Source organism: Bombus pyrosoma, linkage group LG1 (genome assembly GCF_014825855.1).
Source record: "Bombus pyrosoma isolate SC7728 linkage group LG1, ASM1482585v1, whole genome shotgun sequence".
NCBI classification, from domain to species: Eukaryota; Metazoa; Arthropoda; class Insecta; order Hymenoptera; family Apidae; genus Bombus; species Bombus pyrosoma.
The window spans coordinates 15,234,882-15,379,060 of record NC_057770.1 but is presented as its reverse complement, the minus strand read 5'-3'; the positions used below and the strand labels follow the sequence as shown (position 1 = coordinate 15,379,060).

General features: G+C 37.0%; 2 protein-coding genes and 1 long non-coding RNA gene across 4 annotated transcripts in view; 2 read left to right on the top strand and 1 right to left on the bottom strand.

Annotated features, from left to right (window-relative positions):
* Positions 1–3,195, top strand: part of LOC122570958 (synaptic vesicle 2-related protein-like) — a 12,048-nt gene extending 8,853 nt beyond the window's left edge. Inside the window, exons 9-14 of the mRNA XM_043734027.1 lie at positions 1–62; positions 480–648; positions 751–865; positions 1,196–1,355; positions 1,465–1,592; positions 1,661–3,195. The exon at positions 1–62 is cut by the window's left edge and continues 81 nt beyond it. Of these exons, the coding sequence (XP_043589962.1) occupies positions 1–62; positions 480–648; positions 751–865; positions 1,196–1,355; positions 1,465–1,592; positions 1,661–1,710 (684 nt within the window). The 3' untranslated portion in view covers positions 1,711–3,195. The remainder of the gene's footprint in view (positions 63–479; positions 649–750; positions 866–1,195; positions 1,356–1,464; positions 1,593–1,660) is intronic.
* Positions 3,196–10,986: 7,791 nt separating this feature from the next.
* Positions 10,987–11,626, bottom strand: LOC122571078. Its single transcript, XR_006317949.1, has 3 exons — positions 11,316–11,626; positions 11,153–11,223; positions 10,987–11,048 (listed from the first exon to the last, which is right to left on the bottom strand). It is a non-coding gene; the product is annotated as an uncharacterized LOC122571078 (long non-coding RNA).
* A 27,719-nt stretch (positions 11,627–39,345) lies between these two features.
* On the top strand, positions 39,346–130,100 carry LOC122570944. Of its 2 annotated transcripts, XM_043734006.1 has the most exons (13): positions 108,369–109,448; positions 110,395–110,463; positions 110,632–110,847; positions 112,427–112,472; positions 112,557–112,724; positions 118,773–118,992; positions 124,341–124,424; positions 125,462–125,595; positions 126,901–127,037; positions 127,350–127,504; positions 128,857–129,098; positions 129,219–129,405; positions 129,550–130,100. In XM_043734006.1, exons 3-13 carry the CDS (start codon positions 110,750–110,752, stop codon positions 129,744–129,746), a joined length of 1,668 nt encoding a protein of 555 aa, XP_043589941.1. In that variant the 5' UTR covers positions 108,369–109,448; positions 110,395–110,463; positions 110,632–110,749; the 3' UTR covers positions 129,747–130,100. The 2 variants fall into 2 exon arrangements, with proteins under 2 accessions (XP_043589951.1, XP_043589941.1); XM_043734016.1 differs by lacking the exons at positions 108,369–109,448; positions 110,395–110,463; positions 110,632–110,847 and adding an exon at positions 39,346–40,243.
* The last annotated feature ends 14,079 nt before the right edge of the window (positions 130,101–144,179 follow it).

Genomic DNA, 144,179 nt, shown 5'->3' with positions numbered 1-144,179 from the left:
TTTACTCCACATTTAAATCGAATTCTCTTGGTCACAGCCATGCAATTTGGTTCGATGTACACGTGAGTAATTCTTCTTAATGTTTTGGCCGAATTAATATTACATTAACTTTGGAGTAAACACAATTACCGTGATTGGTAATAGTGTTACAAGGAACTTTGCAAATGGGTCGTTGTTAAAATGTAATTAGTAGAATGAAATTTTTAATCGACTCATTTTGTCAGAATGACGATGTTTGTGACGAACGGCCTTATTTGCTTTATCTATAAATACTGACGTCGCGTTGCTGTGCTCAGTAAAAGACGTAAACGACAAGAAATCGAGAGGTGTCGTTTATCAAGACTGATATGAAAACAGTAATTGTAAAAAAATCCACGAAACGTCAGTGAGGAAACAATCTTATCAAAGAACGACATTCCAAGGAAGGAGGGAATACAAATTGATATTAAATAAATTTTTTTACGTTTTCCATTTCACAGAACCAACACGATTCGTATGTGGCAACCTCAACTTTTCACGATACTAGAAAACTTCGATCCAGTGAATCACAATCTAACAGAAGAACATAAATCGACGTTTTGTGAGATCTTGGACTTCTTCTCTGTCGCAGACGAAACTTCCGCAGCCATTGAAGAGAACTGTACAAACGTGGGGCAGCCTACTTAGCAAACATTTGTTCATCATCCCTCTCAGTAAATTTTATCTCTCCTTGTCTTTCTCTGATTACATAATATTCTTTGAATTTTCTAGATTGTCGTGAGCAAGTCTGTTTATGTGAATACGATCGTTGTAACTGCCTTTGGAGGTATTCTTATTTTATTGAGTAGCTTTCTACTGAATATTTTGAAATACAAAATCTTACTGTGTAAGTATCTATAATGAAAATTTGATAGTCTAATTATAGTCAAATCTCGATTATCCGAACTGTTTACGACACACGCTGAATAATTTCGCTTTTGTACGAAAGATCATTCATTTTGAGCTATTTTGTAAATATTGATATTAATCAGAAACAAGAAGTTTTCCCAGTTTCGGTTCTTTTTTACGATCTTTCTTACAAGGGATCATCCTCAAATTTATCACTGTACATTATACAATCCCAATAATCAGCATTCTGGTAATCAGTGTATTATACGCTATTGTATTATGTTTACACGTTACGCGCTTAATTGATAGTATTAACGTATGATTACAGATATTTCTTACGGAGTAGCATTCATATGTATAATTTGTCTGAACTGGTCGTCTGACACATTATTAACACTAATTCTGACGAGTTTGTTCATTGGATTGACAAACACTACCCTAAATATAATTGTTGCTGCAACCGTCATCATGTTTCCAACTTCTCTAAGGTTAAATATAACAATAGTATCAATTAAATAATAATATTAACTAAGGTATCACCATAGGAACATAAAATTCAGAATTTAAAATTAAATAAAAATCTTCCATTAAAATTAGAGCGATCGCAGTGAGTCTGGTGATGTCAGTCGGAAGAATAGGGTCGGTGGTTGGGAACCTTCTCTTCCCAATTTTACTGGCTCAAGGATGCTTGACACCCATGATCCAGTTGGCGTGCTTGATATTACGTAAGTTGCCCTCTGCCGCTGTCGAACGTGTTTCTTTTTCAAAGTACTATAACTCTTCTTTATTGTAGTTTGCTCCATTCTAACGTGTTTTCTTCCGTCGACCAAGAAAGCTAAATAATAAGAAATATGTAAGATTGTGTTACGATATTTAAGCTTCTCTCAAAGAACTTGCCAATAGAGAAGTTTTTATGTACACACACATACTCTAACTACGAATAATAGATCGCATCGCAGATAGCCTACAGACCTCGTTCTCCAACACTAAACCAAGGAATTACACGTATACTCATCCTTGAATCATTCTAACATGATCAAAATTTCCAAAGCGAAGCACGATACGTTTCTTAAGACTCTGATGACTATAATATTCACATTAAGAATAAACAAATTTTAGGAGGATCAACAATGTAGGAAAATTCAATAACTTTGAATATTTAAAAAATAAGGAGATAAAAATATCAGATAATTGAAGAAAGGCATAAATAGATAAATGAATGATATCAATAAGACGAAACGTACAAAATAAGAGGATAATAGAAAGAAGAATCTATCGAAGCAAGGAAGCAGGCGTTCGAAGGCGAATACAGGCAAAAACAACGAAAACGATGTTTGTTAGACAATGAAAGGGTGGGATGTTTCCAGTTGGACACTCTTCACGGTCACATTTTCAGGAGAAGATCGATCTCAGTTTAAAACAATGATCGAGCGCGTCGAGGACGAACGCGGCGTTCCTCGCCCAGCGTGAACACGACGCTGCTACGGGGGCCTTGGGTTTCACTTTCGACACATCCTGGAGAGCCCTCCACGCTACTGCAGCCTTCACCCACATGCTCGTTCTTCTCGATCCCCCGCGTACAACGGCTCCGTTCAGCCGGCGTTTCGTGTGGACGCGGCTTTATCGCGCGCCCGGAATCTCGACACCTTCGCGCTAGCCACGTTGATCGAGTAATTACGCGTGTCCATAAAACTTACCGCGCGTATTACAATGGAAGAATGGGAGAAAGTCAAGGTATCGAATTGATTGCAACGTGACGTTTTATTTTGTCACGAGATGCAGCGATGATGCTTGATATTTGATTTTGGTTTTTGTTTCTTCAGTTTACTTAAACGATAATCTACCAGTAAACTGGTGCATTCAAATCTCATACATATATTTTACTTTTACTAATAGATTGCAGATGGTAGTGTAGGATTACATTTTTGTGAAGAATTTTGTTACAATTAAAGAAATAGAATGTAAGAGAAGATTTGTTTCAATAGATGTTATAATAAATACTGTATTTTGGATATTTTATATATTTTTGTGTAGGATTATACGTATTTAGCGTATTTCTGAACAATCTAATTTGCCAGAAATGCTTAAGAAGTTATATCTATGTTAATGCATGAGTTGTATCATTAGTTTGATCACAAGAATTACTAGAGAATTTTATATTATACACTTATGTAATATACACTTATTTGTGTTTATTAGTTTAATTAAGACGTTACAATTACGATCCTTGTATCATAAAATAAAAAGAATATTTTATAGGATAACAAGATTAAATTTAATAGAACTAACGGGATACGAATGGCAATAAATGCTACTCGTAAAAAGAAATTAATCTTGTTTTACTTGAGCAAATACTGTGCCTCTTGCGCTACTGATTCTCAATATTATCTTTTAAATAAAGCACAATGAGGCTCAGGGAACTTGTTTACAGCTATGCGTTCACTTGAACCGCATACTTTACTTTCTTTGTCCTAAAGTAACGAATGTAAGACTTTAAATGGTATTACACAATAATACCACGAAGAAAGAAATTGCTAGGGTAGAATGTGCAGTTGACTCGCGCAGTATACGTTTCGTTGGCGTTTCGCGTAAGAAGCACCCAAGGTGGCGCCTAAGACAGCATTCCGAATAAATTGCGGAACGGAAGAGCGCAGACGTACGCACGTGTCGGAGGAAAAACGTGTTGGCGTAGCTTTTGCGTTTTTCTCTCTGGTGTGTTCATCCACTAAGAGCTTCATATTGTTACAACATGGAAAAACTCTTGTACATAGCATGGCTATCTCTCGTCATTTACCAAAGAATTTTTCTTAAATTTCTACTTTGACTTCGGAATAATCTTTATAGATTATAACATGATAAGATACTGATAACATTTGACTTTCAATTATTTTAACAGAACCTACTACTTATGTATGTGCAAGTAACTATTAGGTTGTTGCATAATGAATGTTTCGAAATAATCGATAATATAATAAATGAATGTAAACAACTATCGAATGCTTCATAAATTTTTTTTTTACTGTTTAATTGCGATTTTACAATTTGTCCAGTGGGACATTAGGTAAAATGTTATATCTTGTAAATACATAGCATGTGGATGGTCACCCCCAGCGGGGTACCATCTTCGTGTTTGTTAGGTTATATCCTTTGTGAGATCAGCTGGGTGTTTTAGTCTTCTTTCTATGCTTGTGTTGATCGTTTCCGTAGCCAACCAGTTTGGGTGTGATGTTATTCTTTCTCTGTACCTTTCCGCGCATCTGGTAATCTCCTCCTTGACCGTTGGTATTTCCAGGTCCTTCCGAATATCCTCGTTTCTAACGTACCATGGGGCGTTTACTATTGTTCTAAGAATTTTTGCTTGTAATGTCTCTATTTTGTTCATATGGCTCATTGCTGCTGTCCCCCATAGTGGTATTCCGTATGTCCAGATTGCTTTTATAATTGTTTTGTATATTTTTAGTTTATTTTCTATGCTTAGTTTGGATTTTCGACTTGTTAGCCAATGCATTTGTCTCCTTGTTGTCTGTATTTTGTCTATTATTGATTTAATATGCTGCTTCCATGTGAGTTGTGTATCTATGTGGAGTCCTAGGTATTTGACTTGTCTTGTTTGTGTTATGTGCGTGCCGTTCAGTAGGATGTTTGGTGGCGTCTGTTTTCGCAATGTGAATGTAATATGGTTGTATTTGTTAGGGTTTGCTTTTATTTGTTTAACTTGCAGTCACTTTTCTATTCTTGTGGTGTGTTCTTGTAGTAATGTGACTGCTGTTTCTGGGTTAGTGTGCCTGACTAGTACAGCTGTATCGTCCGCGAATGTCAGTATTTTGCTATTGGCAGTTGTTGGTATGTTGGCCGTGTATAATGTGTATAGTATTGGTCCTAGGACGCTTCCTCGCGGAACCCCTGCCTTGATGTCTTTAACTTCAGAGTATGTGTCCTTGATTTTTATTACGAAGGTTCTGCTGCTTAAGTAGGATTTTATTAATTGGTATATTTGCTCCGGGAATGGTTTTCTGATTGTTTGTAGCAGGCTTTCGTGGTTCATTTTGTCAAATGCTTTCTCAATGTCCATAAAGAGGGCTGTACAGTATTGTTTGTTTTCTAATGCTAGTATTATTTCATTGATGAGCCTGAGGATGCTTGGTGGCATCTGTTTTCGCAATGTGAATGTAATATGTTTGCATTCGTTGGGGTTTGCTTTTATTTGTTTAACTTGCAGTCACTTTTCTATTTTCGTAATGTGTTCTTGTAGTAATGTGACTGCTGTGCTTTATAAATATTATAAACATAAAATATTTGTGAAATGTAAAAAGGCAACATTATTATGCAACAATCTAATAAACAAAGGATATACCCCCGCTGGGGGTAGCCACCCACACGATAATCAAGCAGCTAAAAAAATTCACCAAATGTCCAAATTGGACAAATTGTGAATGTAAATTATTAAATAAAAAAGATTTAATATTAATCATAAAACACCCCTGAGAAAATAACGGTTGGAGTTGGAGTTGGTGACCAGTCATCGATTCGACAGAGGAATCAGAAAATACGCAAAAACGAATTACAGGGAATAAAATAACAGCATCTCCGGGTGTCTTGTGAAAACGATCGCGTAGATGGGCCCACGGTCCTCTAATCATTCTTTACGGACACGAAGACGTATCGCGATTTCACGGTTGCTATTCTCTCGATCGTTCTTCTTCCGGAGAAATAGAACGGACGGCGTGGGTACGGCCGCCAGCAGCCAGTCGCATCAGAATCGCCTCGATACTGTTAACTCTTCCCGCAAAATCCTCGAATCATCGACGTATTCATCGTTCCTCTTTCTTTCCTCGCACTTCTCTCTCCTTTGCGTTTCAAATATACACCTTACAAAAATAAGGTTTGTATAATGTTGACTTTATTTTTGTTATTAATTTGTATTCCTACTTTATATATTTCAATCAATTTTCGATGTTATCAATATATGCGCGTAAGAGTTTTTGAATAAATTTTGCGTCTTCAAGGTGTACATTCGCTGTTGACTCTCACTGTATATACAATCGTGAGAGCACGAGACGTCTTACATAGTAAAAGTAATTTATTGGTGCAATCACAGTAAGCAACTGAACTAAGATTTTAAGGACACTTTATCTCAGACAGAATTAACTTCGTGGTTTGAAGTTGCAGTAGATTCGTAACTCGTAGGAAATTTCTTACTCATAAATGATTACTGTGCTGGACTGTATAAAGTCTGTGGGAGATCTAAGGAGATTTAGAAAAATAATTTTCGTGTATTTAAGTTTTTAAAATGCAATTAGAATTACTGTTTTTTCTTTTTTTTTTTCGAGGACCACCCTCGAATTCAGGGTATGGATTTATTTACTCCATTTCGAAGAAACCAGTGCAATAAGCTTGACAGTTTCTCGTCGAAATAGTAGGAAGTATCCTCTAGGCAAGAAACCGAGAATGTCCTCGGGAAACAACAACAAAGGTGTAAAATGACCGCCCTCCGGCTGAAGACTGCACTCCGGTACTGCCTTTACCCTTTAATTTATGACGGTGCCGTCACTACGAAATTTAATGCGGATTTCATTCGGTGACGATGAAACTGGATCGACCTCTTTCTGTTTTACAACTTCTTTGAGAAATCTGTATCAATTTTAACGCAATTTAGGTAAGTTTTAGAAGTGAATTTCCAAGTTTGAATTTCTCTCGATTTAGATCAATATTTTTGTCTGAATGAAAATATTCGTTACATATATGTCGGGTTATCGTTAGAATTTAGGGCGCGTAACAATTCTTCATCTGAATTAGTCATCGTTTTGTACAACAGAGATTACATTTACAGGTATAAATATGACTTTTTATAAAGTTTGACGAATAACCGTGGTGTTTAGACACGCGAGATGCTATTGACGATGTTCCTGGGTTCGATAACGAATCCACGGTCAACGGGATAACTCTTTACTAAACGTAGAATACTTTGAAGCACAAAATACGTTTGCTGGGACGCTCGGTATAAACTGCTCGATATGTAAACTTTCCAAGGCGATCGCACGAATCATAGACAGATGAAAATTTTCCTCCCTTTACGATCGCGTTCGTTTGTTATATACTGGTTGGAAGCATCGAGAAAGTTCGAATCGCCGTTGCTAGGCAGTTTCTGCCTGGAGTTTGATTATTAATACAACGTGTGTCCCATTATATCGACACCTCCGAGGCAAAATCACACGTGGCTAGGCCCGTTCTCGAGGCCGTATGCCGCCACAACCACGTTTCTAGGGAGAACCTTACAACCACTCCACACCTTCTTCAGGCGAAACGTCCATCCCGTGACCGTGGCTACGTTCGGCGACCAGTTGTGTCACCTGGAGCCCAATCCCACTATCACGAATCTCGAACAAATACAATCGGATTGAATGACGACAATTGCTTAATTACGGCTATGATAGAATCTAAAGTATCGGAGGATTTTCCCAAAATTCCAAAGCAAAGGCCCCGATGTCCTTTCATCTCCGACATATATATGTCGGGTTATCATCGTAGTTAGGGGCGTAAAATGAATCTTCACGTGAATTGGCCATCGTTGCATGTACTGTAGATGATATTTTACTGATACAAATGTGATTATTACAGAGTAACAGAGTAACAAGTAACAGCGGCGATTAGATAATCGAGATGTTGACGACAATGAATTGAGGTTCGATAACGAATCCACGGTCAACGGGATGAAGAATGCGATTTCTGCCACAATCTAAGTCGAACTCAACTTACTGATCCACGATTCGGGTGTGTCTCGACGTACTTGTCCACAGTACAAGTGGAACTTATCTGACTGAATCTCAGTCCAAGTGGAACTGCCCTTATATACTCCTCTCCGTACCTCTCCGTACCCCTCGGGTCAATCTTTGTTTTTACGGAGAGCTATATAATTACTCCATACCTCTGTCAGGTGCATGTCCCTCCCGTGACCGTGGCTACGTTCAGTGACCCATTATGTCACTTCGAGCCCACGCCCACTGTCATAAACCTCGGGCACCCATACTGGGATTAGATCATAAACAATTATTTCTCAGTTTTAGTATTTAAGTACAGCTATAATAAAAAGTCTGGACTGAAGTATTGGGGACCTTCCCAAACATTCCAAAAGGATGGCCCCGATGTCCTTTCATCTCCGACATATACTTTGGTAAGTACTTTCATTGCTAGGCAATTCATCCAACTTGGATATCATTCAGAACGATTAGAACCTGCTCACATCCTTTATTTTTTTTTATTATTTATTTAAATTTTACAATTTGTCCAGAAGGACATTTGGTAAAATATTATAGCTTACATATTTAATAAAATATAGCATGTGGATGGTTACCCCCAGCGGGACTCCATCTTCCAGATTGTTTATTGTTCTATTCTTCTTCGGTCTTCTTTCTATTACTGTTTTATTCGTTTCAGCAACCAGCTGATTTGGGTGTGTTGCAAGTCCTTCTTTATACTTTTTTGCATATCTGGCGATTTCCTCTTTGACTGTTGGAATGTTTAAATCTTTTCGTATGTCTTCATTTCTGACGTACCATGGAGCGTTAATTATTATCCTTAAGAATTTTGCTCGCTCTGTTTCTATTTTATTTATGTGACTCATTGCTGCCATACCTCATTCACATCCTTTATGAACTCATTCTCGACCATAACGTTACTCGATTAGAAAACAAAAATTCAAGATATTTGCATAAGTTAAGTACGTAATGTTACAACGAATGACAATAGAGACAAGGGAAATAAATACAAATTAGATACTGGTAATTAATAAACTTTGCTATGCCATATAAAGTTTCCTCACACCTGACAATTTGACTAAAAACTGAAAAAGTCGAGAATGATAAGTATTTTATGTAATTCGATAGTCGAAGGCTGTAGATCTTTCTGAGAATAATCCGCTTCCTTAACGACCTGTTATCCTTTCGTGCAGAAAATTAAAACAAGTACCAAGGTATAAAATACAAGTTCCACGAAGCACGCAACGTATAAAAGCCGGGAAAGGAGCTTTTTAATCCTAGTAACCAGCCAAGGCCAGAAGGTAAACGCGGCTTGCAATTACATAATTAATCGTATGTTTGATAAGTTGTAACATTTGCTTAATCGAAGGTTGTGAATCATTCGCGACTATCATTATCGTAAGTGACAGTTAACGCTGTTGATTATGAACTGTGCAAATCAACGAAATAATTGTTCTTTTTGTAGAAAATTGAAGCTTCTCCGGCAGAAGAAACTTGTTACGCGAGATCGCGATGAAAATAAAGCAACGAAATCCCTGAATTCCCTCGCGGAAGGAAATAGCGAGGTAATAATCAGTTCATTGAACGAGAACTTAACTAGATGAACGTAAACGATGTTGGACTTTACATTTCATCAAGTTGTTGGCATGCCAATAAAAATTACTTTCTTTTTCCATATATTTCCATAGGCATACGAATATGCAACAGCGATATTTGCTCTATTTTCTCTTAGACAGTTTGCTATTGCTGTTTTAATTAATGAAATTAATCGCCTATTTGTAAGCGTGAATGTTGCTAACGTTGTTTAATGCGATATATCGTTTAGAATTTTTCTTCAATTTTTCAACTTCCTTGACAAATTTATATCGATTTTAGCGCAATTTGGCTAAATTCGCGGTGTGGTTTTCCAGGTTTAAATTTGATTTGGATCGCCCAGAAAGTACTAAGTTATTTTTCAATACAACCACCAGCCCCATTCCAACACTTATCCTAACGTTATACGAAATTTGCATATACCTTCATTCATACATCTCCACTGCCAGTTCGCATAACCATCGTCTTACGCAGTCCTTTAAATCATCGCATCTTCTGAAACGATTATCGACCAGAAAATTCTTTAAATTTAGCAAAAAAAAATGGTAATCTGACTCGTTTGACGCGTCCATCATTTGCAATGAAGTCGCAGACACGTTCTTGAGCTCCTCTGTAATGAGAGACAGGGTAATAACAACTGTAATCGCATACAGTTTGTTTATTGAATTCACACACCCATCGTTTGATCAACGATTCATCTATAACTTCATTACCGTAAAATGCTGCAATTTGGTGATGAATTTCTTTTGGAAGAATGTCTTGAGCGTTTGAAAAGGATAAAAGCGTCATTTTAAAAGCGAGATTTTCAATTCTCATCACCATTCTAAACGTGTGCTATAATGGCAATATTAAATATTTAAACGTAAAATTTGTTATGACTTACGTCAATAAATGAATGAAACTAAGTGACCTTCTGCAAATACATTCCATCGTTTTATGTGGCTTTTATACGCGTAAATGGCTAATATTTTCTGGACTGTATTCAATTTTATCTCAATTCGACCATATATTTTGGGTGGTAAATCCATTTTGTGAAAAAATTGAGAAAACGAAGAATTTACAGACACTTTAACGTGAACTTTTTATTTATAAATTATTCACAAACTTTCATTTATAGAATTTATTAATATAAAAAGTTTTTAATTTAAACTTAAAATATTCGTTTGTTTTAATCAATCGAGGTTTCGTTAATGAATGGCATTGCATAATCATTTATTTTGGAAGTAGTGCAAGTTCATTTCCTGTAATCTGTAGCCTGCTTAAACAGTTACAGCACCAATAATCAGAAACAGATGATAACGAATGCAATGTTACCTAACATACTATGTCATAAATGGAAAACAGCTATCTTCAATTCTACATTTTTGAACATTCCTGTTATGGGAAAGAATTTCAAGAATCTGCTTAATATTTTCTCGTTACTACTTCTCCTCCTACCTTCTTTTACAATCTTATGAAGCTTATCTACATAAGACAGGTTTGCTTCTTTTCTTACTGTCTATCTTTACAATATTTATATTTGCTGTTCAGTTCGTATCGCCGTACAACTGCTATGATATAAAAATAATATAAAAATGATATAAAAATGGTGTACAACTATTGCTGAAAGAATTGATATGTGGCGTACACTTTAAATAACAGGATATTTGTAATTGCAAGTTCCACTAGAAACACTACAGAAAGTAAAATATTCAATTTTATTTATTTATATTATAAAATATTTAAATGTCCAATAAAAGACTACTGTACATTTATTAATAAACGATCCATATCAACCGAGTAAGCGGTTTGCATCGAACGGGTGGTCCATTGTAAGCAATTAAACGCGCGGATCTGTTAAAGAAACGCATTATTAACACAGGTAATCTGCATGGTATCGAAAATAATCGTCGTTAAGAGCTTAAAGTGGGTTCAGGAACGGGCCTGCATCCACTTACCCAGATATGTATAACTCGTCGGCCATATGCGCACTCCGATGCATCGCATTGCTTTTCATTTATGCACCTACCTATGTAAATAAGAGTATTATCTGAAAGTATCTACCGCTACGTCGAGATCCGCTATGCCTATGGAACACCGTGTGACTCCTTGGCTCCTTACCGTTCTTGTTCAATTCTTTCTTCCTCGTTATGCCTTCCTACGACCTCCCCACGGCTTCCTTGTTCGCCTCTAGCCGTTGCTCCTACGCTGCAAAACCCGGCCTCTCTTCCTGATACTTGTCTTTCGTGGTTCCTCACTCTGCTTTCATTCCTCGCCAACGTCTTCTCTTTTCGCCGTCGTTTCTTTCTACTTTTCGATTTTACCTCGAGCTTGCAAGATCTCTCGTCGAGATTGCCAACGCGTTGATTTTCTATTTAATCGTACAGCGTGTGTTTACCACCGTGTAATATAATATCGTAATTTTGAAATAATCTTCGCGATACACGTTTGAGAAACCTTTGATCTCTCTCTCTCTCTGCGTTTCACGGGGACTTCGTTTAACATTCCGTAGGGCAACGTACCTTTTCGTACAGTTCGTAGGTAAAATGAATTATTTATGAATTACTCTTTTATTGCGTTAGGTAAGATTGTTTTTCAACGATGACAAGGAAATAATTATTTTCTAAATTTTTCATTCCAAATTCCTTGCCATTTTACTATCTTTCATGTCACATATTTTACGTCGTTTATATTATATAGAATTATTGTATTACGTTGTATTATATGATACTGTATTATACAGTGAGATCTACAGTGAGGTCCGTTATAACGAGACGTGATAAAGTGCACGCCTACCGAGCGAAAATTCAAAGTTGATTTTCTCGAAAACAAAGCCTCAAACGAAAAATTTCTATTCTATATTTTCGACTTCTTTTTTCGCGTAGAATCACCTTCTTTCCGCTTGTACCACCAGTTACCAACCATCCTGTATATAACGTTGTGTTTTGAATTTCATTGAAACCACATATCTTCATTGAGATATCTTCCACGCACGTTCGCGTTGTCAACGTTTACGATTGTACAGCTGTGCATATTAAATCCAGTAATTGCCATATTATCAATGGACAATGTGTTATCTTCGTTACGGAGCAAATCGCTTCCGGCTGAGTCAGTGAAAATGAAAATAACTAGCCTGCTGTGGCATTAAGGTTCATCTTGTTTACTCTCACCTTACTGACCACGTCCTTTCGTTTTTCTGATTTAGTGATCTCCTCTTGAGTGGTCACGTTCTATTTCTGTAAATATCTTCTTGCTTCTCTTACTTGGACAACGATTTTTATTAGTGGAATGCCCTTTTTCTTTGGTATAAGAATAGCAAGAGACACAAAGCGATCGATATGACTTCGTATTTTTATGTTTTAGGTCAATCGTGGCCAGAATAAACGTACTCAATATTTGATCATGGAATAGGAAGACAAAATTTCGTGCTACGATTAGCAAAATTGATAGAATCGATAAAGTCGTCGATACGCCTTGTATTTTTATGTTTCAGGATACTCGTGACTCAATATTTCCAGAATAAACGTATTTAATATTTCAATAATTTAGCTACTGATCAGTTCCATAAAATGGAAAATTGAGAAAACCGATGTTACAAATACTATTTTCCAAAATTTACCTTGATATTTACTCTTTATGGTGATCAAAAGTTTTCTATGATAAGTGTTTAAATACTTTCATAAGCAAGTGTATTTTAGGAAGAAAATTATTCAAACCCCAAAATGCATTATTGTCGATTTGCAAAATTTCTATGAAAAATTATAAATTGATTATTTTTACTATTTTGATAGTTGGTGCTAATCACACAATAAAACAAAGCTTAATGCAATGATCAATGAGAACGATGGAGTAGGTTGATTTTATCGAGATTTTCAGCCGCTTCTGACGCGAACACGCTACTTCCGGTGACAATGACGAAGCAGTCTCCGTGATAGGTCCTCAAAGACCACCGACGAGTAGCTGAATGGCAGCTCGACAGGGAGATTGTCATCCCGAAGAAGCGACTCAATCTGCGGATATCCTTGTGTCGCCGCCATACCAACAGGTTCGTAATAATTAAACTCTGATGCACGGTTCTCCACACGGACGTTCTCTTACGGTTTTTATCCAGAAACTGCTAATAGTTTTCGAGAGATTTCTCAGCTTTCGCTCGAAGTTGCCAAGTCACGATAAAAAGGCTTATCTTCGTAAATACAAGAAATCGATATAGAAATGGTAACCATACGAATTGGAATAATACGATATTTTTTTTTACTAATTATATCGCTTCAATTAACATATTATCAAATTAACGAGTATTGATAGTAAGTCGATAATCGTTGGAAAACACGGCCGAGGCTAAGATCTGTTCGACTCTACGATCTCCAAATCAGTTTCGAAATTTCGAAAGCTTCATTAATCTTTTTAAGTTTGGAAGCTTGAGTTCTCTGACGTCTTTTTACGTATTCGTATTACGTATTTGTATACAAATTCGAGATCAGCGTATTTTGATAAGACTGCCCTCAGTGACAATTAGTTTCTGCAATTATAATTTATATTTTGGAATATGTATATTCATATATTACCAACGACTATTTCATGCTTTACGTACTTTTACAATTCACTTTTAAAATAAAACGACTCCTTTCTGTTGCGATCCAAGAGTTTATCAATGACATAAATATCTGCATACGATTCAGACTATAGTGACCTAATGTTTAGGTTACTGACCTTGAGATACAGAATTTTTTTTAAAACCAACAACTCTCAAAGCAAAGGATAAATTCAGAAAGGAAATTGATGGGAAGTTGCGTCACTTTTACCCAAAGGAAAATTTGCAAATCAACGTCCTTAATTATCAGTAGTGCTGCAGGATTCGCGTCAGAAGACAGCGCGGCGTCACCGTCGACGAGATAAGCCTGGTCCAGCGACTTAGAGATACTGATCCACTTTGCATAATCACGTTCATTAATCAACTGTTCTGAACGGGTTGACTTGGGTGAACGATGGAACGAGTCGTCTCGCGATGCTCGCATTTTACGCGAGACAGCTGTGAGAACGGGCGTGTTTGATCGAACTTTTTGTGGTAAACGTCAGTTTGTCATCGAACGCACGCGCATCGGAATCTGTGTTGTGTTGTTCGAAATTTATGTCGATAGCGAACTGAAAGGAAATTACGACACGATTCCACGCTGGTCGACGATCGACTACGTTTTTTCCTTCGTTCTTATCTTGTGGTTTTTGTATTTAGTGGAATTTCACGAAAAAGATACAAGATAATTAATAAGTATATGGAATGGTACCGGTTTCTCTTGAAAACTTATAAGCACATAATTTGCAAGTGAAAATGAAAAAGAATGTCATGTGAAGTTTAGCTGTGAAAGTTTTGTTAAAAAAGTTAAAGTATTGTAGAAGATTAATCGTATTTATTATATTTAGATTTATATTTCCTTTCTTGACTTGAATTGATTGAATATTAGTAGATTTTATAATAGATTAATTTTTTATATTCTACAGTGTTGTGTATAATTTCATAAAAAAATATCTTCAGCCCAATTTCATATAAAATTCCAATGGAAAAATTGAAAAACACTTCATACAAATGAATTTTATAACAGACTAACAGATATAGATAATATATAATATAAATAGGTAAATATGTACAGTCACATTTCTATCTCAATTAACTCAACATTAATATCACAAAAGCAACTGCACTGTTGCAGCCTTCCTAATACTTCCAAAAACAAAAGTCCTAATATCTACTGCAATAGATATAGATAATACATAATATAAATAGGTAAATATGTACAGTCACATTTCTACCTCAATTAACTCAACATTAATATCACAAAAGCATCTGCACTCTTTCAGCCTTCCCAATACTTCTAAAAACAAAAGACCTAATATCTACTGCAATAGATATAGATAATACATAATATAAATAGGTAAATATGTACAGTTATATTTCTATCTCAATTAACTCAACATTAATATCACAAAAGCAACTAAACTATTGCAACCTTCCTAATCCTTCTAAAAACAAAAGACCCAATATCCACTATAATAGATATAGATAATATATAATATAAATAGATAAATATGTACAGTTATATTTCTACCTCAATTAACTCAACATTAATATCACAAAAGCAACTAAACTATTGCAACCTTCCTAATCCTTCTAAAAACAAAAGACCCAATATCCACTATAATAGATATAGATAATATATAATATAAATAGATAAATATGTACAGTTATATTTCTATCTCAATTAACTCAACATTAATATCACAAAAGCAACTAAACTGTTGCAACCTTCCTAATCCTTCTAAAAACAAAAGACCCAATATCCACTATAATAGATATAGATAATATATAATATAAATAGATAAATATGTACAGTTATATTTCTATCTCAATTAACTTAATATTAATATCACAAAAGCAACTGCACTGTTGCAGCCTTCCTAATACTTCCAAAAACAAAAGACCTAATATCCACTACAATAGATATAGATAATATATAATATAAATAGATAAATATGTACAGTTATATTTCTATCTCAATTAACTCAACATTAATATCACAAAAGCAACTAAACTGTTGCAATCTTCCTAATCCTTCTAAAAACAAAAGTCCTAATATCCACTACAATAGATATAGATAACATACAATATATAAGATATAGATAATATATAATATAAATAGATAAATATGTACAGTTATATTTCTATCTCAATTAACTGAACATCAATATCACAAAAGCATCTGCACTCTTGCAGATACTTTTAACCAAATACTTCTAAAAACAAAAGACCTAATATCCGCTATTTTGACGAGGTTGGTAGCGCTCGTGTTAAAGTTTATTTTTCCACACGAGAATCGCTTCTAATTCATCCGCACCTCTGGTCTCTCATCACGCGCTACACATATACCACAAACCGTTTTTGTCCAATTTGATTGATATCGTGTCTTTTGCTCTTGTGTGGAGAGCGCGATGAATAAACGCACCGTTTCTAGTTAAGGCTGATAGAAATCTGTGGTAATTAACGGACCTTGCGTTACACATTCGCCAGCGAGCGTAGAGAAAGAGAAAAAGACAGAGGCGATTACTTTTGCCGGGGAGCTCCCTTTCCTCCATCATGGAGTCATTATTTCCTTCTCGTGTCGATATCACGGTCGCTGACGAGTTACGTGAGAAGTGAATTTCAAGCGGGCCACGGTTGTCTAATAAACGACGTTTACGATTGTTACGCAATAGCGACGATGCGTTCGTTTCACACGTTCATCGAGGAAGTGGCGTCAATATTCTTCGCAGTGGTTAATCACGATTGATACGAAGTTCCGTTTCACCACGCTGCTGTCAGAATTAAAAAAAGATGCGTACATGTTAGCTTCGTTAATCCTTTTTTAGTTCACCATGATTTTACGTTATTCCTTACTAGAAGTCTTTTAAGCATCTTGACGCATCGCCACGGTGTTTCACAGCGTAATTACGTTTCTAGGAACGAGTGATCCTTGAATTTACCGGGGGGTCGGGAAACTTTTCGCGGCAACAGCCTGAAGATAAAACTGGTCGCTGCTCGGTAATTAACCTGTTCAACCGTTGGCATCTGGTGGTAGGTCTTGCCACAATGTTGCTTAGAATAGATCCTTATCGGAGATAATCTATGTATTTTTCTTTGCAAATTTCGCGACAGTACAAAATATTTTTATGTACGACTTTAATCGTAGGATTACTAAAATCTTCTTTGCTTTGGTATTCCTCTTAGCATATACTGTTTTTCATATTTTATCACGAATCACTAAAGAATAATCTCAATTTAAATAGCACATTTTGGACATGAATGAACATTTGGACAGAATGATTTTGGAAAGGACACAAATTTTTCTTTAACGCGTTCAGTGCTTCATCAATTATGTATTTTCACTATTTACAATACTGTATAGTAACTGTTGAAGTAATTACTTCAAGAAAAACTCTACATCTTTATTTTTGTATATCCATGACCTGGAGATCGCTGTTGCGTAGAAAATAGAATTTAATGAAACACAAAGTATTCCAAATAAACAGAGGTCCATATTATTGTGCCCCTGAATATAAATTATGTTTGGGGTTACAAGGTCTAGGAACAAAGGAGCTAATAAATAGATCTCTATCTATGTTGCTTGTAACCTTTAGCTTGAGCTACAAGGCTAACTTTTTTGGTAATGCCTTTTGCTATAAATTTATTAACATGCTCCCTATCGATTCTATTGCATTGTAACACTATGAGCGTGAGGATCTGCATCAGCATAAACTTACACGTTATATCTTTCTATTACAAATTCATCCAGTCGTTCTTCTATCAATCAACCTCAACAGTAGCAAATAATTTTCCTACAATACCTGGCTCACTAACGTAAAACTTTTACATTCACGTGAATTATTAGCAAATTTCGTGATCTTCAGTTTGTGCCCCGTATTTAAGTCTGCCCCCTTTAGCAGTTAAAATGTCCTGCCCGGAAATCTCTTATTTTTCGAAATACGTTGAAATATTTTATCGTTTGAAAAAGATTAATATCATAGGCACTGTTATAAGAGAATAATTAAATATTTTAAATGGAATGAAGAAAAACGAAGATGGCTCGAGCAAAAAAGTAAAACTTCAGTTTTTTGATAACAGGTAGGGCATTTTAGCTAAGGACAGCAATATTATACGCGTAGACTCAGATCCGTGGCATACATAGTCAATGTGTTAATGTAAAAACTTTAGGAATAATTATGCTTATTACTGAAACTAATAACTCCTGCTAACTCCTTCATAAATCAAAGTGTACTGACCTTCTATCACCATTGCGTTGCCTTGGAGATTATGTAAAAATATTAACACGGCAAACGCTGTTGAAAAATTGAAGTGTAATTTGAAGAATGTTGCGCGTCGGTGTCCTTGCGTCTTCAAGAAAAACCGCAATCCGTGCACGTCGTTGCCTTGTATCTAGTGAAATTATCGCGTTCACGTTGCAACCATCTTTACACCACGTACATGTGTGTTGTTAAAATATTCAGATCATGGTTACCGCTCCCATCCAAGGTGTTATCGTTTCGACGATGCAAAAGTCTGCGGGTCTTGAAAGAACAGAAAATTCTCCTTTCCTTCTGATTTCTCGTATGAGTGAAGGACAGACAGTCCGAAATTCTTCTTTTCTTTTGGTTTCTCGAACAAGAGGGAGATTCCTTTTGTATCTAAGAAGTGATATTTAAATCCCCGTTCCGCTAACTGTACTCAGGTTCGAGCCAGAGACATCTCCGCTTCGGAGACAGGATGAAGAGGAGCGAGCACGGAAATTCTAAGCGTACCTCGTAAATTTTGCGAGGGCAGGACATACTGGTCGACATTGAAAGTTGACGAACGGTACAACGGCGTATTTACAACGGCGTTAACGGTGTTCCCCGTAATTAAGTAAATCGCGTCGCGACTATTCGTGCGTCTCTCGTAGCTCGTTCATCGCTCGTCAGTCGCTTCTTTTCAAGAAAAAAAAGAAAAGAGAAAAAGGAAAAAGAATACGCTCGACCGAGATGTTTGTAGCAATTAAGAGATTGCTTGTGCACACAATCTTGTACAGTTAACCAAATATCAGTGATGATAGGAGCGGTCTGTGTTCAAAGTGATCGTATACGTCAATTGAGCGATGCAGAAGCCTGCGATCTAAGGAGGTAGCAACAAGTGATGACTATCAAAATTGGGGCAGCATGGAGTGTCATTAAGTTTATGGTTTGGTTCTACGGATGAGAGAGAAAGATTAGGTTTTTTCATTGGGATTTGAAATATTGTGTTACGAATGAAAACTCAAGGGTATGAAATAAAACAGGAGTAGTGGAATTTCATTCATTTGGAATTGCCAGGGAGCAAACTATTCATATAATAGGAGTTTCTCCTAAAGCAAATAACGAGAATTTAGATAAGCAGTTTCAATGGATAGAAATTCATTTAATTCAGCAATAAATAAATTTCATATCAATAAATGGCATTCTATTGGTTTCAATTTTGGAATAGTCAATTTTAATATGAATTAATGCAACTAGGCTCGAGACCTCGACAAGTCACTATAATTCACGCTAGGGGAAGTTGTTAGCGTATTTGCAAAAATAATATTTATACACGTTGCTTAACTGAGAGTGAGCAAGATAAAACATCGTCTAAACTTCCCTTATGAAGCACGAAATTAAAACTTCTATTTTTCTATCATACAATAATGAAGATATACGCGCTAATTTGTAAGATCATTGTAATAAAAATATGGACTAGATCAAGTGAAAATTTCCCTAATAAAACTTGAAGCGAAGTGAATCAACTGTAGTATCAAAATATGGTCTACAACAAGAACAAGAAAACAAAGTTTATTTGCAGTTAAGTTTAGTTTTATCCGTACAAGCAATACCCAGTACAAAAACTAACTACAATATCTTCGTACGTCTTATCCTAACACTGAGCTCCCAACTTCTGTCTCCTCAGGTCAAAAATTGCTGACCCTCAACCCTCGCATCCTTCTCCCACTCCTTTACTCCTTTAGCTTTGGCGTCATCAAAGCATACACTCTTACTTACACTCCACGATAGAGCAAATGCACAGGCTCATTAATGAAATAATAGTAGCATTAGAAAACAAACAATACTGTACAGCCCTCTTTATGGACATTGAGAAAGCATTTGACAAAATAAACCAGGCTACAAACAATCAGAAAACAATTCCTGGAGCAAATATAGCAATTAATAAAATCCTACTTAAGCAGCAGAACCTTCGTAATAAAAATCAAGGACACATACTCTGAAGTTAAAGACATCAAGGCAGGAGTTCCGTAAGGAAGCGTCCTAGGACCAATACTATACACATTATACACGGCCAACATACCAACAACTACCAATAGCAAAATACTGACATTCGCGGACGACACAGCTGTACTAGTCAGGCACACTAAACCAGAAACAGCAGTCACATTACTACAAGAACACATCACAAAAATAGAAAAGTGACTGCAAGTTAAACAAACCCCAACAAATGCAACCATATTCATTCACACTGCGAAAACAGACGCCACCAAACATCCTACTGAACGGCACGCACATAACACAAACAAGACAAGTCAAATACCTAGGACTCCACATAGATACACAGCTCACATGGAAACAGCATATTAAATCAATAATAGACAAAATACAGACAACAAGGAGACAAATGCATTGGCTAACAAGTCGAAAATCCAAATTAAGCATAGAAAATAAACTAAAAATATACAAAACAATTATAAAAGCAATCTGGACATACGGAATACCACTATGGGGGACAGCAGCAATGAGCCATATAAACAAAATAGAGACATTACAAGCAAAAATTCTTAGAACAATAGTAAACGCCCCATGGTACGTTAGAAACGAGGATATTCGGAAGGACCTGGGAATACCAACGGTCAAGGAGGAGATTACCAGATACGCGGAAAGGTACAGAGAAAGAATAATATCACACCCAAACCGGCTGGCTGCGGAAACGATTAACACAAGCATAGAAAGAAGACTAAAACACCCAGCTGATCTCACAAAGGATATAACCTAACAAACACGAAGATGGTACCCCGCTGGGGGTGACCATCCACATGCTATGTATTTATAAGATATAACATTTTACCTAATGTCCCACTGGACAAATTGTAAAATCGCAATTAAACAATAAAAAAGAAAAACTCTTACTTACACTCTCTCTCTTTCTCTCTTCCCCAGCACTCTTACGCTTCTTAGTTTATACCTTAAACTTACAACTATCCCGAGAAACTCGAACTTAAATATATGTCGGAGAAGGATTGGAAGCATGGGCGTCTGATGAACCTTCACTCGAATTGACCATCGTGGTTATGTATTCTAGCTGATCGTTATTGGTACCGAGGTGATGATTACAAGAGGTTACAGATAATGACGGCAATAGGACGAACGAGAGGTCGATGACAATGAATTTAGGTTCAATACGAATCCACGGCCACGGGAAGACGAATCCGATATGATACACGATCCTGGTGTGACTCAACGTACAAGTCGCAATGACTCTCTCAATAACTGGCTCCACAACTTTCTCGATAACTAACTAACCCCCAGTACAAATGGAACTGCCCTTATATAGTCCTCGCCCCACCTCTCGGGTCAATCTTTGTTTTCAAGGAGAGCTGCATAATTATTCCATACCTCTGTTATTACACGTCCCTCCCGTGACCGTGGCTACGTTCGGTGACTCATTATGTCACTTCGAGCCCAAGCCCATCGTCAATAACCTTGAGCACCCATAATTGGATTAGAACATTACAACTGTTTCTTAGTTTTATTACTTAAGTGTAGCTATAATAAAAGTCTGGCTTAGGGTATTTGTGGTTTTTCTCAACCATTCCAAAAGAAAGGCTCCGATGTTCTTTCATCTCCGACATATATAACAAACCAAGCGTATGCTACTATGTTTGTAGAACGAGTATCTATGATCGTCAATACATCGAGTTGTGAACGATGCTGTATCATCAACAGTATCTAAATGATAACGATGATTTTCATCCACTTGGCTCGCCTTTCTAGTTCTGTTAGACGAGATGCCGATTGTGCAGAGTACAACCGTGAGAAGAAAGAAACGTTATACCAGTTTAGGGACGACTTTGTCGAGTCCACTGGCTCGGTAGATTTAGATAAAGTGACTATGCAGGTTAATTGTCGTGTGCCGACTAGTTTAACCACTTAGTTTACTTTAACATCTCTTCCCTCTTTTCCGAACGCGGTATCCTCGGAATCTCAAGAATTTCAGTTCGTATCGCGTCTCTCAGTCACAATTCAATTTCAAATTGAAATTACTTAACTGCAATTTTCTAGAAGAAGATATCTACGTGAGTAGGATCGATATAAGAAGCGCGTTATAGAAAATTAACGAAGAACCTGACCGCAAATCGAGAGACTGAAGAACCACCGAGGGGAAATGCGAACACGGAGTAATGTTTGCGAAATAATTCGCATGCATAATTGGTTCAAGGTTATCAAGTACCGTTGCTTCGTCGAAACTCTCGAAATTCGTATCGATCGAGACCTCGTTTCTCTCTTCTGTACGCGTTCAAAATAATTTCATCATCACCTGTTTCTGTGTCTTCATTCGGAAAGAGATTTCGGAATTACCTTGAATGAATGGCGAAAGAATCTTTTGTTTGGTTAATCCTCCGTTGAAAAGAACTCCTGTTAACCTGACTCCTTTATTGTCACATGATATACCTCTTTTCATTTAATGGCTCTAATAGACATGTAACGACCGTTACTTCAGGATAAAAGTCGTGACAATTTTATTTATACTCACTTCAGGAACTGAAATTCAGTTACGTTCGGTAGAGATTTACTAACAACTAGTCTTTGGTACTATAAAGCGGTAGTATAACGAACAGGTGGGTGGTAAAACGAGACTGGAATAAAACGTCGATGGCTTTATGACGCGGATCACTGACGTGGAAAAAACTACGATCCATTGACGGTACGCAAGTATAAAGACAGAGGATCGAATCATCCCACGCTGCGAGCATGGCGAAAGTACTACGAGCACGGTTGTTCGATGCGGCTGCACGGATCCGATCAGACCTGTCGATAGGCCGGGGAGGGTTAATTGAAGAGCACGTGCATTGAACACCTTCGACCCGACGGTCCGAAGGATGACACGATCGCTGCTTCATTAAAAACTATCGTACCTTTATACACTCTGTTTTATAAACGATGAAGTTGTTTTACGAGGCAATAGGAACTTGGTGTCTGTAGAAGTATTTTGCTAACACCTTTTACTAAATCCCACTATGGGGTATGGCAGCAATGAGTCACATAAATAAAATAGAAACAGAGCGAGCAAAAATCTTAAGGACAATAGTTAACGCTCCGTGGTACGTCAGAAATGAAGACATACGAAAAGATTTAAAAATTCCAACAGTCAAAGAGGAAATCGCCAGATATGCAAAAAAGTATAAAGAAGGACTTGCAACACACCCAAATCAGCTGGTTGCTGAAACGAATAAAACAGTAATAGAAAGAAGACTGAAGAAGAATAGAACAATAAACAATCTGGAAGATGGAGTCCCGCTGGGGGTAACCATCCACATGCTATATTTTACTAAATGTCCTCCTGGACAAATTGTAAAATTTAAATAAATAATAAATAAAAAAAACCTTTTACTAAAAGGAGATTAATTATGGAAATAGGACAAAATAAATATTGTCAATGGTTTTTTATGTACAAATGGTTACTTATTTTCATCCAATATACAAAGTATTTGCACACCATTTGTTGCAGTATTTATATATGTATATAAATTTATTTATATTTGATATTACAATATTACAAATACTACGAAAGTGGAATGTAAGATTTGATAAAAGAAACATCTCGTTGTGAAATAAAAGTATGTGCAGGTGCTTCTTGTTGCTACTTTAATATTAACTAATATTAAAGATAAGATGTGCAAGTATTGTTTAATATCATACAAATAAAACTAAACGTTGTCATAAGAATAAAAATCCAAAGGAAGCTGTAAATTGTACAATTGATGCTATGATCGTATCAAATGTTATCGTAGGAATAATTTGGTTCATATCGTTAGCAAGCTTCTTAACCCTATGTCGAGTGTGACTCGACAGCAGTTTTTATCTGAGGAGCTCCTTTGTCGAGTCCCACTCGACATTCTTCCATGTCCACCTTTTCTTGTGAAATGTGCGAAAGAAAAGCAGGATTGCATCCTGGAAATTGTTTCGAGATATATCACACACTTAAAAATGACAACATACAACAATAGTGTGAATAAAACTGGTATTTAAGTGAATTTCTTTCTTCCTTTATTTATTTCAATTGTCCTATTTTTTAATTAAAGTAAATTTTAAATAAAACACTTAAAAGCGTTGGGAGCTTCTGGTAACGAAATTGAAATAAAATTCAGAATGCAAAGAGTTAAAATAAAAATGAGGATGGAACGTAATTATTCAGGGTAACGTCAATTTTGTTCGTCCTAATGTGGCGACGGCGACGGCGACGACCTTTGTCTGTGTACTCACGCGCATGTGTCGAAGACCTTAGACCTGACGACCTGTTGGGTGACAGCATGATTCCTTTACGAGATACTGACACTTTATACCATACTTTTGGATGACATAAACGCAAAAGAAGTATATAAGTATATACATCTCGCACAACAAGGGTAGAGCAAACAATGCGATTAACGTAAACGAGCATTTTAGAGACTGTAGGCAATTATTTTTTTTTGATAATGAACTGGATGAGTCACTTTGTTTCAGAAGTTCTTCTAAATCTTTAAAGCTACTCCATTACCCTAATATCCACTCCTAACCTTTCCCACGATTTTAATTTTTAATACTTCAAAATTTTGATTTTTAATATTTCAATATCCTAAATTATTTAATAAGAATATTTGATTAATTCAACACCCGAATATCTCAACCTATTTCATAGATACTTTTATCCTTCGTTAGTTGATATTTTGATGCCTCAATCTTCTGATATCAAATACTCCAAATTTTTAATCCTAAGTGCTCCAATATTTCAATTTTTTGATATACCAAAATTCTTATATGAAATGCTTCGATATCACAATCTTCCTATCCTTAATATTTCTATATTCTTTATGCTCTAACAATCCAATACTTATAACATTCCAATATCCTTAATACCCTGATACTTTATGGTTTCTTGCAAAAGTAATCCCAGTTAGATTACCTAGCACCTCAGTTTGTGAGAAGAAGTAAATTATCAAACGGAAACGACTCGTTAAAAGCTATCAACGAATTTGTAATGTCTCACTGAGCGTGACAGTCGACTGGCCACGAAGTGTGGGAGCGTGAGAGATGACAAAGCCAGTGGTGAACGATGCTGGGAAAAACAATAGAAGAGGAGCCAGGTTGCAACGATTATTGGTAAAGCGTCGTTACAATGGAGTTTTAAATTTGAACCGCAATATCTCTGGTAATTTTTCGGATCAACGACTTTCGAGAAATCGGCTGGAAATAACAAGTTCAAGTAGGGGACCAGGCTTTGGCTAACAGCTCTTGGACGTTATAAAATATCGCTCCCTTTTTTTATCACTCTCTTAGTTGTTCCTGTAACTTCTTGCAACATTTTTAACCACTGAAAATTAATGCTAATCATTTATCTACTTTGATATATTTTTTTATTCAAGAATTTTTTAAGTAATGGAATTATAAATTGACTTTTTTCAAATTCAGGATAGTGTACTTACTCATTCATTATATATATTAAATAAATTATATCCCATAATGGTTGAAGACGAGGAAGAAGGTTGAAAATTATTATTATACAAATAAGAACGCCTAATATACATATCTAGAAACTATTGCAATATAAACCATAACTGTGTACCTACAGATGATGTTAAGGGAAAATTCTTTTTATAAATAAGATATTAAAATGGCTCGAACAGAATGTGTTAATTAAGTTCAATAAATTCAATCATGTTATACCACGAATGTTTCCTTGCATACATCCTTGATCATTACTGCTGCATTGAGTTTAGCAACCTATAATTAACGATTTGCTATAAATTACTATAGATGCTTTATCAATTCAAACGATCGATATCTACAAGATTGATACAGCAAATATATATACACTCACGCGTCAAAGAGGAAGGTGGAGGTCAGTCTCGCCGACTATGTTTTCTGTTTATTAGATCCTTTTATGCAACCTTGGTCGATCGCTGCATCTGAACTCATGTAATGATCGCAGTTAGGTTAGAGTTTGATTTAAGTGTACCTTTTATTATCATCGTTTGGAAACAACAGGATATGAAGTCATAACCGGCTACCAGATCATCTTTTACCATCGTCATTATTTTAATTAACTTATCTAAGTTGGAATAGGAATATTTCGATATTTAATATTCAGTAACATGGATGATCGTTAGAAATCAGATGAAACAGTACGATCAACCGTTAATTTAACGTATAATACTGGATTTTAATTTTTCATGTCTTGAAGATTCTTTAAAGCACCACTTCTCTGCAATTCTATCTGTGTAATTATGTCTTGATAATTGTAGAAATATTTATACCTTGTGTGAGATTATGGTAATATGGTAACGAGGTACAGTCTTGCGGAATTTAGGATCAAAATGGTAATGAAATATAAGAATGTTATGAAATATAACACTCCAGGGCATAGAGAGCTCAGCAAGAAGGGTATTTAAGGGAGAAAAGTGTAATATGACGATACTTTTCGAAAACGTGTTTTATAACGCAATTGTAAAAAATGGATTTCAAAACATTATAAATGTTTCTATAGCTGAAATAAATTTCTGTTTAATAAAGATGGTCGATAACGAAATATTCGTCGAATCTCTGACCTGGATAATAACGACTAACAAACAAGTTATAATAAAAGAAAAAATCTTTTCGAAACTTTGTTGTGAATAATGAGAAACGATGGCAATAGAGCGGTTAAAAAAGAGAGGATGAAGCGGAAATGCCAGTTACAAACTGTTTCATAACATTTCCAACCGCCGATGCATCTTGCACTGTTTTGCAACGTTAAAGTACTTAGAGAGCGATGCATCTCTCTCAGTTTTGCGAAAACTCTTGCAAAGTTTTGCCCTACACTAATGCAATTAACACATGGTCCTAGAAGGAAAGAACAAAGCCGATGGAAGATGAGAGACAATCGAACCGTAACAGGGAACGACCATGAAATCGTTTCGTCTATCCCACGAAGAGATTGGTTCCAATCTCTATGGCGATGCTGTATCTTCGTGGAACAGGTATCTGACAAGTATCCACCTGGTTAAACGACTTCATTGTAAGGATCTCTACTATCGTGACTGAGCTATAAACTTCTTGATGATCGTTCCTCTTTAAATCAAGATTTCTAAACTCTTTAAGTTCATCGATATTTAGAACCGTAATTTTCGAAATATTACTTTAGCATTTGTAATTAGTTCTGTAATATCCAAATCCAAATACATAAATTTAAGTTACCGATTGGAATTTTTCTACAGAATCAACTTTGTTCTCGGTTCACTATATCTATCTGATCATATTCACTATATTTATATTTATCAAAATATTATATTTAAGATTCGAAAACTATTTAAATTCATTCTAGGGATCCCTAGAATACTCATCACCTATAATTCTCTAATAATCAAATCTAACCACATAAATTTAAGTTATCGATTGGAATTTTTCTACAGAATTAACTTTGTTCTCGGTTCACTATATCGATCTGATCATATTCACTATATTTATATCTATCAAAATATTATATTTGAGATTCGAAAACTATTTAAATTCATTCTAGAGATCCCCAGAATAATCATCACCTATAATTGTTTAATAACCAAATCTAAACACATAAATTTAAGTTATCAATTTTTCTACAGAATTAACTTTGTTCTCGGTTCACTATATCTATCTGATCATATTCACTATATTTATATCTATCAAAATATTATATTTAAGATTCGAAAACCATTTAAATTCATTCTAGGGATCCCTAGAATAATCGTCACCTACAATTCTCTAGTATCCAAATCTAGACACACAAATTTAAGTTATCGATTGGAATTTTTCTACAGAATTAACTTTGTTCTCGGTTCACTATATCGATCTGATCATATTCACTATATTTATATCTATCAAAATATTATATTTAAGATTCGAAAACCATTTAAATTCATTCTAGGGATCCCTAGAATAACCATCACCTACAATTCTCTAATAACCAAATCTAAACACATAAATTTAAGTTATCGATTGGAATTTTTCTACAGAATTAACTTTGTTCTCGGTTCACTATATCGATCTGATCATATTCACTATATTTATATCTATCAAAATATTATATTTAAGATTCGAAAACCATTTAAATTCATTCTAGGGATCCCTAGAATAATCGTCACCTATAATTCTCTAGTATCCAAATCTAGACACATAAATTTAAGTTATCGATTGGAATTTTTCTACAGAATTAACTTTGTTCTCGGTTCACTATATCGATCTGATCATATTCACTATATTTATATCTATCAAAATATTATATTTGAGATTCGAAAACTATTTAAATTCATTCTAGGGATACCTAGAATACTCATCACCTACAATTGATTTTCTAATAAGTTCAATGATCTGAATTTAAGACATACGTTAAAACTAATTCATAGAATCGAACGATGTTATTCATGCTATCCATATCACGATTCTTTCTTCCTAATGATTTTTACTGTTTTCCTTATGATGCTTGTTCTACAGGTCCTCAATTATATCCATGTTTCACCGTGTCACCGTAATTCCTCCAGAAAATAAAACATGACGTGCGAACGAGGCTCTAGTCACCTGTGTAATTAACGAGCGGACAATAGACGAGTGACACCATAACCAGAGGACGTGTCATTACACAGGACAACCATACAGCGAAGCATCATACCGGAAGCTGTTTGTACAACGGGAAAACACGATCGTCGATTCTCTGTTTCGGGATCGATTCCTCAACGGTGCGAAGATCGCGTGATCTAATGCACTGATTAACGAACTTTTTGTCACAGTATAAATATTCGCACTTATTCTTACATTTTTCTATACTGAATTCCAATCTACTGTTAGAATTTTTCATTACCTATCATTTTCTGTATCTTCCAGTGTTTAATGTATAATTATTTTGTCAATAATTTATGGCTATTCTATCAAGTTTTATAAAAATTTGCAATGTAAAGTGTCTTTAGAAATTCATTTCCTGGATTTCATTTGGATTTCTTGTGCGAAGCCACGGATACCATAAATTACCAACTTGGCAAACAATTTCAGAATAACTCGGGCATGAAAAAGATATCTATACATATCAGAGTAAGTAGTGTTCTAGTATTTTGATTGACTGCTATTGAACACTTAAATGGCCTATTTTTCAGGTCAAATATTTCAGCGAGTCATCAATTATCTCGTTTTAGATAACGTTCATTCATTCATAGGGAATTTAAATAGACAAAAGTGTATAAACTATCCAAAGAAAAGTGTTTATTATAATATTTAGGAAGCGAAAGAAATTTCTCCAGTTGCAGTCATCAAAATATATAAATATTCGCAATTTGCTTATTATATATTGTATTTGAATTCAATGTAATAGATATAACAAAAAATAAAATATATTTTGTAAACCAGAGATATTTGATATGTTATCGAATCAAATGGTTATCATACTATTCTTCCCTTGATCTTTTCAGACTATGAGGTGAACCACGTAACGGTGAATTCCCGATGGTTCACTACAGAAATATGTATATATTTTATTCACCGTTCTCGATCCTTCAACAAGCGCTGATCAAGTGAATTCTTTCTTGCCTTCGTCGTGTCCTTAAGCATCGATTATCGTCGTCGGTGAAGCAACAGCAGGAAGTTCGAAGCTGTACGATCGCATTTAATAGAGCTGTTACTTTCAGCCGTAGCTCCTTACCGGTTCCGCTTGATACTCTCTTTGCATCTTTTATCTTTGTTTAAGGAGATACATAACGTCTAGCCAGACATTAAGTATACAAGGATTCTTCATTGTAAAAGAGTACTATTATCGAGATATAAGTCACGTGAGTTGTGTGAAGAAAATATTGTAAAAGAAATCTTATTTGACAATATCTTGTTATGACATTTATTGCAATATTTATGGGAGTCAATAGAAAAGTTGTAAAAATGAAGAAGCTAAAATTTCTGAATCTTTCTAAATTTAAGGGTTGAATGAAGTAGAATCTCAGCAAAGAATTGCAAATTTAAAAATAATTTATAACTACATTGTATTTTAAAGTATCGTGTATGTAAATATTGAACTATTTTCAAATTTTCAATTCAAGTACATGTATAATAATTACACTGTAATTTATGTTAATCACTTGTCACTGTATTTTAGAATATATTATAGAAGGATAGTGTTGGTCCAGCCTTGCTAAGTGAGGTGTGTGAAGAAAATATTGTAAAAAGAGATCTTATTTGACAATATCTTGTTATGACATTTATTGCAATATTTATGGGAGTCAATAGAAAAGTTGTAAAAATGAAGAAGCTAAAATTTCTTAATCTTTCTAAATTTAAGGATTGAATGAAGTAGAATCTCAGCAAAGAATTGCAAATTTAAAAATAACTTAAAGCTACATTTAAAGCTACATTATTTTAAAGTATCATGTATGTAAATGTTGAACTATTTTCAAATTTTCAATTCAAGTACATGTATAATAATTACACTGTAATTTATGTTAATCACTTGTCACTGTATTTTAGAATATATTATAGAAGGATAGTGTTGGTCCAGCCTTGTTTCAAATTAAAGTTCCTGTCATTTGCACTAATCTTCATCTGAACCCTTCAACGATTAAACAAGTTGTAACACAAATCAAAAGATTACCATTTACTTCTTTTCGTTATCTTTTTAAAAAATTTTCTCAATCACAAAAAAATAGACGAATCAAAAGTAAAATAACTCACAAATAAAACCCACGAAAAGGATAATTTTTCCCCCCAAAAGGCATGAAGACGCGTCATGTATGTTCCAGAATTTCAATGGAAATTCCGCGTTCGCGTAACGGAAAATGCATCCAGCGAAATTGAAGAAATGGTCGATAGGATAACTCGCGGGGCAGTTTTGCGGCGTGGAGCGAAGATAGTACGGGCAGAAGGTACCGCGAGGAAAAAGAAAACAGGCTGGGTTCCGGGTTCGATTCCCAGGGCTGACTCGAGAAACGTTGCTTCTTCCTCCGACCGATCTAGATTGAGAGGAACGAAGGCGCCTACCGACTAGAAACACGAGCTGGTAGCAGTAAATTATTATAGTAGGATGATTTCATGGGCAAGGGTCAAACGAGCCGAACGAAACAACGGCTATTATACCAGTCAGACGATGATCAAGACGTCGCCTCAAATCGGAAGTTCATCAAACTTTTTCATCGTTTGTATCGTGTTTGGTATCGTAATGATTCGAAAACACAAGTCTACATGTATGTAGATGGAAATGCATTTCGTGATCGTGAGGTGGATGCAATCTTTGTGTAAGGCGTTTGTTAAAGGGCGTGTAAAAGACTTTGTAGAAGATTGAGGTACTTGCAGGTGTATCTTTATGAAATTGTGGTTGTGATGTTGTGGGACAAAGAGTCGCGAAAAGGAGGCGATGGTAATAAGAATCGAAGAGGAGATTGAATTCGCGATTTGAAATGCAAAGTGGAAGAGTATTATACAATACGTTTTCTGTTCGGCAATTTTCACAAGTTTAGCGGGTTAATTTTCCATCAAGTGCATAATTTCTTGCCATTTAAGTCTATTGAATTTCTGATTCTCCTCGAGAAACATATATTTTGAACGATGAACAGGAAAAATGAGATACTCTATGAATAAAAGAAATGTAAAGCGTACAAAATAAGGTTACGGTCTCAATATCTAAAGTTTCTTTTGTTAATTTTTATTTTGAAAATGTAAATTGATGTTAAAACGAAGAATATGGTTCCAGAGCGATTTTCTGACATCTTTACGAGAAAGATAAAATGTAAAAATGTAGAATAATACCAAGTGGTTGATTATCAGAATTCGTAGAATGTTATAGAAATTAGACAAACAGAGATCGCCAATTATCTATCTAATTATCTAAAAACACAAAAGCAATATCCTAACATTTTCTCTTGTATTAAACATGTCGGAGGATCCATGAAACGGTACACCAACTTCCTAAATCACGAAGTCAACATTACTCATGAGAATTACGCGAGCAACGATAAGAAGGAAGAAAGACGGAATTGTAAAGTGAAACTGTTCATTTGCAGGAATTCTTTGACCGGGTCAAATTATCTCTGACAATGGTGTCGCAGATAAAAATTTTCCTCTGGAAACGCTAAGGCAAATAATTCGTAATTTAGCCAAACGGCTTGTTCTACTATCGTTCGCTTGGCCATCGAGTTTAAAACAGAAGGAAAGGACGACAGCTCGGCGAACGTGGCCTCTAACATCTAGCAAGAGGTCGATCGAAACCCACGATAGCCCGGTTGACGCTGCATCTTGCAGCGAATAATGCAACAGTTACCGTGGTTCGACTTCTGGGACCATTGTTTCTCGGCTGTGCGAACTTTCAGGGCCACCGATGTATAAAAGAACAAGACACGCTTCTGTTTCAAATGATTCCTCGTGTGGAATTCTATTTCCAGACGATTTAAGAACAATATTGTTGTATTGAGAAATTACAGTTCGTGTTACATATTGCTGGTCGAATATTGTAAACTTTCTGTATCTATAATTTGCATAAAGTAATTATGTTTAAAACAGACTGATTTTTCTAGTAATGTTATACCGCCTGTTTATAAATCATGTTTCGACGATTAAAATACATATAATATACACATGCTAGTTATGTAATTAATTATTATATTTCTATTATTGCAACGATTTTGTTAAAATCTATTCTAAATCTAATTATCTTCATTTATATATTTCCTTAAATATTTTGAAGGAATAAGAAGTCGAAGATGTCGATCGTGAAAAGAGTCTCACTCCGCTTTAATGATAATCCACAGTTGAAGATACTAATTGTAAGCTTACAATCGATTCAACTCGAACTCCTTTGGAACTCGTTTACGTTGTTAGACCTTGGATAAAGAGGGATTTCACGGAGATTGTAGGTATTCTCTGTACCGTGATTTGTAACGAGATTAACCGCATTGAACTTGTTGTACATGCTTGTTATGTACGTGGTTCAAGAACGGATTACCATTCAGGTAATCCGAAAGGTTGCAGTAATTTTACCAATCCATCAAACCGTCCCGGACATTACAAACAGTACAGAGACATCTTATGCGTGTCTTAAAGAGATTTGGTAACATCGTATAAAATATTTTTTGAATACGTCTTCTGGATGCTCTGTGACACAAAGCAGAATAATTCTTCTTAAGAAAGAAGTTAGGTTTGAACTGTACAGAAAGCTTTTCGTACTATGTATTGTTGAAATATTTATCGGTTTTACTCATTTTAATGAGAAAAAAAAATGATCTGATATGATATTTTTAATTACTTTTTTTCGAAACTTATATCATTCTTCTCGCATCAAGCATTTTTAACTGTCTCAAGACCGAACCTTTTTTAACAGCAGCACAAATCTTTTATTTGCAATTATTAACGATAGAAACACTCAATGAAGATATAATGCACTAAAATAGAAAAAATATATTTATTGTTTACCTGACGTGGGCAGAAAATGACAGTCTGAGTTATATGGAAGTATAGTATTTTCCAGTCGTACGGAAAACGAAGCTCGTAAAATGCTTGATTAGTTAATTATATCTCGAATCTTTTATAAATAACAAAGTTGAATTTGCCTAGGAAAAAAGAACAGCAAAATCAGATTACTCTGATCAGCGCACGCGTAACATACCTAAGTCTCGTCTGAAGATTACACGCACGCAAGAGCGACGCATCAAGCGTGCCGCCAGAAGGGGACTCGTATTCACTTCGCTGGTACACAAACAATTACGTTTAATGAGTCGGTATTTAGTCATTTCTGCGGCTTTGTGCCCCAGGTCGGGTTTCAATTGTTCGGTTTGCTGCAGTGTCACTGTCAATAAGATTTTCCGTGAAACATGGCCTCCTCCGTGAATAAAAACGCAATGTTTAAATTATACGCGAGTTTATTTATTTAAAAACGCAACATATGAACAGAGAACTTGAGAGAGTTACAGAAGCTACATATTTTATGAGTTACATATTTTATATTGAGTTTAGAGATTTAGAATGAATTTGTTTCGTTTAAGTCTCTGCTTTTGGAAAGACCTAATTTGAAACTTGTTAACACTAGAACTACCACACCAGACAAATTGACTGGTTTTACAATTTCATTTTAAAATTCCTACTTCACGTTATATTTTTTCCGCAATGATGTAATGACTTTCGCAACCATAACTAAAAGAATAATATAATGAATTTTCTTTTCTTTTTTAGGCTATTTGTACCAATACCAGTCAAAGCGTAAAAGGGTTCTGCAATCAGTTTATCGAACTCCAATTAATCAGTTTCCTCGTTCTCTACAACTTGCCACACGTTTTTACAATTTTTAACGCGTATCATTCGATATGATGACATCAGTTATCAGAAAAATTCCGGATTGATCGCTAGATTGCTGGAAGCTAACGCTAGAAATACCGTCAAAATGAATGGTTCTACAATTTTATAAATGTGCTAATGGTCCCAGATGGATTAATAATACCAAAACTGTACTACATAACATGCAATTGCTTCTGTAAGATAGTGATAAGTCAATAAATATACAAATATTCTATTATTACGTATTTTTCACAAACCAGTCATTTTGACTGGTTTTGGTAGAACTAGCTTCCTGTTAACCATCGGTAGTTTGTATTAAATCTACGTGAACTAGGCTAATTTCGATGATAATCAACCGGAGATTTTTCTATATATAGTGGAATATAATTTTGGTGTAACGCACAAGTAACTCAAATTTGTAGATTAAAATTCTTTCGTTTTACAATTTTTAGTTGGGAATTAGTCTTAGGTATGCGTTCTCGAAGAAATTTTTAATTCATTTTCCTCATAAACGACACATCAATCTAGGAAATTTGATTTGACTGTTTGTTGACTTTTTCGACCTGCTTTCCATACAAAATGACATTCTGTTGATTCGCTTATAGCCAGTCTAGAAATACCCAAGTTTACATTTGACAAATTTTCAACTCTCTAAAGCGAGGCTTGAGTCAAAAGAATTCTATTCAGTCACTCAACTTATTCTTCCACATGGAATAACCTTTTATGCGATTGTGCCACACCTGCCACACCCTGTCTGCACTATCTTACACTTTATTTACCTCACAAAAAGCTACAAAATTTATCAAATTCCGTAACGTGTATAGAAAATGAAAATGACAATCATTAATAAACGGCACGACAGGTATATTTAAGAATGATTAGTGGGACATTTTGTTAGAGAATTATAAAGATTTGAAGAGTATCGTATAAAAAGGAGAGACTCGTGACCGGGTGTTAATACCGTTAAATCATTTTGTTTGGTACGTGGAAGAAGAATAAGAGCACCTAGTGTATAGTGAGAAATAGGCCAACGCGACGTCTTCGTTGTTTGATAAGCAAATTAGATAAAAATCCGCGGAGATGGATCTCGCGCAAGAAGCTCGTTAAATTTATCAAAAGAAGATAATTAAGATACGTATTTCGTTCACAGGGACCTCGAGAGAAGTTCACCGTTACGTCGTTTACGTTACAAAATGCGTAATAGGTAAAGCATGCCGCGGTGTTACGAGACGATGAACTGATAACGACAACAAAGGATTTCTGAAATAAGAATAAGTAAAATTCTCAATTGCGCGCGTCAATATTTTAACAGGTGAAATTCAGACAAAACTATAAAATTCTTCACATTACCATTTTCAAGAGATCAGTGATATTAATAAATAAAAAGCCTACAAGAGACAAAACTTTCGATTTGAAGAAACTGAATGAAACTATATCTTAATATTGAAATCTGCATGTTTGCAAACATTACAGTCTTAAATCTTCATAATTCATGATAGAATCCTTTCAAGAGGTCAGTGATGTTAATAAATAAAAAGCCTACAAGAAGAGAAGGTAATGCAAGAGACAAAACTTTTGATTTGAAGAAACTGAATGAAACTATATCTTAATATAGAAATCTGTATATTTGAAAACATTAGTCTTAGAACTTCATAATTCATGATAGAATCCTTTCAAGAGGTCAGTGATGTTAATAAATAAAAAGCCTACAAGAAGAAAAGGTAATACAAGAGACAAAACATTTGATTTGAAGAAACTGAATGAAACTATATCTTAATATAGAAATCTGTATGTTTGCAAACATTAAAGTTATAGATCTTTATAATTCATGATAGAATCCTTTCAAGAGGTCAGTGATGTTAATAAATAAAAAGCCTACAAGAAGAGAAGGTAATGCAAGAGACAAAACTTTTGATTTGAAGAAACTGAATGGAACTATATCTTAATATAGAAATCTGTATGTTTACAAACATTAAAGTCTTAGAACTTCATAATCCATGGTAGAATCCTCTAGGTAAATATAGATATATAATTTTCTTTGTTGTTTTCTTGTTAATTTCTTGTTTTACGTGGAGGAAATCTTCATAAACACCTCGCAGTCTCTAGGGGAGGATGCAGAGTATAGTGCCGGATTTCTATCGGTTAAAATTTCTATGGTGTCCTATTTAAATACTTCAGGAGCCCCAGGAACTCTGAAGGAATGCATCACTGATACTCAACTCAGGGAATATGGAAGATATTTCTAACACTGGGAAAATCCAAAAGAACCGAGAGAAATACACGAAGCCATAAACCTGAGTGAAAACGAAAACCGTTGGTGCCCTCCGACACGCGGAACCATCTTATGCAACGTTCTCCCCGATGTAACCGGTATCGTCGACAATTTCGTCAATTTCCGCAGATACCGATCCCGTTACGTGAAAACAGACGGTTCACGGAAACGTTCTCTGCGAACGGTAGCCTGTTCGCATATTCCAGGCGATGCATCGCCATGTGTACCAAACCTAACTCGGTCCATTTATCAATTCCCTGCGGGCTCATCGGTGGTACTCTTGACCTAATTATTATTTAGTAGTAGCATCGTATCAATTAACCTTTGGTGCTCGTAAACGAACGATTTCCTTTCACGTCACTGATCAAGACGAGGAACAGGATCGAGCGTGAAACTCTTCCAACGAAGCTTCGGTTTTCGAAGGTTCCTTAAGCCGCATCCTCACTGAGGCAACAGCGAGGAACTTTTTGTTGATGTATTACGGTTTTTGAAAAAATTGATGGTTATTAGCCAATGTGTGTACACGTTTCTGTTGATAGTAACAAAAATTATTTGTTTTCGTTTTGAGGTAGAATTTTGACGAAAAATAGGGAAACGGATGAGTAGTTCAGAGGCCACACTGACATTCGAATTTACAATTATCTGTGCGCTTCTCTTTTGATAAATAAGTTCATGGAAGTGAATATGCTACAATTTTTAAGACATTGTATAATAATTATGTTTCTGAACAAAGTTAATTAGTTTGGCTTCTGAGAAACTCAAATGATCTTTCAATGTTCACAGTTTGTAAACTGTTTCGCAGTTGTTAACTTGTTTGCTTGAAACGAATTGTCACTTTGAAACCGAAACGATAAAATGTTTCTGCAAGTTGATACTTGTTGAGTATTGTTTGAAACATACAACAGACAATAGGCCACAGAATGTACAAAATTGTTGCTTCAGTGAGGATGCATCTTTATCGTAAATTATTTTTCTTCTTTAATCGCTTATTTCGCTCGTCTAATTGAAATACAATGTTGAGGCTGGCATTCTCAGGCTGATGGAAAACTAAGACGGTAATCACGAGATTATCGTATCGGTATCAATTATTTGTTGATTCCTTGGTGGAGCGGAAATTAATGACGTCACGTCATAGGTCCAAGGAAACGCGAGCGCAGGCAATTAACGAGTCATGGGAAATTCAGTTGAAAAATAAAGATTTCTTTCCCGGAAATAAGGGACTTCTTCTCTATTACGGAGTTCTTTCTGGTGGCGTACCGGTCTCTTTCTCTTTCCAACAGTTCGACGATTTCCCTGGCGAGGATGCGCCCGGTGCCGTTACACGAGTGCGAAACGGAATCTTCGCGGAAACGCTGCTCAAAGCGACAGTACTTCCTGCCGAACAATGACCCTTTTTATTATTCTTCAAAACGACCAGAAAGATCTGCCGTTTTGTCGCTTGTTCGGAGGTTGACGTGTTATTTAAGTTTTACGTTGGCGATATTATTAATTTCTTGTTCGTTGATTATAAAAATTATATAGAGTGTTCCGTTGCTTTTTAACGAAGTATTCGATTAATAAGAAAGTAATATCAGTCTTTAATCATACTACGAAAAGCAATTCCAAATAGTTCATATGTTATAGTTTCCGATAGAATCATTTTATAAATTGCTATTCTGTACTTATTAGAAGACTGATCTTAAATTGAATTAAAAATCACTCGAATTTGGATATCTTTAATAAGTGCAATCTACAAAGCATATAGCGAGGTACATCACTAGTTTGGATTTCAAAATTTCAAACGTTAATACGAAGAGAATCGTGAAACACATCGACGTGATAAATGAAATAGGATTAATAAAAAGCGAGCAGCGGTATTCGCCATAACAAAAAGAAATATGTTATCGTTATGCAATAAAGAGATAGCTATCGTTGCTACTATCGCTGCCTGTAGCATCTATATGATACGAGGCAAATCATTTTTTCTCATTACCATAGATCATCCTCGTGGACCGATTTGTCCTTGCGGTGATCATTTTCTAACGATGGTACCACCATATTGACATATTGTACACTATACCGTTCACAGTCAAATGTACCGAGTACCTGGCGATGCACGCGTAATGCTCCATAATGATAGCAACTTGTACGATCGCAGATCGACACGTGAGATTTCGCTTCCCGAATACTTGAACCACGTTCGTTTGGACAAATCACCTTTCTTTCGTAATTAACGATTTTTCTGATATTTACAATTTTTTTCTGGAATCGAAAATCTTCGTAAAAAGACAAACCGTCGCAGGAAGATATTTCGTACGAATTCCTAGAGTTTGTTCGAACGAATCGTTTCGATTCGAAATGGTCGATTCTGTTCATCCGTTCTCGACGCCCAAAGCGTTTCTCTCGGGCGGTCCGTTTCAAATAGCATACTAGCGCAACTTCAAAAACACCTACGACTCTGTGAAGAAGATGATTCGCAAGAGGAAGGAAAAAACGTGTGAAAAAGACGAGGACGAAGGAACCTGGGGGTCCGGAATGTCGCGCTCCGATTGGCCAACTGTCGAACCCATGCCATCTCGGATTGGACCCAGCCACGTTTCCCCACCTTCGTTGGAAATTCACTTTTTACGGACGTTATTACAAAACTGACTGGCATCTCCTAGACCATGTCATTATTACTTAGTACTCCACACGGCGAGGATCCTCTCACGAGTACCCACCTCCACCACTCCACTATCACCATTCACCACCACCACCACCACCACCACCACCTCCACCACCATCTCCACCATCTCCACCACCGTCACAATCATTCGTCCACCACCGTCGTCACCACTTCCACCATCTCTTCTACCTCCACCGCCGTCACCAGCACCACCACCACCGCCTCCACCTCGGCATAACCTCTTCTATTTCTACTACTCTTCGTCCTCCTCCTCCTCATCTTCCCACCTTTCGCAGCCGTGGAAGACGAGCAGCCACGCGCGGATATCCTGGCAGAGTGTTACGGAGAACGGAGAACAGTGGCACAGAACGCACGTTGCTCCATTTTCGTGCATCGCGCGTAGGACGCCCGTTCTCTTCTCTTTATCCTTCTACTCTTGATCGGTTCTACTGACGCGCGCCTCTATTTTGACTTCCAGTAGAAAGAACACAACCGCATATCGAGACTCGGCGATCCTTCGTTTCGTGCACCAATTACAAACACAAAGAACGTAACAGAAAGGAGGAAATTTTTGTAAATCTCGACGAAGAAGGAAAGAAATATTATTAAAATAAAAATCCGATAGATCGATACGATCGGTAGAGTCGTATTGTTAGGATACGTTTCGTTGGACGTCGGGTGTTCTTCTCCTTCCGTTACAGTGGAAGTGGATCGTCTGCCGCGACCAGACAGTGGAAACGGACCGTTCGTGGCGCGGCTAAACGGAAACCGGTGGTGAACGGGTTCTACGCGGCCAACGACAGACATAGTTCGTTAATATATATCGTACACGCGTATACACGTGCACAGACACGCGTGATATTACGTTAGCGAGCGCTTTCGATTTCGACGAGAGGGAAGACAGTGCAACTGGTGATTCGTGAGAGACCCTGTTCCAGTGAGTTTCCAGGGACTGGTTCCTCAGCGACGAGGGCGAACGAAGGTCTTGCAGGTCCGTGGAACCGAGCAGCGCGTCATGGCTGCCACGAGGATGGACTGGAAGTTTAGATTGTAAGTGATTATTTTTATTACTTCGCTCTAGTTGCTTAAGGGGACGCTTGACAACGAGCAGGCGCGATCAACAGTGCACACCGCGAACTCTGTGTGCATCGAATCTCTCTTTTCTTCTTCTTCTGTCATTTCTGGACCCTCGTCAGACCCGAGTCTGTCGTTCTTCCCGAAAATGCTACCTTTCTCGCGAGAAATTATGCGTATTGGTTGAATGTTTTTTAAACATCGAGATTGATGATCGTCGCGCTTGGTAGTGCACGTGGTGGTGCAACTTTCCTTTCGCAAGGTAAATGTCCTTTCTAGAATACGATTATCTATCATCGCTTGTTTACGTGAAAATGTAAGCTGTGCCTTCGTTCGAAGAATTTGAAGCGTAAGAAAGCTGTTTAGAAAGTTCAGAACTTAAGGACAACCTATGTATCTTATAAATTAGTATTTTACTCTTTCGACAAATGTTTATTATTTATCGTGCAGCTTCACAGAATTCTAAAATATTCTTTCCCGTCATTATGAAAATAAATCACAGTGCAACAATTGAATAGAATAAATGACAGGAAGATTATGTTACATTTTTATCTTTCTATACTTTATCGTTACAAAGGACTCAACGTCGTGTCGAAAAACATCCTTTTTATTGATTAATTTCGAATGCTTGATTCACTAATTGCTACATATTTTACGTCCAGCTTCATGGAAATAGTACTTTCCGAGTTTAGTATTTCCTATACTTATTATACAAGTGTTTAACAAGTTAATCGGAGATGGCAAATTGATTCTTTATCTTGTAATTGATAGTCCTTTGCACCTAATATTATAATTTCTTTACTTAAGAAAGTTGTTTCGTTTGTGTTAAAAGTAATATATACATAGATTTATTTACACGTTCGAATGGAACAGATGAACATTTCGGGCAGTTGCTACGAAACACGAATAATCTTAATTTAAATGGCAAAGAAAACGTGAAAAAATGTTAATTCATACGAAAGAACGGTTTAGAAAAGGAAACAATTAAACGATGGATTAATAACCACGCGGCGAATCGATGGGATCGGCGGATTATTCCTTGGTATCGCATTAAAGTGCTGATTGCCCGCTCATTTACGGGAAATAAGGAATAATCGTTCGTCCAGCGTTTTCGCCGCGATATTCTCAGCCGATATGAGAACTGTTCGATCACGAGGGAACCGAACAGAAGGGGAGGAACGATGAAAAATAACATAATCGATTAGAGGCGGAATTATCGACCGTGAAACGCCGCATATCTCGTTTATCTATTATCCGTTTCCCTTGCCTCTCGATCTTCCAACAACTTGCGATCGTTTCGCGCCGAAGTAAATAATAATTGGTATTTTCAGATACCAACATCGTCCTTACTTTCGTTCACTGATCTACGATGGACATCATCTTTTTCTATTTGTCTTCTAACTGGCGATTTAACGAATTAAAAATATAAGTTTCTCATTGAGTGAAAAACATTGTTAGTACGTGTATGACTAAGCCGTGGATCTTTAGGCAAACTTATATTTTTATAGCAAGTAAGGCAATGAAATTGCTCTAAATTGTTTGGATTGTTAAATTGCTGAATGTTTATGCAATTTCACTATACCAATACAACGAATACTTGATATTATACATTTTTAACATTATCTGCAATCTATACATTTTTGTATCTGTAAATTTCCCATAAATGCATAGGTGAGACACGTTACGTTCGTTCGAATCACTTTAGTTCCAAAATAAATGATTTGTAAAGAACGATTATGTCACTCTCCTGTACAACATATCCACGAATGACATAGTACAAATCGTCATTGATAAATGATTAGAGAAAATCGGAACATTATATCAACAAAACGATTCGATTATTAGTTACATTAAAAAATAGTATCTGCTTTTAATCAATCATGCATCTCGTTGCCGTGCAACGCACGTAAGTTTACGATTGTAGGCAAGAAACATTTCTTATTGAGTGGATAATAATTAGGTAATTATTACCGGTGAACGCGCACGGAAGGTGGCGTAATAAGTGGATCACGGAAACGATGGTTGTCCGAGCCAATGGAAAAACGATCGATCTCGCAGATCGTAGCGTTGGCCTTGATCTCTTGATCGATCGTCGTCGATCGGATCGTCGAGCGATCAAACGGGACATTAACCACAGCGTTGCGAAGTTTGAATATGTCAGAGATAAGGAAAGATCCAGGGAAAAGATCTATCTGATCTAATGGTAATTTACGCATGCGTAGGCCTAAATTATATCGATAACGAAGGAACGTGCGCGAAAGGAGATTGGTAATTAAAACTGACGCGCGCCTGTGTATATACGATCGTGTGATACGCGTTGAGAAATTGAATCATTAGCATCTGAAAGTTGCGTTACACGTTCCGCGAGAAACCAAGTGAAATACAAACACGCCAAGTATCGAGTAATTACAGCCTTGAGTATCGGTTAATTTAGATCATTCATATAGAATCTTGGAAACTGTAATATGTATTAGTAAATTTAGAACGAAGAAAATAGGATTAAAGCGAAGAAGAAGTTATTTCGGAGTAATGTGTTAAGCATTAACTTTGATATAATTGCGCGGATGTGGATGAAACTGTAGAGAGGAAGAAATGGATGAAGTTGTTAGAGGTGTTTCAGGTAGATTGATTGAAAAGTATACGTAATATTGAAACGAAAGAGAAAGTTGATGTCCTGATGACAGAGAGGATAAGGATTCAGACTTTTCCTGAAACTTGCTGGGGTTTCAAACTAGATATCCCAAATGATTATTCTACAGTTTGAATAAAGTTAATAAATCTAACACATCGGAGACGGTTTAGAAGAAAAAGATTTAATTAATTTTCAGCCAAAACTACTCATAACAGAACACAATGCGATTCATCAAGAATTGTCAAACAATTGGGATTTAAACAATGGCAAAATATAGATACAAAAGAACAAATGACGAGATATGAAACAAAAACGATCCCTAGATAAAAAAAGATGTAGTTTCTCTAACATTCTGAAATTCCATATGTACAAATTCTAAAAATCTTCTATTCTTTACCAAACACTCAAATACTTGGACGTAACACAGAGACACGGGAACCTTGAATTCATGCAACGATACAAATCTCATGAGAAAAATGCTGCGCACGATCGGCTAGATGGTTGCGTACGAGGTATCTGAAATCGTGACGGGATACTCTCTAGTCCTTCCGTGGTATACGCAGCTCGATACACGAGCTATACCCGTCTAACGTAACATGCGCACAGATACGGACTTGCCGGAGGAAGAAGAACACGAAGCGACGAATACATCGGGTCCGTGGTGTGCGGTTAATTTACAGCTAGTTCTCCAGCTCGTATCCACCTCCTATCTCGAGCGCCATATCTTTCTATGACGTCCCTGTCAACCAGCGCGGGATCGTAATCCCGGAAGCTCACTCTGAGATCTTGCAGATTGAGCCACGATCAGAAATTATAATGGGGTCGGTTCTTCCGGTCGACCAGTGCTACTAACTGGCTAATTGGCTCCCGTAAAAATTCCTTGCGACCCACCGAGCCCGTATTTCGATTGCAGCCCCCGATCGGTCGTAAATCGAACAGATTTACAACTGCGAAGAAACGAGGATATCAATCGACACAATGTCATTTTCGAGGTGGTAAAAACACACGCGTCTTCTACGGAGCGTATAATCTTCCTGGTTTTATGAGTGTGCAGAAATAAGACGAGAAACGCGTATGTACTTGAATTCGACGTAAAGGCCGGAATTTTTCAGCGTAAAACTCGTCCGACACGGAAGAAGGTGCCATCTGTGGAATGTAGTCGCTGCTTTTACGATGCCCGCGATAAATATCGATAAGTGGTGTATGCTCGTTTAGCACGAGCTCCAATTCTTCCCGATGTTATGCGTGTTTTCCTACAGATAGGGACATCATGTTCCTCTAGTTTCTTCCCCGCTTACTGTGACGAATTATATCTTGATCAATCTCAACGGGAGATCGAGGACGTGTAATTCAAATTTCTCGTTTAAAAACACGGAAACGCCCCTAGTTCTGCTCCTTTTACGATTGGTTAACGACGCGCACTGGTACGAAGATAAAAAAACAAGACATTTTTCAGAAGTAAAAGTACGTTTTTCTACCACGCCTCGAATGGATGTGTAGGGAACGTCGTTCGATAGACATATTGCGAATTACACGGACGAGTCTCCTTGATTCACAGTGTACGCTACGTTGAAATACTGAAAGAGCAGTTTCATGAAGCGTAAAACGCGCAAAACTCGCGTAAAAATCCAACGTCTTCCGGCTACGATGTCTTCGCCTTTTGTCTACATTTCTTTCTTACGCTCTTGTTTTCAGCTTTTGCTCTGATCGCGCGTTCCAGATGATTAACTTGTTGCTAATCTGCGACAGGTACCCTACGTATTCCTGTAGCGAAGAAAGAAGCGGAGTAAAAAGATCGGAAAAATGTAGTTTTGATTCCCTTTCTTCTTGGTCCATTCTTACCATGAAGACAATTTCATTGTGCTTTTTCCTTGGAACTGATTCAAACTCTTTGATGTGTTGAGATAATAAGTGATTTTCTTTTCTGTAGAGGTAAGGAGCGACGATACAAAACGATTATTAGTCAATGAACTTGTTAACTGTGTTATTCCTTAATTTTGTAATCACGAAATTGATTAAACTGAGTTTTCATTACGTTAGTTTTAGTCCTCGTAAATGTAAGTATGATATATAGTAATTTATTTTTAACAGAAAGGAAATCGTACGTAATATTATTTAGGTTAAAAAATTATTATGTTTATGAGATTGGCAATTTGAACAGCTTCCTTAAAGTTGCTTCAGGTTTAACTTTCAAACACTTTGATGAGATCCAGTTTTTTTCATTTATCTTTGTTTCAGTTCATTAACTTTAGTAGATCATATACCTCGTTTTATCTTTGGTACGGTTATTCGTTCACTATCAGTCGACATAATAATAAAGGAAAAAACTGATTAAACAATTTGCCTGAGCTATTCGTAAGAAATTACAAGTCAGAGTGAAAGGAATTGAGATGAAGTGAATTTTCAAAGTAAAATACGCGCTCTTGCGGCTAGATTTTCGTGGCTACGTCCAATTACGAGAATCATCCATTAATCTCGGCGAGCTCCTCGCTTAATTCTCTCGTGGGGAGCTTTTACGTGGTTGCTATTGTTTCTGGAGAACAGTTTCCTGGTGCTTCCTGTTCTCTCTCTCGATTCGTTGTACTCGAACGTGGAGGAATAGCCAAGAGGAAGATAGAGAAAGGGCAGCTAGGAATCTTAAGTGGCAGTTGAAACGTGTATTTATAGGTCGGTTTCGCCTTGCAATTCCGCCAGCAAAATGTGCAAATCTTGACCGATCACCGGTACGCTATTTCTATCGGTTGCATCCGTACAAACACAGCCTCCTTGACTCTGTTGCCGGAGACTTTAAAAAACAGCCGGCAGACTTTCCTTTCCAGAAATTATTAAGATATTTTCCAGAAAACGGTAGCCAGCTGGCGTGCCTTACAAATCACTGCATTCCAGTGGAAGAGTTTTATTTATGATTTTATACAATTAAACAGTTACATTTCTTCTAACAAGTATAATATTGAATATTAATTGTGTTTGATAAAATATCTCGATATTTGGGTATCGATTGTAAAGATGATATCGAAGTAAAATAGCACGTAATGCTGGATAATAATAAAATATGATATAAAATGTTCGAGTATTATAAACAAAATGGCATCGTGAATTTTAGAAATGACAAAAGGGGAACATTGATAAGTGGAAGTTGATCTTAACATGCACAGGATCACTTTGCTGCAAGAATGGATCATTCTACTTTGATAACTTTTAATTAAATAATTTTAATTGGATGTTCATAAAAATGTAAATATTCATATTCTACATATATGCAGATTAAAACCGAAGTCCACCAAACGTAGGCCCATTCCTTGTCAAACAAATCTTAATTAACATCTTCTATAAAGTACTCCTTTCAACAAATTTCACCGCGTGATTCACATTCCACTACTCGCACAAGTAACCGAACAGCGAGCCAATCGACCAAGCGAAATGCATTGGCCATTTCTCGCAACTTATCGCTGCTAGTGCTGGATTTAATGTCTCGAATCTAGCGAACAGCGTTCTGTGTGAGAAACGACGCAACCATGCACCCCGCGTAATATCGAGTGCCAGGATTCGAACATTTCGCCAAATGAACAAACGTATCCCCGCCCACGCTGAAAATGCGACCATGGCCACTCCTTGGGACCAGGATCATAATAAATTGAGCGCAATGGATCCTGAGCCGCAGGTGGACTTAAATTGATATGCATATAACGGGGAAACGATAGTCAAACGTGACCGAGCAACTGCGCGTTACGGTCACGACCCTTGCGACCCCAGTGGGCACACGGCGAGGGCGAAACTGGCGTCAGGATCGTGATTTCTTGGCTCTCGCGAGAACTAATATATGGGAAGATGTACAGCAGTCGTAGTAATTCGTTGTTTACTTTCTGATTTTGTATACGTCTCGATACGCCTTAGAGACGTATGATTTTCAATTATAAAGAAAGTCAGTGTCTGTTAAAGAAGTAATTTGTAGTAAATTAAATTTCAAATTTATGTATCTTAATCAGTGGAAGATATGTCAATGATATTTTTAGTATTAGACATTTTATTGAATGGTAGTTTCTGTTTTTGTTACGCTTGAATACGATTCAAAAAAGCGTGCTCCTTAACTGTAGAATTATAAACTCTTAAGTATAGAACAAAAATACATATGGAATACATTACTTTACTTAGCTAAGATTTTTCACGCAATAATTAATTTATATGCATGTATATCACCCGCTGTGCGAATGAAAATAATTCTAATCAACTATCTCTATACAGAAGAGCTAGATTTTTACCACAAACAAATGATCCAGGGATTTGCTGATAAACACTATTATGTCATTCTTCCCCGTAACGACGTCGATCAATCGTCCCATCAATCGTCTCCTCATTTGGCCAATCCTATCAACCCACGTTCCTCGGTTTCATCTCAGGCTATTTGTCGGCAAATAGTGTAAGCTGTTTTTCGCGTGTCTCTGTTGCATGCAGAACTAGCGGTTCAATTATTATGACCGTTGTGGTGTGATCGAGTGGATCATTATCGATGGGACGCTTTGCAGTTATTCGGTAAACGACCTCGATCACGAGGAAATGCGTCGTATGGATGGAAAAGATTTTACATCGGTATTATGAAATTATATGTATATGGGTGTGTAGAGGATGGTTGTGTGGTTTAAATGACGAGATTACTCGATATTGAAACCGTCAAATGTATTTAAAAATAATTAATAAATGCAGAGAATGTTCGCTAAGACTCTCGGTACCAACGGATTCGCTAAACACTGTGTAGAGATCTGAGACTGAGACTGATAAACTGGCCACGTTACGATCGCGTTCGTTTATTTATACCGGTCGGAGGTATACAGGGAAATTTAAATTCGTCTTTGTCTGACGGATGCCCGTAGCGGCGACATTGTTTTTGCCCGGAGTTTACTTATTATGTGTTGCGAATTATCGACTAAAGAGCAACCGATCAGGTCAAACCGATCAGTCGATATCGCGTACCTCGAATGAATTAAAGCTCAAGGTGGAGAAGGTTTAATATATCGAGTGTCAGAGTAATCCAGCACTGTGTTGAACTTGTTGTATAGACGTAACGTGTGATGTGATGCACGACGGTGATAAGATCTTGTTGGGAGTGAAGTATTTCACCCGTACGATACGATGTCTGTTGATGAACTGTCCTTCTACGTTGTTGATTCTCCCTACCAGCCGTTGGGTTTTGTCTCTCCATCGTGCCCTGCTGGCTGGTTCTCTCCCGGGGTTTCTTTACCTGACCTTGGAGTCATTAGGTTTACAGCTCGGGGAGGACATGTAATTTCCTAAAGAAGGGAATGGGCCTGTGCGTATCATAAACGGACGGCCACTCAAAATTCCGAACAGTATTTTCTTTTTTATTTAATAATTTACATTCTCAATTTGTCCAATTTGGACATTTGGTAGAATTTTCTAGCTGTTTGATTATCATGTGGGTGGCTACCCCCAGCGGGGTACCATCTTCGTGTTTGTTAGGTTATATCCTTTGTGTGATCTGCTGGATATTTCCTTTTCAGTCTGCTTTCTATGTTTGTTGTGTTGATCGTTTCCGCAGCTAGCCGGTTCGGGTGTGTTGCTTTTCTTTCTCTGTACTTTTCCGCGCATCTGCTAATCTCCTTCTTGACCATTGGTATTCCCAGGTTCTTCCGAATGTCCTCATTTCTAACATACCATGGGGCGTTTACTATTGTTCTAAGAATTTTAGCTTGTATTGTCTCTATTTTGTTTATATGGCTCATTGCTGCTGTCCCCCATAGTGGTATTTCGTACGTCCAGATTGGTTTTATGATCGTTTTGTATATTTTTAATTTATTTTCTATGCTTAATTTGGATTTTCGACTTGTTAGCCAATGCATTTGTCTCCTTGTTGTCTGTATTTTGTCTATTATTGATTTAATATGCTGTTTTCATGTGAGTTGTGTATCTATGTGGAGTCCTAGGTATTTGACTTGTCTTGTTTGTGTTATGTGCGTGCCGTTCAGCAGGATGTTTGGTGGCTTCTGTTTTCGTAGTGTGAATGTAATATGGTTGTATTTGTTGGGGTTTGCTTTTATTTGTTTAACTTGCAGCCACTTTTCTATTTTTGTGATATGTTCTTGTAGTAATGTGACTGCTGTTTCTGGATTAGTGTCCGAACAGTATGTCCTGACGATGTTGATACTGCGAGGCAAGACAACAACATGGTTTGAATTGTCCTGTAGCTCATGTGCCGCTACAGGTGTAGTAAAATAAGACCGAAGTTATTGGAAAGCATTAGACATTTTAAGTTTCTTCTTGGATCGTGTCTTAGTATTTATTTAAATAATAATAAAGGCGCACAACACATTCACAAAAATTTATTATATTCTCTTGCAACGTAACCAAACTTGCATGGGAAATTTTTATTCTCCTGGTACATAAATAAGTAATCATTTTTCGGTTGAAAATAGCACTTTCGAATAAGAAAATGATGCTCCTTTAACCCCTTCCCGTACTTTAGCGAGTCAGACTCGCGATGAAGATTTTGGCCCAAATATAAATATCGCGAATCTGATTCGCGACCAGGTACTTGGGCCAAACATAAATATCGCGAGTCTGACTCGCGACCAGGTACATCTACATTTCGGTTTGTATTGCGACTGTTTACGAGCATCAAGTCTGTTTAGCGCGCGTCGATGTCTACCGCTTGGGCCCGAGTTTCGTCGAACTAAATGGCACGGGAAGGGGTTAAATTAGCAGGGCACAATGATAGCCAGCTTCTTTTTCCAAATTTCTAAATATTATAACAGACGTCCAACCTAAGCGAAAATATAGAAGAATTTTTTAAATTGTTTCTGTATCTTTTGTAGTATCTATTCAATTCTTCATGTTGTGAACTACCAATACTTCTTAAATAAAAGTGGTTATAGCGAATGAATATTCTACGTACTTGGAAATTCAATAATCCACCTCTAACTTCGTTCACACTCTTTTTACAAAAATATTTTCTATCTCTTGGACAGACATTCGAATTCCCTAAGCTATCACACAATATTGAAAGAAACTAAATTTTCTCTATGTAGTTCATGCGACCCTCAAGGTCTGTCGCTTTCACTTCCTCAGTTCGCTGGTAGATAACAGAAAACCTGACCATTCTGGCAGTATGATCGCTGTGAATACTGGAAGTTTCAAGTTCTCATACAATACTGACACGCACGAACATCTACGAATAATCGCGATTCCATTGCGTTCGAATAGACGTCAATGGAAAATGACTGCAGGCGTGTCCTCGAGACATCCACCTAGTATTTCCGTCAATAATTTCGCTTTGAAGTACGGCACAACGACGCGGAGTATCGAAGCGGGCGTAGAAAACGCGACTAATTTGCTTCCTTGGATACCGACAGAGAATCGATCCTGCTCTCTGGATGGTCTTTGGTCTCTGCAGCTCGATCGAGCGCTTATTGGCATTCTTTCGACGTCGAACAGTGGAACGAGTCCTTTTAGTACAAGGTTCTGTGACGAAAGGAGATACTCGACGATCGTTGAACTCGGAAAACATTCGGCTAATTTGCTTCTTGGAATGGCTATGGATTTTGTCGAGTATTGATCGTTCGTCCGCTTTGCTCCAAACTGTTGCAGTTAACACATTCGCTTCTACTGACACATTGCGCTATATTAATAATTACTGAATTTTTTGCGAGGTAACTGTTAAATTTTCATTCTAATGCAATTCAGCAAAAAGTTTACGGGTTAAAACAATTAAAGGAGTCAAAAAATTATTACTTAATAGACTTTCAATGTTAGGAAGAAGATATGGGATTTTTTATATGAAACAGTAAGTTTTAAATGTGGAAGAATTTTGAATTAATAATTTTAGATTTGGAAAAAAGTAGATGGAAGAGAAAGTATCGGAAGTATGAGTTAGACGACACATTGTCTGTCGTAGATGAGAGTGAAAAGAACCGTAAGACCAGTTGTCACTGAGCTTGGGTTGGGAGATATGAATTTTTGCCTGGCTCTATTACGATGTTCAACTAGCTGGAACTTTGGCTGTGCCGTTAAATCGTAAAAAGGCGACAAAATTCACAATGGTCCCTGCGACTACGATTAGATAACTACAATTGGCTTGTTACGTCGCGACAATGTAATATTGTTACAACTTGGTAGTGTGCTCTCCAATAGTCGTACATCAGCCATATAATAACTTGGTATTTTTCTGACAATAGAAACATAACATGAGCTTTTTATACCTGTATGATTTATGTACAAATAAAGAGCAATTTTAAAAATATTTAGTTTATACAAATAAATAATAACTTTTTTAAATATTTAACGAGAATTTAAAACAAAGAACGATGAGTTGTTAAAACAAGGTGACTTTAGTTCCCTAAAAAAGGAAGCCCTTATTAACCATGACAATTTTCAGACACGACTAACGTTTCTTCCCGCTGCGTACGACGAAACCAACTGGGCGAGCCACTTAGAAACTGTTACGACGAAACGTACTAAATTATGTCATGCTAACATAATGGTTCGGTGTAAACGAACGAAAAACTCATAATCGCCACGGTGTTGCTCCCGACTATGAGCCTTTGCCCACGTGCACGTTGATGATAATGACGAGGATACCTTGCAATCTCATAAGCGTTTAATTACATGAACTTATCTTATTCGTTTTTTTTTCTCCTTGCAATCCATTTAACTTGTCCTCTCTCTTTCTACTGTTTTCTTTTCACTGATCAATGATTATAAACATTATATTTAAAAAGTATAGCTGGTATAATCATTTACAATTGTAGTATCGTAAAAAAAGGCCTAAGTATAGATCGATCAAAGCATAAAAACAGTGCCGTCTGCCCTTCAGTTGTTAGTTTACATCGGAGAAGGCCTATGTGACTAAGGTCACCTAGTTCTTGCGGAGCAAGAGAAATCAGAAAAAAAGGAAACAAACGCTAGAGGAGAAGGACGATTTTGGGTTCAAGGAGAGTTGACCGAGAGATCAGAGTGTGCGAATCGAGAAGTGAGTGTGAATCGAGAGTCAGAGTTAGTTTAGAAGTCGAGGAGTAGAGTTGTTAGCGTTGTCGAGTTGCGAGAGTTGCTGGCGTTGTTGAGAAATAGAGTTGTTAGCGTTGTCGAGGTGCGAGAATTGTTAGTGTTGTTGAGAGATAGAGTTGCTAGCGTTGTTGAGTTGCGAGAGTTGCTTGAGATAGAGTGTGATTTTTGTATTTAGTTCCAGTTAAACAACCATCGTTTTCTGTCTAATTAATGTCTGTATAGTCAACTTATTGTAAATAAACTGTAAATAGTCGGGAAAAATTTATATCTAAATTTACCCGATACTATACAATACAGTAGTAGAGTCTCGTTTATCCACACTTTGTTTACAGGACCAAAATAATGCTCAGCTTCAGACATGCGAATTAATAATTTTTATAATCACTTATTATTTGAACTAGTGATATATTAATTCATAAAAATATTAGAACACCCACATAGAAAACTTTTATGGTCATCTTGTACGTGTTACATAAAACATTTTGAAATTTCATCAGCATTTTAATGAGGCACGATTGTTATAATTATGTTTATTTATATATTTGGTAAAAAAATAGTATGCGGCATCTTAAGCGTATAATAAACGCGAAATAGGGTTCCCCTGAATATTCAGATAAATGGAATTCTACTGTACCGAAATAATCAGGTGACGAGAAAGGAAACCACGATTAATTCTTTAAGTGTGGTCCGATGTAATGATCGATCTTCTACGACGTTTCTTCTTTCACGCGTAATAATCTCTTTCTGACGTTTGCATTCTAAATGGCACAGCTTTTTCTGCGTATGAACGTCATTTCGAACTGGGATATACATACAAAGATTATCTTTCACGCGATTCCTACTTCATTTCGTAGTCTTGGTGAAATAAAAGCGACAAGAGGTGGAATGTAGCTTCGTGATTCCGGGTAGGTTGAAAAACTATCAAGAACGAGGATGTAAGACGAGAATGGGAAGTGAGATGTTTGCAATTACAAACGTTAGTAGAACTTGCTGATTATTGTCTACCACTGTTATTTTAGACACTCCTTGTAATTATTCTAGCTTACCGGTGGTTCCTTTATACATCCTGCCGTCATGATTTCCGATCGTTTACGCGCTTCGTGCGCCAGCTACTCGATAAAAATCGTGAACTAACCGTAGTTAACGCGTACGTTGCACGCGATTGAGATTTTGAGTATACGTATTTAGATAAAGTTAATTGTTAGGAATTACCTAATAAATATTCATAACACCCACTAGGTAACTTCTACGTTACACAGTCTGATATTGTTCGGAAACGCGAAACATTAATTGTCAATTTCTTCAGAATGAGATGTATCAATTAATGTAGATATATGCGAATTTTTGTATAACATTTTCCAAAATAACGTCATTTCCTCTTTATTTGAGGTACAAATTGAACGCATTGATTAATTTTTACGTTGCTTTCAATTTAGTTAGGAAAGTGGATACAATGTCAAACTTTCAAATATTTCTTCCTCGGTTAATATATTAGAAGCTGTGTAAGCTGTAATGTACTTTCCTTTGAATCACTGTAATCTTGAAATATTTTTGCTCTGTATCTTTTAAAGAACTGAGTCTCTATCCTTTGGTGTGAACAAACGTTTTTAAGGAACGTTATCCTATAATCCCTAAGTCATAAGATTGCTATATGTCTTCCATAATTCCACGAATGTGACCACTTTTCCTATCTCCATCTCCAATTTCCTTCGAACCCTTAAAATCCGTGACAATTTTCATTAAAATCCCTCTATTAATTCTAAACATAAAACCGTATCAACTGTATCAAGTATAATTACAACAAGTGTTCAATAAACACTTACGGTTCTCGTAATTCATTCTCGTGTAATTCATTCATTGGGAAGCAAACGAATCCCACAAAACATCCAATCGATAAACGAAAACCACCAAATAAGAAAATCAAAGAAATTGTCAACTCCGAAATGAATGGAGTAGTTGACGGATTCTAGAGAAAGGACAGTCGTTCCGGAACATTCCGCAGGTTTCTCAAGGCAGGTCGCGTGCACTCATGGAAGGACAACGGCATCGAGTGTCATCTTGGCGAGCATGACTCTGCGCGGTCGTAATTACAATCAGGTCTTTGCTCGAACGGCCAGTCATCTACCGTTTTTTCTCTTTTCGATCACTTCAGGATCGATGAACTCTTGCGTGACGGTTAAAGAATCGTTTATCTATCGACAGTGACCAATTCGATTAACCAACTAGATATCCACAGGGTTGACCTTATAGCAATCAGTGCTTTTGGACTTCAATGGTGACAGTATAAATCGTTTAGATCAGAATGATCCGGGAATCGAATCGAAATAAGGTTATCCGTAACTTGACCAGAGCTAACGGTTGTCTTCTATTGGTGAAGCCAGCATTTCCGTTTGTTGTTGACACTACGAACTCGAATGGAATGCGCGTAGGATGCACTTGTTGCGTGGGTGACAGTGGAATAGTGACCGGTCGAACCGGGTGCGATAAATAATGGGAACGATGCTGCGGAATCGTGTACTTGTCGATCATTTTGTATTTAATAGCGGAGATCATGTCAGAGATAGTGGATGAAGGAACGCGAGGTGATGGGTATGATTGATCAGAGTTATATGTAGTTTTCTATCACCGCAGTTACATAGGGATATGTAGTTACACGTGACCTCTTGTTATTAGCATTTCATCTTATGATATTATCGCATTAATATCAATATTTTTTATTTAGTGAGCTTAACTTTCAGCTTTGAAACCTCGAATTGTATTGTTGAATGCTAGGATTCTCTGGGTTGAAATTCGGATCTCTGAGAGCTGCAGTCTTTAAAACTTTGAAAACTTGAAAGTTTTCATGAAAGCCTCAAGCTTCGTATGTCATAATTGCAACAAATTATTGAAAGTCAGAATTCATCATGACGAAACAAAATCATCATTGTTTTACACCGAGTACTCTCTCTTCTTACCCAAGATATTCTACAACATAGAGTCTAATTTCACCTTCCCAACGTGATGGAAAAATCGTTGAAAGAGTCCGGTTGGTGTAATAACTGGCATCCACGGTGGTGTCGTAATTTCGAAATGGTACAGACAGAGCATGGAAGAGTAGAAACGGGTGGAAAAAACGTCGTGCATAGACTTGGACAAGGGAGCGAGGAACACGGAAGCGGCGAGAGCAAGGAGAAGCGACCCGCGGCGAGGGCTGCTTCCTGAACTGATTCTCGGTAGCCTGTTATACCTGGAAACTGACGGTGGTTGGATAATAGGAAAACAGTCTTCCTTCTCTTCTTTCTTTCCCTTTTCTTCGGCCTTCCAACTCGGTGCATACCAGCATTTGCACGCATAAAACCGGCACAGCATAAAGTTCCACCTACAGGATTATAACTGATCCAGCTACAACAACATTCATACTTCCGCTTCCTACGATCATCCGATTCTGCTTACCATTCCGTGATTTTCATCCCCTCTACGCTATGTGTCTTGTATACGACGACAGGGGATCGAGCTGATGATCTTGTGCACGGTCACGCCGTGTCGAAGATCGGTCGAGCAGATTAAGGAGATCGATCTTGAATTCTATGGAAATATGCTGTTTTTATTCAGATCCCTATCATCCAGGGGTTGTTTGATATTCTCCATGCCATTTTTCACCAGGAAGACATAGTTGCATCCTCTCTGTGCCTTTAATACTCCTCGCCAAGAATGTTGAAAGAAAACATTGTTTTATTTCTTCGTTTTATACCTAATATATTTTTTGATCGATGATTTAAGGGATTCGCGACATCGCGGGACAATTAAAGCTTCTTAGACGTTCTTGCTCAGTTTCTTTTCCAAATGGAATTCCATTTTGCTTTCCTTTGAGAGACCGATAACGCATGTAATGGTTACGCGGCAACTTCGGGAGCCGCGATTGGCCGGAAGCGACGCGGCCGTGAAACCGCGCAAAACGTTCCAATTGCTTCCGCTTTTTGCCAACCTGTTCTACAAAGAGTATTTGCCTGTTGGATAAGATCTTTCGTTCGATCTCCTTTTCTGCGTAAGTTACGTAACTGTAGCTCACGTTTTACGATACTCCACGCAACGACCATTACCTCCACGTTTTAGCAGAGCTTTCTTTATTTCTGTAACAATGACGAACATTGGATAACGTGGAACACGATCCAGATTATCTCTGTTCGTTCTATTATAGCAAACACAGGCGCCGGGAAACCTAACGATACGCATTAAACTGCTTAGCATTTTACTGTGCAAACCTAACCCAAGCACAATTTCCTCCAACTAAAATACCAGGGCGTTTCCCTTCTCCTTTCAATTCTCTTCTGCCACACGTGTTTATTAGGGGAACCAGGAAGTCGAAGAGAAAACAACGTACGACTAAATGAAAGAGCAGTCGTAAAATTGAAAAGACGGAGGGCGGGTGTCGAAGGGGACGGTTTATTCGTTGCGATCGAGACGGCGCGGCGCGGCGCGACGAAAATTACTCAGTGGAACATAATGGGGAGGACGATGGTCGATCGTTCGGTCGTTTAACGATCGGTTTTCCGCCATGGGAGAACCGCAAGACACGAGCTCGAATAGGAGGTATCGAGGGAAGCTCTCGACCCTCGTAAAAGGAGGCCCGATCTCTCTCTGTCGGCATCGTAAGCTCGCGGATGAACGAAAGGGCTCAAGAGAACGACTGGGGATAGCCTCGTCCTAGCAAAGAGTCTTCCGCTCTCGGAGTAGCGATCGTCGTAAAAGATGCTGCCCCGTGGTCAATTTAACGAGCGGTCGTAGAAGCAACTATAATCTGATAGAAAAATCAAGATCGGAGGGTTGAATAGATGTTGACTTTTGAAGATTGTTTGGTAGCATTTGAATGGTTAATTTTAATTATGGGTAAGGGACGAGTATCGATAAATGTTTGTATCAATAGTTGTGAATGATACAGTAAATTGATCTTTTGATTATATTTGAAATAGAAATTAAGCGAATTTAAATGGGATGTAGGTTTGAAAAATATAGTAAAACGAAATTAAGGTCGATAAAAAATTGAGGAAACTGGCGTGTACTCATTAGCAAACTGTTTGTAAGGAGCGCTCGTAAGGTGTTCGGAAATATTTTACGACCATTTTACGACTTCTTCGCTACTAAACTTACGGATAGTTCTCGAAATCTACGAAAATATTCTATATCTATATCTCATATCGTATACACTCTATCGCGTTCACAAGAGCTTTGGCATAGATGCTTCAGAGAACTATATTTCATGAACATACCCACGAGCAACATGTAAACTGTTCGCCAGAGCTAGTGAGGTCGCATCTTAACATTCCCAATCCACGGAACGGACCTTTAATGGACGATGTCTCCTTTGCAAATGTTTATAGTGTCACCAAAACAATGTCGCTCGAACACAGAAGCACCTTCCGTAAGGATAATCGCTCCAGAGGAAGAGTCTGCTCTCAGGAATCTTATTTATAGAAGAATTCTAGTATTGAATCATACGATTGGCGATTGCACCCCAATCTTCTTGTTCTTCTCCTATCCACTTCTATGTTATTTCTTTTCAATTTTGCAGTGTGTACACCCAACGTAATTTGACAAACGAAAATCCAAGGAACAACAGTTACGGCAACGGGACAGAAGCGAACAAATCGCGAAAGTCGCACGAGGGGCGAACCTCATTGAAACCAGCCTGGGAATTCTCGTCCCATTCTGCGACTTGCTGGTTTCCACTCTTACTCGTTTCTATGGATAAAGATCAACGAATTTTTCGTTGGGACACCGTACAGTGGTTCCCGTTACGGAATACGTATACCTAAGCACTCGCACGCTGCTCCCTAACGAGACATCGATTCTTTGTTCGTTTACCGGCTGGGAGAAATGTTTAATTTATGAAATTATCCGGTGAACCGTCCGCGCATTAGCTTCTATTGTGTACCGCGGATTTTCCCTAATGGAATGCGAGAAGCGCTTTGACATGAAATAAATAAGACTGTCGGAACAGTAAATTGTAACGGGACCTTGTATAAATACGCTTGAACAATCGCAATACAACACTCGATACGTGTAACTTTTCCATAACGCACCAAAGCAATCGATTGTGTATCATGAAATGCCTGCAGGCGACTGATGACTATTGAGGCTCTTAGAAGACAAACTGATGCAACTCCATCTTTTTTTAACTTCTTAATTTCATTACATAAGTACATGATTATTATTGAATTCTTAAGAAACAAATGACATATTTCTGTAAATCCATTAATATCTTTAGTTTGTCATAGTAAGAAATTGTATTCTATTTAAAATGACTCCAATGCGAAGAAGTTATTACTTAGTCATTCTAATAAATTAGATATGCCAAAGAAACACCAATAAGATATTTCCTTTAAGCGCGAAAATGAAATTTATTAGTCTAAGAAAGAGAAAGTAAGTGGCATTTGCTACTATCTTTTATCTTGCAACTGAACGACCAGTAAGGATATGATTACAGTGTACGTGTTGTGACAAACTGCCTGACGAATGAAACATCTCAAGAACGATATAACTACTCTCATAAGAGTCTGTATATCTGATTATCCTATTCGTGAAACTGTTATTCATCAGAAAATGCATTGCATACGACTTCTTCGTAATATCTTGCTCGTAATAAAAAATTGTCCTTCCGAAAAAAGAGCCCACCTCAAACTCCAGCCAACACAAAAATCGTGAAATATCTGGAATTCTATCGAATAGTATGGAACGATCATATCTATAAGGAGGCGTAGTAATAGGAAGAGGGATGAACAGACGGCAGACAATAATCGTTACGTATTATATTGTAGTATTCCGTGACATTGCGGATCCTACGGTAAGGAAGCGAGTAAGTACGGGGTCGAGTGTGTTCAGTGTTCACGCACCGAAGCATCCAGGTCTGGCTGCTCGTAAAGAACAATGGTGGAATTTTAATAGAGACATTCTGACTCTCCGAAAACGTTCGCGTACTAGTATCGATGCTCGTTAAACCTTAACGATTACCGTGAGATCGAGAATAATTCCAGGAAATTTCTAACCGGGCCGTGGTAACGCATCGAACATGAAAATTATTCGAATAACGCGCCACTCATCCTAATGATACATTGTAATGCTAATACGCCGATCGATACGGAGTTTCGTTTAATACGATAATTGTAGCGGGGTTCGAAGATCGGCTTAAAGATGTCCTGGAGAATAGTTGTAATTTGCGGTACAACGTATGGATGCTCGTTCGGATGGAATGATATTCTCTTGATACGCTATACGGTGAAATATAGTTTAGTATTATATGATACTAATGGGACACAGGTATTTTCAAATGATATACAATGACATAGGGGTGTTTCTCTCTCTACAGTATGGAAATTCATGCTGATGCTGCAATATCACTATAGTCAGAAGTTGAATTTAACGCGTTCCCAGAGATTAAACGAGACTCGACTCCGATCGATTCGTCGCGACCGCGCTCGTGCCATTACGGGAATTCCGCGGGCATCTGACCGCCGGATCTTTCGATCTACTTCTTTTCATCGGATCATCGTGTTGCACCAAGAACGCGGACATGCGTGCGAGCATACAGTGTTTCGATACGTTAAATTATTCGCTCTATAAATAACTACTTTAATTTATCTTGAAATATTCTTGTAGATAATTATCAAAATATCGGTTACAAGTCCTATCAACATTTTCAATCTACATCTATGCTCGTGTCGATTTATGACAAGTCGCTTCATCAACTCTTCCTTTGGAAACAATTGTCGCTATTGTTTGAACGAACCTTCCCTCGCTGATCACCGATAGATTACACCTCACACTTTCTCTATCTATTACTCCTATCAATTATTACGTTCATTATATCTTATTCTCTAAGAATAACTATCGTCGTAATTAGCGAGCCGATTCCTAATGAGAGTAAGAATATAGAAAAATCTATGGCGAGGAATGCTAATTACAGAGTGAACGCCTCAGTTGAAATGCTGATCTTAATTCGATAATTAGACTGATGGGTGCATGCGAGTGCTCCTACAAGCTTTTTGAAACTCAATTTTTCTCATCGCTAGCGTTCAACGATAAAACTGAAGTTTTCTGAATGTAAGTTACAAAGGAATTACGATTGTTCTCTTTTACAGAGGCAAAGGAGCGAATTCTGTTAGATATTCCAGCCGAATCTCAGTTACCCAAAATAATTATGATTCACACTGTTCAGATAATAGTACAACTTTATTATCATATGCAATCATTCGTTTTAGATTATATTACGAATGTCGATATTAAACAAAAATAGCAATTGTTGAATCAAAATGTAACAATTTCTTCCTTTTTATAAGAGAGTATCCCTAAATTTCACTAAACAATGCCATGACTCTGATAACGCCCTGCTCTGCTACAAAGGAAGAACTATGTAAATCTTAACACGTTGACACGTTGACGCACGTTGGCGTTGATATTCATGGTTTTCTGTGTGAGGGAGCGCCCGCAACACGACCGCAATTTGTCAACTTTGAGCTCAATTTATAGCAAAATTACAAAAGCTATACGATTCCTGTTGGGTTCATGAATTCCGTTCACTTCAACTAATACATTTGAGGTGGTGTTGGATGTAAGTGCCCCAAGAAATACTCTCAATGTTCAACAAAAAAGTTTATCAAACAATTAACAGTCAACAATCAACGATTAACGATCAACAATTAACAATCGCGCTTCTCGAATGCGTTTGCTTCGTTGTTATTGTAGACCCTTCGCACTTCGCTGTTCGAAACGGAATGAATGTTTTTTTTGTCGCCCCTCAACATCCCCACTATCCACGCGTTTGTTAGGCGTCCGCCACCGTTGCCACGCACGCTTTTTTCTCGAACATTCGGCGGAAGGACCGTTGGGATATTGATGGCTCATTAGGCACTTCGCCTCGGCGATGTACATTGTTGCCAAGTGTCGCGAAACCGTCGGAAAGTTTCGTCGTCGCGTGTGTGACATCGACCACATCTTAATCTACACCAGAGATAAGACATCAACCCTCGAGCTTCGAACTCTTTTGTACACGTCATCACCTTATCAACATAACCTACACCGAGCCTGTGACACACCTTAATCCACATCAGAGATAAGACATCACCCCCCGACTTTCAGACTCTTTTGCACATCATCCCCAAACCAAAACTTACATAAGCCGAGACTTCAGCCAGCTCGGGCAGTTCTTGTTCAGCCTTTTTCAGATTCAGTATAGTTCTACCTCTGTAAAACCATTGTATTTATAATAAAGTTCGATAAAAGAAAGTTAATAGTTGGGTTACGACTTAACCTTCTTTTCTTTTATGATCTAAGTCTCAAGTTTACGTGACACGTGCCGCTACACATTGATATACAATAGTTTGTCAATATCAATTTGCATATATCTAAAAATGTTAAGTAAAGCTGACGAGACGAGCTTTGCCCTAATTTTGTACTCTTTTCGATTTTTCTCAAAAAGTAGAGATCTGACGCGAATTCTGACCATCGCGCGTGATTCTGTGAACATTTTTCTATAAGAAACGTTCATAGCGCGGATCAAAAAATTTTTCAATTCCGTACAGGAAAAAAAAAATAGTCATGCGTATTCGTCGAAGAACGACGGCGCGTGTAAGGATCATGCACGACGAAGATAGTGTTAGGGTACGTTAAATTTTTGAAATGGACTGACAAAAGGCCAGTATGTATGCTGGGTACTTCTAAAAATCACAGATGTGTTATAATGTTGAGATAAAATAATATGAACGTATTTTGCACTACCTATTTTGTGAAATACATGTGTGACCCATCGCGGTGCACGCTGCCCCACGGAACAAACTCGAGTGACCCATCGGTAGTGCACACCGCCTCACAGGACAGACACGTGTGACCCGCCAATGGCGCACGCCGGCGTCAACGTGTTAATTAACATTGTATGATCCCAAACATGATCTATGTTCTTAATATCTCTCAAATCGTCTTAAATCACCGGTCCGGGCCTCGAAACATGTAAATCGCAGCTTCTGACCGATTTGACGACCTCGCTATATCGTTTCACATACAACATACAAGAGGGAGAATATTGAATGTGTCTGTTACAAGAAATCATCCTTAAATTCATTAGACGATACTCTGATAATCGATCGGTTCCGTTGAATGTTCTATTCTGCTATAAAGCAACAGCAAGTTCTAAATTCACATTGTATGACCTTGTAGCGGCACGCGAGTTAGAAGACGATGCGAATCGAGAGTGACTCATGTTACTGTTTTACCTCGGGACATTGACACCATCTTGACGACCAAAACATAACGATAAAGAAACTCCGGGCAAAACAATATCGCCGCTACGAGCTACCGTCAACCGGAGTCGAATTTAAACTTTTCGGTACTCCTCCGGCCAATATAAATAAACGAACATGATTTTTAGGACAGTTAGTATCGAGCGAACGTAAGCAATACCTAGCGTACGAGTAGCGAGCATTCTTATAGCGAGTGACGTTGAGCGAACAATAATTGACTCTATATTCTGTATTATATATTAAAAAATACTTTTAAATACTATAGGATTTTATTTATTATTTATTTATTATGGATCAAACAGGTGTTGGTTAAACAGGAAACGATGGTCATTTAACGTGAACTAAATACAGTAATGTGCTATAAGTAAGACAACTAAATAGTTAATTTACAACTCTCGTCACCACGGTTTCAACGCTCTCTTTCACGCAGACCATACTCTCTTGACAACGTTGACAATACTCTGACATCTCAACTCACACTGACTGTTAATTCGTCTTTGTCCCTTAGCATCCCTTTGTCTTTTCTCATAGCCCCACCACGCACGTATTCCGTGACCGTTCGTGGCCAGGGTCACGTAGGCCTTTTTTCCGCGTAACCAATCGATTGAAGGACGGACGATACATTGATGGCCTGTCGGCAGTTAGGCTTTCTCGCGACATTGTTTATGGTTCACCCTCTCTTAGGCCTTTCGTCCACGATACTACAATATATTTGGCGGCACAAATATCAACCCGTCTCGTTATTATATAAACGAACACGTAAAGTCCAGCACAACCTTAAACAAAGTTCCAGGACCTTAATATGCCTTAAATGGTCTTAAATTATTCGCCTTGATTCTCAAAACATGGAAATTCTAACTTCTGATCGATTTTACGACCTGCCTATATCGCTTCTAAGAATTATGCAAGAGGGAAACAGTTGATTGTGTTTGTACGTTGACCTTAACGGTATGGAACAGGCATCGCCACCCACCATTTTCTTCAGCGCGATGCTTCGCAAACAGGAAACACTCTCGCCCGTCTCGTTTTATGCAGTCCAGGCCCTCTCACTTTCGTATTTGCATGCCGATCGCCGTTTTTCTACTTCGTCCCGTGCCATGGATCCATCGTGACCACTACTCGGTGATTCATCTAACGATCTACCCGTGATTTCCGTACATCGTCGCGCGAAGACGAATCTCAGCTCGCGAATATTGTAATTCGAGGAGTCGCTCGTATCTGTTGCCAAGAATATGTATACACGTGTACACGTGCGGAACGCGATGAAATTTGAATAATGCGCTGGTCGTGCATTTAACGGAATTACGGACGCCGCTCGCGGACCGATTTTGGTCGTGGAGGCTAGACACGCGAGATCCATTGATCATACTCCCTGGGAAGCTGGTTTCGTAACGTTCCTCCAGGGAGATCCGTGTTTCGTTTCCTAGATACTTTACGTCGAATATCGGTGCTTTCGAAGTTTTGATTGGTACCTGTGATCGAGCCACAAGGTGTCTATTCGGTTGTATCGCACAAGGATGATCTTGAGATCGAATGGTCGTTAATACGCCGGCCTCTTGGGAAAGTAACTCTTAATGTACTGAGAAGCAGCGTAAGGATTGATGGTTATGTACGTCGGTATAAAGAAAAAGAGCTGAGGCTTGTTTTTCCCCAGGCGGTTATTTCACGCCCATCATTCTTCCTATGTCACTTTCGTTCGTGTCAAGAACCTGGATTTTAACTCGAGTGATTCTCCAATTAACTTTGATACCTAACGCGCAATCGCAGAGAAAAACCATTTTAGAAAACACATTCTACGTCACAGGTCTTGGACTTAAAACCGATAATTCTTCAAAATCTGAAAGAATGACTATAACTAGTTATTGGGAAAGTACATTGGACCATGCGAAATTTACTTTGATTAATTAAAAAAAGGGAATGTACGTTCAACTTACATCTTACCTAAACAAAAAGGCATTTCGTACTAGCCTAATATTTAAAAATGAGACAAATCTCTATTTAAACTTTTTGAGCGATGTTTGGAATTTCGAGGATTGAAACAAGTGGTCGGAGACATTTTAGAGGATAAGAATATCAGTTTACATAAAAGATCTTCGGCCTAATTCGAAAAAAGCGGTGCAGATTTGCGGAAGAAACCTCACAAATCTCTTACAGTATACATATTCTTTCTTGAGGTAATGTGAAGGTTAGCTCGTGGCATGGTTTGCGACGTTTATGATGCCTGGTGTCTAGGGGAAACAACATCGACCGTTCACTTCGATTCGCGCGGCCGTCATCGGCGAGCAGCTGGTGTTGGCCGTCGAGGCGCAAGGTCGTTCCGTTACCTCAAGAGATTTCGAGGTCGGCCACGTCCTCGTCCCAGAAACAACCGGGGGATGAGGATATGCTGGGTCGTTCGCTCGTGCGCGTTTATTTCAAAGAACGCGACAGCCTGTTCGCGGTAACAGTATCCTTGTAATACCACTTGACCAATCCATCGTAGTTAATTTTAGGAATCACGCCGATTTAGGAATCAGTCACCGAGATAACAGTTTATGCGAATTATTGAAGCAACGAATCAGTTAACCGGGTACTGCAATTAAGGAAATAAAAAGATGATCTTGAAAAATTTTTTATTCTTCCTTAAAATGATGTCCATGGTGGGAGTGGTATCATGAAAGTTCATTGTGGAGCTGATATCATAAAAAGCTATCTATATTCTAAATTATTGCAGAAAGAAGATTCTCCAATTCTATGAAATGTTTCTTACTAAAATAGACTTTATCTAGTGAGTAGAGCTATTTTAGCAGTTCCGTTAAAGGATGCCCAATGGTCGCAACAAAATTGCTCGAAAACCGACGAACAGCGATGATAATAGTGCGATACCATTCATTTTCCAAACCGCAACCACCATCCAGAGATGGAAACTTTTTTTAGAAGAAATTTTTTATCATTTCATAGCAACATTGCCTCATAAAACGCGCATTTACCATCAGAATGGAAATAGCTGAGTGGTTTCGATAAAACACCGTTTGTTAGTACCAAGAATTCAAACCGATCAATATTCCTCGTTTAAGTTCTACCTACTCCTCGGTAATAAAAAAAAGCATGAAACCTTTTGCATGCTCTAAGCACAAGAAGCTGATCATTAAAAAAATCCTAGCCTCAATATCTAAGCTTCTTGAAAATACTCTATAACGCTCCTTATTATCCTCGCTTACCAAGAACCTGATCATTTCGTGAAAGAAACCGCGAACAATGGGTGGGCCATGTCGACCCGTTAGCGTTCTCCGGACGCAAGGTCAGTCGTAACTGGAAGCTTGGGAAGCTTAGTCGCGTTGTTAACGCGTTGGTTGGCTGTTAGCGAGCAAAACGAGCGGCTAATGCGCCGCTAACAGTATCCGTGGTTTCGTGACATCGCATCAGCTGGTCGCTATCGGAATCGCGGTTAATTTCACCAGCAGCGTTTCGACCGATACCGCTGGCCCTGGGACGGCCAAGGCCAACTTGCACGAATCACGCACACATAACCGGATAAGTGAACGGGTTGAAATTGTTTTAGCAAGTCGTAGCAGGCCGTGGGCGATGCATTCATTAGCTCGGTTTGCGAGCCAATAACAGAGAGCAGACAGACGCCACGGTAACAACGTGTCAGCCGTTCTAACGGGTTTCCCTCTTTTACTTCTTCTTTTGCTTCCTCTTTCATCTCGCGCTCCTCTTCTTCTTCATACATCTCGTCGTCGTTTTTCCTCTTGGCACTCTCAGTCTTTGGTGTTATATCAGCAACCGACATTTTCGCCGTTTCCACGCGTTCTTAGCGTCCGGGAAGTGACCCAGTGACTCGGTTTGCTCGAATTTTTGGTGCAGGGTGCTATTTACGCTGGCAAAGGATATCCTTCGATCGTATGTGACCTTGATGAACGGCTTGTTCCGTGTACACTTGGACGCAAAAGCAGGGTTACGTTTTACGTGTAACGATTACTTTTCTGGAGCGCCGAAGACAGTGATGGATTGTTCTGTCGGTCGTTGAACTTTCTTGTGGGGAAATTTGAGTTCAACCCTCGTTTGATTCCTCTTAATATGTAGCGATAAATGATAAAAAAGCAGTATGCTTTACAGATCGTTGTATTTTTTCTAAATCATGAGAATGATCTCATGTATGAACGTATAAAGATTGATAGTTTGTTATATAGGTAATTGAATTTTTCTTACAACATTAGATGAACGTCGTCCTTGTCAACTACTCTTTTATCTATTTAAATATTACAATAATTGTAAAAATATAGTAAGTATATTCCGCAGATCGTTTCTCGATCATCTTTAGATATTTATTAAGGCATGCCCAGTCTACGAATAGGAAATATCAAGTGTGACGAACAAGTGATAGCGTCGAATAACATATATATATATATGTACAGTGTAGAGGTCGAAATGTCAGTCAGCATGCAATTATTGAGCGCGGTTAATGACAAGCAAGCATGTCAACCAGAATCTCTTCGATTGATGATGCAGCAAGTTTCTTTTACGATCTATAGAAGTCGTCGATTCTAATCTCTTCTACGAATCAACAGTTGACAACGATACTGATACGAGTTGATGAAACGCAAGATAAACACATCTTGCAGGTGGTTCAAGAGAATTGCAATTTGCAAATAAGCAATCGTTTCCGTGTGAATTTCCTTCACGATCCCTTCACTAATCTCTTTCTATCTATTTATATATATAAAATATATTCACATCTGTTGAATTTTCTAGCAAGAGTTTTTTGTATTGAAAACCGTCAAAAATTATGCTATTTCGATGGTCAGAAGTTCTATTACATGAATTGCATTATAGTACTTGCATTGTAATACTGTTTTACATATATTCTACTCATCACTCATCGGTAATTTTCTAATTTTTCAATGGAATTTCTAGTTTGATCATGACCAGTATGATCTTATTTATTTCACGAACAGTAATATTCAACTTTAAGAGACTATTAACACGGCGGTTACAGTCAGTTCTGGCTGGAAATTGCTGGTTGCAAACGCAACCAACAAGCGGGGAACAATCAGCCAGCTTTCCGGGACGCGTTAGGTTCCTAGGACGTAGAAGTAAAAGATTGAGGACGTAGAAAGAGAAAGACGTAATTAAAGCTGACGGGTCGCTGAATACGAAGGTTGTTTGCAAATCACGTCGTCTTCGAGTGAAATGCAGATAAAGTTAGACATGTTAGGTTGCTGCATATAAATACCACTTTTTGAAATAAAACCTTAACCACGGGTAATTAATGCAGAGGATGGGGGGGGGGGGAGAGAACACCTTTTATATAATCTAAGTAATTTTCATAATGTTATTCAATGTAGGCACTTCAATGACTAAACAGATTCGTTATCCCAGGCTTGTAAAAACAATTTGAACAATTCTTACAATGGTACTACCATACAATTTCTTTGTTAAACAATTCAAATGATCTATTCATTAAAAAATTGTCTACGTGTTAAATTTATTTCTCCAGGTACTTTTATGATACTTTCTTCAAAGTCAAACTAATATAAAAGAAACGCACAAATATTCTATGGCTAATTATAATTAATAATTCATGGCTATCATTAACAAGCTTTCGATATTTTTGTTATACATCTCTTTTGCACTGAATATATGTAATTTATGATAGATATCTACTTCCTGGATGTAGTCGATAATTGACAATAGAGTAAAACGGTTTATTAACTCACCAAATTTAAATTTCACTGAAACATGTAATATGCTGGTGCATATTAATGATTCGAAAGATTTTGAGTAAAGTAAATATTTTATCCAAAATTTGTTAAATCCTAAGAAATACACAGTTAGATTTTTACGAATTAATCATCTTGACTTTGATAGTTTTAATGCCAAAATATTACATGAATGTTGTTTATTGTTCCTATCTTCATTGTTCGGTTTTACCACGTGACTAGGCAAAGTTTGAATCAGGTGTCACGAGCTAGATCCGGGTACACAGAAAAATAGAAAGAAAGAACAGCGCGTAAAATTGATCAACGTTATTCGTGCTACAATTCCGAATAACGAACAATCGCGCAGTCGGCGCGTGAGAATGAAACTCGTATTGTTTTATCGCGTGTTTTCCGTTGCCCGTCGCTGAATGTCATCGACCATGAGAAACGACGACGCGTTTCTGTTTTCTGCTCTGAATCGTGCGCGCGCGTCAGCACGGAGGGAAAGGAACAACGAGATATTGGATTGAAGAAGGATGACAAATCGGAGATGAGGAAACGACTTCGACAAAATATTATTCTGGTGGATTGAAGTATACATATATCACTTCGAGATTTATAGTATAAATGACAGATTCAATTTTTGCGAAATTTCTACGCATCGATTGGGTTGCATATAAAACATGTATGTTCGCATTCTATGTTAAAATCCTGCATTTACAACCAGAACATAAGTATGTACGCTAACGGGGACTTATCTCCGTTTGTCACCATCATCTGTATCAATAAAGATGATATATATATACATTTGTATGTATTATATATGTATATATATATATATATATATATATATATATGTTTTTATGTAGGTTTAATAGATTTTATATGTTTAATAGATAGGTTATGATTAAAGAGAGTTGAATTATCCTGTTTCGATTATAGACCTATCACGTACTATTAAGATGGGCGATTCAAGCGCAGAATAACCCGGTTCTTTCAAAGATGACGCAAAACTCGTTGCAGTCTATATATAATAATAGCATCTATAGGCGAAAACATGCAACATATCATTACAACTATACGTCCATGTCAAAGATTATTTTGGCCATCTGCGATTCTTGTGCAATGATCACGTAATCATAATCCACGCGTAGCTCTACTAAAATCTAGCTTTTCGAATAAAAAAAGACGACTCTAACCTACACAAACTTTATAAAATAATTTTTCACTCAACTTACAGTCTATTAGATTGTCCGGGAAGTGTGTTTCTTTCGCAAACGTGTTTTCTACAACAACGCACCTTCATACAAACGTAAAGTCTATGAAATGCGGTGTTTATCTCAATAGAACAAAATGGATCGTACGTAATTCAACAAAATAATATAAAACAAAAAACGTTGCGTGTCTATTATTTCCTCGTAAAACGAAAGAAACTTTTCGAACAACCTATATACTATCAAAGTAAATAATAGCTCACTTACTGAAACGATGCTTCAACTTCTCACATATGTAGATAAACCATCCAGTTCCGAAAGCGTTCACACATGCAGGCATACGTACATACATTTCATAGCACATATTACACCGTTTCAAACGAAGCGATTCGAGAAAAGATCCTTAACGACTTGGATTCTCTAATTGCTGGATGCAATTTCTACTCACATAATTTTTACATATCCATACACTCCATTTCATAGTCACAAAAAGAGACATATAGTACATATTGCCGTTAGAAGCAGTGAAGGTTACCAATCGCAAATCATTCCACACTCGCACATCAGGCAATCGGACACAAAACCATTGAAAACCCCGTTACGACACGATATAAGTAATCGACATCGCGAATCCTCCGTACCCCCGCGTTTCCTTCCTTCGCTTAATTACACGTTTTTCGATCTCTTTGCATGCTCCTTGAAACACCCAGTGACATCCTCGCAATCAGTCTACTGGCAATCGCGTGTATCGCTTCCCCTCGAGAGGGAGCCGCTCGACTTTTTCTCGATCGGTAAATTAGCCCACGGTACAAATTATTCGATGTCGAAGCTGTCAAGAGGCGAGGAGTGCGTGGTTGTGGCACGAAGCTGGTCGCGCGGAGTGTAGGAACGAGCCGCGTGCCGCAAGAAACTCCCTCAGCTCGGGACGCCCATAAAAGTGTAACCGATTTTTTCGTGGCGGAACGCGCCGACACGGGACGGCTTCTGGTCCCTCGTCGACGATCGCAGGAAGCGATCTTCGTGTTTCTTGCAATCGCTTCTTGTCAAGACCGATTAAGTAGACGATGCAAAAAGCATACATGGACGGCGTTATCAAGCGTGTTTCAGGCGAAGAGTTCATGGCGGTCGGATTTGTGTTGTGGTTAAGTGCATTCGTTGAAGAGAATAGGAGATGATTTGAGCAATGATGGAACGGAGATGTGCGAGGAATTTTTGAATAAAATATACTTACACGAGGTGACTTGAAGGTGGTGCGAAAATTTCAAATTTACACGGTATGTCTGATTTAGATTTACACATATATGCATGCCATTATTTCTTTAAGTATTGAAAATAATCATATCAAATTTGATTATATTTTTCTACATTAGTTTCATAAATAATATGAAGTTTAACATATAAGTAACGTATAAAAAGAAAACTATTGTAGTTTTCTGACTGGCTGAGAATTACAATGATATCAGTCCCACTGCTAATTTTTATAAAATTCTGTTGTGCGTTTATTGTTATAAAAAATTTATCATATTTTTTATGATATGAAAATATATGCCGAAAAAGAATGAAATTATAATCTAATAAATCACGGAAGTAAAGTTTAAGTACGTAACTAAATTCAAATTTTCCAAATTTTTACCCCATTTGATTACAAAGTTAATGAAATTTTTTAATGTTTTATGTAACACACGTAATATATACATAAAAAGTTTTTATAAATGTTCAAATGCTTTCATGAGTCACTGAACCTTATAATGTATAACAGACATACATATAATATATACCAACTCTTCGATTATGAAGAACAAACGAAACCAAGCTCGTGCTCGTTATTATTAAAGTCGTTCGTAGTAAAGGCGCAGCATTAAATCAGGATAAACTGCTTTTCAGTGGATCATCCGTGAAAACATTATTCCAAGTAGGCAATTATCTTCGAATAATATTCGCGAGTTTTTCTCTATGTTTCTAGGGTTTTTGTTCATCCTTTGTTACTAGGAAGACCTCATAACTCGATGCCACCCAGAAATCAAATTTACTAGCAATTACTATTAAATTGCATCAACGTTTACACGACCCATCGCGACGTGTCTCTTAATTGCATAAATTCAGCTTGAGGAAATAGCTATATACTATACACCGTTTATCGAGACTAATCGATATGAAACAAAGGAAATTTTGTGTTATATTCTTATCTTTTCTTTTTGATATTTGTCAGGAGTCTTTTGATTAAAAAAATTAAACAGAGAAATTGCTACAGTAAGAAGACAATTACGCTCTCTAGTAATTTGAGCAAAACAATAAACAACAGCTCAAAGTCAATGAAAATCAACTTAAATTTATATTTATTATTTATATTATATTATTATTTATATTTATTATTATTTATATTTAAGTATTACATGTAGTAAATAATAGTATTTGTAGTATTTTCGGATGTGAAATTTTTGAACAGGAAATCTATGCCTTTCTTTTTTTCTCAATAAAAACAAATAAATATTAGAACTATCATGTTATTGTTGCAAACACTTCGATTAACGTTTAGCTAAAATATTATCCATTCTATACGTATGTGGCGTGATGATTTAACGTGTTGCCTTAAATGACGGCACGAGTGAATACTTGTGATGGTCAAATATATTTAAAATCGTTCCAAGTACAGAATACAGAGTTAGTCGTAATCGTCGCTCGCTCGATGCCACTCGTTGTAAGGATACTCGATACTCTCACTTCTGGATAGCATGATCGTTTATTTATATTGGTCGGAGGAGTACCGGAAAGTTTGAATTCGACTCCGGTTGACGGTCGCGCGTAGCGGCGATATTGTTTTGTCCCGAGTTTGTTATTATTACATTTCGTACGTCGAGACGGTGTTAATGTCCCGAGGCAAAATAACAACATGAGTCACTCTCGCTTCGAATCGTCCTATGACTCATGTGTCGCTACATGTATATATAAATATACTGGTTTCGACAAAGCTGCAACGTTTTTTTGTAATGCGATACAGATGCGTGCTTGGTGCCATTATTTTCTAAATTTATCTATACTTGATGGAAAAATATTCGATTTTCGATTATTTATTTTATTGCAAACGTATAAACTAGAATGTCACGGAAGTGAAAATAGTTTGGTAGAGTTGCAAGACTGAAATAGATAGAAGAATCGTTCGTCTTAGAGTAAGAAATTTCCGTGATTCATATCTCTTACAAGCTATAAATTCTCCGTTCCATCCCAGTACCCTTACTTGACCGACAAGACTGCAATTACCTTGTTTATTGGCCCATTTCGCCCAAATAAATCCCTCACAGTCGATCAAATGTGTTATCCCAATAATCTCTGACGCTATCAGTGCGCCGTTGATACATCAATTTTATCGTACATCTCGATGATCAGTGATCCACGTCAATTTGATATTATTTATTCGAGTTTCACCATTTTCTACTGCTTTGTATAGAAAGAAATAACACACTATTATATAAAAAATATTACCAAATAGAAGATTCTATGGAAGTATGTAAAGGCACTGAATTAAAATCTATATAGAGGTGATTTATTCTATAGAATCCTACAGAATAAGTTTAATTTCAAAGTAAAAATAAAATCGGAGAGTATAAATACAAGCGAAAAAAATGATTGCAAGATTTTATCTACATCTCAATGATCTACCTCCAAATAAAATTCAAAGTACATATCAGGAAAATCTTACGATAGAACATGCCACCATCTAATACAACTTCTAGTGTACTTAAACCAGTCCCAACCTCTTTATAAAATCTCCATCAATTATTCCCCGTTAATACAGTCGTTCCTCCGGTCCTTCAGCCACGTCATCGTTTACCGTAATAATTACGTTAGTATCGGTGTCGGGAAGCCGGTGGAAAATTCGAAATTTACTTGACCAGGAGGAAAAAAAGACCAGGGACGACGAAGGAGAGTGATGGTGAGTTCGCGAAGCGAGGATAACGGTCCGTTCCATGTGGCGCCCCGAGTAAATGTCCTCGGTTATTCTCTCATTATACCTACCTGGTGGCTGTGCACAGCATCGCGTCGAGTCGATCCACGCCGATTATTCATGAACTGAAAATCGAGCCCACAGCGAAAACGAAGATTGAATTCGCGGAACGAATCATAGTACTGTTCAAGCCTGCATCGCATCGATCTTCTGCTAGGTACATATAGTTCGCGGAAAGAGGAAGAAAAGAGAAGATGAATAAACGAGCGTCGAAGATAATTTTTCCACGGCATGGGTTCGCTCCAACGAGAAGATACGATAATGGAAATCGAATGAAGCAGGCATGGTTGCCTCGTGCGGTGACGGTGATTTATGAATCTGATCTGCGAGATGCATTAAAATTGGAGTAGCGATTGGAGGAAAGAATCGTGTGGAGTATTTCTTACAAAAAATGTTTCTTTTTTTGCCGCGTGGAATGCTGCAGATTGTTAGACCAACTAAACACCGTGTCTAATCCGCTTGGTACACCGGAATCAGTACGTTCCAGATAAATGGTATTTCATAAAGTCGTGTACCAATAATCACAATGCCTTTGGGTCTCAAGTTAATCTTCTATTTTTGTTCAGTTACTTAGTTTACAATATTTTAATTCCATGGATATAATTATCATTATTTCTGCAACATGTTATCTAAACAAGCCTTTACCTTATGTTAAGTCTTCGTTCTACCATTATTTATCAATATTTTAATACTGCAGATACAATTATCATTACCTTTGCAACGAGTACCCGAAGTGTACAAAATTTATCTTGTTTAAAAATTGTTGGCTGAAAGGATAGAAACTTAACAAGGTTGATTCAATGGAATGAAGTCTATCAATTAAGCGTGATCAATTCCTCTCGTTTGCCTTCTAGCATGTTAAACGGGTGCAATAATGATTCGCCGCGATATAGCAAGGTAGAATTTCAGTCCTGTAGCGAGGGCGTATAGACAGTTTTACGATCTGCCGGTTAATTCGTGTTGCTAGGGGTTGATTTACGAACACCCGGTGTGTGCAGTTCGAACCAACCTATTCTTCTATGTGCCTCACCAGTTCTCGCCAGCCAGCAAAAGGAAGAGAGAAAAACGAAGTAAAATAGAGACAGATAGACAGAGCCTGGCACCCGTCGTCATTATGTTCCATTAGATTTCCGACGAGTAAATAAATAAATAATAGTAACGAAGTAATAAATAATGAGCTGGCTATAAACGCAAGTCAACAGTGCAGGCGAGTGGAATGGAGCTTCTGGGACGAAAAACAGCAACGAGAGGAGGATTTAGGTTTCGTTAAAGATTGTAAGGGAGAAAGGCGATTAGGAGACGATTTGTTAGACACTCCTGCTTTTCTTGCGATCGTGTATGTTGGATACCTTTGTTTCTTCGAGCTTGTTCCACGCCGCCTGTGGCGCGGTTAAATGAGACCCGCACGGATTACACGCAACGTAATCGTTCATCACGAACGATTTTATTAGCACAAAATTGACGCGATCAGCCGATCGTTCTCCTAACGAGCGGTTAACGAGACGAGACTACTTAATGTTCGACCGCTTTAATGTTAAAATCGAAGGATTTCAACGCTAGAACAATAGAAGCAATCAATCTGTCTGGTTTTAGATTTCTTACACATTTATAAAAAATATGCAAAAGTAGTATTATGTAAATATATCAAATTTACTTTTTTGGTGTAGGAATGTAATTATATAACCTAATCATTTTCAATACATGTACCGCTTTAATTGGAGTTATTTGTATGTATAGTGTAGTTATTTTATATATCACAGATCAGTAATTTTAACATTGATAAAATACAATTTACAGGTCTAAACTTCTGAAAGTTTATATTACAAGATGGCTAGATGAGATAGCGTTGTGTTCTAGTTCCTTTTGGCACAGAATGCGCCGCTGAATTGAACCAAAAATAAGCAGTTCCATTTAATACATTTGCATTTTCTAAGATCATTAGATTTATAAAAAAGTAAAATTGCAGGAAAATAGTTTTCTATCTATAACAAGACTTCAGATATAACTTATCTTAATTATTGGGTCTATCTCTTGAGATTGCTTTTACCAAATTTGAATAGATAGAATCTCGGTCGTAACTCGGCCTATAAATCTGCATGCACATCGCTATTTATGATAATTACATATATAAAACAGCTATAAAGATGTTATAAAAGATTTAAATATTAAAAGACCAGAATATTAAAATCACCTCAAATACTACATCATCAAATAATACCAATAACATAAAATTGCCACAGATTAAAACAGAAATTAATTGACTATAATCGACAATAAACTGACCCATACCATTTTTCTCTCGGCATCCCTGGCAATTAATCAAACGAAAAACTGGCGAATAACGTTCGCCATGCAAATTAGATGTTTACAGTAAGGTTTCCTATCGTTTATATTAATGGAACAATGAAATGGCAATCTACGAGGTGACAAATTGAAGAGAATCGTACGGCAAGAGCGTCATGTCGGTTGAGACCAAAAGGAAAACTGGTTCCACGCGGCGGAAACGGTCACGAGAGGCGGCTCGAGCACGTGTCCGTTATGTCACGTGTAATGCGTCGATTGCTTTCGCCAATGGTTTCCCGCGAGGAGATAGGCTGGACGGTTCCTCGATGGAATTCCAAAACGTGTACAGGCACGACAACGACGACGAGGATGAGGACGTTAGTCGAACGTCGAAGGACCGAATTGTTCTTCCGTGTCGCCTCGTTTCCTTGTCGTTGCGGTCGATCGCTCGGGATTAAATTTCTTGGGCGGTCATGCGACCAAGTAAATATGCATTTCTTCTTCTGTCCCGTTCATCCTCTTTTCGCATCTTCTTATTTTACCTTCCTACTTTCTTGAGTCTTCTTTGCTATCATTGCCATCGTTCTATCGACATTCTCGTCTTCATTCAACCTCTTCTTCGTCAACTTTTGCTTATGCACTAGGCCTTGAATCTATAATCGATGCTCGAAGCTAGCAAATGAGGAAGAAAATAAACCGGGTGAGTTTAAATTTAAGGTCGGTTAAATGAGCCTGATAAAATATACGTCCAGCAGGCTTTTTCTTCATGTTTCATCGATACGCTGTTGCTTCTGTTGCTTCTTTACGGCCGTCGCTCGTGCGGTATTCCGACACCGGAACGGGACTCCACGAGAACGACGATGAACATCGAAAAAGAACAATATCCCGAGGATCGATGACACGGTATTTGAAGTTTAGACTCACTATATATTCAGAGTAATACATATACTTATCAACGTCGCCTTCAGATCTTAGATTTGCTTGCAGAACTATCTCTATGACTATTTCTCGAATTACATACATACTTTGAAAACCAGGTTACCGTATATTGGATTTTATTTCTTTTATTCTTAGACGTTTAACTTCTTTTAGAAATATTCACAATGCTTCGAGCGTACGCTTTGAAATGTTTCAATTTGTAGAAAATGATACGAGACGTTGTAAAGATAATACCCACGAATGAAAGGACTTCGATTCACTATTTCCACGCAATTGCCACCTATTCGGACATGTAGCTTCGTTCCCATCTGCCTTCTCATCGTACAATTTCCGTTTTGTAAGGAAGAATAAAATCGTTCTTGCGGGAACGAGTCAGTGTCCATTTTGCATAAAACAATCATTTCGATATCGGGTTAGAATACGTTTTACGCGAATCCATTTGATTTACTGTTTCTAGTTGCATACGTTTATTTCGCCTTGCAGCCTTCATCGTAAAACTTCAATTTTGTAGAAGAGAATATCCTTGTTCCATTTTTCTCCAACGATTTCTTATTTCGACTCACGTAAAGCTTGATTTACATGGCTCCGTTCCGCATCAGTTATCACTATCGACGTATACATCGTATATATCACCACAATCAAGTCTTCAACTGTTCGTTTTAGAGAACAACTTTATCAGTCGACTCTTTACGACTGTGTCTCATTTGCGAGCATTAGAACCATGTTTATCTAACAGATTAAAAGTTTGGAGGATTCTAATTTTTTATGATTTTTTGGCTTGAATCTACTTCCTTGTAGCAATTTAAGACGCGAGTCCAATTCAAGAGAATGATAAACGAGTGGCAAGATTAAATGAGAAATCTTCGGAAGTGAAAATTTCCGATAGAGATGTAAAATATATTTGTGTTAATTTCGTCACTTTGGATTATTTATCATGTTGTGAAGTTTCAGCGTTTACCACTTTTTCAAATTTATTTAATTCAGAGAAAACATAAAATGTATTAATCTTTCTTTATTTCTATATTATACTTCAATTTCTTTCAACCAGTTTAAACGAGTGTTGCACTTACTTCTTGTAATACTCTTACAATAAAAATCCCAATTGCCAATAAGATTTCTTGATGTCAAATGAGTATACAGACATTTAGTATAAACAATTAGTAAACATTTTAAAATAGCAGTAGCCGTAAAAGACCTGTCTCAGACCTGAACGAATCTTCGCAATTCCACCAAGCATCTCAAATCGAAATTTGCTCACTCCACGTTGCTACGCTCCTGTATCCTTACAAATCGTACAATTTAAGAAACATCGAAATAACAAGCATGAACAGGGACAAAGTATTCTTGGTGGCATTGATTGTTCCCACAGGTGGGCAGGAAGAAGTCATGGTAACCGAGCAGAAGCTTGTATTACCGTAACACCATGTGTTCTCGCGTTGATGACTCGCCACAGGAGAGGTTCGATCTGTCGATCGTCACGATAAGGGATCCGGGCCTTTCGCTACCAATTCCGTGGCAATTTACGACCGGTCATTCGCCGCGTACAGATACACATTGGACAAGAATGCAGCCTCTTGGCCAGAAGCTGCTTCGCACGGTAACGGTTCATTAAGTGGAAATGTGTTAACGCGACTTCTGACGATGAATCCGCTTCGTACATAGTGGAGTGGATACATGAGTTCAAGACAGAACAACCGATCGATAGCGACCAACGAACTCCTTGCGTGTTGAACGTGTGGTAAACGAAGACGAGTGCTCGTAGGGAAAGATTGAGTGGATGTGTAGAATCGTGTTTGGATGAATTATAGCAGTTAGGTGTGAACATGTGGATTTCTTTTTTCAGCTGTAGGAGTGGTTTTAAGTCGCTTGTAATTCTTCGTGTAGTTTAATTGCATTTAATCCTTTCGCTACAGGATCTTTGGAGGCGAAGGATTTTGCTGTAAAGATTGTACAGCTATTTTTGTTAATGAGAAAAAATACGCACATAAGTATTTAGAAGCTTTTAATATATATATACAAGAGATTTTTTAAATGTAGAAATTAAAATACTTTGAAGGTATTGGGTATTTGATACAAATATACTCAATATATGCACAAAATATTCAAAATATTTACTCAATCTTGTATTAAGAGAACAGATGATTCCATTTCGAAAAAGACATTTGACGTATACATTCTACTACATCCTAATTTTCTTTGCTTGTACTAATCTATATCCAATTTCTCTTGTCAAGATCATGCAATTGCCTCTTCGTGCAAATACGCGTACGATAATAGCTGACCACCTGCAGAGCTCAGCAGGTGTCACCTTATCGAGCTAAAAAATGTCTTCTCGTATGAACCGTTGTGGAAGAAATGAATTCGTTGCGTTAACGAGGTGGAATAATTTCACCAGTTGGAAGAAAATTCATTTCGACGTTCGACACGCCGAGATTAATTTTCCTCGTGTTCGTCAGTCCGAGAAGAGTGTGTTGCTCGATGAAAATCGATGAAAATTGGACGAGAAAGTTATCGCCGAGTGATACAGAGGATGCGGTTTATGTTTTTGCTAATAGAGGAATTGAATTTTCAATTAATCAATAGGAATAATCGTTACATAATTAAAGAAAGTAAATGGTATCGAGGACGAAGGAAGCGGAATTCCATAAAGGAAACTTCACCGCGATCATCGAATTAATTATCAACGTTGATTAAGTCATTTACCTAAATTCCACTAAATAAGTTTTGAAACTACGGAAGCACTTAAAGCTTCCGCGATTGTATCGCAGGATGGATGGTTATTTGTGTCCCTAAGGAAGCTAGTTTGCATGGAATCGCCTCGTAACCGGCCTTGAGAAACCGCTTTAGAAGCCATCGAACCTGAGGCACAAACAAAAACAGCTAGACGAGCCAAGTGACCAGTAGCTGACGAGCTGTCAACCATTGTGAATACTGTCAATCGAACTAATTAACGAAAACAGTCCATTCCATTTATTCCTGCTTCTTTTAGCAGCTTTTCTTTTGGAATGTAGATAAGGTAGGATTATTTGGACCAGAAGGATATTCCAAGAACACATTACAAAAATAGAAAAGTGGTTGCAAAACAAACAAATAAAAGCGAACACCAGTAAGTGCAATCACATAACATTTACGCTTAGAAAAGGAAAAACACCAGATATCCAACTGAACAGCGTCCATATAGCATAAACAAAACATGTCAAATATCTAGGAATACATTTAGATACACACCTTACATGGAAGCATCACATAAAATCAATAATAAACAGAATACATGGAAAAATGAAGCAGATGTACTGGTTAACCAATAGAAAATCTAAATTAAGCATAATGAATAAACTAAATATATACAAAAGAATAATCAAACCTCTGGACATACGGAGTCCCACTATGGGGAACGGCAGCAATGAGTCACATAAATAAAATAGAAACAGAGCGAGCAAAAATTTTAAGGACAATAGTTATCACTCCATGGTACGTCAGAAATGAAGACATACGAAAAGACTTAAAAATTCCAACAGTCAAAGAGGAAATCGCCAGATATGCAAAAAAGTATAAAGAAAGACTTGCAACACACCCAAACCAGCTGGTTGCTGAAACGAATAAAACCATAATAGAAAGAAGACTGAAGAAGAAGCATCCTGCAGACCAGAAGGATATTCGAGTGAAGCCTAAGTTTCGCCTTGTAATTCGTCAAATTTGGGTAATATAATTCTTAAGTGACCTTTTTGAGAACAGATTACGTATCTAATTCGTTATTAATGGCGTGATAAACAGTGAAATATCGCATACATTGACAGATTGACGGCCATAGTTTTCTACAAGGATGTGACTTCTACTCTTCACAAGGAGAGTTTGCTCAACTAATGTCAATGCTCTCAGTTGTAATCATCATATTTCAGTAGTATTCGGCAACATTTTCTTTGTTGAAACCAAAATCGGGTTTCAGGAATTGCTCCTCGTCCAAATGAACCAAACCGTGGAACAGCTCCTTCTTCGCTCCATTTATCATAGCATTTCCGTGGATCTCCGCCAGTTGACCAATGACAACTTGTCCGTTGACGCTAAATTTGACCTTAGTGTTGCCCGAAATTGATGCATTCAAAATGAACATACATTGAGATTGAACTTTCGAACGTCGACATAAATTTTTTGACAAGTTTTCATGAGTTCGATAATGTTCTGTTCTGATAATCTGAAACGACTTGAAAACGTATGCAACTGCAGGGCATCCTGACGGGTTTGCTTGCCTCGCGTACTTTAAGTTACGGCTCGAGGTAACTCGAGCGAGGTAGCTATCGGGTTAGGCACTGTTCATGTCAAAATATCATAATTCAGTAGCATATTACTTGCCTATATTACTTTATTTCTGGAAGCTATTTTATCTATCGTAGAATTATTCGAATTGTTTTCTCGTTTTTGATATCTTCTCTTATTGGACCTAAAATAGTTTTCCATTCTTTGGTAACCATCCTGAAGCCCAATGATATCTGTTGAATTACATATAAGACGTTGGAGCTTAGGTGACTCAAATATCTCTACCTCGTTGTATATGTATGCTATTTTATGCTAGAATTTTGAGGCAACGGAAACCGCCCTGCGACGTTGTCCCGCTATAAAAGCTAGTAGCGGATTATTCAGCGTATTCTGAATAGTCGGTGAAGGTTTCAGGATGCAGTATAGGAGGACGAACGCGTTTAGTGGCTGTGTGCTACCCGTTACCTAGTTATCTTAGCCCGCGGTTACGAGGATCGCGTTACGACCAGTCCCGTGTCTCATCAGACATCCTGCTGCTCCTCATGCTGTATCACGACGCGTGAAAAAATATGACCGCAGATGCTTCTATGGAAAAATTTATCGATACCGGCCGTGTCGGCTTCTAGCCCAGGTATACACGTACTATGAGATATGAGTTAGTCATCGACAGGTTCCGCCTCTTCCCATCAAAACGACGTTACGAGAATGTGGCACATGGTTGGTTGTTAATTTTAGATCAAAGGCACGGCTTCCTGTCGTGAGAAATTTACGGATTAGCTTTTGATGTTGATAGTGCTGTTAGACGTTCAACCGGAAGGTAAAATGAAGAGTTATGGTAGTGCTTTGCTTTCTGTACAGGATTGATAATGGGCAAATCAATAATTCTAATATCGTCGTATTAATACATCGAGCGTTGGGTTGTTCTTGCTTATACCGCTTGTAAATTATTTGTACTACTGATGGTATGCATTGACAATTGTTTTATGTGTGAAATATGTTGTGTATATATGAAAATATTGAAGGCTCAAATAGAAAGTTCAATGTAAGTTATATAAGATTCATACGGTATTTATCGTTTTAATAAAATTTAAATTAACGCTCTCCATTCGACCTATTATAAATCCTTCGTCTTTTAAATTATCACGTTATTTATCCAGATAGATAGAATTTGCGCTCTTACGAATGGTTACAATGTTAGCATGAATTTCATATTATTTAAACTATACGAAGCTAACAACGCACTAGGTATGTTATTGAATATTTGTTAGAAAAGAGTCAATGATAAACTACATATGTCACTTAGAATTGTGTAAAGCCTTGAATTCAGCTTAATTATTAGTGTCTCTATCATGATTGATAATTAATAATTTATATTAGTAATATTAATATAATTAGTGTTGCACAGAAATGTAGAGATATAAGTAACTACAAAGATTGGGTAAAATCGCCAAGTTAATCAAGAGATGATTAATTTATTGAATTCTGTTTGTATGTTCTCGACGAATGGCAAGGACGGTGTTTCGCTCATTTCTTTCTCGAGACGATTGCTGATGTTCCGTAACTCTAAGGAAATTGCCTTTTCTCGGTCATGGTAATTCATCATCATTTGCCTGCGAGATCCAAGGTCTTAAGGGAAATTTATGTCCCGTGTCTAATAAATACTCCGTGTATCGACGTTCGTTTCACGGGAATGTGTAATTTTCTCGAACGAGAACTGTTAACGGAGCAGGTTTCCCGGCCTAGCGGTATAATCCTACAATAAAATTAACAATCGACGAATAATTAGATAATTTGGTTCGAGGTGTTTGGAGCGGGGACTTGGTCGTGAAACATCCGGTACCGTTTTAACTTCGTGTTCTTAAAATACATATCTTCGATAATGGTATCTATTTATAGTACACACATCGCTAACATATATTATCGTATATTATAATTTTCCTGCGCTATAAGCGATATAATTTTATCTCAACTTTCGTAAAACAGAATTTAAGTTTATTCTATTATTTTCTACGTGTCGTGAAAAAAATCTTTTTATCGGTTGGTAATAATAAATATTTTCCCTATGTTTGTGTACAAGAGATTTAATTCTTTAATTCGAAGATAAAGGTGAAAAAGATTGATTAGTTTAACATTTGTTGTTTATCCAATTAACGCACATTTCTATGACACATACCTGTGGGTACAAGTTGTTTCCAATTTACTCGATTATTCTAGCCATTTATTTTTGCCATTATGGATTCAAGATCCATAACATTTTATACACTAAAATATCATCTATATATCTTATAAAAATATATTGTGAATCTATTTATATTTTTCTACGTTATATGTTTCTTATTATAAGGAATTTAAACATACTCTCATTAATATATTCCGAATAAATTTCTTAAAAAGATAAGATTAATTAACTCATTTGCATCATGGCTCTACTTACGAGGACTGGTCCCTATCATCGCGCGTGGTCTGTCGTAGGTGCAGTAAATGACATCCAAATTCTTCATGGAGTTTATCGAGAATTTACTGTTCAAAACGATTGGTAGACAGTGTTACTCCGCAAACATCGCATCTTACATTCTTTATAACAGAGGAAAAAAGAAAACATTGTTTATTTAAAAAAAATAAGAAATAAGAAATTAAATCATATTATTTCTCGTGGAATTCTTTAAAATGGTCAATACAATAAACTGATATAGGCGAGATGCTGACAAACGGGTCAAACGTAAACTCTCACATCTGAAGAATACTTGGCGACTGAAATAAGAAGACAGTCGCAGCGCGCGAATTGATCCGCGCTTGGATGCAAATGGGTTAAATAATATAATGTAATTAAACAATACAATAAAAATGAATTAAATAATTCGTTAATAGCATATTAAAGCATAATTTTCTATGTATTTACACGACATAGTACATAAAAGAGTTAATATTTAACGTGTAAGTTCACTGTATTTCATAGGATCTAAGAATTATAATTTTGTTTCTTATAAGCAAATGAAATTACAATTATCGAGGTTACGTTACACATAGCCCGTAATGAGATTTCAGACCGTACTTATCGATTCACTACGTATCTTTAAGGGATTGTTCTATGGGCATAAATCATTGTTACTTATCGATTAATCGTTGCACCACTTGATTGCCTGGTAATTAGAATTTAGTAACGATTCTTATCCGCCTCGTCATCTTAATTGATCTGTCTTTGCATTTCAGATTTACCGTAAGTAGATTCCAGTAGACGTTAATTAATTGTGATAGACGCGGAACCTGAACGAATCGTATTCGTCGAATGGAATTTCGTGAGATGCATACGCAAGATTTATGTTCTAGACGAGAGGATTTTATAGGCCGTCGCGGAAGGAGCACGTTACGTCACATTGAACGACGTAAATGTGCTCTATGGAATTTCGCCTAGCGAAAAACAATGCATCTTTCAACGATTCGAGAAAGCAGAATTGCGCCAATCTCGAGTTGCTTACCATTCAATGCAAATTGACCGCATTCTGATCGTTGTTACAGTTGCGATTGTCAGACGCAGCTGTACATTTGGTCGATCTTTATTAGGGACGATTAATTGAAATTAGGTAGAAACTAGAAATCAACGCTCCAAGTGAAATGCTAGAAAAGTACAGACGATTCTTCGATAGAAAACAGATTAAAAAAGGCAGTAAACTATAAGTCGTAATCGCTTCGATAAATAATTCAACCTATTCCTTTAACCCAGATTTAATCCAAAGAACAATCTCTCAATCTTTGTGATGAAAACTTAAGCTACAAAACAGTTTTAGCTATCTAAAATTATAAATCGTCAGAGTATAACTATCGAAAGTAATATACTAATTTACATACCTACATCTCTCGATCATTCTAAATTCCACATGATCAACTCTTGAAACAAAATACCAGCAGCTCGTAGTTGACTCTTTGATAAGAAACGTGCAACGGAAACAACAAAACCATGAAGCATAACCGGTCGATAAAATAGACTTTAGGTCAGTTCTCGCGGAGAAGCTGGATCGCCCAGTTTTCTCGTGTTACGATCAACGACTCTATCCTTGGGAATCCAATAATTGGCGTCGTTCGATTGATCTGGATTGCCGGCAGCATGGTGGCCTGCCTCTTGGAAAAAGACACGCTGTTCCGGGGAATCGAGTATAGTTCTCGTTTCGATAAATCGGGTTGGATGTTGCTCGAGGGAGCAGTCAGCTCGATAGAGAGAACGAAAGCTGTCTTGCACCGGGTCGAAGGTGCCATCGAGAGAATAGTTCGACGTAGTCGAATAACGGGCAACAATTTGCCAATTGATTAACCGCATTTCTTTCGCCTCGAACTTCTTCCGAACGGAATTCGAGCCCTCAGGTGTCTGCTTGTTCCACATTTTCTAGCACAAAGACACCGAGCTCGAGTAATTTTCTGCAGAACTGATTCGCCAGTTGGCCGTGTTCTTTCGGTTTTGTACTTCCCTCTCTTTCGTGGAATGAAAGAGCGTTTTCAGTGATGGAAGTAGAGAAGGATATTGAGAAGATGTACACGCATCTCGCAATTATTGCGATACTAAAAGAACGAAAGTTGCAGCAAACTGAGCGCAAGATTAGTAATATTGTTACAATAGTTGCTTTACTTCGAGTCCAAATATTTAACTCTTCTGCAGTTTTGTTATGTTCTTGTATGCTCCTTCTGTGATGAGACAAAGTACAACATTTTTTAATTATTCCTAGGTTTTTAACATTGTTAGTTCTTTTGTACAAGAGAGCCTAGCCTAGTAACAGTTTCCTTCTCGGCTAATAAACAACTATTAAACATAGTAAACAATTTTATAAAGTGAGTGTTTATCACGTGGTAATTCAGAGGATCGATTCTGAAGTCTGAAAATCGGGTTTATTGTGAAAATACTTCAATAAAATACAGGAGTAAATAACAATTAATAATTAACTACAATTAATAACAGTAATAATCAAATAAATAACGAGCTTTGTGCAGTGTCTACCTGAAAATCGAGAATCGATTTTCAACCTCCTGACCTACCAATCTTCCTCCGTCAATCTTCAATGTTTTAAACAATTATTCTTTCTCCTATGGTCTTGTCTATCTCTGATGTTGCTCTCTGTCCGACCGTTTGGGAGATGAGCGTCTCTCAAAATGCCTGTCCGTAAAACAGAGAAAGTCGGTCTGTCCGTGAAACAAAGAAAGTCCCTATCACCCTTGAACACTCTAGGGAGTTTACATATATTTTTTGTGTCCTCAATTATTTCTAGGTATAGTAAAAAGTGTAAAAAGGTATGTCTTATACATATATTTTTGATAATTAACACTGTTTGTTTGGAGATACATACTGATTTCATATTGACTCCCAAAACCAAGTTTATTAAACATCATATTATATGCAAAATAGGACAAAGAAAGAAAGAAAGTCTCTAACGAACCGATAACATCTACGCGACACAATTTTTCAGAAAGAACTGGTTCACTTAATTCCTTAAAGCTTCTCGAAAATTGTTCACAGAATAAACCGTCAATGATATAAGAGAAGCTTAAAGCTCATCCAAAAATCATGAAATATATTTTCCTATTTCTTCTTGCGCAAAGAATCATTCTCTACTGTTCCCTCGACTTCTTCCCATAAATTCAATTTGCCATTTCATCAAACTCGTGAGAAACGAGCTCGCGATTTTTTACCCTCCATCGATAATAACACGCATTGCGGATGAAAGATGATATCGTGTTCAGGTGCGGCTCTACGCTTCGCTTTTCCTAGGCGACGCTTTACCCGACAGGCGTCTATTAATCAACGCGGTAAGTGATTAACGCGGGCTTCCATTTTTGAGTAGTTTTCCCACTTTGTTGTTTTCAAACGCCGCTTGAAACCACTCGAGTGCTTCCTTCCGTCTTTCACGCCCCTTTCTATTAATCAATCAACTGATTAATTAATCAACCTTCGCTTTTACCTTACCTTCGCCTTAGCTCCTTTTCCGCTGTATTCACTGATTTTCGTCCTTGAACTATGCTCCGAGCATTCATTTATGATATTCAATTCGATAATAATATATCACTGCTTCCTGTTTCGATTATTTGTTGCTTCGTTTGCTGAAATTTCTCGCGGTGTTCTTAACTCGAATTCTTTATTCCTGGAATTTCATTCCTTTTTATGTTATGATCTTCATTAATGAATTTACCTTTTGACGTTCCTGTGACACAACTTCTCTTTTCTTTTTTGTTTCTACGAGTTTGTCGTTAGCTTGCTTCAATACATCTGTGTCTTTTTAATGATGAAATTGCTTGGATGATTATTTTTCAGTAATATTATTTTATAGTATTAGAATTCCACCTAAAATTTATAGAAGTCTGTGATATGTTTCAAACAACACATATGACACAAGTATACCTTTGCTTTGATTCAGTTACTGTCGACAAAAATGCACTTCTAACAAGAAGATCCGAGGTACATCTTAGTTACAACAGTGACGAACCATTGCACAATAGTGGAACTTGAAAGACTAAGGCTAATGACACTTAGTTTTGGAGACAGATAGTTAATTGCGAATGTCATTAGCAGCTACTTGAAAAGTCCGACAAGGGTTAATTTAGGTTTCTGCTAGAAAGACAATGGAATAGTCTTCTAACTATACTCTATTATATTAAAAAGTAAGCTGTCAATATTAAGAACTTCTTCGATACTAACAAGTAAAGATTTGTATGTAAAGTCTACCATTTAGAAATTAGATTGTTAGAATTTAATCTTAAAGTTAAGATAAATAATCTGTGGAAGACACAATGTTTATGTTGAAATAATATTAGGTGATGTTTATTAAACAGAATTACAGAAACAAATGTATTTAAAATATAAGTGAGTGATATGGTATAATTAACAAAGTGTGCAGGTAAAGGATTTATGGATTGTTCACAGTTGGCCAGTTACTCTCAGACTGGCTGTAGGTAGTGACCCATGGTCCCTTAAAGATTTTCAACCCCACTCTCTATACAGTAGTGAGTATGACCTGTGTAAGTGTCTGTCTAAGATTATTTGTGTCCATGCGTGTAATAGATAATTGACATAAACTAGTAAAAATTGTTTGCAGAAGAAGATTAGAACTTCTATTTCGTAGCTTGTCAATTATATTATTGTTCCTTACAAAAGCAAATTCTACGATAATCTAGTCAGCTTATGCCGCTGCTATTGTAACTTATCGATGATTTATAATTAATCGCAACAATAACATACTTACTGCTTACAAACGAGTGAAGAAGACTTGGTCGTCGGAGCAAACAATAGCCATCGCCGCACCCAAGAACGTTCGTTTTCACGATTCAGCGCTTCCGGTCGGCAGGGTGTATTACAAAGAGCCAGCCGGTAGGTCGTTAGCAGAAAACACCGGCCGATGCAGCCGTACGCGTTATTTTCCGACTAATGAGCGTTTACCGTATTCGGTTGAAAACGGTAACGAGCAGATCTGAGAACCAGCCACGTGCTATCCAAATAATTTATCACTCGGCAATAATAAATTTCCCGAAACATCCTATTTATCCGTTTTTATACTTCACGAATAATTTTCTGCCACTAGTTTTTATCTGGCAAATCGTTTGAAAATAGCGAGGTCGCATTTATGACTTCGATAATGTGAACGAACAGCACAGGTCAAGAAACATTACTCGTTGCCTTCATTACCGGTAATATGCTTCTTCTCTACCTATTTTATCCTTGGTTGAACGCTGGCTGCGCTGAGAGACCGCGTTGATTTACGCGCGTTAATCGTTTTATTAGCATAACGTTTCGCGGTACCGCGTACAAGCTTCGAAGGAAACCGACTGCTAATTTTTATTCTGCATTTTCCAGCAGTAAATGGGTGATCGTGTAGGGCATTAATATTTTGAAGAAGTTCGCAGGTGAACTCGTAAAAGAGTTATTAGTCTAGAAACTAAGATTATGTTAAAGCTAAATGGATATTCAGTATAGATATATATAGAATTTAGTAAGTTAAAGTTTAGTATGTTTAGTAAGTTAGTTGAGTTAAAAATATCCCACGATCTAAGTTCATTTAGAACTGAATTTTGATTGAGCTTTTGTCGATTGAACTCATTTATTTGCATACGAAATCCCACTATATGAATTTCAATTGTGTAGGCTGTCCCTTCATTTCTTTTCATTTTTCTTCAGACTGCAAAAATATTTCAAAGATTCCCTACATATCCTTCTCGTCTCGATTTTTTCCAATTAGGTTTTACAATTTCACGGAAAGTCGAGAAATTGATGTATGTATATGTATAACATTTTATAAACCTTTGCTTGATTCTTATTGGGTTAAGAAAAGAATGAAAGGAACGCAATAGAACGAAACGAAAAATGCAAATGTTATGATTGCCGATCGGGAATTCAAATGTTATGGATGGGATTTTGCAAAGGATCAACGCAGGTGCGCTGCCTGTGAAGGAAAGGGCACGCTTCTAACGGTACGGAGACGCCTGATCGATTTGCTCGACCAGGATACGGTTCCTTCCCGGTCGGAACAAAACGAAACACCCGGCCTTTGAACGAAGGAACTCTTGTTCGAGGAAAATTGATACTTGCGGCCTGAAAATACGTCAGAGCCGTGTCAAGTGCCGATTGGTTCGAACGAAAGCAACTTCTTGGACGCGAACTGATCGTAACTGTGAAGGAAAGTCTTATGAGCCTGTTTACGATCTGCTCGACTGGTTCAGTCCGTGATCGTCAGGGCTACTACCGAATCAGGTACTTCAAGGAAGAAGTTTACTTGAAGTACTGCGTTTCGTTGAAGATGGTGCTTCTATCGTTATTCATGCACGCGTATGTAACAATTTATTATTAACAAAGAATCTTTAGACGTTCATTGTTCTTATAAGTGGGAGATTCTCGTTGATAAAATTTGGAATTTGCATAGTCATCTGTTGCATTAACTTTATCGATTGAGGCAGTTCTCCTGTTTCGAAATATGTTGGGGTGCCATTGATTGAGGAGATATCTACATTTCTCAATTTCTTTCTATTTCGTGTGTTGGAATACAACGATATTACACATGCAGACACCTACACAGGCATTTGAACAGGACACTTACACAGCTCATACTACTGTATAGAGAGTGGGGTTGAAAATCTTTAAGGGACCATGGGTCACTATCTACAGTCAGTCTGAGAGTAACTGGCCAACTGTGAACAATCCATAAATTCTTTACCTGCACACTTTGTTAATTATACCATATCACTCACTTATATTTTAAATACATTTGGTTCTGTAATTTCGTTTAATAAACATCACCTAATATTATTTCAACATAAACATTGTGTCCTTAAGCTTAAATTCCAACAGCGTGCATTGCTCTCTTTTAGCGTAGACATATTATCTGCACAGAGATACACTTTTTATGTACATATATAGTAATCGTATACAGATCCAAATAAAATATAATGCTGATACTCGTTTTATGAGTATTATGTAAGGAACATATACATAGCCACTCATGAGTGTTTTAAGATACTTGCTGCTCACGTACAGAACATGACAATCGATCCAGATTACCAGGAAAACGATTAATCCGTCAAAATTATATATTCACGCAAGATAATGATTCAAAATACGCAGACAAAATCGCAGACATCTATCGTAGACGGAGTAGAAGATATTTTTATTCGTATTTTAGATAGAAATCCCGATGCAAACGAGAGATTTATTGATTAGAAGTTACGTAGATTCGCAAGGATCAACGAAACAATGAACGTAGCAATTCGTTTGTGAAAGCCCGGGCAATGGCATATAGAAAGGAGATCACCGGTTGTACCGAGACCAAAATCAGGCTGCTGAGATTCGTTATTAATGGTTATTTCGCTCAACGAATCGTTGGTCGATCTCGCGATCGCGCAGTAGATACAGCCGTGCATTGTTCAGACGGCCAGCTTCCTGCGTACCAAGCAACGACGAACGAAAGTACATTACATACGGCAAATTACGCTCAGCTAAAGTTGAGGAAGTAAGAGAGAGACAGAAGATGATGGGCTATTATACATATATACATATAAGATATGATGAGAAAGAGGAGACACGAGAAGTAACAGAGAATAATAAGAAGAAGATGGAATAGAAGAAGAACGATTTTATGGACGTCCAGCGAGATTTATCGTTGCGTAGATGCCGATGATGTAGATTAAAATAAACAGTTATAATATCCGATCCTTGCGGCCCGTGGAAAAAGGAAAGGCGAGCGACAGAGGAGGGAGGAAAAAGGCGAGCAGATAGCTTACTATGCGAAATGAGATAACTGAGCGAGCTAACGTGGCTCCGTCCTATTTCCCAGAGCAGCGCGTTCACCACCAGGATCGTTCCTTTATCTTCGTGAATTCAATAGGCAGCTAAATATTCTCTCTATCGTGGCAAGGCAATCGTCAATCATACGATCCTCCCTTAGCTCATTAGCGTGACAACCGGAGCGAAAATGATCATGATACTTTCCTCCGGGTTTCGAAGTGATTACTCCACTGCGGATATTTATATGCATTTACATATTTATAAATACAAATAAAGAAGTTTAATCTGAATAGGAATTTATTTTACCCTCTAAATATTTCGTATTATAAATATTTTACTTTGGAAACATTTTATATTTTTGGATATTGTTTGCATTTCATATATTGTACTGTTGTACATGTAAATTTTGTTTGTATGTATAAACATCCGTAATTAGTTTAGTAATTACACTGATTCATGAAAGTATTTGAACATTTTTGTGTATATTATATATTTATAGCATCTAATTGTCTTCAAAGAATCGGTTTTGCTATGAAACATATTTTTTAATAGCATTTTCAAAAAGGAAAAGGGGTTAATCTTTCTTTTCAAATTGTATTACGATAGCCACTGATTGTATTAGGAATCTTTAAAATAATAATAAATCTAATTGTCTTCAAAGAATCGGTTTTGCTATGAAACATATTTTTTAATAGCATTTTCAAAAAGGAAAAGAGATTGATCTTTCTTTCCAAATTGTATTACGATAGCCACTAATTGTATTATGAATCTTTAAAATGCTAATAAATCTAATTGTCTTCAAAGAATCGGTTTTGCTATGAAACATATTTTTTTAGCATTTTCAATCATATTTAGCATAGCATTTTCAAAAAGAAAAAGGGACTAATCTTTCTTTCCAAATAGTATTACGATAGCCACTGATTGTATTAGGAATTTTTAAAATAATAATAGGAGTGTGTGATTCTTTTGGAGCCAGGTACGATGCTACAGGCACAGATTTGAAATAAAACGCAATTGGTAAAAGTGCTTCCTGATACGGAATTCCATCTTTTCGTTTTTTATCCCCTGTCTGCACACGGCACATGGCCGATTAAACAACCAACTGGACGTGTCACACGTTCCTATTTCTTCGTGTCTTCCTGATCACCTCCGTTTCTTTTTTTACTCAATGAAAAGTGTCTCGATCACGCTACTCGCAGCACGCACGAGCACGTAAATTTCGCTGACATGTTCTCCAACATATACTCACGTGAGAAAATTTCAAAGATCCGTATCGTTACCCACAGAAGAAATACATAATATCAAAGTCTGAACAATTAAACCGACAAGTTTGAGTTTTTCACGACGTTCTATCGAATTTTATCCAACTTTATCCACGACAAGTTTCCATATTTCACGTTTATGACTGAAATACGTGATGAGTAATATCGTCGGCTAATCGTAAAAAAATTTCGATGGTTTAGGACGAGCCTATACGGCGTCGTTTATCCGCGGCCTCGCTTTATCCGAACGGGTCTTTACGATCCCGTGAATTCCAACCGGGGAATTAAATTAGAAAAGTTTCCCGTTAAGTGTCACCGTGGCTTGCAAACATGCGAAAAAGGTGCGAATAATTCGACGACCGTGTTAACGAGGATCCTTGCGGACTGGTCGCGATAATAATCGTGGCGAATAATATTCGTGTTAGTATTCGCGGAAAAGGGGAAGGGTAAGGGGAAAAAGCAACGGAGAAACGATCGTAGAACCGGGAAACGCACCTTTACGATTTCAGACGAAGTTATTATGCCACGACTTGACTAACAAGAAATCCACGCTCGAAACTGCAGACTCGCGAACGCGACGCGATGAAAAACTTTATATTTCCTCGCGCGTGATACCGTCGCACGGCTAATCGTGGCGAGAAGAAATTAATGAACCGATAATGATCGGACGACGTGCGCCCGAAGCGGCTCTGCCGTAGATTTATCAAATAAATTTCCTGGAAGGCGAGTCCACCGATTTTTTTACTTTTTTCCTTTCTTCCTTTGCCTTCAGATAATTGCGTATATGACTTGTATGAAACTTTCGTTCGATCGAATTTTCTTAGTACATACTTAGGTCTGCAGGTCTGTGATGATTTTTTTGTTGATTTAAGATAGGCAGTTTGTATGAAATTTGTAATTGTTGATTTATGTCAACGGAAGAAGCAACAGATTGTTATAGTTTCCGCGCACGAATCTTTCATTTGATCAAATTTTCCAGTAGCAGTCAAGTTTGCAGATTTACTGTCGATTTCTAAGTGTTTTTGGATATTTAATCTGCATGATGCTTTTAGTTCTCGATTTACTTTTACACGCCGATTCTCACTGGAGAATCATTCGTATTTATAAGACAGGTAATTAGATCAATGAAATGTCTAAAAATGAATTATTTACCGACTGTATTTACAAAAATTATATATACTGCTTATATACGATAAGAAATTGATCTGTATCAATAGGAAAGACAAATGAGCTGTTTGGAAGTCACATTATATTCAATTTTTGCAGTTTTAAATTTGACATAAATTTATACATTTTCGTGATTTAGTTATGATTCGATCTCTCGTGTATAACATTTTCGTTAGATCGAATTGTTTAGCACTGTTTAGGCCTGCAGATACTGTTGGTAGATTTTCTATTTTATTTAGGATGTTCAACCTATACTGAATTTATAGTCTTTGCTTCGTGTTTATAGAGGAAGCAGCAAATTCTTGTAGCTCGACCACGATGCTTGATTATAACGTAAACAGAGATGTAGAAATAAGAGTGTTGAAAGAAGATCATGTTCATTATTGTCAATGATCAAGAATCGATAACCTGTGCGACTTGATTGCTGAAGCCCGATCTTCGATAATATGATACCATATAATATTCCATCATACAACATCTACGTTATATTCGGTAATATAATAATAAATAATATTATTCAACAAATACTAATTCTAAGTTTTCATCGAGAAGTAAACGAAACAGTTAGAAGCAAGCTGATCATGCTCAACGATTTTAGGAACGCGCCATAACTTTTAATTCGCTTAATCGTGCACTTGATCTCCTTTGTATCGTTAAAAAACAATCGAACCCAATCATGGAACAAAATAAGCAAAAATTCAAGCATCAATTCACACTAAAACTTGCATTTAGTGTTACTACCATTTCTAACAACTCTTAAGCCGCTATCACTTTATAATAAAATAAGAAATATTTATCAAAAATAGATTTCGATTTATTTTTGCTTCTCTATATTTAAGTTACTTTTATTCCCTGCACACGAATATAAAGAAGAGAAAATATTGATATTTACATATCTGACTATACTAATGTGAATGTCTAACATGGTCGATTACTCTTGTTATCAATTTGCACAGGTAAAAACTTGTTTCTGTCTTATGTTACGTCTTTTCGCATACCTTACATCTTCATTTCTTTATACTATAATATACAATTTATACTTCAATCGTGGCTAATTCTAATGTTAAATCTCTCATCGAGGCTAATCGCATGGCCACTCATATCCGTGCGCATTAGGTGACGACGAGAATCGACACAAGGATAACTGTTCGGGTTAGGTTCTAATCCAGCGCGTTCCAGTCTTGCGTAATTTATGTAACATGTAAATCGAGGGGTTAACGCTGATTCATCCCGTTTCTTTGGCTGTAGAGAGATCAAGCCGCTCTAAAAGGGCCGCAACCACGCGTGACCGAACATTCTCTTCCGTGCTCGTCTCCGGGTGAATTTATCGGTGCCCGGAATTCGCTACTGTAGTAGTGAGAAGGAGAGAAGTAGCTCGTCGTTAGTCGCGAATTCTTCGGATATCGGAGCTATCTGTTATTGGTTCGACCGATCGATGCTCGTAATTATCGTTTGAATCGTCCACGGTCTATTTCTGGACGTATTCGATATCTGCAAAGATGTTTGCCGTATTTCTCCATCCCGCAACGCAACCGTTAATCCTTTCCTGAATATCGTGATAGCTGAAAATGAATAGAATATAATTTTCATGATGTTTCTAGGAAGATTCAATAAGGTGAAATATTCGGAAAACAAAGAGATAGAAATAGTTGAGTCCCTCGTCGGCTAAGTTGATTCCACTGAGTCCATTCTTTATGAAGTTCTCAATTCCATAAACTAAGCTTTTGAGCATAACCTTTTAATATCTTAAAAACAAGTCATCATTAATTAGTACCATTATCACAACCACAAATCAATCAAAGTGTTTTTTTATTTATGAACATTAATCTATACTGTGCGCCAGTAGTTAAATGGCCACGTGGCGCTAGTGTAGCATGATCAGTCGTGGCACGTTTTAAAAGCTCCAACCGGGAAATCACATACTTTCCTTCTTTCGATTTCATCATCGATAATTGCTTCGATACGATCTCAATCTTGGGAATGGGAATTCTTCGCGACAATTTTGAGAATGTTTCGCGGTTGTTGACTTCGCATGGTCGCTGCTTGATCATCTTATCCGTGAAATCAATGGCCTAAGGATGTATTGCATTGGGAAATCGTTCGTGTAATCGCCGCTAGCGTTATCTGCCTTTTCTTAAAAACACCTGATGAAGATGGAAGGCGAAAGGATCGGAGTATAGAAGAAAGATGGGGCAAGAAATACAAGCGATGGTTTCTTCGTCCCGTTGCTGATAGCCACCACGTGTTTTCGCAGCTACCGGATGTGTAGACTTCCCGTGTCACTCGATTTCTACTCATTTTGCAAAAGAGAAGAGGCAAATCAACGTCTTCCTGCGCGTGCACACACGGCCGCCTTCGTGCACGCGCCTTCCTCGCCTTCCCTATTGTGAGATTCATCATGGACGATGGTTTCTTTGCACGAGCAAAACGTTGCTCTACATGTTCAGCCACTGCTCTTCGTGCAATTGGTCGGAACGATTCGCGGAATAATCGCGAGTCGTGTCGGTTCTCATTGAAAGAATGCTTGGTAATTGTCCCCGATGATCTTTCTCTTTGATGGAGGATGTACGTTTTTGTGTGACGTGTACTGGGACATTGCGTAGTTGACTTTTCAACTGAATACGATCCTTTTGGAATTGGTATTAAAAAGCAGTGAAGAATAGTCGTGATTACGGATATGATACGCTTAGGTGAGCGTTATTGTCGTAAGTAGATTGCTAGATTGTGATTAATCGTTTGTACTCGGAAAACGTTTCTTTATCAAGTCATGAGACATAATTGCTGTGACTAAGAAAAAGATTGGTTTCAGTATACGTTCTAACAACGTTTTAAAACGTGATATCTTTCTCAAATAATTGTTAGGACGATTAGAATAATTAGAAGAAGAAATTATTCCCTCGAATCCAATCGTAGACTCATTGAAATTGATATCTTGTTAATTTCCTCTGAAAGAAAATATTCTATATAAAGTTGCTATCTAATAATTTTATAAACTGAGTACGTTTATAAGCCTCGTATTTATGATAATGAATAAATCGGTATATCAAAAATGTCAGTATAGCTAGCACTGTAAATGAAAGGATTACTATAATTAAAGAAATAAAGCACAAACTTGGAATATTATAGGCAATCTGTACGTTTTTGTTTCTTTAGATTTCCCATGGATGCATAAACATCCGCAGCATGTATAATAATTAATACTTAACTACAGACTGTAGAGAGCTTCAATCACATGGATGATTTTTCTTTTTAATCAAACTTTATTAATTTTTTCTAGCTACCATACCTGATCAATTTAGCCAAGGGCACGGCATACTCGTAGATTATGATGTTATTATATTAAATTCATCGATCGATCAAGGATATTGAAGAGATTCATTTCTTTTTCTCGCCTATGGCGGTGCACGGGCATTATAATTATCGCGAACGGCGCATTAGCCCAATCTCGAGCGCGCATCGGTTAAAAGCAACGGTAACTAGCCTCGTGGATCACTCGTTCCCTCCTTCTTCCCTTTACTCTCGATCGCGCGTGGTTTTTCCGCGTTCCCGCCTGTTCTTATTTCATTCTTCTGCCGCGGGAACGATGATATACCGTTGAACAAGTAGAAAAACGGATAATCGCCAGTTTTCATTCTTCCTTGGAAACGAAAGATTTTTGTAGAATGTTAAAATCTGGATCGAAGTTTGGAATCAAATGAAAACAAATACAGTAGCATAATTAATAATAGAAATGTGAAAGTTAATTAAAGCGATGATAAAGATATGCAGTGGATATAAACGAGAAAAAATTTCACAGTTTAATAACAAGAAAATGGATTCATTGGAACATTGAATGTCTAAAATTCTTTTATTATTTTAAGATTATATAACTTGTATGTTTTCATAAATTTGATGACCCAAACGAGATAATAATTCTGAATAATTTTAATAATTTCTTATTCAATTTACCTCACTTTCTGTAAGTGTTTTGATACTTGTCAATAAAAGTGTACATTTTGATGTCGTGCATATTATGATATGATATATCGTTTAGGTATAGAAAAGTTTTGGTTTCAAGTATTTACAGCCAAAGATAATCATTTTCTATCATCCTCCTTTGAATTTGAATTTTCCTTACTGTAGAAATTTTTCCTTTCCAAGTAGAGCTAAAAATAACCATTTCCTGCCATCCTCCTTTGAATCTGATTTCAATGAACGACACGGAACGCTGATAAGAGTAAAATTAAATTCCAACGAGTGACTCCAATAAATCTTCACTACGAAATACGATCGATAAGATCGAGACGCGTACCAAAAAATTACCATGCGAAATTATTCCTATTTACGTCCCGTGAGTAATGATGAAATTCGCGTGTGTATAATTTATCCACGCTCCGATGGACATTCGCACTATCATCCTCCGTGAACCAGGTCAGATTTATCCAGCGAATAGCTGTGATAAGCAAGACTCGAATTCTAACGTAACTCGAATTCTAGATAACTCGATTGGAATTCGTGGAATTTACATGTTATAAACTACAAACGTTTAGAGATGGATTTTTCTTTTGAATTACTAATAAGATAAAGAATGAAAACGATAATGTCATAGTATGGAACGTAATATACTCAAATTTGAAGAAATATAAAGACTACAGAGAAAGAAGATAATAAGTTCCATCTTTTACAAAGAAGCGGTTTTAAAATTTATGTTACAATAAACTTGGGACAAGCATGTACTTTTCCATAACCTTCGTAATTTTCAGAATATCGTTTTGTCTTAATAGTTATGCCTCAGACTGCTACAAAACACCATCAACTAAATATATCTTTGGATTTAATAGGTCCTTTTTATCTTTAACTATTTTATATTAAAACGTTCCTTTTCAGTTATAAAGTGATATTAAAATAAAAAAATGAACAAAAATGCACTTGCCATATCTTTTACTTGTGACCTTCATATGGCTTAATTACAATTTTTTACATGACACGTAGCTTAAAATTTGATATTGGCATATAATAATTAAAGTGTGATCTTATATATAAATATGTAATTCTAAATGATTCCCCTCCCTGGAAGCTATCTTGAAACATATTTCTCTACCTCCTCTCATTATCCTACTTCTCAACGTTTGTTCCTTATCTCCTTAAGAGCAGGTTTAATCGCATCTGAATATAAATCCGCAACTCGTACACTCGAGTATGACCCAAAGAGCCAGAGAAAGGCACAGGGAGAAAAAGGGAGAAGCAAGAATCATACGGTGAAACGATGAATATGGTGCAGAAGTAGGCGCGATTATCATGATTCGTACGTGCCAGGACCTCTTAATGAAGACAACGCGATACGATCCGCAACGAATCTCGTCGGATCGTATAATAAGAGCGTATGCTTAATGAAACGGAAGATGCGGTCTGTGTGTGTAATCTGGATTTTTCACGTTTTCCACCGCAGTAATAATGGAAAAAGTTCTTACTCGACCGTACAGAAAGCCGAACGTGGTGATTCATCGCGGGAACACTGTGTTCCACCGAGAAGTATTGGTATGAGAGACCGGTCAGATTTAACCCGGAGATAGATATCGCGCGATAAATCGATCCCGTCGACAGGATGTTCGAGGCGTTATTGACGATTTAGTAAGTCGTTAGAAGGAACGACGCAGGTGCGGCGGCGGAAGAGAGTTTGATGGACACTTTGTGTGCGAGCGAGGGATAAACGGAGCGAGGCCGGTGATTACCGATCCTCGACGTGTTATTGATAACTTAATGAATCGTTCTCGTAGGGATCATGCGGATAAGAATAACACATGTGTATACGGAAAATGAGTATTCCATTAGTGCGTACTTCGATAAATTACCTATAGGTTATACATACATACAAATCCCGTGGCGAAACCGTAAAGGGATGATTTTTTTCGCGCGTGATTGTATTTCTTCTACCATTACTCTTTATTACTACCGATCATATTTTACAAAGTGGATGAATCGTGAGAGCACCGCGTTTTCTTGCGTTCGCGGATGCGGAGATCTTTTACGATGTTAACCAAGGGAGATATTATATGGAGAAAATTATTGGAATCGTTGAATTTTTGCAGAAGAATCGTAAGTCGCTTCTCCATTAGTACAGTATCTTTTTATTATGTGTAGTTTCGTAACGTATTGTTTATTAGTTACTCATTTTCTTAATCAGTGTTAACATTCATTTTTCAGCTTTTTTTTAAATTACATATATTTTATACTAGAAGTATTTTTACTTGAAATAGAAAAGAAAATTGTTGTTCACTCTGCAGTAATTGTTTTAATTCTCTAAGTCATTTCATCGAAACGCACAAAAGGATAAGAGTGGTACATTTGTGTGAAAGTAAACAGTGAAATAATTGCATCGTGTGTGTCAGTAGCAGCGAATCAATGCGGAAGGAGATTGAAAGAGTGATGAAAAAATGGTAATTTACGATACTCTTTATGAATTTCTTTAAAAGAAAAACCGTAGAACCATAACGACAACTGAAAATATTAATATTTAAGAAGCAGTAACAGCTTCGTTCCAAGAATTTTTGAATGCTATAACCGATAAGCCTCGTAAATCAGGAATACTGAAATCAATTACTCGTTAGGAAAGTGCTATGAATCACGTGGAAATTGCTTTGATTAAATAAATGACGTTTCGAAGAAATTACTTTGCGGTTGGAGCCTTATTTGAAAAACAACTTAATATATCCAATGATCATAACGCGAAGAAAGTTGCATCGAACTAAAACGATTTCTTCCTCGAACCATGAACAGAGTTCACTATAGAACGCTCGTCAGATTCACTTTACGCGATCGATCGATCTCGGTACTCCGTTAAATCGAATTTACTACCCTGCAACTGCCATCAATTCGAAAAGCCCATAAACCGACGTCATTGATGAAACAATTATCTAAAGATCATTCACACGGTACTCTTGTAAAGTCATTCGACGGTGATACTTTATTGTAACGATCACACTGGTGTACCGTGAATTCCAGAGACGCCAAGCTATCGAGGACGAAAGCGGCAAGCAACGGCACCTTATCATCGTGCTTCTTCGATCGATCGATTACAGCGAACGATCGTTCAAGGTCATCGATCCAGGATATATTTCTATGCCCATATGCACGTTGTAGATAGCGGTAGAAATAAGTACGGTGCCGCTATTTTGTAGCGCGTTTACTCGCATAGCGTTACACCAGTAGTTACATCATTACAAGGTAATGCCGAACGATGACGTATACCTGTATAGCGAATTACTATCGTAAATTAACGTTATAAGGCTACTGTACCTTTATTAGTTGACCTCGGACTACTCGATAGAATTCTTTTTTTTTTTCGATCTGAGACTCGATGTGAAATTTCTGAAATTATGTAAATCATATTTCATATAGTGTTATCCTTGTTACGATAATATTACGGACGTATTATTCGACATATTATGGAAACAGAATGTCATAAGGCTGTGCATTTGTCGGCTCTATATTTGCTAGGATTTTCTTTACAGACTCAAATTTATAGAATAGACTAGATTCTTTGGAGGAATTTTTAACTTGAGTAAATAGTATGTGATATAATTTAGCGATCCTTATGCTCCTTATCCTATTTATTCGATAGATTATAGAAATTCACAGTTGAATCTAAAAGTGCAATCAGTTCTGACAGACTTTGAGTTGAAATCTTAGATACAGAGAAGCTAATTTTAACTAGAACCATCACACCAGTCAAATTGACTGGTTTTACAATTTTATTTTAAAAGTCCTACTTCGTGTTATATTTTTTTCCACAATGATGTAATGACTTTCCCAATGATAACTAAAAGAATGATATAATGAATTTTATTTTCTTTTTTATGTATTTAAACTCAAAATAATTTTATATCAAGGCTACTTTTACCAATACCAGTCAAAATGACTGGTACTTGTCAAAGTGTAAAAGGGTCCTGTAATCAGTTTATCGAAGTCCAATTAATCAGTTTCCTCGTTTTCTACAACCTGTCATACGTTTCTTAAGTTTTTACCGCGTATCATTCGATATGATGATATCAGTTATCAGGAAAATTCCGGATCGATCGCTAGATGCTAGAAATACCACACCAGTCAAAATGACTGGTTCTACAATTTTATAAATTTGTCACCATCTCGTTTAGGGATTATGGTCCCAGATGGATTAATAAAACCAAAAATGTACTACATAACATGGAATTCCTTCTAAAGAAAGTAATATTTATTTATTTATTTTAGTCCGTGCCTTTCGGCTTTGGACGAACTTTCCATTTACATTTCTTACATTTATTGTATTGCACTCCTTAGCATATTCTTATCTCTAGTCGCTAAAACTAATGACTAGAAACTATTGCCTCCTTGCTGTGCTACCTTCTTGTCCTTCCTCCCCGTCTTGTACTGTCCTTGCCCTTCTCTTCTCCATTATTGCTTTTAATTCCATTAGTCCTTCTCCAATTTTCCTTTTTGGTCCTCCAATTTTCCATGTCTTTTGGTCCTCCCGTTATTTCGCATTCTTCTATTACATGTCTCAGGTCTTCTTCTTCCTTTTCACATAGTCTGCACCTTTTTCCTCCCTCCTCTTTCCAGTGTTCCCTCGCTTTGATCTCGTTTCCACACCTGAATCTGGCTATAATTTTCCTGTCCTTCCACTTCATCCTCCCTTCCAAGTACTTTGGTATCTCATCTTTGGTTATATTTCTGTAGTATCTGTTATATTTGGATTCCCTTGTCCTTTTCCTCCTCTCTTCTGTTTCTCTCTTCCTTCTTTCTTCTATAATTTGGTCTCCTGCCCAACTTTCTAGCTCTTCTCCTGCTTCCCTCTGTGTCCCTCCATTTTTCACCTCTTCTAGTCCCTCCTTTCTCTTTCTTGCTCTTTTCCCTTCCTAGCCATTTCCCCAGTTTCTCTCTCGTTCCTTTATGCACTCTTTTACCAGCTCCTTTTTCGATTCTAGGGTTTTCTCCTCCTTACCTTGCTGCTCTTTTTAATGATTTTTCCTTGATTTCTATCAGTATGTAGTTTTATGTTGTCCTATCTAAACCTAAGATCCATTTCACGTACCCTCTTTTTATCCTATCTAGCCTTTCTTCCATGTTCCAGCCCCATATCTCTGCTCCAAACTAAAGAAAGTAATAAATCGATAAATATAAAAATATTCTATTATTACGTATTTCTTAAAGACCAGTCATTTTCACTGATTTTGGTAGAAATACCTTGGTGTTAACTATCCCTGATTGATTTCCTTTTTGCGGAGGTTGAATTATTGTTGCGTTATAAATATTTTATATAAAAAATAGAATTATTCATATACTTTGACAATCTTAACTCTTTATCCTACTAAATTATATATAAACAATTTTTTCTCGGAGGAATATTATTATCATTTTTTCTTTAAAATACGTTCTTCTAATTTATCTTCACAATTTAAATTCTATTTCTAAGAGAGAAGCTATTTTTCAAGACGGTCTGTAACCAGACGTCTGTGAGATCATGATACGCACGACTGCTCAAAGTGATATCATTTTACTTCGTTTAACCGCGACAGTCGTATCAACCTCAAGGATAAATGGTCCTTGAACGCTGTCTTCTGTCTCAAAATTCGTGTCTCGCTCGAATGGTTTCCTATTCTCAAGGGATTCATTGTTCCTCGAGTTCCCACAGATTCTGTCAGTTCTTTGAAATACCGTAACGAAACAATGAAAATCGAATGTCTTTCCGCTTTGTAATCGGACGGAACCGTGAAACAGGAACGCCACGAAACTTGGAATTAATAAAGAACGGTAAAATGTCATTAACAGGGGAAAACATCACGAGACTAACTTCCTGTTCGGGTCCTGGCAATTAGCGTTCCGTTTTTCAGCTCGACCCGGTTATTGTCCTCAAGAAATCGTTGTATCTTTCTTAACTTTATCGGATTAACTTTTATTTCCATGAAACGCGCGATAAATGCTCCTAATTCCTCGAAAATATTGTTTAACCCATTGTACTTAAAATGTTGTATGTTTACGAGAGGAGAAATTATAATTCATTAGAATTTTTCCTTTTAAATTTGATATCTGTAGGCAGTGATAACTATTATTAAGCTACAGATGTTTATAAATTTAGGCGAAATTTAAATGTGTAAAGGTATATAGGGTGTACATCATTTGAAAAAATATACAAAATATTCAAAGCATAATACAATATTTAGACAGTGAAATAAACTTCTATTTAGGTGCCATTTTTTAGTTATATTTCTAAAAATATATATTTGTATAAATATACCCAGTGTAGAACTGAGGATTCTATCTGAGAAAAGAGGTATACTTTTGTGAAGAAATAAGCAAAAAGAACTAACATCTGCATACATACGTCACTTACTATCACGTTGATACAGCATTAAAATCATCCTAGTGGTCATTTCTAAGTTTTCGTTAATTTGAGCCCCATGAGTAACATTGCCATTGTATTTCTTAGCGGACAATCGACAATGTTAAAGTGAAGACCACATAAATATTGAAAAACCTGCGCAATATAAATCATAGTACTGTGTAACAATATTCAAGGAAGGACATTATCTCAGTAAGCAGAGAGATGATAAATTACAAGCTCGTAACTTGTCGCTACGATCTGACTTTCAAATGCGTAACTGTACGGCCAACCGCGGGTGGATGGAGCAAAGTGAAGTTTCAACCAAGCACGTTTCTCACAGACGCGGAATCGCCGACGGCGAGGATCGTGGCAGATCGCGAGCGACCGCGAATCGCGCCAATTACCTTCCCTCTCGCGATGCGAATCCTTAGGCCATTTAAAGATTTTCCGCTGTGCCGAAGGCGACTGAAAACCTTCCAAGATTCGCCGCCCGCTACCTGACGCCTGAATAACGGAATTGAAAGACGATCACTTCCCGATCTGCCCTCCAGCCACTCTTACACTCCGTCTCTCTATCATTGTCCGTTTCTTTTGCCCTGACTTCATTTCACTTCGTAATTTCCGACGAAGAAGAAACTGCCGCACTGAATTGGACTCACTACCTTCGCGCCATGGTGGTGATTTTACCTTGGTGCCTCGATTCCATCGTAATTTTTCACCTGTTGATCAGAGCAGACGAAATGTATATGTTAACGCTAACATATATATTTGCAAAATCTAGAATTTCATTTTCTAAGTAAAATTGACTTATCTTTATTCATATTTAATTGTATGATCTGGTTAACGGGTTCATGTATGTAGTAGTGTAACTTTACTCCATTCGAGACTAATCTCTGATTAAGGGACAATTCCCAGGAGCTGGTATTTTGAAGTTTTAAATCTAACTTGATTCTTAATTCTTTTAAAATAAATAAAATTTCATTCTTCAATAAATTCTACATTTAATTGTATAAGAACAGGCGTGTATTACATTAACACGTTGACTGCCACGACATTTGTATTCGGGTGTCAGCAAAGTTTCTGGTCAGGCCACGAAACTCATATTCGGGTATCGCTTATTCGACTACTTGCGAAGGATCGTCGCAGGTATTTGAAAAGATATTCCATAATAATAAAACTGTTGAATTGTTATAAAAGTAATACGAAAATGGTTTGTTATAAAAGTAATACGAAAATGGTTTATTAAAAAAATTATTTAGCATGTAAAACTTTAAGGCATTCTATACATAGCTGAGGTTGGTCGGAACAATTTGGTCAATAAGTTGTTGTTTTCTTCAAATTCTTTCGTGCCTTTGTTCGGTCCATTCGACGTTTTTTATTCGCATAACATAGTTTGCATGCGCGTCTAATGCTTCTTCCGCAATCATAAGCCTCGTAAAAGCTCTCTTTTTCACTGCTATCTGACTCACTAAGAAATAAGTTTTCAATTTTTCTTCTCGACATTGTAAGGAATTAGGGCAGAGATTTTAAGTTATACCGTTCGTTGCTCGGCCAAGATTCAACCTGTTTTTGTAGAAAGTAGAGAAATGAGAAACACATGCGAAGGAATGGAAACAAAAGAAACGAGAGATAAGACCACCAGATGAACGACTCGCATTATGAAAATATCGATGGGAGCACCGAGCAGAGAACGCTTGGTACAGCTGCACGCGTGGCCTGACGGAGATTTTTTTGAAAACAGGCGTGACAGTCAACGTGTTAAACGAGAACTTTTCAGAGATTTCAAGTGATATTTTTTTATTTGGATCTCTGAGCGAAGTAGTTTTCCTCTCTTATTTATTTCTTCTACTAAATATTAGGTTGTCCGAAAAATTTCTTTCGTTTTACAAGGAAACAATAGACGCACAATGTTTCTTGTTTTATATTAGTTTATTGAATTATGCACGAATATAATAATACAAATATAACGAAATGGATTATATCTAATTCAATAAAATAATATAAAACAGAAATTGTTGTTCATCTATGATCATCTTATGAAACGAAAGAAACTTTTCGGACAACCTAATATATATCATCCACTTTTTCCCTCAACACCTGACATGGTAATTCTTCGGACAGAAACGAGATTAATCAGTTAGCTGCACTTATTCTCATAGAAATCTCTGGTATAATTGAGGTTAGCTTGGAACAACTTCAGCCAAAATGTCGATCAGTGACCGAGATCAAAACATTGGCGTTCAGTGATAAACGCATCGCTCGCGAAATGTCGCAGTCGCCCACGCTTGTGTGTATCTCGTGCGCGCACGTTAACTGCCTCGTGATTAACGGCGACTTCTTCGAGGATCTCATGCAACAACGTTTACTACCTATAAATAGCTCTATAAATAGCTGGATACTTTTCTAGATTATTATAAATATACAAAATATAAACTGGTTTAAGAAAACATTCAAACACTTAGCTAACGAGCTTTTTGAATTTTTATAAACACTATAATGAAACATGTCTATTATCATTATATAGTAAAATCTGAAACTATTTATTTTCGGTTTAAATTTTGCAGAATATTTGATCTAAATTATAACAAGAAGTGAAGAATTAGCAATAAAGAAAAATGTTCTTCAGCTATTATGTTGAAGATATATAATAACACATAACAAGATATATAACAAATATACAACAAAAAATTCTTTTCAGAAATTTCTTTTCGTTTTAAATTTTGCAGAATATTTGATCCAAGTTATAACAAGAAGTAAAAAATCCACAATAAAGAAAAATGTTCTTCAGCCGTAACGTTGAAGATATATAATAACACATAACAAAATATATAACAAATATACAACAAATAATTCAAAATTTTGATCGATGCACGCTGGATGTCCAATTATGGACGACAACTTACTTACAATTAGTCTCTCGAGGCGGTCATCCCATAGCTAACACCTTCCGCTCCATTTAGCCGCGCCGCCAGCAAACAAATAATAATTACGTATAGCGAACAGGATGATTCGTTCGCATAACGCAAACAAGAAAACCATACGAAATGCCTTAACAAGAGCTGGTCACGGCTTTTACCGTCTTCCCTTCCGGCGTTCTGTCGATCCTGATCCGTGAGACCCGCGTTGCTTACGTTCTATGTCGTCCTTTAAGCTATAATATATTGGTCTTAATTGCTTCCTGATTCGTAAACGCGATGTTTCTTTGGACCAGCTTTGGACGTGAAGGGGCTGTGTTGTGTGATACTTTGATGGCCATTCAGGTTATATTTGATTCTTTGAGAAATAGTACAGTCAAACGTGATAGTAGCAGTTATTTAAATTAAAATTGTGGAGGACGATTAAACGAGTTGGTGTCTATGGTGATGAAACAAGTTGATATTTGTGCTGTCAGATGTGTTTGAAAGTATTTATAAATATGTGGCGATACTTGACAGCACAAATACCGCCACTCGACAGTAACTATCAACGGACGACGGCAGCGCAGTAGTTAGCGCCTTAGGTTACGAACGTTCGGAACCCGGGATCGAATCCCGGCGACCGAAGATCCGATTTTTCTTCTACGATTTTTAAATAGGAAGAAAATACAGCAATACCCCAGCAACAAGCGACAACATCTATAGCCAGCAGCAACTATTATTATCACCGACAACATATATTCGCCTCAAATATATAATACAGAATACAAAGTCAACCGTAGATCGCTCGATACTGGTCGCTATAAGAATGCTCGATGATACTAACTGATAACTGATCCGCTTAAAGACTTGAGGTTGGTTGTTGGTGAAGGTCGCCCACAAGAAATACTCTTGATGTTCAACAATAAAGGTTTATTAAACTATTAACAATCAACAGCCAACAATTTACGATCAACAATTAACGATTAACTATCAAGAGTTAATAATCACGTATTTCGGCTTGTGTTTGCTTCGCTAGGACGCTAAACCTTTCGCACTTCGCAGCTTGGGGCAGAATGAATCTTTGGTTCGAAACCAAACGGATTCTTTTCTTTGTTGCCCCTCGATATCCCCACTACGCACGCGTTTATTAATGTCCGCGACAGTTGCTGCGTATGCATTCTTCCGAATATTCGGTGAAAGAACCGTAGGGATATCGATGGTACATTAGGCAAGTCGGTCTTTTACGCTTTGAAGGTATAGCACTTTGTGTCGCGAAGCCGTTGGAAAGTTCCGTGGTCGAGTGCCGCCACAGACTGATTACTGATTGATTCGCTCTAAAGACTGCGTACTGATTGCTGATATAAGAATGCTCGAGACTGATTGACTAACCGATTCGCTACTTACTGACTCCTCCAAACACTAATTCTCTTAACGTGTTTGGTTATTTATAGTGGTCGGGGGAGTGTCGGAAAGTTTAAATTCAACTTCGATTGATGGTTGTACGTAGCGGGGACATTGTTTTGCCCGGAGTTTGTTTGTCGCTAGGTTTGATATGTCAAGACGATGTGAATGTCCCAAGGCAAAACAATAAAATTGTTCTCTGATTCATGTGCCGCTACAAAATTATAAAAAGTTCTAAGAATATCGCGTAAACAAACTAATTGAAAATAAAAAATCTGAAATGTAAATAGACAAGGCACGAATGTAAATAAACAAGTGGAAAGCATAAAGGAACAAGCCCAAGAGTAAACAAACGGATCAGGATTGAACACGCAACTACTATTAGGTCGTCCGGAAAGTTCTTCTCACGTTCACCGCTCAAGGCCTTATCTCGCTTTGCTTAAGTAAACAAACCACCAGATTACTCTATCGTCAATCGTGTGGTGACTAGTTATCGTCTGGTAAGGCAAGAGAACGGTTCTCGACGTTAGTAGAAAGTGTATCGAGTATTTTTTTCGTGGTGGAAGATGGAAGACCAAAAGCTTTACTGCTTCACTGCTTCAAAAAAGACAGAACGCCTAAAAACACTGCAAAGGAGATTTGTGACGTTTATGGTGATCGGTCTATAACTGTTCACTCCGGAATTGATTTAGGAGGTTTAGAGCTGGAAATTTTAATCTGAAAGATGAAGATCGCAGCGGACGTCCATCCACCACTAATACTGACCTTATCAAGGCCTACCTCGATAAAAACCCAAGGTCTAGTGTTCGTGAGATAGCAGATGCTTTAAACATTCCGCGGACAACGATTCATGAGCATTTATCAAAGCTTGGGTACGTTAATCGCTACGAAGTGTGGGTCCCCCATCAACTGACGGAGAGCAATCTCCTAAATCGAATTTCGACATACGATTTGCTAATTCAGCGCAACAAAAGAGAGCCATTTTTGAAAAAGTTAATCACTGGGGATGAAAGTTGGATTCTCTACGACAACACTGCGCGCAAGTGATCTTGGTCGAGTCGAGATAAGTGTCCTCCAACGGTAGCAAGACCTGGACTTCAGCCGAAGAAGGTGCTGCTTTCAATTTGGTGGGACTGTAAGGGTATCCTCTACTACGAACTACTTCCGGAAGGGCAAACGATCAACAGTGAAAAATATTGCACCCGACTCGAAAAACTTAAGGAAGCCATTATTACAAAACGTCTTGAAGTGGTGAACAGACGTGGCGTCGTGTCCCACCACGATAACCCGAGGCCACACGTTTCTTTAGCGGTGCGAACGAAACTTCTAGAGTTTGATTGGGATGTTTTACCACATCCTCCATACTCTGCATACCTCGCACCATCCAACTATTATTTGTCTCTCTCTCTAAAGAATTTTTTTCGCAATAGAAAATTGAAATCAGTAAACAAAGTGAAAAACGGCCTCGAAGAATATTTTAAAAGGAAGCCAAGGGAATTTTGGAAAAATGGCACTATAAGGCTCCCGGAGAGATGGCAGAAGGCGGTAGGAGAGAAAGGATCATACATTATTTAAGAAAGGTACACAAAAGGAAATATATTTTATATTTACTTCCTATTTAAAAGAACTTTCCGTACAACCTAATATCATGTAAAGTAGCGTCTAATTAATCAGTCAGCCGTTCTTTGAAAAGTGTGTACCTAAAATGTGTCGCAAAAAGTAAGCGATGACGAGTATAGTCGTCAAACACAGAGTATATGTGACTGTCGTAATATAAAATTAAGTTGTAATACTGTAAAATGACTTTTATTTTTTAATTTTATTACTGACAGGGCTCGCGATAACACAAAATATTGCCATTTCTTCATGACGAGTATACTCGTCAGAAACAGCTGACTGGTTAATTGAAATAATCATTCAGCTTATCGCTGAAAGAATTCGCAAGATTGATTTCACGTGCCACGTTTTTAATCGAGATCTTTCGCTCGTGGGAAGTTGTCGATTTCCGCGAGAAGCTGCAGCGTTGCAATTAACAGCCCAGAAATGAACCTCATCCCTGCCGTTACGAAGAGTTAACGTGTACACGCGTTTATGTCGATAACAGAAATTACATCGGTTCCGACCGCCTCATTACCACCTGTATCATAGTAATCATCGTGAATGCGTGTTTATTGGGAAATAATGTCTAGAGCAAACCAATAGGAAAACCAACACTCCGGAAACATATTTTTCAACCGACCCAGATAAATTGGAATTTTTGTTAGTCAGAGGTATGTCTCTATTTTATACGAAAATATAATTCCTCGAATTTTCTGCCAACCTAAATTTAATCTTAAATTCTTTTCTATCTAACCTAGTAACAAGATGGTTCTATTAATAGTATCTACTAGCTTTTGACCGCCACTTCGTTCAGTATACAGAACAATCTTTTCCTTTCGCACTACATAGCTTATGAGCTGAATGATTGTTTTATTTTTCTCTGTTCGATCTACAAACACAGCCCGTCAACTGTTTTATTATACGTAGCAGCTATTTGAAGATTTCTGAACGGGGTTGTACATACATCACATATCGAAGACTGAAAATTAGAGTGACGTAAGTCAAAGTTTTAAAAGAATTATCCTTTTAATTTGACAGTTAATCAAATTACAGTTTCATTTCGCGATATATTTTATTAACTCCAAAAGATATATTCAAGCTTTTTTACAATAATAAAAATACAACAGTGCTTTATGAAAAAAATAAGCAAACTATGATTTTTAGACCACAATATGTCCTGAATATATCAAAGGAAAACCAACAAACCACACAGGGTTAGACTCGAGTGAGATCGATGTGAAAGAAAGAGACCCGTTACATCGGCGTCGTAGAAAGGAAGTCGATGAAGTGCAACCAACCACGTAGAAGAGGTAGATGGCGAAAAACGAAGCCTGGAGAAGGAGGAAGTGAAAAAACAAAAGGGGAGGAACGAATTCATCGGTTCGCTCTATGAGAACAAAAGTGACACGAATCCTAACGGGTTAACGTCTTTCCATCTCTTACAAGATTCAGCATTGTCAAGTTCATTGCGCTACTCTCTCGTGAACATGACTCATTGATCATTCTATTTCTTCTACTCTTGTTCTGGGAACATTATGGAAGCTTGCAGGAACTTGGCGAGTGTCACGAGTCAAAAAGTGGTGAAACGCGTTCCGTATGCGAGACACGCGTTTGCTGACGCATCGACGAGGATTCCCTCGATCCTGCGGGCCGATTAGGCCAAGTCACGCTTGGCAATGATCCGATTATGGTTTCCCGCGATCCTATCCGTCCGTTGTCTTTCGTTATTATCGCGAATTCGCGTCGGTCCGCGGCCTGTTACCGCGTGAACAAACGTGCACGTTCCGAGTCCGCTTCACGTTCTCAGGCTGCTTGGCTTACCTTGGATAATCACAGAGAACCTGGCATTTTTTTGGCATAGGGAACGGTGTCTAGACTAGAAACGTGTGTAGACTGGAAATCTTTAGGATAATTGTCGAAATCTTGTACATCAAATTCTGATTCGATATGGACAAATTTGTTATTTTTGTCTCTACTGAGAGAAACCAACAAATTTCGAAAGTTTACTTCTGTCTAAAATGTCTGGTTTCTTCATATTTGTTAAACGTTACAGATTTTTTAAATCTTCTTTGTTCCCTTCACAGGTTATTTTTGTTATCTAGCTATAATTTTTTCAGAAGGACAATTACTAAATGATTTTTATAAATATTTCGCTTTGGAAGATGAACGAACAATAGAAAATTTGAATTCGACGATAAAAAAATTAGCGGGCTGACGCAAATAGCAATATGCTAAAATGACAATATTCATATTGCATGATTTTGTGATGTATGCTCACAGGCAATTATTAATGCCATTGTATTTCAAATGCAAATGAAAACTCAAATATCAAATAAGTGCTGCTATATTCTATATGGCAATTGAAATATAATTTAAATCTACCTTGTCTCTAACACTGCAATAGCTAAACTAATCAAGTAACATAAAAAAAAGTTGTTTCTACAGAAAGCTTTCTGTAAAAAGAAATAGAAAAGTTAATGAAACCAAACAACTTTGCGACAGTACTTGAAATTAGCATACCTATTCATATATATTAACATATTCATAGCATCTAAAGTAGTTATTAGAATGCATCTAAACTGGTCATTAGAATGCATTAGAACTTGTAGATTATTAATTTGCTCGTGTCATCGAATAAATAAAAGGTGCCTACGAGAATTGCACTGCTAACTCTTCAGAGTACATAATTCTAATTTTGCCTTTAATTGATTTGTATGTCTTTACATTTGAATACGTGTATTACATTCATCTATATTGCCTCTTTAGTATTGTATAAACAGTAATTAAAATAGTTATATAAAATATTATAAAATTATAGAATTTCGGAAATATCTTCTTCTTCAGGTAAAGAAAATAATTGTTTTCAGAAAACAGAAAGTAATTATTTTGAGCGTAAAATTCTAAAATTTGGAAAATATATTATTAAACTAATGAAAATGTTTCCTTCTTTTTGTTCCAGATACGCAATCGTGTGGCTTTTAACAGTGGCAACGCTTCGATGTCAGGTAGATCAGGACTGTTTAAATAAAAAATGACTATTTAAAATTTGTATCTTTTATGAGGACTAAAGTTAAAGGTAAATTTTGAAGGCAACGAATCACGAGAACGGAGAGGGCGATGGAAACGCGGAAGACTCCGTGTTGGACGAGACAACCGAGGATTATTGGGCCGGAAGTGGATCTGGTCCCGAGGATGACGACTCGCTTCACAATGAAACCAGGGAAGCGTTAACGCATGAGGCCAGCGATCACGATGCTGTGAGTATTTTTACGAAGTCGAAGTTGATTCGACGAAGCGTCAGTTCCACGATGCATATTCACGTAGCAAATTCTTCATCTTCATCGAATCATTTCCACCTGAATTGCGCCGGTGAAGTCTATAGCATCATTTACCTCCATTTTTTAAGAACATTGGTAGTTCCTGTGTAAGGAAACTTAAGAATTTTTTTATTCAAGTGAAAAGAGAAAAGTAAAAGAATTTTCTGTATTTGCAAATTTTCCTATATTTTAGAACAGTGATACCATCATCTTATCGAATAAAATTATATTATTTGATACAAAAAACTATTATAATCCTTTACAATTTTTATTAGAGACGTACAAAATTGAAAGATTTTGAAGTTAAAAATTAACCCAATTGCGGAGGAAAGAAGATTGAGAAATGTTGTCTGTTTTAATAATCTATTGCTTTAAACCGATTTCCTAAAAAGTTTAAATTTACTATTTATATTATTCTTTTAGCAGAGCGACGGTATCTCTTCGGCATCGATTATGCTAGGTAAGAAGAGAAGTGATTGACGCGTGTTTGACTAGTAAGCCGAAGGTTAATCCCCCTAATCAAACGGTTCTATAGAAACGGCTGGTTATTTTTCATTTTGTGAAGTGATAAATCATTATTTTCTAAGAATCTACACATTGCAAACTTGGACAGTTTTTTGAACGATAATCAACAACATTTTTTCCTACTTGGAGTATCCAGTGGACGAGATACCTGTGCATCAACGAAACAAATCACAACAGAAGAAACTATAAAAAGCACCGATGAACGTATTTTCTGTAATCTAGTACAACCACAAGAGAATTCTTCTGGTTAAAACCGGGAATTACGGATCATATGGAATTCGCAAGAAACATTAAACGATGAGATAATCAGGTTCGGTTGATGAACAGGTGTAGGTCAGGGACAATCTCCGAGATACGATAGGTACGTTCACCTAGCTCTCATCTGACCGATCATAGCTCGACTAATGACTTTCGTCGCCCTAACCACGCGACCGTTAATCATCGCATGAGCGCTCGTGTCATGATGAGACTCGAGAGCCATCGACAACAGCCCGCAGAAAGATCTTGTCTTAAAATACGCTATCCACGGATGTCACGTCGAGTTTACTATGACACGTAGTCGATCCACAATGATATTTAACGAAGAAGACGACTGAAGGTATCTGAAGAAGATAAAATATCAATGAAGATTTGATCTTAAGTATCAAACGTAAAAAATTATGTAGAAAATCAATATTGTTAAAAAGGTATTTTTGAGTCTCAAATTCTTATTTTTCTCATAAGGTGAAAAATCATCGTCTTTCGGGAGAAGCATTCCAAGTATTCTTGTTATATCGAGCTTATAATATGTAGAGGATTTCGAATATATTTATATTATATTTAACGTAGCGAATTAATATATTTAATTATAAAGACAATGGGAGATATTTCGAGAAAATAAAATATTGAAGATCTTCCGATTTTAAATGGGCATCGAGCATAGAAAATAAGAAAATTACAACTTTCAAAATGATAAGAGTCTTACAACTTTTTATTTTTCACAAGATATCCAGTTCCAGAAGAAATATTTCTAATATTCTCATCGGATCGAATTTATTATGATAGATATTTAGATAAATTTACTACGATAGAAGATTCAGAATTATATTTAACAATGAAAAGGATAGAAAATTGGTTGAGATAATTCAATAAAGTTTTGATCCTTAGGATGAGCTATATTTTAAGCATCAAGCACTAACGTTTCAAAATCACAATTTCTGGAAGGCTATTTAGGTCTCAAAATTCTATTTCTTACAAGAACAAGAGATTCAGAATTATATTTAACAATGAAAAGGATAGAAAATTGGTTGAGATAATTCAATAAAGTTTTGATCCTTAGGATCAAGCACTGACGTTTCAAAATTACAATTTGTAGAATGCTATTTAGGTCTAAAAATTCTATTTCTTACAAGAACAAGAGATTCAGAATTATATTTAACAATGAAAAGGATAGAAAATTGGTTGAGATAATTCAATAAAGTTTTGATCCTTAGGATGAGCTATATTTTAAGCATCAAGCCCTGAAGTTTCAAAATCACAATTTGTAGAATGCTATTTAGGTCTCAAAATTCTATTTCTTACAAGAACAAGAGATTCAGAATTATATTTAACAATGAAAAGGATAGGAAATTGGTTGAGATAATTCAATAAAGTTTTGATCCTTAGGATGAGCTATATTTTAAGCATCAAGCCCTGAAGTTTCAAAATCACAATTTGTAGAATGCTCTTTAGATCTCAAAATTCTATTTCTTACAGGAACAAAAGATTCAGAATTATATTTAACAATGAAAAGGATAGAAAATTGATTGAGATAATTCAATAAAGTTTTGATCCTTAGGATGAGCTATATTTTAAGCATCAAGCCCTGAAGTTTCAAAATCACAATTTGTAGAATGCTATTTAGGTCTCAAAATTCTATTTCTTACAAGAACAAGAGATTCAGAATTATATTTAACAATGAAAAGGATAGAAAATTGGTTGAGATAATTCAATAAAGTTTTGATCCTTAGGATGAGCTATATTTTAAGCATCAAGCCCTGACGTTTCAAAATCACAATTTGTAGAATGCTATTTAGGTCTCAAAATTCTATTTCTTACAAGAACAAGAGATCATCCAGAGTGAAAAGGCGCGCTTCCTGGATATTCCTGAAAGCCGAAAAGAAAGATCTAAACGATCCATTTCCGTGGAAACCGAACACTTTAGCCTAACCCTGTTGCCAAACACGTTGGACGTTCCACCTCGCAAGCGTTTCTCAAAACGATACCTCTAAAGACGTTTCGAAGTATCCTCCGGCTTCCCATAAAGCAAAGAGACAGAAGATACCACGAAGGAGCGATGCTGTTAGCCATTCTAGTAGCCCATAAACGCCGTTCAAGTTGCAGAAGAAGTTCCAGAAATGTCAGAAAAGTGGAATCCATGAAAAGCTATAATCTCCCAAGAAAGAGCACAAATAGGAGAACGAAAAGGAAAATGACGAGAATACTGCGTGTAAGTTGCTCGCGCGGAGAGTTGATTCGGGTGGAGAACGCACGAACTGGAATCCGAGAAAGAATCTCAGCTCGTTGTTAGAGCTGGCAGCAGACGAAGAAACGAGGTAAAAAGAGGCGAGAGATCGGCGAAGAAGAGCGTGTAACGACACGATTGTTTCCACTGGTACCGACATATGGAGGCTATTTGCAGTACTTTTTGCGTAGCCTGGCGTTTACCACCAACCACGTGCCGCCTCCTACCTGATCCGGCTTAGAGAGAATACTAGTGATGAATTCTGAAACATTTCGAATTTGTGTTATAGTAAACATTTCCAATCGCTTCAAAAATGATGCGAAATTTAAAACTCTTAGAAAACATGATCGTCTTAGAAGTCTTGAGCATCTCGATAGGATGGAAAGTCTCGAAAGTTTGCATAGGTTTGAAAGGTTGATGAGTATACACGCAAGGAAGGGAAAGGCTTTTTTGAAAAGTCCTGTGAAACTGTCTTTCTATTATGGTTTCTATAATTGCAACAGATTCCAGAGGTCCCGTAAGACGACTTATTCCACAAGAATTATGCTCTTTTTCGTTTACGGTGCATGTTGCAATCCGCTTCTCTTCTTATTGTTCTTTCTCCCCTCTGGATTTTGCGTGCCACGTTTGCAAGGCGAAACAGCCTCGTAAAACTGAAGATCAGAAACAAAACTGATATTCAGTCACAGATAGACTTCGTTTCCACGATTTCTTATAATCCAGGTTACCAATCTCCGAATCGCGAAGTATTTTCTGAGGATTGGTTTTTAAAGATCGTTATAATTATTTTTCAAGATTCTTCGCATTCATTTCAATATAGTTGCATTATTCTGTTCGTGAAATAACACTGAGGTTTCTAGGAAGAAAGTACATCGTATTGCGTCTCATAACCATAAAACCACCCAAAAACTTTTAATTTTTTTATATTAACGTAATATATAAGAATGTATTTTATATATTAAATTTGTGAAGAGGAAGAATTTATATTCTTGTTTCATAACTATGACACTAAAATAGCAGAATATTTTATTATACGAAAATTAAACTAAAAACACAGTAACATGAAATTGTAACAATAAGTTCCTCAAGTGAACTTTCATAACTGTTCAATTTGTTAGACTTATAGTTAGATTTCCTCATGTTATATCTCTCATACCTCGTACCTGTTCAAGAATTGAAAATTTATGGTAGTCTTATCCTTATGAAACGTAGCTCCATATAAACTATATAAAATAGAGGAGGTGGCAGAAATTCACAATTTGAGGAAGGTTGTATAACATTGGTTTAAGAACTTCGTTGCAAAGTACTACGAACTGCAATAACCATCTTCCACATAGACACGACTTTTCTCTTGAAACATTTATCGGCTAACTCTGGTGCACGCTGGTAGATCCATAAGACACGTGCACCAAGTGATACAGAAAACGAGGAAGAGGAGAAGGAAGATTGCTGGAGATGGTGGAACAAATGGAAGTCACGGGTTACGCGACAAGCGAAACCAAGTATTATCCTGACGCGCGTGCACTGCAATCGTACAAGAACAAGAACCCGATGTTCCAAGGTGTTCACACAACACGTGAGGAACGAGCTTGCCAAGCGTCCATCGTACAGTTCTTTTCCTTCTCACCTCGTCGTTTTCCCTTTTCCTTTGTAACCACTCGTTTCCACGTGGGAAATTGCACCTGGATCAACGGTAAAAGAGGCATTAAATCTCTGTTATGATATGGTGTGGGTCTATTTTGATGTTTGTTGTGCGATTCCCATAGTGTGATTTGACAATTTTAGTATTCCTGGTATACCATTATTTATTCACTATTCATTAATTTGTGAGTTTCGGTGATGACGTTAAGATGTTTGATTTTTGTCGACATACCGTGTTCGTCACGTGACAAAAATTGTGTTTCTGTTATTAATTGATTATGAATATTTACGCAAATTCATAATTTTGCGAATATATTTGTCTAAAGAAATGGAATTTTTAGAGCTGGATTATTTTACTCATATTATAGATATCTCTGCATATTATATATGTCGGGGATGGAAGGACACTGGAGCCTCCCCTTTGGAACTATGGGAAAATCCCGTAATATTGTAATCTAGATTCTACTATAGCCGTAATTAAACAATTGTCATTCAATCCGATTGTATTTGTTCGAGACTTGTGATAGTGGGATTGGGTTCGAGGTGACACAACTGGTCGCCGAACGCAGCCGCGGTCACGGGATGGACATTTTTCCTCGGAGATGTCGATATAATGGGACACACGTTGTATTAACAATCAAACTCCAAGCAGAGATTGCCTAGCAACGGCGATTGGAACCTTCTCGAAGCTTCGGACCAGTATATAACAAACGAACGCAATCGTCAAGGAAGGAAAATTTCCATCAGTCTATTATTCGTGCGATCGCCTTGAAGAGTTACACATCGAGAAGTATATACAGAGCGTCCCAGTAAACGTGTTTGCGTGTTAAAGTATTTTACGTTTAATAAAGAATTATCCTGTTGACCGTGGATTCGTTATCGAACCTAGAATCGTTGTCACTAGCGTCTCGAGTATCTAATTACCACGGTTACTTGTCGATATCTGTAACAATCGTGTTTGCATTAGCCAATATCTTCTCTATTGCATAACGACAAAGTCTAACCATAACGAAGATTCGTTTCACGCCCTTTAACCCCAACCCTAATCATAATGCGAATCCGACATATATATATTTTACATATCTCTGTACATTTAACTTAATTTTTTCATAAATGCATAAACATCCGCAATCTAGTTATTATTTAATATACAGCATTCGAAGAATTAAAATAAAAAAATAAGAGTATTGCAGGAAGTACCATCTGAAAGTTAAAATTATTAGAAATCTAAAAATATAAGGAAAATTGAGCAATCTGTGGCTGGACTGTCCTTTAGTTGGAGATGGTTTAATTCAATTTAGCTTTGTTAATCGAGTTAATTTTGTTCCTTTCGAACGAAGGTTGTGTACGTTGGAGAAGGAGCAGCGTATGTACCAATACCATCGCTGAAAGGAAGACCCTTGAGCCCGAATCTTCAAGCTCTTCAGACCCTTCAAGGTCTACAAGGAATACCTGGAGGCGGAGGAACTGGAGTGGTTGGGGATGAGGACTGGAAAAGGCATCCGGAGACCTGGGACCGGGAACACAGGAGATACAGACCTAATACTACTCGGGTTCAACGTAAGTGATTTTGAAATACTATGAAATATTTTACCACCAGTTTAGTTACCACATTTCCCAACCGTAAAAGGATAACAGTTTTTGCATATCCAAAGAAAAACTTCTAACTATGCTATTACGCGATTCTCTTTCATTTAATTAAATTAAATACCTAAATCCTGAAACTGGGAATCTGCAATAAGAAAGCGAACGCTTTCACCCTCGAGGACCGTTACCACACGCAGATATCCGTTATTATCGCTACCTTTCCGAGTGGCTAGGAAGCGTTTGATCGATCGATCCATCGGCATCGTCACTGGCGCACAGCTTTCTCGACGATCCGGCATTCGCGACGCGATGCGATGGCGAACAGCTACCGTTAGAGTGGACGCAATTAAAACGGTGTCGGAAACTCGTACGGCACTCCCGACACCGAGACACTACTGCGTTCGACACGTCCACTCATTTCCTTTCTCTTCACTTCTCTCTCGATCGGCATTATCCGCGTCTCTATAGCTCTCTATAGCTCTCGAGTCTCCTTTCTCTATGAATTCCATTTATTTAGTTATAAACCGTTTGATACACGAAGGATAGTAATATATGGGAGAAAGATACACATTCTTAGACGATATCTGGTTATTTGGAATGTTTGCAGCGTTTTTGAAAGTAAGTTGCGCGTTGTACGATATTTGATGGGTTTGAAAAACAGTCGTTTATCGTGGATTTCTGTCAAGTCTAGGATAAGTATCGTTGCTCAAGATAGAAATTGTTAATCGATTAAACGATTAACGTGGAAATTACTTTGATTAAATACAGTGTGCGACTTAAATGTTACTTGAAAAAACATTTTTATGCACCAGCCTGAGGAAAAAGAATTTGATCTTATCTGGTGGACGTGACCCGTGAAGGTCCGTAATTCGCGAAATTGCGGCTCGCGAGACGCTATCCTCCAATAAATTCGTCTCGAAGGCGTTGCTCGTCCAGTCTCCATTGTAATTTCCGAGATTTACGCTGTCGAGATTCGAACGAAACACGACTCGTAATTGCTGGAAGGTTAAGGCTGCACGGACGAAGGGTGGCTTAATCAAGAGGTAAATTGATACGAATCGTTAAAGAACGACATGACAGGTTCCCGAAATAGACGACTCGTCTTGGAGCATGCTTATCGATGATGAGCTGTGCACGTTCTCCGATGGAGACCGGCTTAGTCTCGATGAAGTCATAAAGGTTCTCTCTGCGGGAAACACGGCGGCCACCCGCGGTATCGTCGATTACGCGAAAGAAGGCCCATTAGCTTTAATGTATCCTCCTGTGCACGCTCGTTTCTACGACCTCGGGTCTCCATTTTCTCTTCTTTCTTCTGCTCGTCGTCGTCGTCGTTGATGCAGCGTCTTTCACGTAAATGAACCATTGCGCTTCTTATTTTTCAAACTCGTACTCTCGTCATTGTGCGCATACAAACGATTTCGCTGTTGAAAATGAACGATGCCCTTACGGTTAAAAGCTACATAGTTAAAAGTTACTGTGATTAGAAGTTAGATGATTAATAGATTGTTGGCAATGTTTCACTGTTCTTCAGAGTGAGATATATTGCGCGTTCTATTTAGTGGAATTGCAAGAGGATTATTTATCATAAATTTCTGTCGAATATTAAAATGTTTAAAAGTTTACAGCAAATATGTACAGTTGCTAGTTCGAACGAAAATTGGAATGAAAATGAGATTGAGTTGGGAAGATTTCAATTTTCGAACAACATTGTTACGTATTAGCTTGTCCGAAAAGTTTCTTTCGTTTTATAAGGAGATGATAGACGCACAATGTTTTTTGTTTTGTATTAGTTTATTGAATTATGCACGAACATAATAATAGAGATATTGATGACAATGAAGGAAACATGGAGAAAGAATATTCAGACAGAACTACAAGAGGAGAATGAAGATGTTTGGAGCATTGGTAGAGAACGTGGCGTTGTTTGGAGCAGAGATATGGGACTGGAACATGGAAGAAAGGCTAGATAGGATAAAAAGAGGATACGTGAAATGGATCTTAGGTTTAGATAGGACAACATCAAACTACATACTGATAGAAATCAAGAAAAAATCATTAAAAAGAGCAGCAAGGTAAGGAGGAGAAAACCCTAGAACCGGAAAAGGAGCTGGTAAAAGAGTGCATAAAGGAACGAGAGAGAAACTGGGGAAATGGCTAGGAAGGGAAAAGAGCAAGAAAGAGAAAGAAGGGACTAGAAGAGGTGAAAAACAGAGGGACACAGAGGGAAGCAGGAGAAGAGCAAGAAAGTTGGACAGAAGACCAAATTATAGAAGAAAGAAGGAAGAGAGAAACAGAAGAGAGGAGGAAAAGGATAAGGGAATCCAAATATAACAGATACTACAGAAAGATAACCAAAGATGAGATACCAAAATACTTGGAAGGGAGGATGAAGTGGAAGGACAGGAAAATTATAGCCAGATTCAGGTGTGGAAACGAGATCAAAGCGAGGCGACACTGGAAAGAGGAGGGAGAAAAAAGGTGCAGACTATGTGAAAAGGAAGAAGAAGACCTGAGACATGTAATAGAAGAATGTGAAATAACGGGAGGACCAAAAAACATGGAAAAAACACTGAATGAGACTTGAGGAGGACTAATGGAATTAAAAGCAATAATAGAGAAGAGAAGGGCAAGGGCAATACAAGACGGGGAGGAAGGACAAGAAGGTAGCACAGCAAGGAGGCAAGAGACCAAAGTGACAATAATGTGTAGTCATAAGTTGCGATAGTTTCTAGTCATTAGTTTTAGCGGCTAGAGATAAGAATAAGCTAAGGAGTGCAATACACTAGAGTAGATAAGAGGGCAGGTAGATACATAAGGAGCAAAATAAATGTAAGAAATGCAGATGGAAAGTTCGTCCAAAGCCGAAAGGCACGGACTAAAATAAATAACAATAATAAATAATAATAATAGAGATATAACGAAATGGATCATACCTAATTCAGAATTATCACCTTATGAAACGAAAGAAGCTCTTCGAACAACTTAATAATAAGATATTGTTATGTAACGACATAATTAACTCTACATCCAGATAAAATATACAATTATTCACATACCACCGAGTCGTGTCGTATCTCGTGCATAGATACAAAGAGGTAAACCAACGACGAAAGGAGTCACGGGCGAAATCGCGAGTGAAGAATGTTCGTCGTGACACCGAGATACTATACTTCTCCTCGTGTACTCGAGCGCGAGTATATCAGAGTTGCGTAACCGCTTCCATTGTTTACTCTCGGACGTTTTGCCGGCCTCTGAACACAAAGCACTTTACTTATCCGCAATTCTAATAAGTGTGCATACCGGTCGAAAATGGTGTACGCGTGCTGCTAGTGCAGCACGCGCACTCACCTACACAGTCACACTGAAGAATAAAAAAAGAAAGAAAAGAAAGGAAGGAGAGAGAAAAAGAAAATGGGAGGGAAACGTTCTCCCGACGAAACGTTGTATCATCGAGGATTACCTCGAGTGTGACTATCTTCAGCCTCCATCTAACGCCGTTCATCTTCCACACTCCCGCTGGATTACGTCGTTTTACGATGGAAACGGCTCCTTACCACGAAGAGCACCTATAAAGGGGCTTCGCCGGTTTACTTTCACTCGTCATCGGCGGCCGGTTTTCCGCCGCTTTCCGCCCACCGGATGGCCCCCGATTTTCCGACCGTTTCGACACGAAACACCAACGTTTCGGCATCCTGACTTCTCTTAGGTTCGCTGCCTCGTTGGAACCGTTTTATCGAAGCTTCCGATCGTAAAAGCAGGCGGGTATTGATGACTCGTTCGTCATCGTGGAAATTGACGCTCGTTTGGAAAGCACGATACGTGACTTTGGGAAAAAACGTGGGAGAATTTCAAGGGGATGTATGTGTACTATATATTCCACTATTAACTCTTCGACGGTGTGATAAAAAGAAGAATTTAGAAATTGCTTATATCTTGATCTCCGACATTTTCTGCACTTTGGACAAACCTAATAACTCATACATTAACACTTTGACTGCCACGTTGGTTGTATATGACCGTCCATGGTTTCTCCTGTGATGCCACAGTGGTTGTTGATGACCGGAGCGCTTCAACTTCTTAAAATCGTAAAAATTGAATGAAAATTGACAGTTAGAGCATTTTGAATATAATCAATAAATAGAAGGTACTTTGAAATAAAAAGTGCCCCATTAAACTGCCAGACGAATTTTCCATGGTTCGCCCAAGGCGTCGACGTGAACTTTTCATTATGCTATGCATGTTATGTTGAAATATTATTTGCAGCAAATAAAATGAGTTATAAAATCATGCTCGAACCCCCACGGCGTTGTAGACAATTATTACGATTGTCCTTTTTTTTTATAATTATGTACTTTTAATATTTGCTGCGTCGCCGGTCACCGGTGGCCCCCACGGCGCTATAGCCAAATCGAGTGCCGGTCACCGGTGACCCCCATGGCAGTCAACGTGCTAAACATTTTTAGCAGAACATCAATAAAAAAAAATGAGAGTAAATTTTGCATCTAACGGTGCACTGTGTTAAACACTGTGGCGTCCTGAGCGGAACATGTTTTATGTAAATTAAAATTTTACATCTAAAATTGAACATTATTATTATTATTATAATTATTACCTAGTCCGTGCTTTTCGTGGTTTTACATCTCATTTATCTATTACGCTTTTTACATTCTATCAGTCTTGTGGCGTTATCACCTTATTGCCTCCTCCCTTATATCTATCTAAACTCTTTTCCTTGTCTATCTCTCTTTTCTTATATATCTACCTCCCATCCTATCCACTTTATTATATCGCATTCTACTATATATTCTGTTTCTAAAACTATGGCAACTTTTGGGCTTGTGCCTCCTCGCTGTGCTTCCTTATCGTCGCTCCTCTCCGTCTTGTTGTGCCCTTCTCTTCTCCATCATTGTTTTCAATTCTATTAGTCCTTCTCCAGTCTCGTTTAGTAAGTTGAACATTATCAATCATTAATCATCGGCATATGGGATATGCAAGAACCAAACTGACAACTCAACCCTGACAAAGTGAATTGTTTGATTTCATGTTTTTGAAAAATGCTAAAAGCAAATTGGACGAGCTAAGGACATAATTAACAAGATTAGTAGAGACATGGTTAACACAATAAATACTGTGCTTCGCATATAAAGTCGAAAAATCTTTTTTTTGTAATTTACTAAGAGAAATGTACAAACTATGTATAAACACAATTTAACTTCACACCAACCCAATCAAAATAGTGAAACAATTCATAGCCATCTAACAAAAAAAAAAGAAGAATTGTGGAAAGATGTATTTCTTATTAATAAAATAAAAATTTATAGATATCGAGGCAGAGTGTCAGGACGACTACATGAAGATCCGGATCGGTTTCAACGGTTCCTTCACCGGGTTGCTCTACTCAGCGGGTAAGTAGCCCTTTGGAAATTAACATCGCGACATGAATCGTGGACGTGGCTGCGAGGATCCGCATCAAAAGACGTACTATCACGTCCGCGTTGTACGACCTCACGACTTTGCCGTTCGCAATCATCATCTCTGCGGACACAACGCTCGAACTGTTACGATGCTGACGAGCTAATGGCAAAGCATTATCGTGAAACGATCTCGCTGAAGTTCGCCACTAGCAAACAGAGATAGAGAAAGGAAGATGGAAAGAGAGAAAATTTTCCTTTTTTCCAAGGCGAGTCCATCCAGACCAGCATAGTCGAACCGTGCATTTCCGTTATTTTGAAAGAAGCATAACGCGTTGCCTGCTCTTTGCACGATGCACGCGATGCACCTGCAAATAGCTCGTCCTTGTTGGTCACCGTCCTCCTTCCAGACTATTCAGCTCTCTTTGAGCGTTCCTCTCGATTCGAACAGGGTACAGATGATTATCGTTCCAGTTTTGCTCGATCGTTGTTTGATATTTTAAAAGCTAAAGGAGGAAAACTTCTCTTACACGATGTATGTTTAATTATACAGAATTTCAACAATTAGTTCCAACATAGTCTAGTTTCTGTGAGGCAACATATAGAAGGAATGAAAATAATAAAATACAGAAGAAATTGCTCGACTCTACAATCCCATCTCATGTACGTTACCTATGTAGGTTACTGTAGCACATGTAATTTTCACAATTTTATTTGTTTTGTTGCCAAGCGTGTTACACGCTGTTCTGCAACAGAATGCATTAATACACGTAGCTTGTAGCTCGTACAATTTTCCTATTAATATTAATTCAGCTCTACAAAAGACTTTGACTTCTTCTTACAGCTCTCGATTTATTAAGAAATGTTATTATTATATTTTTACTGTATCTGTTGTAAATGCTTTTCGTTGGTAATCTGGATTCGTTGTTGCGTTTTACATGACCCCAGTAAGTGTGTTAATGAATATGTACTTGTAAACGTGGGTGTGTGTACGAAAATTGCTGACAGTGAACGATCAATTTCAATTAAAGGCTACTCCTATGACCCGGACTGCATGTACGTGAACGGAACTGGCCGCGACTACTACGAGTTCTATATTCAGCTGAATCGTTGCGGCACCCTCGGCGAGAACACTCATCATCAGGACAGCCGAAAAAATCCTACGGTACGTAAAGAGAGCATGCGTGTATACTGTAGCGTGCAAAAGCCTTAGTCCATGTATTAAATGAGAATGTTTCACTTCTAGCAACCTAAGAAGACCTGTTGTAAATGACTCCATTAGAATTAAACCAGGGCTCTGTGTATTATAACTTAAAAAAAAAAAAAAAAATTGTGGATCAGAAGAAACCACAAGTACCCGGTGGCATGAATAAAATATCCTAATATTGTTCTATCTATATCAAATACTACAGTTTTATTAAAGATGTATCCTAAGACTTCCCAACGGGACTATATATTTAATTGCCATTGTAAAACGGGTAACACAGATGATTTAAGACTTTTGTACAGTACTGTATAATAGTGTGGCGAAGGATAGATGGTGTGGTTCGTTACGATCACAGCGTGACCACTTGCCCCTTTTGACAAGGAATAATAATGATTAACGTGGATGAAAAAAAATAAAAGAATCGACTTGGCCCGTTTTATCTTTTATCTCGCGATCATCCACCGTCGTCTGAATGTTTAACGTCCCACGAGACTCGACGTGTATATTAATATACGCAGCATCCGTGCCGTTAGAGAACTTTAACTGACGCGAATCATAAATGCCGATGCTAATAATTCTGTTACGTTCTCCTGTGATTTATTAAACTCGACATGGTTTATACAGGATGCACTAAAATCGGGTCTGTTCCTACTCTGAGTTGCGATCAGAAAGAGATCAAGCGAAACGGAGGAAAAGAATTTGGATGATGACGATGTTCTGTTGACTTTTAAGATTAGCGAAATGGACTTATAGAATCGTTGAAAAGATATAAAATGAACATATAAAGTGAATAATTAAATACGGATCAGAAATTTCCCTTTTACTTTTCTCTTCCTTTTCCACTTGGCCTTCATTTCCTTTCCTCTGCCTGTGTCCATTCCATTCTCACTGTTCTCTTCATTCCTATTCGATATCTTTCCTAACTTCCCTCTTTCCTTTCTTTGTCATTCTTCATCCTTTTTTCCTATATTTCTTCTTTCCCTATTGTTAGTTGTTTTGCGTGGAAAATTTCAACAACATATTGTACTTAATTTTGTACTAGAAAAATACGGTAGCGCCGGTAATATTTTAATGTTGACTCTTCAAAGAATTTTTCTTCGCTCTTCACACTCAGTTAACTCCACTAATACATAGTATCTAGCGCTTGCATTTCTTTGTAAACCGCTTTAACCAATTGATCGATGATCGATATTTCGTCTAAATGGCCCACTCACTGTGATTTTCTCCTCGCGATTTACAACGCTCGATTTCTTTCCACTGCAGAAAAACTTGATGTGGAACACGGTCACAGTGCAGTACAACCCGCTGATCGAAGAGGAGTTCGACGAACACTTCAAAGTGACTTGCGAATACGGTTACGACTTCTGGAAAACCGTCACCTTTCCATTCCTCGACGTCGAGTAAGTGTCTTATTAAATACCTTAATTATTAATACCAATTAGTGGTCCTTAATTAAGCTCTTCAAAGCGACTTGCGAATGTGATTACAACGTTTGGAAGAAGCGACGCCTCTCAATTCCTCCATGTCGACCATCTTATTAAATATCTGTCAACTTGCAATGCCAATCAGTCATCCATAGTAACAGTAAAATAATTCAAAATTATTGTATATATATACCGTGTATTTTTTAACGTGTACTGTATGTTGTCCCACTGGTGGATAACGGGAAGTTGATGCCAGCAGAAGGCTCTAACGCGGATATCTTCTTTCAGAGTTGCGACGGGGAATCCTGTTGTGTTCACCCTGCAGCCACCAGAGTGCTACATGGAAATCAGATACGGTTACGGGACCACTGGAACTAGAGTGGCTGGACCAGTCCGTGTCGGCGATCCTCTGACTCTCATTATCTATATGCGCAGCAAATACGGTACGCCGATATAGCGGCCACGCATTTTCGCGTTATGCTACTCTTACATCGATTCCATAAGACCGACAGTCTAACACTAAAACTACCGATAGTTAACACGAAGCTATTTCTACCAGAACCAGTGAAAATGACTGGTCTTTAAAAAATACGTAATAATAGAATATTTTTATATTTATTAATTTATTAGTTTCTTACGGAAGGAATTCCATGTTATGTAGTACATTTTTGGTATTATTAATCCATCTGGCACCATAATCCCTAAACGAGGGCTGACACATTTATAAAATTGTAGAATCAGTCATTTGACTAGTGTGGTATTTCTAGCGTTAACATCTATTGAATTTTCCTGATATCATCATATCGGATGATACGCGGTAAAAATTGTAAAAACGTGTGGCAAGTTGTAGAAAACGAGGAAACTGGTTAATTGGGGTTCGATAAACAGATTGCAGCACTCTTTTACACTTTGACAAGTCTAGTCATTTTGACTGGTATTGGTATAAGTAGCATTGATACAAAATTATTCTGAGTTTGAATACATAAAAAATAAAATAAAATTCATTATATTATTCTTAAAAGTCATTACATCGTTGCGGAAAAAAATATAACATGAAGTAGGAATTTTAAAATAAAATTGTAAAACCAGTCAATTTGACTGGTGTGGTAGTTCTAGTACTAATCACGTGGCGCTACATAACATCTGCCTAGTGTTATTCCACGGGTTAACGGGATACCCAGGACCTCTGTTATGTGCACAGTTTCCCTTTGAGAAACTAAAATTAGAGTAGAGTTTCCTCGTTCGAGAAATCGATAACGAGTCGCGATTCCAAGTTGTCAATAATTGACAACGATAGGTCGGTGATTTAAATATTCCGAGATACTAGGATTTTAAGTAGAATCGATATACTCAGGCTATTTAAGTTCATTAGGTTGGTTCAGAACGTTGATATAAAACTTCAGGAACACGTAATAGTTATTAAAACAAGCAAAAACTTGCCTGGATAAACGAAAGTCTAAATATCACATATTTTCAGTAAAGTCTTTCCTGTTTTATCGACAGCATAGGTATGGTCGATACCATTGTTCACTGTATTTGACATATTTATTTTATTGACGTTAATTTTTTGAAACATCGTGTACAATAGAAATTTTGTAATTTCTCGTTCAAGTATTAGTTTCAAATAGATTCTACGTGCAGGTGTTTGGTCGACTTAATTAAAATGTAATTCTAATAAATAGAGATCGAACTTTACTGTAAAATTTAATACAAGAGATTCCAACATTTGTATATTATATATTGTATATTTGTATATTAGGATGAACGTGTAAAATGAATATTTTTCTATTAACAGATGGTTTCGACATCGTCGTGAACGACTGTTACGCCCACAACGGTGGAAACAAGAGGATTCAGCTGATTGATCAATACGGGTGCCCAGTGGATGATAAATTGATCAGTAGATTTCGTGGATCCTGGTCAGAGAGTGGTCTCTTCGAGACTCAAGTTTTCGCCTATATGAAGACGTTCAGGTTCACTGGCTCACCTGCTCTATACATCGAGTGCGACGTCAGAATGTGTCACGGAAGATGTCCAGTATGTAGGAAACGAATGAAAATAATTTCTTAGTCAATTGTCATACAATAGATCGTTTTGTTAAAGTCTTGATGTGAATTGATATGCCTGTTGTTATATGAATTATTCGTGATTGTACAGAGTCAACCGTGTCATTGGAGGAACGCCAAGAATGTGGCTAAACGTTCTTTGCCAGAAATTGGTGGCCCGTCGACGCCAGCGACGAGTTTGTCAGAGAACGTTAATCTGTTCCAATCGTTGCGTGTTCTACAAGAAGGCGAGGCAGATACGGAATTCTTCCAGAATTCCACTACAGCTTTCCGAAGTGGTAATTTCAGTAAATGATTCGACCTTAAAATATTTAATCTGTTATCCGAGTCATCGTTTAAACAGAACTTCTATGGTTATGATTATTAACATTTTTATTCGTTTATATATATATATATATTGATTATTGATGTCTTTTTTGCAGGACCTAGTGAATCCACGAACGACAGAGTGTGCCTTAGATCAACTGTTCTTAGTACGATCATAGGAATCGGTTGTGGCTTCCTCTGTCTAATGGCAGGGACGATATTAGCGATGTGTTCGAGAATTCGAAGACAGGCTAGGGAAAAACTTCTATCTGATAGCATAAGTTACATGACCCATAAGGGTAGGATCAACTAAACGCGGCCTCTTTGGACGTATAAGCGAATTTCTTCTCTTTTCCTTCTTCTTTGTGGCAACTCCGCCGGTACTAGCTTATCGAGAGAATCACCGGGGAAACATTCTCTGTCGGTAATGAGACGAAGACGTTTGTAAGAAGCGACGCGATCGGTAATGATGCTAAACACAGGTTCGATCGATAAAAAAGGTATTTTCAATCGACGGTCGAGAATACAAATTGCGAGATACAAGTAATACAAATGTAGCTAAAAATTGTATATTTCGGTAAAGCGTGAGATACTTAGACGAATAGCTAGAAAATAAAATTAGAAAAGTCAAAGAATATATATTGTGATAAATACGATTAGGCTTAAATTTCTACTTTCTTTTTGTTTGTTTAATAGCTAACTAACCGTCGATAACAAGCGAAACGTAGTCCGGTAGATCGTGAACGATTGAACTCGCGCTTCCTTTTTACCTAAACGCTGTTTCCTTTTATCTTTTTTCAATTGTAATTTCTTCGTTTATTTTGCGTACAAGTGAGTTGCCGTCCGTAGATAACAACGATCAAAGGCGAATTTAGAAGTCGAGGATTTTGCCACGTTCTCCGTATCGAACGCGCGATTGAGAAAAATATTTAATTACAATCTTTCTCAGCCGCGCGAATGTTACTACACGAGATCAAAACGAATGACTAGATATACAGTCGTTTAATACCGTTTAATGAGATTCAGTACTTTAAGTATGCCTAATAGCATTACTCGCCATATTCAGGAACATAAAAATCATCGAGGTCTCGAGCTACAGCTGAACAAATAACTGATCATACTTTATATGCATGTTGCCGTAACTTACACAAAAATTTAGAACAACCATCTTTTTTACAATTTCAAATCATCCTCTCATAGATAACACTATAGTAGTGTTCTCTTATATTTTAGATTGTTGCAAGATTTGTTTCGCTTATGTTCAAGCGGTCAAGCTCACCATCTTACCATTGACAAAGACAGTGAATATAGCAACGGTAAACCATAAATATTGTCTTTTTCGCTCGTTCTCGTTAGATGTACTTCTTTTTCAAGCGCGTGTGAAAGTGTTTTTGGATTAACTCTGCTACGTCCTTTCGATTATTTCTCATCTAATTGTAATGTAATAAGATTGAACAAAATACAGAAAAGACTTTAATGGTAGATACAATTCCTTATTGAACATCTTAAAAATTTGTTTGAGGAAGCGTGAAAAAGATTGTGATATAAAAATTCGAAAATCGCAGCAGGGTTAAGGTCATTATCTCCTTCGTGAGAATTTCTTATTAGAGAATACAACGAGACGTCCAACGTATCGGAATTTACGCGAACACTACTATACCTATCATATTTCAGACCTAGCTGTATCTCAGAGATATAATAATACGTTTTATAGTCGAAGTTTCTGAATGTTTGCGAACGATGCATTTTCGTATGATATAAACATCGCTATGCAATAAACAGTTACAATATTTAGGTTTATACTTTATATGCATAATGATATATACTCAGTGTCCAAATGTGTCTGGACTTTCTTATTTTTTTTTTTCATGCTATTCTTCGTATTTTCTTGTTTTGTATTTTTCTTTTAATTTCTTCAATTCTCGAGAGGCAGGAGCATTAAAGAATTGCCAGAAGCCAGAGAACAGCCAGCGAGGATTAAATAATATTTTGCATCATACGAGATGTCCCCGTGCGTGTATCGGGGGAGCCAAAGAAACGTAGCTCAGCTCTCGTCTTGATAATTTATTGCGAAACTTGGCGGAAGCATCCTGAATTCGTCAATCTGTGAAATATTAATTTCCCCTCCTGGTCGTTCCGGAAACATTTTTTTCTACACGTTCTTCAGATATACTGCCCCCCTCCCATTTACAATCGACAGCAAACAGAATCCAACTTCTCGATCGAATTACTTGTAAATATAGCAGTGTATGATCCATAATATTTATAATTAAGCTCGAGTGTATCAAGGTTTCCAATAAACTGTAGCAGGAGTATTTATTGTCTTTTTAAATAAACTTCATCGACTCGTACAATTTTTTATTCACGAATAATGTTATTATGAAAGTATTGTTATATTATCAGCCCTGTTATGAAATTTTCTACTTATATTATTACTATGATAGTATTATATCACGAGTGATATTATTACGAAAATATTAGGCAGATATTATTACAAGTATACAAATTTGTATTTATGAGCTTCTCCATTCAGAGGGTGTCTTGAATTACAATGTTCTAAAGCAGCGTTTTCTTGTGATTTTTTTTAGAAGGGAAAGAAGAAATGAAGTTATTGAATTTTGAGGTATGGTTTTATATATATTTAACGAATACAAATAAATTTTTTTAAAGTAAAAGTAAAAAATTGTAACAGATTTCTAAGCCTATTTCATGGGCTATCCATCTCGTAATTCTTAACTGAAACAAAAAACCAAAAAAGGATTAAATTATTATATATTTTTTTCCGGGTGAACTAAGAGTTCGTCAAAAAGTTTATTTAAATAATTGTTATAGCACCTTAAAGTTTTTTTTAAACACATTTTTTTTTACCCGCCACAATTTTTAATTTAACATTTTTTTCTGCCGTTATTTAGTTCACCTAAAAGAAAAATATATAATAATTTAATCCTTTTTTGGACTGCAACGACCAGACGTCCATGAAATAGGCTTAGAAATTTGTTGTAATTTTTTTACTTTAAAAAAAATTTTTTGTATTCGTTAAATATATAGAAAACCATACCTCAAAATTCAATAACTTCATTTCTTTCTTTCCCTTGCAAAAAAATCACAAAAAGACGCTGTTTTACAACATTCCAATTCAGGACATCTTCACAAAATTTTCCTCTTACGTTAGTATTACCAATGAAATATCTGAAATTTTGGAAACGAAGGAATCAAAAATAATTTCTGTCAACGGTAAATCAAACGACTCACGTATCGCAAAGGATCGGCTAAAGAGAATGACTCTGGACGATTTTATAGAAATACCGCGTTTCCAGGAACTAGTCCGCCACCGATGGAGCGAAAAACCAGCGTGTCGAAAAGAGGACTTCTACCTGGTCGATTTTGAAAAATTCGACGTGTCCCAGGATTACAATGGTCGCAGCACGGAACGAATCGTATTTTCCAAACAGCATATCCTTCATCGAGATGCAGCCGGTGCTTTCGTTTCTTCGAGCACACTCAAAGATCGCCGCAAATGGCCGGTTCATGGTGAAAAGTGAAAATCTACGCAATATCTCACCAGCAGAATGGACTGACACCGCCATTTGTCGCTCGATCCTCCCTCGATAACGCAGGAAATACACGATAGTTCGTTGGTCTCGTTCAGGCTAGCGCATTATCGATGACTGCATTTTTGTTCGACAGAGGGAAACCTTTCGAATAGCTCTGGGACCCAGGCAATTAATAAGATCCTTTCTCTGCAGAGGATTTTTATGATTATGCTATGTGGTCTGTTTTAGTTCATAGAAAAACATATCTTCGTATATAAGATAATCATTACAAGATATATGTACGCATAAACATCATAAAACTGAAACATACGAAGCAAAGAAATATAATATCGAACGAAGAAAATGTAAATACATTGGACATTCTAAATGTACATCATATCCTGTCAGAGAATATATTCTGATATTTCGTCAACAGTGAAATCGAGAATTCTGACATTGATAATTGAAAATTAAGGAAACATCGATTACCGTCAAGAACTTTAGTTCAATTTTGGAACAACATTCCAAATTTTCTGGAATATTAAACTTTTAGCTTCAAGTTTCTGTTCAAATTATGGGGACATTTGCTACAACCAAAATTTTCATTAATATTGGGTTGGTAACTGAGTGATTGCGTATCTGAAATAAGAAGAAAAATTCAAAATTTTTGCTTAAAAATATAACTTTATTCAATTAGGTATTATTGTCCGTTTTTGTCGATGAAATTTTATCATCTTTCAGGCAGTGTCATAATTCCATATTCATGAAACTTCTGATTTTTGTCAGCAAAAAACTGAATTAAATGTGATTTTACATCATCAACGTCATTAAAAATTTTACCATTTAAGGAGTTTTGTACGGAACGAAATAATTGGTAATCGAAATAATTGGTAATAATAAAAGGTGTGTGGGACTTTGCATTATCACTTTTCTTCAACTGCATCGCTCAGTTTCGCGAGTTGTTGAACGTACACGTTTGAATTAATCGTTTGGTTTCTTGGTAAAAGTTCAAAGTACAGAATTTCTTTATAATCCCACCAAAATGACAGCATAACTTTTTTTGGTGAATCTCAGATTTTGGTGTCGTCTGGACTGGTTCATTTTGCATCACCCACGATCTTTTCCCATTAACGTTGTTACAAACTATCCACTTTTGTTCGCCAGTAATCAGTCGTTTCAGAAATGGATCAATTTCGTTGCGTTTCAGAAGCGAATCGCAGATGCTAATGCGTTGCGTCAAAGGAATTTCCTTAAGCTGATGAGGGACCCATAAATCGAGTTTCTTGACATAGCCAAGCTGTTTTAATTTTTTTTCAATGCATGTACGCGATACATCGAGTTTCTCTGCAATCTCACGCGTTGTGCTATGACGATCTGAATCGATAATGATCTTGATATGGGTCTCATTAAATTCAACTGGACGGCCAGATCGTTGAGCAGTTTTTAGTGAAAAATCACCAGAACGAAATTTGGCAAACCAATTTTGACACTGTCTTTCTTTCAAGGCTTCATTCCCATATACGGCACGTAACTTCTTGCGTGCTTGCGTTGCGTTCTTGCCTTTTCGGAAATAATACAATAAAATATGTCTGAAATGCGTCTTGCACTTTTAAATTCAGATAAAAACAAAACTAAATAACTAATCGATACAATTTTTTCACTAAATTAAAGGCGGAACTCTAAACAACAAGAAAACAGTATAGGTTAGGTGCTGTTGTCAAAACAAAAGAATGTGCCAAGACCATCTATTGACAAAATCCGGAATCACTTAGTTGCCAACCCAATAATTTTAGATAACTAGTATAATTCAGAGTTCCAGGAATATCAACTGTTTACCTGAAACGTTAACTTCGTTTCGATTCTGTGATCGAAAATCGAAGACAAATCCAGGAATTCTTCTTAGGAAAGGGTCGCAGTGGCGGTCGATTTCGCAGCGGAGCCAAAAGGGCGATCCAGCAACGCAGTAACGAACTGTCTCTCGGCGGCGAGCATGCGGCAATTAATCAAGCCGCAATAAATTAATTGCCGCTCAGGCAAGAATTAATTACCACCCCGGCAATAATTATGGCTAACGCAGAAATAATTATCGTGCGCCACGGCAACGCGTTGATCCCTCTGCACGACGATAATCCGCTGGTAATTCGATACGTACGTATATCTCGATCGATCCCTGGCTGTCGCTACTCTTCTCTTTTAAATCGCTTTTAATTTCAATAAAAGAGTGTTCGTGATAAATAAATCGTTGGCAAAACCATTTCGATGTTGCAGCAGATTAATGCATCTGGAAGAAAGATCGCGACGCGAAATATCGCATCGCCAGCCACCGTTTCGCGCGCAGTTTTATCATCCTACCGACGCAACTGTCGTTTATTAATTGGAGCACCGATTAAGTCAAAGGGTTCGTGTATAAGATGGTCGAAGACGTTATTCAAAAGCAATTCTCAATACGATTCACTTTATGGACTATGGTGCTTCCTTACGAAATGAAGTTTCCTTGCATGAAGATTGCGGTGCCGGAAGAATTTTTGTTTCATGCGTCTCGCGTAGCATTAAAAAACATATGATATGAAATGCAATGTGGAACTGGTTCTCCAAAAAACAAAGTGGAAGTTTACTCTGTGGAATATAAAAAATAATCTTTTTTTCTTTATACATCTGACGATTCGGAGGACGCAACATAAGAAGTAAAAGAAATTATAAAAATTTTGCCATAAATGCAAAAAATATAGCTCTTAATTCGCACAAAGGTAATAAAAAGGTATGTATACAAATGTGGCACGAAACATATATAATATGTCGCTTATGATTTTGATAATAATATTTTTCATCTTCGCATCTGCAGAGGCTGAGAGTCTACTAGTCTCAAATGGTTTGAAAACTAATATTATTTATTACACAGATGTCTAGATACATATAATGAAGGGTATAAAATATTTTCAGCATTAACAAGCTTGCGAGGTCGTGGAGTGAAACGTAGCCGAGAAAATTTTTATCAACAACGTGCACATTATAAATTTTAAAGCTACGTTAGAAATTTTTTTACGAGCTACAGGGATGAGAGAGAGGAATATCATGAAAATACATTCCTAGGAATGGTTCAATATTTCAATCCAATGCGGTATCTCGCCGCGAATTCAAGCGTGTACTTCTGGACGTGCAACTTCCGGTCGGAGAAACGCATCGTTGCACGAGGGCGCAGCAGCGGCGAAAGAGGGTGCCAGCGGATTTTATCAAAATGAAATCTCCGAGGATAATAAATACTTGGTTATCGGGTTTAATCGAGTTATCATGCGATGTGGAAACGACGAGGTAGCTTCGTTGGCTAGGATCCATGAAAATAGGGTGTCTTTGATAAAACCGGAAGAATATCTATCGTTTCTGTATCAAATTATAACATTCAGAAAAGATTTGGCTGCAAAGTTAATTTAAATTTGATTCTTATATTAATCTATACTCTTTGAATGGGAGATTTCAAAGTAATCCAAACTATTCTTAATTTTTTTAACAATGTATATACTAATATATTCTACTATATTATAGTACATATACTAATATATTCACAGGATGAACATTGTTCTAGAAATAATTTCTAGAATCGAAAATCTAGATACTTACTTATAATATATACCTTATTTTTTGAAAAGATGAAGCTGCAAAAATTTGGAAACCGCAACTGCATTCAAATATAAAGTATTTATACTAATGTTATCGTAGGATTTATTTATTCAGAAATATTAGAAATTAGGGTTTCCAATGATTTCTATCTTAATAAGTTTATTGATGGATGGATCTATTTACAATGGATTAACCCTTAACGCCACGACTTTTAATTGTGAATATCGACGGGCAACTCCAACTTGTTCTCATCGTACTTCGACTTGCAAGTTTTTAAGTGTCAGATTTTAAATGCTACAATGACCTGTAAATGATAATATTAAAGTCATTCAAAATGATCTTTGTTCATCTCAGAAGTAATATAATTTTGATTACAATATTTATATTAATTATAATTAAGTAATGTGTGGAATTTTTTAAAATATTCATTGGGATGCAAACCGGATTTGCGTTCACAGGTCTCACAGTACTCACTGAGGAGTATTATTTTTTATTTGTAAACAATTACCGATAACGACCCAAAAATACATTTGGAGTACATCAGTGGTGCTTGAGAGGCACACGTTAAGGGTTAAACAGGAAACGATGGTTATTTAACATGAACTAAATATAGTAACGTGCTATAACTAAGCAACTAAATGGATAATTCACAACTCACAACTAATAGTTTACAACTGATAACAACCCGGCAACTCTTTCTCGACTCAACTCGCAACTCTTCACAACTCGATTCTCAACTCGCAACTCTTCACAACTAGACTTTCAACTCGCAACTCCTCACAACTCGACTCTTAGTTAACGACTGCCGATTAATTCGTCTTTCTCCCTTAAGCATCCACTTTGTCTTTTTTCATACCCCCAGCACGTATGTATGTATGATCATGTACTACAATAGTTATTTATTCTTCTTCTATAATAGTTAGTTATGTCTTCTTTCGCGTAACTATTCAACTGAAGAACCAACGACACATTGATGTTCCGCTTGGCCCATTGAAGTTTCCCGACCCTTTTGGCCTGTCGGCTCTTAGGCTTTCTCGCAACATTGTTTATAGATCAGCGGATATTTCTTAAGCAATCTGTCCACGATACTACATTATAGTTATGTTTTTATACATTTCCCTAATTATATTAATCTCTGCAACTATTCAAGTATCACATATCCTCATTTGATATTTTGCAATTTTGCAATTTTGAAAAAATGTCATACCCGGGACAGCCAGATTTTCCAATATATTTGATTCGTGTTCAAATACATTTTATTAAAATTAATACTACAAATGAAGTAGCACATCAACAATACATCCAAATTCGACACAATGCAGAGTGAATCTAAGCGAGCTAAATAACTATTGTAATTCAGCTGATATTTCTTAGGCAATTTGTCCACGATACTACATTATAATTATGCTTTTACACATTTCCCTAATTCTATTAATCTCTGCAACTATTCAAGTATCACATATCCTCATTTGATATTTTGCAATTTTGCAATTTTGAAAAAATGTCATACCTGGAACAGCCAGATTTTCCAATATATTTGATTAAAATAAATACTACAAATGAAGTAGCACATCAACGATACATCCAACTTCGACACAATGCATAGTGAATGTAAGCGAACTAAATAACTATATCTAAACTTCACTTGACTCAATCGTCCATAATTATGGTCCAAATATATTTAAAAACTTAAAACTTGTTCAATTCGGTCGTAATGGAAAATAATCGCGATTGCAATCGCAAGTAGTCGGGGAATCGGGAAACTGAGTGCGTTGTGGTATTATATGCAGCCTTCGGTCGGCGATAATTCAGCAAACGTTGCCGCGCACAGACCTAACAGCGATTCCGGTCGGACATAACTTCCGCGAGCCGCTATCGCGCAACTCCACACCTCTACTTTATTAAGTGTACACACACAACGTGGTTCACCGGCCCAAGAGATACTCGATACGCAATGATACCGAGTGTCGAGTAGGTAAAGAGACGTTCGTAAAATAATGCATCGCAATCCATCGACTCGGTTTGCAACAAGTTCAAGAGCAAATCGCCACGAAAGAGCGAGTAATTGTAGAAGCTCGATTACTTCTCTGGATAATTACGAAATTATTGAACACTTTCGAGATTTATGGAACGATACATTGTAAGATAACTTGGACAAAACTACTATCTGTTTTAATTTTTCTGAGATTTACATGCATTCTATTTGAAACTTTCTACTTAACTACTTTATATCATCTTTATTTTCTATTAATAAAGTTACTTTAATTTCAGCTATCTTGCAATCTGTGTTTCAGTTTTAGCATTAAGGATTATGTACTTTTGTCTCCATCCGCGTTTACTGTTGTAGAACAGAATTATTTATTATCAAGTAATAATATCTAACAAACGCTTGAATATAATAATTACAACACTTTTAATTATGCAAAAATGTGCAAAATGCATGGTAGATTGTAAAATACCTACTTGCTATAATATTATCTCCGTTTAAATCCTTTAACCATATTTAGAAAATATTGTATAAAATATTCAAAGTAAAATACCTACTTGCTGTAATATTATCTCCGTTTAAATTCTTTGACCATGTTTATAAAATATTGTATAAAATATTCAAAGTAAAATACCTACTTGCTGTAATATTATCTCCGTTTAAATTCTTTGACCATATTTATAAAATATTGTATAAAATATTCAAAGTAAAATACCTACTTGCTGTAATATTATCTCCGTTTAAATTCTTTAGTCATATTTATAAAAATATGAATTTTCATAAACATCTACACTCTAGAAAGAATTGTCGACTTTTAAAACATGTATCGCTGCATCCAAATAAATTCAACTTGAAAGCTTTCCAACGAGCCAAACTTTCCTCCGCTCCAAAACGCCGAGACATCGTTCAAAAACGATTGTGTTTGCTGAACAACACATTTATACGTTATTTTACCCGATATTCAATCGATAAAACGCGTCTCGTGCCTGTGTAATATACATTTACCTGTGCAAATACTCGGCAACCGTAGATAACGAGCGAAATATGGCATCGCCGATTTTCGTCAATCCTCGGGATCGGAATTTTTCCGTGCCCGCGTTTACCTTTGATTAAATCATTTCATCAAACATGTTCGACTGGTTCCCGCTATGATCTATGTATAAGCGAGATTACCGGTTCAGGAGAGAATAAGAGAGAGAGAGAGAGAGAGAGAAAGATAGTATTCGAGGCTGGTCGGCAGATAAAATCTGATGGATGCTCCTCGCCGATTCTCTCCGTGACGTATCTGCGGATATAACTCAAGGACCCTCGCGTGATTTCGCATGATTACCAGGAGCAGGATAATGAAAAAGTCCTGGGAGAAAAATACGATCAAGGCATTCGTGATCGAGTAAAAACGTTTCGATTGAGAAATGGTAAAATGGTAAATGATATAGAAACTTGGCACCTCTCTTTCGCTCAATTGAATTAACATTATTGATAAAACTTGACTTGTTGCAAATTACACTTATTATTGTATACTATATATTAGTAGATACCAGGAGATCGTGTTAGAGAATCGGAACACTGTTCCAATGGAACAAATGGAAATTTGCAAGTTACAAATTACTCGATTACCTTGTCTGACGTAGAATTGTAAAATTATAAAAAAAGAGGTCTATAATCTATAACCGCTTTAAGGGGGTGTCGTGAATTAGAATGTTCTGAAACAGCGTCTTTTTGTGATTTTTTTTAGAAGGGAAAGAAAGAAACGAAGTTGTTGAATTTTGAGGTATGGTTTTATATATATTTAACGAATACAACAAAATTTTTTTTTAAGTAAAAATAAAAAATTGTAACAGATTTCTAAGCCTATTTCATGGGCTGCTTCAAGTCTTGACTGAAACGAAAAATCAAAAAAGGACTAAATATATTATATATTTTTCTTCTCGATGAAATAAAAAAAGGGCAGAAAATAGTGTGAAATTAAAAATTTTGGCGGGTTTAAAGAAGAAATGTGTTTTTTAAAAAGAAGAAATAAACTTTAAAGTGCTATAACAATTATTTAAATAAACTTTTTGACGAACTTTTTTAGTTCATCAAAAAGAAAAATATACAATTTTTGGTTTTTTGTTTCAGTCAAGAATTACGAGGTGGATCTTTCACACCGATTGAAATCTGCAGCCCATGAAATAGGCTTAGAAATCTGTTACAATTTTTTATTTTTACTTAAAAAAATTCATTTGCATTCATTAAATATATATAAAACCATACCTCAAAATTCAACAACTTCGCTTCTTTCTTTCCCTTCTAAAAAAAATCACAAAAAGACGCTGTTTCAGAACATTCTAATTCAGGACACCCCCTTAAAAATTAAATAAAATAAATTATTCTAGTTGCTCCAAAATTGTTTATAAAATACATCAAATACCTACCATTCAAAAAACTTTTATTACCCACTTCGTGATGCTTTATTTTCTAACGCACATACGAGAGACTTTACGTACATTTCGCATAATTATTCATCACGTTCTACCTTCCCATTGCTGAACGAGGGAATGGAGGATAACGAGTGGCGACGAAGATCGGGAAAAAAAGAAGTGGGAACAAAAGACAAAAGAAACTTCAGGCTCCGCTAGAAAAATGGAGAAGAACCAATAGAGCGGCGTTTCTTGTCGTTATATCGACGAGAGGCCGCTTATCAGACGCAAATTGCCACCTTCTTTTCCATGCTAATGCCGCATGGGTTGCTCGATATGCTCAAGGAATCGATACTCGAGTGAACGAGGAACGGAGGGCCGGTCTTGCCGCTATCGCCTTGGCCAATTATTCTTAAAAACGATAGCATCTTAATGAGGAAAAAATCAACCGCGTAATCGCGAAAATGATAGCGTCGTGTGGACGTCGAAGGCGCAACATGTGTCTGTAACGCCTAGTTTCGTGGAAAGTTGTGGTTACGACGCGTCTATTGGAAATGTTAATTCCGTCAAAGACGGAAGGGACGTTTTCTTCGTTGCCGAAATTGGCCACCCGTATCGATGACTGAAACGGGACTGGCCGTTGTAGGGAAATTGCAACTTATAACAAATTCGTGGTCGACTGATTTCTCGGTGTAATTACGTGTCAACTGGTCGATATTACAGTTTGATACGGATTTCGACGATAATAAGTTGCTATAGGAACGTCCACGGTGAAAAATGTGTCCCGGTGGATTAGGTACCTGTGCGAACGCGTTCATGTTCCGGTCGTTCGTTTCAACGGTATTAGTATTCACTGTTTCGTGGTTTGATTTGCAATTTGTCGACAGGTTTTATTAATCGATGATCGGTGATTGATATCGGTGGACCTTTGAATTACGGCGAAATATTGGTATGCGTCATGGTGGTCGTTAAAGGTATATGTTTCTGCTCGAAGAACCTTAAGATTTGAAATAAAATGTAATTAAGCGAATAGAATATGTAAATAGATGATTAGAATATAGATAAGTGGATTTAGAATGCAAATTAGGCAATTAGGGATTTTAATTAAGTAAACTGGAAATGTCAAGAAAGAAATTAGAAATGTAAACGAGTAAATTGAGAATATAAATAAAAACTACGAATGTAACGGAACAATATAATTGAATCAAATATAAAGAAAAGAAACGTGAAGGTATCTAATATTAAGGGGTGTCCTGAATTAGAATGTTCTAGAACAGCGTCTTTTTGTAATTTTTTAAGAAGAATATTTAGAAGGGAATACTTAACGAATACAAAAAAATTTTTTTGAAGTAGAAGAAAAAATTATGACAGATTTCTAAGCCTATTTATTTATTTGACTGAAACAAAAAAACCAAAAAAGGATTAAATTATTATATATTTTTCTTCTGGGTGAACCAAACAACGGTAGAAAAAAATGTGAAATTAAAAATTTTGGCGGGTTTAAAAAAAATGTGTTAAAAAAAGTAAAATTTAAGGTGCTATAACAATTATTTAAATGAACATTTTGACGAACTTTTTTAGTTCACCCAGAAGAAAAATATATAATAATTTAATCCCTTTTTGGTTTTTTATTTCTATCAAATAAATAAATAGGCTAAAAAATCTGTTATAATTTTTTCTTTTACTTTAAAAAATTTATTTGTATTCGTTAAATATATACAAAACCATAGCTCAAAATTCAATAACTTCATTTCTTCTTTCCCTTCTAAAAAAAATCACAAGAAAACGCTGCTTTAGAACATTGTAATTCAAGACACCCTCTGAATGGAGAAGCTCACAAATACAAACTTGTATACTTGTAATAATATCTGCCTAATATTTTCGTAATAATATCACTAATGATATAATACTATCATAGTAATAATATAAATAGAAAATTTCATAACAGGGCTGATAATATAACAATACTTTCGTAATAACATTATTCGTGAATAAAAAATTGTACGAGTCGATGAAGTTTATTTAAAAAGATAACAAATACTCCTGCTACAGTTTATTGGAAAGCTTGATACACTCGAGCTTAATTATAAATATTATGGATCATGCACTGCTATATTTACAAGTAATTCGATCGAGAAGGTGGATTCTGTTTGCTGTCGATTGTAAATGGGAGGGGGCATATAATAATAAAAGTATATAATAATTTAATCCCTTTTTGGTTTTTTATTTCTGTCAAATTGACTTTCGGATTGGTGCGAGGCAAGGGTAACACGTGGACGGGGTGCTCTGTGGAAAAAGTGAAGTGTGAGGGGAAAAAGGAAAGGAAAGCGCGAAGGAACACGAAGAGAGGAAAATAAAGTGTGAACACAGGAGGAGGAAAGAAGGAGAAGTGAAAAGAAGAAAAACAAGGGAGATTTACAAGTATTTCTGTCAAATTAATAAATAGGCTCAGAAATCTGTTATAATGTTTTACTTTTACTTTAAAAAATTTATTTGTATTCGTTAAATATATACAAAACCATACCTCAAAATTCGACAACTTCGTTTCTTTCTTTCCCTTCTAAAAAAAAAAATCACAAGAAGACGTTTTAGAACATTGTAATTGAGGACACACCCTTAAATAATCCAAGCTATGAACTGAATGAATTGGGAAAATAAAGCAGAATATATGAAACATACTGCTTCAATATACATATGAAGTAATTCTCTTACAATTTTTCAAACCTATCAAAACTAACATTACGTGTCTCGATTTATTTTATTAACTATCGTATTTACAATCGATCCATACAAAATCAATTTTCGAATGCAAATTATTTATCGTCGATAATAACGTATAATACGTATCGAATGCGGCCTCTCATTACATCACCAACTAATCCACACGTTGCCTTCAAATACCATTACCGCAAATTAGCCAGGAAAACAAACATTTAATCCTCTAAACGAACAAATACCCACACTCCCCTCCCGTCCAGTTGTCTGGCATTCATCCGGATGCGGCGTACAATTAAAATCTACGGGTCAGCTGTCTGGTCAACTGCGTCGACTCGGTAAATGAGAGAAGCTGCCTACGAATCGGAATTCGTCTTCGACTCATCTACTACGCCTAATAATAAGTAGATTCTTTGGGAATACTAACAAATTACGTGGACGCTCGTTAACACACGAAAATGTGAAATAACACGTGTTGACAAAATTTATCCAGGGAA

Excerpts from the sequence above, each read along its gene's own strand:
- LOC122570944 (XM_043734006.1), top strand. The coding sequence starts at position 110,750 with ATGAAGTGCAACCAACCACGTAGAAGAGGTAGATGGCGAAAAACGAAG. Across the intron at positions 112,725-118,772 it reads AGGCCAGCGATCACGATGCT|GTTGTGTACGTTGGAGAAGG; the intron begins GTGAGTATTTTT and ends TTTCGAACGAAG. Across the intron at positions 124,425-125,461 it reads CGGGTTGCTCTACTCAGCGG|GCTACTCCTATGACCCGGAC; the intron begins GTAAGTAGCCCT and ends TTTCAATTAAAG.